This window comes from Miniopterus schreibersii (genome assembly GCF_964146895.1).
Source record: "Miniopterus schreibersii genome assembly, chromosome: Y".
Lineage (NCBI taxonomy): Eukaryota > Metazoa > Chordata > Mammalia > Chiroptera > Miniopteridae > Miniopterus > Miniopterus schreibersii.
This window is the reverse complement of record NC_138120.1, coordinates 5,822,282-5,942,459: the sequence shown is the minus strand read 5'-3', so window position 1 is coordinate 5,942,459 and position 120,178 is coordinate 5,822,282. Positions and strand designations below refer to the sequence as shown.

Genomic DNA, 120,178 nt, shown 5'->3' with positions numbered 1-120,178 from the left:
ACTAAAAAGCTCTTGCACAGCGGAGTAAATCATCAATGAAGCAAAAAGACAACTCACTGAATAGGAGAACTTATTTGCCAATGATACATCTGAAAGGGGGTTAATAGCCAAAACTTATCAAGAACCCAGACAACTCAACACCAAAAATTGAAACAATCCAATTAAAATATGGACAGAGGCCCTGAATAGGCACTTCTCCAAAGAGGACATACAGATGGCCAAGAGACATATGAAAAGATGCTCAACATCAGTCAGAGAGATGCAAATTAAAACCACAATGAGGTATTGCCTCACACCTGTCAGAATGGCTGTCACCAGTAAAATCAACAAACAACAAGTGCTGGTGAGTATGTGGAGAAAGGGGGACCCTGGTACATTACTGGTGGGAATGCAGACTGGTGCAGCCATGATGGGATACAGTATCGAGGTTCCTCAAAAAATTAAAAATGGAGCTGCCAAAACACCTATTTGATAAAATATATATGCCCCTATCCTATGTCCACTGAAGTGCTATTTACAATAGTCAAGATTCGGAGGCATCCCAAGTGTTCATCAGTAGATGAGTGGGTCAAAAAGTTGCGGGACACTTACACAATGGACTACTACTCAGCCATAAAAAAGAAGAACCTCTTACCTTTGAGGACTGCATGGATAGATCTACAGGGTATTATGCTAAGTGAAATAAGCCAGTCAGAGAAAGACAAATACCAAATGATTTCACTTATGTGTGGACTATAATGAAGAAAATAAACACTGAAAATAGGAGCAGATTTATAGATACAGAGAACAGAATGACAGCTGTCAGAGGGGAGGGATTTTGGGGCTAGATGAAAAAGGTGAAAAGGGGCTGAAACCTACCGACTTGTAGTTAAAAAATAGTCACTGGGATGTAAAGTACAGCATAGGAAATACATTGTGGCCCTGGTCGTTGTTGCTCAGTGGTTAGAGTGTCAGCAGAACACCAAAGGGTCCAGGGTTGGATTCCGTGCCAAGGGCACGTATCTAGGTTGCCGGGTCCATCCTCCGTCAGAGTGTGTTCCAGAGGTAACCAATTGATGTGTCTCTTTCACATCATGTTCCCCTCTCTCTCATTCTCCCATTCCTCCCTTCCACTCTCTCTAGAAAATCAATGGAAAATCAATCCTTGGCTGAGGATTAAGCAAAATAATAGTAATAATAATAATATTGTAATAACTATGTATGGGGCCAGGTAGGTACTGGAAATATCGGGGGAATCACTTTGGAAAGCATATGATTGCCTAACTGCTATGCTGTACACCTGAAAGTTACACAAAGTAATACTGAGTGTAACCTGTAATTGAAAAATAAAATTAAAGACATAATAAAAACATGTCAGATGTGACTGTCCCAGTTGTTCCCTGTAGTAGAACTCTCTGAGTGCTAATCCCACAGGGTGCTTTTCAACTCTTTCAAAGGTTTTGAGAGTTCTTTCTTGGGTAATCCTCCCACCAACAAGACTGTGTATATATTTCTTCATAGGAGCAGGTTTGTATCTGGTGAAGACAAGAGATTCAAGTACTTTTTGCAGATAGCGGTCATGCTGGTTAAGTGTTTCTCAGAGGCTAAGGAAGTGGAGGACTGAGAAATGACTACCATTTATGAAAACAAGTGTCTAGTGATCTTAGGCACTTTCTGCAGAATGGGAAGGGAAAGATGGAGGAGTGAATTGAAAATGATGTATCTGTATGTCCATGAAATTTTGTGAGCCTTGGCAAAGACATGCTGTAGCGTGTTCATATATTTCATAGAGGAGGTACAAAACAGCACTTGCAGTGGGTTATCATTTATGAAAACAGAGGGAGAAACATGAATTTATGCATGTATATACTCTGTTATTCAGGGAAGGGTACAGAGAAACAGATGAGAAAGGGAAACTACTACTCTTGCTGCAGGACCTCCTGGATTGTCTATCTTCCACATTCTAATGAGATATTTTAAACACTTTTTTTCTTAAATCATCACCCGAGTATATGTTCTTTGTTTTTATTTTTTGTTTGTTTGTTATTGAGAGAGGAGAGAGCAGAGAGGAGAGAGGAGAGAGGGGAGAGAGAGAGAAAGAGAGAAAGAGAGAGAGAGATGTGAGAGAGAAACATCCATCTGTTGCCTCCTGAATGCACCAGGAGTGGGTATGGAACCCCCAACCTTGGTATAAGCCTTGAGCCCTGAGCAGGGAATGGAACCTATCACGTTGCCCTGTTTGGGGACAGGTCGCAACACTCCAATCAACTGAGACACGGCTGCGGGGCCTAAACACTTGTTAAATACAAGTTGTCCTGGAGTCTTGTTTTTCCCCTCAGCAGTAGTCATTGGCATCATTTTAAGGATCCGTTTAAAGTGCAGATTATCTTTTAATTAAAAACTGGTAGAGAATATGCCATTGAAGTCATTCCTGCACATTTAGGTTGTTTGTAGTTATACTATAACAAAGCGGCACTGAACCACCATATGCTAGCATCTAAGAATAACTTTAAAGGTGTTTGAATCTTAGAAGTACAGCAGGTAAGAAAGTAGGTGTGCTGAGGAGAACAGACCACAAAGCCCCGGGCGGCTCGTTAATGTTCAAGCCTGCCATGGGGCACCTCAATAACCCGACTGGTCAAGCGATGCAAGGTGAGGACTTGAAAGGCCTATTTGTAGAGGAGGTTGCTGGGGAGAACCCGAATACTCCGGCTGGGCCGCGGTGTCTCTTTACGCTCACAGTTAGTTGACGCTTGGATGGCTCCCAACCCGAGGAGAAGGCCTGGAGCTCCCAGCGCGGAGGCGAGGCCGCTGTCGCCCCTGGCCCAGTCTCGCTGGGTAGTTAATGACTGATTTACTGGCTTCTCGCAACTGGAGCCCTCCCAATTATTTGCCCAAGCTGAGGAGTTATCGGCACGCTGCGCAACGGCCGGGAGACAGGGTCGCCCAGGAAGGGAAGTCGCGCTGCACAAGGGCAGAAGTGGATAGTTGACTTGTTCCCAACGGGAGGCTTTAGCTCTTCACCAAGCGAACCCGCGGGAGGCCTGAGCCCAGCGAAGGGCGCACTGGGACACGTCACAAGCTAAAGGGTTGGCCGCTCTGTTTTTGAGCTATGATGGGCCATCAGCCTGGCCTCGGATGTACTTGCCGCGGACTCTGCGCATGCCGGGGTCCAGGTGGCGGAGCGTTCCTCGCTAGGCAAAGAGGGAATGCTCTGCGCCGCCCCACCGCCAAAGGCGTTGCGCAATGTCTCGTCTCATTTCTCGCAGAAGGCAGCACAGAGACCCTGAAATGCTTCCAACAACGGACAGGTTCAAACAGTTGTATTATTAGGAGTTCACCACCACCGGAAGAGGCACTGAAACACTTGTTCAATTTTTATGCAGATGCCACCACCCCAAAGACTCAAAGGCGAGGAAAGAGGGGCAGGAGATGATGAATACCCAACACCCCAGCTTTGACGGTGTGAGGGTGTCACCAAACCCACGCTAAAGGATCCTGGAAATCAGTGGCGCTGACAGTGAGACTGCTGCAGAGGTGGATTAAAAGCAAACAGGCGAGTAATCTCGGGGGACCTCGTACTGGAACGCCAACACCAGGTGCCACTGCCAAGATCAACACCAGCAGACAAAACGGCACGCCTTTGTCAAGTACATGCTTAAAAAATTGCTGTGTTATCTGTTCTATTAATACAGAGACACCAGGTGAGCTCCACACTGGGCACCATGCCACAGGAGTGGTCCTACACCACTGGCTCTAGGCTAGGGTGTTTGGCCTCTCCTGGCTGGCCCTTGCTTCTCCCACTCTGGAGGGTCGTCCACCAACCTACTGGTTGTGGCTGACATAAGGCAGCCTCAAGACTCAGGTTTCTGCCATACTCAGGTAAGCCTATATTTTCTCCTCCTGGCACTGCAAAGGAGGAAAGTGCGGTAGGGTTGTGGATAAGGGATGCCAACAAACCCTTAAAGGCACACATGGAGAAGCCCTGGCCAGGTAGCTCAGTTGCTTGGAACATCCTCCTGATGCTCCAAGGTTGTGGGTTCCAGGTCAGCGCACAGAGTAGAGTCAAACAGCGAATGCACGGGTGGGAAGAGCAAATTGACATTTCTCTCTCTGTCTCCCCTCTCTCTCTAAAGGGAAAAAACAAAAACAAAACCTAACAAGAACAAACAAACAAAAACAATAACTTAAATCACATAGGGGGGTGGGCTGGATGTGGGGTGGAAGGGATCAATGGGGGGTAAAAAGGGGACGTCTGTAATATTTTCAACAATAAAGATAAAGAAACTTTAAAGAAAAAAAAAATCACATATGGGGAAACTCTTTCTTCTTCCAGACTGGTAAGACAGTAGGAATAGCCAAACTACCTCAGAAAATAACAGAGTTGAACGTCTCACACTTCCTGATTTCCAAATGCATTGCAAAGGTACAGTAACCAAATCAGTTTGATACTGGCATAAAGACAAACAGTGGGTCAAGAGAATAGACTAGAAAGTCCATGAATAAAACCTCACATATTCCGCCATGTTATCTTCCACAAGGGTAGTATTGAGGAAAAGACAGTCTGTTCAACACATGGTTTTGGTAAAACTGGATGTTTATGTCCAAACCTTACATGGACCCTAACCTTACATCACATGCAAAAGTTAACTCAAATTGAAGTCAAAGACCTAAACGCAAGAGCTCTGAAACTCTAAAACGCTTAGAAAATAAAGCATAAGGGAAACAGCTTCATGACATAGGATTTGGCAAGAATTTTCTACATATGACACATTGTGAACAAAAGCAAGGATAGATAATTGGTACTACATCACACTTAAAAACTTCTCTGCTTCCAGACCCACAATAAACACAGTAAAACAACAATCTACAGAATAGGAGAAAATATTCCCAAATCATATACCGGATAAGGGTTTAAAATCCAGAATGCATAAGGAACTACAACAGCTGAACAACAACAATGAAAAAAATAAGGCATGCCCTGAATAGACCTATCTCCAAAGATAATCTAAAAGAGTCAACATATGAAAAGATAGAACGACATGCCTAATTTATTGGGAACTACAAAGCAAAAGTACAGTGAAATGTCATCTTACATTAGGGTGGCCACTAGTAGAAGAAGAAAATAACACCAAGTGTTGGTGAGGATGTGGAAATGTTGCAACCCTTGTGTATTGTTGGTGGGAGTGTAAATTGGTGCTGCTGCCATGGAAGGCAGTACAGAGGTTCCTCAAAAAGCTAAAAACACAATTATATGCCACAGCAGTCCCACTTCTGGGTACATCTGCAAAAGAACTAAAAGCAGGCTTCAAGGAGATATTTGTACAGCCACAGTCACTGCAGCTTTATTAGCAGTACCCAAAATGTGGAAGCAACCCAAGTATTTGGTCATAGATGAATGGATAAAATGTGTTTTATTTATTTACAATGTAGCCTTGAAAAGGAACCAAGTCTGCCTTACAAAGGAAGAAAATTGTGCAATAAGCTACAACATGGATGAACCTTAGGACATTATGCTAGTGAAATAAGGTGTTGCAAAAAGAATGTTTGATTACTTTTTTATGGGATACTTAGACTGGTCAAAATCATAAAGGCAGAAAGTAGAATAGTTGTTATGGGTGGGAATGGGTGGGAAAGGGAGAACAGGTAGTTATTGGCAAATGGGCATAGAGTATTATTCTATGAGATGAAAATAGTTATGGAGAGGGATGGTGGTCATGGTAATATGTACAAATATAATATGTGTGAATTGCACATTTTAAAATTTTGAGTATAATTCCTCAAAATTTTCCAGTTTGCTTTGGTGTATAGAGGATATATTTTAAACAGTTCTGGAGAATGGTTGCACAACAATGTGAATACGGTTAAAACTGAAGAAGCACATACTTAGAAATGTTTTAAATGGTATATTTTATCATGCTTTAAAAAACACAACTAAAACAAAGAAAGAGGATTGGCCCAAAAGAGAAATAGGTAGGCAGTGGCTGTGAAAACTGCCGAACACTGGGTGCTGACTAAAACAAAACCATTTTTCCTGGTCACAGTTCCAAAGGCCCAGATTACTTTGCTGGGCTACTAGGACTTCTGGGGGTTGGAGGGAAGGAAGGGGAGGAAGGAAGGGCAGATCAGCTGGAAGGCCAATGTCTGTTTTTATCTGGAGCAGACAGAGGGGCAGTTTGTAGTTTCCACCAATTTCTGTTCCTGCTGCCTACTCTGCTTTTGGAGGAGGTTAGGAGAAATGCATACTTTTTCTTTTTCCTCCTCCTCCTCCTCTTCCTTCTCCTTTTTCTTTTCTGTTAATCCTTACTGGAGCATATTTTTCACATTAATTTTAGAGAGAGTGGGAGGGAGGGAAGGAGAGAGAAGGAGAGAGAGAAAGAGAGAAAGAGAACATACATACATGTAAGAGACACATGGATTGATTGCCCCAAGCATACACCCCTATGGGGAGGAAATCCAACCTGCAACCCAGCCACCTGCCCTTCACTGGGAGTGGAACCTGAGACCCTTCCATCTGCAGGACTACAGTCTAAACACTGACCAACACTGGTGAGGGACAAACATTTTCTATAGACCCAAAAACAATGGGGAAAGAGATGCACTGAATGCAGAAAATGGGCAATCACAGTGTTAACACTGGAAAGCCCAGCTGTGTGGAAGAAGTTGCTGCTGTTGTCCACGTCTCACCTGCCTAGGAATAATCCTCCACAGCGCCTTGTTCTGTGCACTAACATTAGTGCAAGGGTGACTTTCTCTGATGAGCACCAGTTCTTCCCACCAAGGAGAGCCACAGATGGGGTGGTTTGGGTGTGGCAAGTAGGGCAGGTGGGATGCACAGAGAATCAAGGGATAAGGGCAGGAAACCTGTCCAGTAACCCTTTTCATGTGTGGTCGATGTGATCCAGCCCCACAACTGAGGTTAATTTGAGAGCTGAGATGAGATGAACGCGCTGCTTTGTAAAAATACTTCTATTTTTACATACCAGATTTTTGCTCACTTTGTCTTGATGAATGCCTTCCTTTGTGATAGCCTGAACCCGAGGCACCATCTCTTCAAGCCTTGTAAGGAGACCTGGACGCCAAGCAGGCAAACTGGCTTCCAGCTGGGAGACCACCAGGAGGTCGGGGGGCTGACGTATGGCTGCGCTTTCTCTAGAAATGGTCATCTCTTGGATGACCATTTTCTCTTCCACAATCTGTGTACATAGGAGCGGTCGATTTCTCCTGGCTTCTCGACCTCAGCTGCAATGCTTGGGAGATCCTCTTCCGGTGAGCCAATGCGAACTGTGCCCCTTGGGTTCCAGCTGCAGTGTTTGAGTGTAGGACTAGCGGTAAGGTGGACAGGATGGCTATGCCTCTTGCACAGCGAAGTCTTCCAGGTCCTCCTGGAGGCTTTAATGTGAATAGGAATGTTGCCTTAGGCCAGATTTTGATGGGGCGACAGCTTAGGGTTCCCTGAAGCGGTGGCGAGGAGGCTCGAATTTCCCGGGGTTACAGCGGCGAGCACCCTCTCCTGACTGCAAATGCCGAGCAGCGGCTGAGAAGCAAAGCTCTCACTGACTGGCAGCACTGCACTTTCCTGGTTGGCAGGTGCAAGGAACAGCTGAGATGGAGGTGCTAGGGCTAAGTGCCACCCATGTCAGTAGCAGGGCGGGACAGCTGGGAGCAGGAACTCATGAGGGGCTGGTGCGCACCTCCTTGTTTTCTCTATTCACCACTGCTGCTGCTATCTTAAGGGTATCAGCTACAGGTACCCACACTGGCTTAACTCCTCACGCTCAACCCCGAGGCCTCTTGTGAGCCTGACCTGTGGCTAGGGTACCAGCCGCAGTGAACTCACTTGGCGCTTACCTTGACGCTAAAGGTTTCTGGGAGGGCCCAGAAGAAGGATTTCCTAGCTGAGAGGTTTGCGCTCCCAGGTGACAATACAGCCTGACTCACAGAGGGTTCCTTGTGCCCAGGGCACCAAGATGCAGAATTTGGGTTTGATGATGAAGCCCTAAGCACCTGAGTTCTGACCTGCAGGAAGACAGAAGCTCATCAGTTCCATCTGGGAAGCCCACCTTGATGTATTTGATCTTAGGCCAGCCTAAAATTCTGGACTGGGCAGAATTTTGAAGCCACCTGCAGACCTAGAATTCAATACCGAAATCTTCCTTAACAAATACAAACTCTTTGTGTTTGGGATACAAAATCCCTTCAGCACGTTCTTGTCTGTTAACACAGTCAATGTTATAAAACTTTGGAGACTGCAGTTTGCCTAGGCATTCCCCACTTCTAGGATGTGTGATGCCTCTTTCTATATTTATAGGAACCTGTAAAAGCCAGCAGTTTCTTATTATTTCCCATTATATAGCATCTCATGCTGACATCCCCCTCAGTTCCAACACACAAATCCATGGTGAAAGTCAAATCTGTAACAAAGAGCTTGGGATTGGATGGAGAACAAATCCCTGGACTCATTCTGCCTAAGTAAACAACAATATTATCCCCCAGATGAACTCCTAAAACCTTGTTATTAACTGCTGTGTGGATTTCCTTTTGACTTTTCTTTTTCTTTTTTTGCAAGGCTGGAAGGCCTGACCTGCTGTAAATCATGAAGATACACATAAGAATCTGTAAACACACTTAAATCAAGGTGTTTCCTCTCCACACTGGTACATTTAAACTCCAGAGAGAACTGGATCTCTTGCCACGCAGTCTTTTCTCTGTATCACCAACAGGCCACTAAAGGCCTGGCTTCCACCCAGGTGCTCTTCATTATACAATTAGGCCCCCTCCAACTCACACAGAAGGTGCTCTCAGGCCTCAATAAAAGCTACCCTGCCACCCACACCCCCACTACTGTGAGGGAGCCTCAAGCTTTGCTCCTGGCTTCAATCTTCCTGAACTAACCACCCTGCCACCACCTACCTCAACACTTATTCATGAGGGCTTCAGGGTTACTTAGAGACCTGTCACTTGTTCTACCTGCTGGTTCCTTCCTGCTTCCTGCCCCAGCAGAGGCCTAGGGCAAGGAAGGGCCTGGGGGAGTCCTCCAATCTCTGGTTGGCGCCAAGTAACGGTCTAGGTTCAGTGTGCCTCTGAAGGGACCCTGAGAGAGTAGAAGAGCAAAGACATATACTTGCGGTTAGCTGTCCTTTTTTCTGAGGTCCCTTACTCATTGCCCTCAGCCAGGTAAAGAAGTAATTTGAGCACAGTGAATTCCAGGACTTTTTAACCAGGGCTTAGCTGGATGCAAAACATAGCTTTCCTTGGAGCTGCTGTGCTCAGTAAATCCCTGTGCTGCCCATACCTATGGCCACTAGGTGGACACCCATATTAATAGCCAACCCTGCAGTGCACATACCAATTCACTCAGTGGTACCTCAGTTTGGGAGAAACAAAGGTTCAGCACTAAACCAAGCCCAGGCCAGAAATTCTGAAATAATATTGCTGATACCATGTCTGGACTGCCCCTTAGGCCCTCCTTCCTTAAATGCTCAATAACCCTCAGAAATGCTCAGAAAAGTCATACGGAAAGAACAGTCATCTTTCCCCCAGTGACCTCTGATTCCAAGAGTCTCCTTCTCTGGGTCCTAAATCCAAGCCCTAGATCAGGTAGGTTTCCCAAGAAGGCAGTGACTTAGATACTTTCTGATACAGAAATCACTGACAGAGAGATACATCTCCCAACATTACTTCACTTATTATGGAAAGGAGGGCAAACAAATACATGCTTTGTGCTAGACAGTGGCTGGCAAATGAAGAGAAAGACATTGGATCAGGGATTACTTTACAAAATGACTAAGACTTTCAGTGTGGGTGTTCGTGGTATTGTTTTGTATTACTACGTAAAGTAAAAACACAATGTCTGTAATCCCTCAAATCCTTGTGATGGAGTACTAGTGTCTTAGGGCTCAGGGCAAAGCTTCTGGGAAGGACCATTGGAGGCCTGAGAGCTCATCTATTACAAATCAACTCCCAGGAGAGTATTGGGAGCCCAGGGTTTCCCATTCAAACAGGTTAAGGGCCATGCCACAGGTGTAGGAGCCTGTCCCTTAGGCCCAAGAAGAACAAGAGGGCTCCTGCAGATCTGGCAATGTCAGCATGATCTGAAAGCAGAAACCAGGACACAGAGAGGCCTGCACACAGATGCATCAAGCAGACTATAAGAGAGAGGCTAAATAAGAATATGCAATAGTTTGGTGAAGGCCAGTGGGAAGGGGTGCAGGGTGGAGGGGATCAATGGGAGTGGGGGGGGTGGGGACATCTGTAATACTTTCAACAATAAAGATAAATTTTAAAAGAACCATTTTGAAATATTTCAAAAAAGAATAGGCAGCAGGAAAGGGCCTTAGATGGAGCCAAGCTTTACAATCACAGACCCTCTACCTGGGGTTCCTGTCATGTTTCTTTATCTACTGTCTGATGGCCTCTATGAAGTTCATTGAAATCTCCACCTTGCTGAGATATCCATCCTCTCAGCTTTTGAGAGCCTAGCAGGAGGATAAGGATGCTAAGGGATAAAAAGAGGGAAAAGGTCTGGACCCTGCTGCACAATCTGCAGGCTGTGAGGTCTTTAAGGAGAAGCTCAGCCTCCACCCCTTGATAGTAGCAGCAGTGACTGAGGATGGTGTATAATGTAGTAAAGTAGTATTGTTCTTCTCCAGCTTTGTGCCTTATTTGTCCCAAACAAGCTCATGTTGCCAGATTCAGGACTAATTTTTAAAAGTTTATTTATTTACTTATTTTTACTCCTCACCTGAGGATAGGCCTTTATTGACTTTTAGAGACAAGAAGATAGGAGAGAGGGAGACACACACATGAGGGGGATGGGGGTGCGGAGGGAGAGAGAGACAGAGGGGGAGAGGCAGAGAGAGACACAGACAGGGAGACACAGAGAGAGATGCGAAAGAGAAACATTGATCAGTTGCCTCCAGTGTGTGCCCTCACTGGGAATCAAACCCACAACCTTTTGGTGTATGGGACAATGCTTCAACCAACTGAGTCACCCAGACAGGGCTAGTTGAAAACCAAAACCCAAAATCTAAACATCGCCCAGCCGGCATGGCTCGGCGGTTGAGATCAACCTATGATCCAGGAGATCCAGGTTCGAGGCCTGGTCAGGGCACACACCTGGGTTGCAGGCTTGATCCTCAGCACAGTGCGTGCAGGAGGCAGCCAGTCAATGACTCTCTCTCAGCAGTGAAGCTTCTCTCTCTCTTTCTCCCTCTCCCTTCCTCTCTCTCTGAAATCAGTAAAAATACATTTTAAACCCCCCCCCCCCGCTCCCACCCCACCTCACCCCACAAAACTAAACATCTGAAGTGGATGAAGAAGGAGCTCAAATTTTAATTTCCATCAAATCTCTTTCAATCCTCTTTAGGGTGGGGTTTCCTTACAATATCATTTTTTACATTCCATGCAGTTAGAAAATATATCCCTCAGAGATGGAAGAGAAACCCTTTTAAATTCCACCAGCCTACACAGTGGGACCAGGCTCAGTTTTTAAAAGGAAAGATGGTGTAAAAAAGAGAATTACATCAAAGGGGGTTGACTGGCCTTCTTGTTTCTAGCAGCAAATCTCCCTCCCCCAGTTAGCAGCCTCTCCTCCCAGTCTTTTCCCCTTTATAACATCTGCCCATTCATTTTCACTCTAGGATTTTGAAAGTCAGACAAAGAGCCCCCTTTGTTAGGCTCCCAACCCCCACTCCAGACGCCCCAGGGTGCAGAGCAACAGCTGGCCCTAGGCCATTGCTCAGTTCCTGGATTTTCCTATGACTGGAAAGTGTGCAGAATGCCTGTGTCTGGAGGAGGAGTTGTGGAACCAAGGGATGGAGACAGAGGTTTCTGCACCTCCCTGGTGCAGCCTAATCCATTAGGAAGAGGCTGGCATGACCTGTGCTCACCTCACATCAGTGCTTCCCTGCAACTCCCAGGGGGACAGGGCCATCTTCCCTACAGCCACATTCAGAGAGTTTCCTCCCAAATGACCAACTCAGACATTGATTATTTTAGACTTGTCTTGAATTAAAGGGGATGCTTCAAAAAGAAATGTTGATAACAACCCCAGATAGCCACAGCAATCTTTAGAAAGAAGAACAAAGTTGGACGTATCTCACTACCACATATCAAAGTATACTACAAGGCCACAGTGATCAAAACAGCATGGTACTGGTACAAGAAAGAGCAGGCATACAGATCAATGGAACAGAAGAGAGAGCCGAGAAATAAACCCACGCCTATATGGTCAACTAATATTTGACAAAGGAGGCAAGGGCATACAACGAGCTAAAGAAGGTCTATTCAACAAATGGTGTTGGGAAAACTGGACAGATACATGCCAAAAAATGAAACTAGACCATCTTCTTACACCATACACAAGAGTAAACTCAAAATGGATTAAAGGCATAAATGTAAAACCTGAAACCATAAAACTCCTAGAATAAAACATAGACAGTAAATTCTCTGACAATGATACATCTGAAAAGGGGTTAATAGCCAAAATTTATCAAGAACTCAGACAACTCAACACCAAAAATCCAAACAATCCAATTAAAATATGGGCAGAGGCCCTGAATAGACACTTCTCCAAAGAGGACATACAGATGGCCAAGAGACATATGAAAAGATGCTCAACATCACTAATCATCAGAGAGATGCAAATTAGAACCACAATGAGATATCCCCTCATGCCTGTCAGAATGGCTACCATCCACAAATCCACAAAGAATAAGTGCTAGTGAGGATGTGGAGAAAAGGGAACCCCCCCCCCCCCCCCCCCCCCGTGCAGTGTTGGTGGGAGTGCAGACACTGTGAAAAATGTATGGCCGCTCCTCAAAAATTAAAAAATGGAACTGCCTCTTGACCCAGCAATTCCACTTTTGGATATCTGCCCAAAGACACCCAAAACACTAATTCAAGAGAATGTATGCACTCCTAATGTTCACTGCAGCATTATTTATAAAAGTCAAACTATGGAAGCCACCCAAGTGCCCATCAATAGATGACTGGGTAAAAAACCCAGTGGGGTGTGTGTGTGTGTGTGTGTGTGTGTGTGTGTATACACATACATATAATGGTTTATTACTCAGTTATAAAAAGAGAATGAAATCTTACCATTTGTGACAGCTTTGATGGATGTAGAGGGTATTATGTTCAGTGAAATGAGTCAGGTAAAGACAAGCAGCATACAGTTTCACTTATATGTAGAATCTAAAGAACAAAATGAACAAACAAACAAAATAGAAAGACATTTATAGATACAGAGAAGAGACTGATAGTTGCTAGAGAGGTGGGTGCTGAGGGGGATGGTTGAAAAAGGTGGAGGGGATTAAGAAGCACAAATTGGGGCCCTGGCTGGTGTGGCTCAGCTGGTTGACAGTCTTCTCATGCACCCAGAGGTCAGAGGTTTGATTCCAGGTCAGGTCACATGCCAGGGATTTACCCCTGGATACCAGTAGGGGGCTTGCAGGAGGAAGCCCATCCATGTTTGTCTCTCATGGATGTTTCTCCCTGTTTCTCGCACTCCTTCCCCACCCCTCTCTCTGTCTCTCTCCAGTCAATAAGAACATATTTAAAGAAAAACAAAAAAACATTTTTAAGAAAAAAATTACAGATATTAGCTCCAAAGTACTCATGAGAATGTAAAGTACAGCATAGGAAATACAGTCAATAATATTGTAACAACTATGGGGCCAGGTAGGTACTGGAAATATCAGGGGGAAAAACTATGTAAAGTGTGTGATTATCCAACCACTATGCTGTACACCCGAAGGTTATAGAAAGTAACATTGAATGTAAACTGTAATTAAAACAAAGTTTTAACCTAAAATGAAAAGGTTAAAAAAAAAAAAGTTAAAGAAATGTTGCTGTATCACACAACCAGAGGCCTTTTCTGTGTTTGTAACTAATGTGTGTTCAGTCTAACAACTTTTAATGTCCAGGCCCATATGTACTTATATGAAGTACCTGTACAGAATCATAATCTAGGTGTCTTCCTGCTTGATACCATAGATTTTGGAAAAATATGTGAGTTAACTTTCTGGTGCACTCACCCCCCTTTCAGAAAATGAAAGAAAAAGGTGTAAATTCTATTACCCTTTCCGCCTACTCCCACACACCACTACTATTCAGAGGTGCCTGCACTGGTTTGTGGCAGGCCGGTCCAGTTGGGTACAGCTCTGAAGGCACCTGCTTTATTGTCTTTAGCATCAGTTGCTAGAAGCAGATCTGGAGTACGAAAATTTAGTTGTACCTTAAGTTTAGGGTTTCAAAAAGGGTAGAGGCGTTTCACTTCTGCTCTGTAAAGAGTTGTTATAGCTCTGTGCTGAGAAGTAAACAGAACGAATGAATACTGTCTAATCTAATTCCTGCTGTCAGGAGTTTGTCTAATGTTCAAAGAGGTATCCGCTAACTAGGTCCGGTTGGGTCTCGCTCTTGTGTTAGTAATGAAAGGACACAGCAGAATATTTTCCAACTTTCTTTCGGTGTGGATTTACCTCCATTTTGAACTGAGGGTCTCATGGAACCTGCACGCACCGTCTTGTCCGTAGGCAGAAAGCGACTCCCCGACTACCGGCATGGAACGCTTTAATCAGGAGACTAGTAGGACGTTTCTGACAGCAATGTCGTAGTCTGCTCGCGTCTAAGGCGGAAAATCGTCCTCCAGTCATACTTTTCTCTCTACTTTCAGGAGCTCAGACTTCTTGGGTCAGTGCTTGGGTTCGGCGCTGGGAAGAGCTGGAAACCTTGCCTCTGGGCTGCGGGCTCCAGCCTGCTTGCCCTACCCCCAGTGAGCAAAGGACTTTCAATACCTGTCAATTGCACTGATCAGCTGGGCGCAGGCTCTTCGAAGTCTCCAGGAAAGGTTTGCAGGAACTTACAAGAGGAATGTTATGGGGAGAACGTTGTAAGCCAAAATTCGCAACCCGCTGAGAAAAATAAAACACGAAGAAAATCTCTTTTTTTAGGAGTCTGGGCAGATCCTCCAAACCTCTGTGGTGCACTTCGAGTAGTGCCTGTGAACTGTGAGAAATTAAGGCGGATCTCCTCCACCTTAGCATTCCCCGCAGCCCCGCTTGTGCCGCCGGCGCTATTATTCCTGCTTGCTCTCCCTTACTCTTCAAACTAATTCTCCTCTGATCTAAAGGTCCGAGGAATTCAGGAGTAGAGTTCCGGCAGACCGGCTGCTATTGGCCGCCCGGCATTTTCCTGCGCAGAGAAATGCAAGAGTTCCTCTGGGAGGAAGCGGTGAGTTGGCGGAGGGTGGGAGTGGGCGCACTCTGGCTAAAGCCCCAGAGGGACCTAAGAACCGGAGACGCAGCGCTGGCCACTAGAGGCGGCTGCCAATGGGATTGAGAGTTTTCATTGAATGGAGCGTGCGTTGTGATAATTGTGGTCCTCCACAGGCCTTCTCACTAGCTAGCGGAGTCTTGGCTCGCTGCTGAAGGAGCCGGCCAGTGGTGCCCCCATTTCTCCGACTCTGGCTCTGCAGGCAGCCCTCGTCGCCGCCGCGGCTAGAGACGGTCTCTAGCTAGCCTGACCCTGGCAATTCAGTCTGAGTGGGTACAGTAGTACAGGGAGTAATGGGAGGAACGCCTCCGAGTGGCTCCGCATTTGGATCCGAAGCAAAAAGGGTCCGACCTGGAATCCATGGCCCGCAAGGAAACTCAGGTAAACCTTCCCCGGGGAATCAACCCTTCCGAAACTCCACGGTAGAAGCGCCGGAGCTCGAGCGAATACTGGAGGACCTCAGCCCTGGAACTGACGGCTGGCTGGCGCGGAGAGCTGAACCAGAAGGGGGAGACAGAAGCTGCTGGAGAGTCAAGAGGAGGAGGTGCCAGAAACAAACTCTCGAGGAAGATGCATCGGGGTCGCGGCGTACAGCTGCTAAGTCACGGAATCTAGCTTCCTCTCAGCAAGGTAAGGCATAACTTGTTCTTTGTTGATCGCGGGTTGTGCTCCGCGGCTATGAAGAAGATGAGACAGGGCAGAGCCAGAGTAGGGTCCAGCAGGGCCACGGTCACTTGCCCGCCACTCCCCAACTCGCCCCGGAGCCCAACGCTCGAGAGGGACAACTCGGAAAGCACCTGGCTAGCAACAGATAGGCGAAACAGGCAAAAAAGGCGATGGGCAGCCAGAGACTGCGGACCTTGCAGCTCCCCAGGCTTCCTCAGCTGGGGTCCTCTGCTCCTTCTTGCCCTTTCCCTTCCCCAAACCTGTCCCCATTCATGCAATCGCCCCTTGTCCCCATTCTTCACCATATGTCAGTTCTCGGGAAGAATTAAAGCTGCTGAAAGTTAGGTTCTCTGCCTACTACGTGGCTCAGGATTTCTGGTGAGCGCCGAACACCTTTATCCTGCGAGGCATGTACTGTGCCCGCCAGCCACCGCCTTTAATTGGCCGCCCACCCCCTTCTCCCCACGCCGGCGGGACTCCCGCATAATTTGTCTTAGGCTCTCGTATCCATGGACGCTTTCGCCCTTCGTTTTGGCTGTATTGTTCGATTCCATATTCTATTTCGTAGCTATATGTAATTAAAAACACAGCTAACCTACGCAGCCAGGCGTTGACCACTAGGAGAGGAACGCTGTGAAAGGGGGCCTGCGTCTTTCCCTGGGACTGGGTCACGGGACAACTTAGCATGAGCAGAGAGTGGGCTGGAAACTGGGAAGGCAGGCTCAGTTTGCTCCTGAGCAGGAAAAGGAGTGAGACGGTTTCCGTCGCTTTCCTTTTGGATTGCGGCAGATCTGTAACAAGCTGCAGCCGCCATTTGGGGTCTTCACTGGCGGATAGTTCCTAATTGTAGTTACAGCGCATGCGCGGTAAAGCTGTGCGGCGACCTTTGCGAGCCTAGCGGAGCAATACCTGCAGACGCTCTCAGACTTAGAAAGGAACCGCGGAGGAAAGAGATCCCAGTGTTGGGAAGTGTGAATCTGGTGGACTGAAAAAACCGACTACCAGGAAACAAAACAGAGCAAGGGTTTCCGACTCGGTTGACGTGCCTTTGGGTTACAAGTCTGGAGAAGTAGGAGGTCTTTTATGATGCTTCTACCCTCTGGCGTTGTTGTTTGAGTTTTAAGTTATAGCCCCCACACGGCTGTTGATTTAATATGGGTGTGCTGGGCAGTAAGGGCGAGTACCTGCGCAGGTGGGAAGGACACTGGGCGCCTGCTGTGTACAGAGTAGGCGACTGGACGCAAGCGTTCAGGAGGCAGACGCTTCTGCTGCCTTGGAGGCCGGACTACAATAAAATGAGCATTTTCTAGAAAGTTCGTGATGTCCCGCTAGAGCGCCTTGTGCGCCTGGGCTCGCCGCCTTCGGCGTCTGACTGGTGACGTCTAGGGAGTAGACAAGAGTCAAGGAAAGAAAGACGCTTATCTGAAGGTGGTTGTATCTAAATATGAGGAATGTATTTTAAAACAAATCCTATAAAGAAACCAGCACTCTTCAAATAGATATTTGTTTAGAATAGTGGCATACCCTGGCTCTGCTTAAACTAGACAGCTCTGTTTTAGCTAATTTTTCTTCTCTTATTTGTAGAACATTAGGGAATGAATACTGGAATTTGATTCCCGGAGAAGTTTCTTGGCATAGGAGTAAAAATGAGGAGGAAATAGCACTATTCCAGAAGGTGTGAGTATGCAGCACAGACAGACTTGAGAAATTGAGTGTTCTGGTCATCTGACACTTCCTGTGGCTCTGAAAACTGACACTGCCGATGTTACATTAGTGTAGCTGACATAATTGTTTGTGGAGGGTATTTAAAAGGCTGGTCATTAAGTACAGACTTTCATATTTGCAGATTTAAACGGTGCCTCAGTTATTCATTCTTCTCACTTCACTCCGCACCATTATCTGGTCTGTACTTTGCAGGGTTCGTTTTATTTTGGAAAGTTATTTCACTCTGGATGGTGGGAGATGGCGATGATTACTACACGGTGCAAATTTATTATAAGGCTGGTCTACACTGTGCAGGTACAGGCCACCACACGCTGCATTACCTGGCATGGGAACGAGGTCGTTGTGAGCTTTTGGCACTCCCAGCTGAGGCTCCTCAAGTCCCTGTCAGCAGTAAGTGTCTGACAGTAAATTAGTTAAGTGTCGTCCTGATTAATGAGTTACACAACTCATTGGCAATTCTCTTTACTCTTTTGAAGGATGGGCCACTCCTCTCTGCCTTCTACAGGCACACCCAGGTCCGGCTGCAGGGAACCGCACCACCAAGAAGTGGAGAGGCTGTCGCTAGAGTAATTTCCTCTCTGGCGCCAAGAGTCCAGAACAGTCGAGTTTGTTTCTGCCCTGGGTCTCCTCAACTCACGTCTTTAAATTGCCCTGCTTTTCATCTCTGCCCCACTGCGCCTCCCACCTCTGTCCCTCCTCTCCCACTTGAGGATTAAACAAAGCATGTATACACACACACACACACACACACACACACACACACACACACATATACATGTATATATATACACACTCTCTATATATGCACAGATTCTTTGCCCAGAACACAGGGCTACAACTGTGGGCAGGCAGCCAGGCACCACTAATTCACTGATTCACTCCTGGCAGTCAGTGAATGTGTGTCCACCCCACCCCAAAACCATTCAGGCACCATCACACTCCCAGGTGCTGTTCTTGGTGAATGCTCCCAGCTGGAGGACCTAGGCAAGATCTGGCAGTCTTCCCCACGATATTGTTGGTGACTGTGATAGATCCCTCTAAGTAAAAATGGGCTGAAGAAGGTGTTAGAGGAAGAAGAAGAAATGGTGGTGTGGGGGGGAAATGGTGCACAGGTGGGGGCAGATCCCTACCAGCATGGGCTAAACAGCTAGCCTTGGAGGTTTCAGTGAGAAACGTAGAATGAAAGCTACTGGGGTGTCTTCTCTCTTAACCTTTTAGAGGTAATGGGAATGATATCAATGGATAAGGTGGGGAACAAAGAGTCTACAAAAAATTCCTGGAAGTGTAGTATTCCCAGTGAGGCACAGGAAAGGAATCTGGGCCTGCTATTTCCCTTTTCCTTTTCACATCCTTGTGAATCAGGTTTGATTCTTTGATGAACCAAGGCAGGTCCTAGAGGGTCTAGTTTGACTAGCTTGGTCTTAGTGGGGGAACGGTGAACATACACAGTAAGCATGCTCCCCTAAAGGTCTGAGTTTGGCAGAGGCATATATGTTAATGTCAGTATTCCAAGAGAGGGTTCATGCTGGTCTTTACGTATGGGCAAGCCTGCTTAGAGCTGTAGGTCACATGGAGTCCTTCACCAAGGTTGACAGAAAAAGGGGACCTAAACCTCAGATGCCAGGCCAGCTCTGTGCCAGTAAGCACTGGAGAGAGCAAAGGGATCCTTGAATTGTTGGTATAAACAAGCACACCTTTAACCATGGGCAGAGAGAATCAGAAATATTCCAGGAGACAGACGTTGGAAACTGATGTATGAATGCTTTGGAGCCAATATTGAATTGCTCCAAAAACGTGATATACTGGTGAAGATATTTCTCTAGTTCTTTACAAAGCTTGGCATTAGTGGGTGGATCACATATCAAACATTTTATACCCTAGAAATAAGTATTACCAACTCTCACATTTACTCTTCTCCCCTCCTCCCTTGCAAACCCATGCTGCTCTGGCTTGGGAATGTCTCATAGGCAGTAGGCAGAGCAAACAGGAAGTCAGGACCCAGGGAGCTATATATGTGTTAGGAGTGTTCAGATTAAGAAGTGCACCTGATTAACACGTGGGGAAACAAATCAAAACACATGGACAACTCATGTCCATACAGAACTAGAAATCAACTGGCCAACTGAAATACAGATATGCAAATGCAGAAACATAAGTTATAGGTATATTATGAGAGAAAACACAGGATTTTGTTAAATAGGAAACAAATTCTCCAAATGCTCCAAAGCATCCACACATCGGTTTCCAGCATGTGTCTCCCAGTACGTTTCTGATTCTCTCTGCCCACAATTTCATGGTTAAAGGTGTGCCTGTTTATACCAACAATTCAAGGATCCCTTTGCTCTCTCCAGTACCTACCGGCACACAGCTGGCCTGGCATCTTAGACTTAGGTCCTGTTTTTCTGTCAACGTTGGTGAAGGACTCTATGTGCCCAACAGCTCTGAGCAGACTCAGAATTTTTGTAAGATGTTTCTGGATACAAAAGCTCATTAAAACATGTGAAGAGGGTCCCTTGGAACCACATACACACAAATTCATATACAGATATCCATGCTTAGACACACAGGCTGAATTACCAAAAACTCCTTAATGCTTGAGAAAGACTATATTGCTGAGTGAGACCAACACAGGCACAGGATAGCGTGGGCTGCACAGCCAACCACATTTACACACTCATTCACAGTGAAATACTACTATATTTTTAGCCAGATGGAAAAGGTGTGGATGCCTTCAATTGCTAAGATTACTTCTGATTATAATGGAGAAGAGTTCTAAGAGATTTTGACTTCTTGGACACTGGATGGATGATGGTGTGAAACAGAAAAATCTTTCCACTTTCCACTTTGAGATGGTACAGGGCCTAGAGGAAGAGGAAGGACACAACTGAGAGAAGTGCATCGTCTGGGAGGAACAAAGGGGAGTTACGCTTTCATTAGGGATGCATTAATTTGATTGCTGGAAGAAACCATGGAATCATACCTGCTAAGTGTGGATTAGAAGACACCTATACACACTGTTAGGTTCGGGCTCTGGTTTGGTTTGGCCACAGCACCTGTTGGTGGCTTTTTGAGCCCATCAGAGAACCCCAATTTTATTTTTTGTTTGTTTTCCTTTTTCAGTTGGGTTTATCGGGGTGACATTGGTTTGCAAACCAATCACATGCAGACTCATCACTCCAAGCAAAGTCTCCTTGCATCCCCATTTTCACCCTCTTTGTCCACTCCACCTACCCTTCACCCCCATTCTCTCTGGTTACCACCACACTGTTGTCTGTGTCTACGTGATACACATACACACACACACACACACATATACACACACACACACACAGGGTGTCCCCCCAAAATGTATATACACTTTAACAGCTGATGGCTGAATTTTGGAACTGAAATCCATTTTAATAAACATAAACACTGCCTTTAGAGTTATTCAAAGTGTCTGTATACATTTTTTGGGACACCATATATATGTTGTTGTGTTGTTGTTTTTTAATTTTTGCTTAATCCCTTCACCTTTTTTTATCCAGTTCCCCAACCCCTGTCCCTTCTGACAACTGTCCATGTGTCCATGCCTCTGTTTCTATTTTGTTCATCAGTTTATTTTGTTCGTTAGATTCCACATATAAGTGAGATCATATGGTATTTGTCTTTCTCTTACTGGCTTATTTCACTTAGTACAATAATCTCCAGGTCCATCCATGGTATTGCAAAATGTAAGATTTCCTTTTAGTTTTTTTCAGCCTAGTAAGTAGTCCATGGTGTGAATGTACTGCAACTGTTTTTTGTTTTTTTTTTTAACATGGTTTTACTGATTTCAGAGAGAGGAATGGAGAGGGGGAGAGAGATAGAAACATCAGTGATGAGAGAGTCTTTGATCAGCTGCCCCCTGCACGCCCCTTACCTGGGATCAAGCCTGCAACTCAGGCATTCGTCCTGACCACGCTTTGAACCGTGATCTCCTGGATCATGGGTTGACCCTTTTTTACCCACTCCTCTACTGATGGGCACTTGGGCTGTTTCCAGACACTGTCTATTGTAAATAATGCTGTCATAAACATAGGAATGCATATATTTTTTCTGATTGGTGTTTCTGGATTCTTAGGATATATTCCCAGAAGTAGGACCCCGGGATCAAACGGCAGTTCAATTTTTAATTTTCTGAGGTAACTCCATACTGTTGTCTACAGTGGCTGCACCAGTCTGCATTCCCACCAACACTGCATGGGGTTTCCCTTTTCTCCCCATCCTTTCCAATACTTGTTGTTTGTTGATATATTGATGATAGCCATTCTGACAGGCATGAGGTGATATCTCATTGTGGTTCTAATTTGCATTTAGTTTGATTAGTGACATTAAGCATCTTTTCATATGTCTCTTGGCCATCTGTATGTCCTCTTTGGAGAAGTGTCTATTCAGATCCTTTACCCATTTTTAAATTGGGTTGTCTTCTTGGTATTGAGTTGTGTAAGTTCTTTGCATATTTTGGAAATTAACCCCTATGTTCTGTCATTCAGTGGGTTTCCTTATAGTTTTTTTTCTTTCTTTTTTATGGTTTCCATTGCTGTGCAAAAGCCTTTTTTGGTTTGATGTAGTCCCATTTGTTTAGTTTTTTCCTTTGTTTCCCTTGCCCCAGGAGATATATCGGGCACAATATTACTATATGAGATGTCTGAGATATTACTGTCTATGTTTTTTCTTCTAGGATTTTTATGGTTTTGCGACTTACATTTAAGTCTCTTTTCCATTTTGAGTTTATTCTTATGCATGGTGTAAATTAGTGGTCTGGTTTCATTTTTTGGCGTGTACCTGTCCAGTTTTCTCAACACCATTTATTAAAGAGACTGTTTTTCCTCCATTGTATGTTCTTGCCTCCTTTGCCAAATATTAATTGACCCACGAAGGTGTGGGTTTATTTCTGGGAGCCTCTGTTCTGTTCCACTGATCTATATGCCTGTTCTTATGCCAGTACCAGGCAGTTTTGATTGCAGTGGCCTTAACTCCAACTTTAATTGGGAAGCTTGCACTCCTCTGGAGCTGGTGCCAGGTGGCATGGTTGAAGGGCTAGGTGGGAGGCTTGAAGGCCACAGTGTCCAACCATCACCCTCAACACCAGCATAGCCTGGAGGGTACACACAAGGGCCCACAACCCTCACATATATAGTTTGGCAGTTTCCTGGAGCCTGGCACACTGGGTTGAGAACTCTAGAGTCTGCAGGTGCTCAGGGGGCCCAACCCATTCCCCCTGCCAGCCCTGGGCCAAAGGGAGCTAAAAGGTGCCTTTGCTAGGCCTCAAAGTCATAACCCTGCTCTGGGGGTTCCCAAGGGGAAGGAGAGCAGTGCTCGTCCTTCCATCCAGCCCCAGATGTTCCGTCACACAGTTTGCACCTGGTGGGGCCTGGTCCAGCTCGCGGAGGGGAGCCCCAGTCGGTCCAGGCCCTGCCCCATTTCCTTTGCAAATATGGTCTCTTCTATATGCAAAGCCGTCTACCTTGCTGAGGCTGGGTGGTGACTTTGGGAATGAGAACGAGCGGGGGCCAAAGTGAATGATGGCCTCTTCAGGCTGTCTTTTGGGGGGGCCGAATAGTGCATTGACCTCAAGTCAGGGCAGGTTGCTCCCACCTTCCCCTCCCCCCCTACCTTGTGTATCTGGGGAAAGGACATTTGATTATTTTTGTTGAGAAAGAGTGTGTTGAGTGTATCAGAAAGGAGAGTGTTCTCACTATATTTTAGAGCCGTGTCAGCCTAGGCAACACCACCACTTGACACCTGTCTTTTTTTAGTGTTTGAGATGAGACTAGTGGGGAAGTCCCCTGGGAGAAGAAAGTGCTGCTAATGGAATATAATATAATTTGTGACCTTAGAGATTGAAGGAGGCCATTGATCAATTTACGTTGACCTGAGGCTATGAGGCCTGGTAAAATCAAAGACTGTGAAATAAATTAAATTTATTGTTTAGGTGCAAAGCAGAGGAACTGCTGGGGAAATGGTTAAGTCAGGTCATGGATGCCAGGGGTTGAGCAGGCAAGAGCTGGAAGAGTCCCTGGAGGTTACAGCTTTGAAATCCATCTTTGCCCTTGTGATATGATACTAACTGTGGGTATAGGGGGTGTTTATAGGGCACTAGGGATTCGTACAGCACCATTTCTGGCACTCTCCCAACCAGTCTAATTTCTTTTGCTTTGTGGAGAGCTCACATTTTGACACAGACACCAAAAACTTGGAGCTTAAGAGTTAAAGTTTTTAAAAGTAGCCCCCTTTCTCGTGCCCCTCCCATCTCCAGAAGCAAAGACCTTTGGAAGAGAAGGAGCTTCTGTGTAGAGAGCACTGCAGGGGAGATCCCAAGAGACCTCTACCATTTTTTTTTTTAAAGGAATTATTATTATTATTATTATTATTATTATTATTATTTTTATATATCTTTATTGATTTCAGAGAGAGGAAAGAAGAGGGAGAGAGAGAGACAGAAACATCAATGATGAGAGAGTCATTGATCGAGCCCGCAACCCGGGCATGTGCCCTGACTGGGAATCAAACCCTGATCGCCTGGATCCTAGGTCGATGCTCAACTGCTGAGCCATGCCTGGCCGGGCAAGACCTCTACCATTGAGGGCTGCCAAGGTTCCTCCCCAGATGCAGCAAACCCAGGTTCCACCTGACAAAGATCACTTTAGGAAACTGCCTGCTTTAGGTGGCACAAGTAGGTTCCCAGGGCGGCTCACTGTCTTGTGGTGCCCAGGCTTAGGGTGGGGGATCTCCTGCCCGAGTCTAGAACCCGTGGCAAGGAACCAGAGATGGCACTGCGCATGGATTGGCTAGGCAGGAGAGTTTAAAAAGAGATTGGTAGCCTGGGCCCACCTGGCTGTCTCTGCTTGGCTAAGGAGCTGAGATGAGGACCCGATGCTACCATCACTTCTGTGCCTCTGGCCACCGAGGCCCTTGCTGACTGGGTCACCCTGCAGAGCCATTTTTGCACCTCTGGAGATGTGGCTGAGTGTCCCTGCCTGTACTCACTGAACCATCCTGGGGATTGCCCTTGGCTGTGGAGTCTGTAGCGTTGCCTGTGATAATAGGTAGGAAAGTGAAGGGTCTGAGTGTCTAGGACATTTAGGAAGGAGTGAGGAGTGGATGTTGAGGGCCTAGATTTGCCACTCCTGGGATGCAAGATTGGGGAAAACAAAAGGATACTTACTCATTTTCCTGAACTGGCTTTTTGTTGGCACCTGCAGAGGTACAGTGGGACCCAGGATCTTGAAAGCTACTTCTTCCCAATCATCTCCCTCTCCCTCAGTTTTGTTTAAAACCTAGAAATGGTGCAAGAGTTCTGTTCAAAGGGCTTTGCTGTTTGTAGATAATTTAATCCTCTATGTGGCAAAACTAGGCTGGCAAAGGTAGGCTCCTAGAAAAAGGACATCTGAGAGTAGCTAACCCACCTACCCCTCCCTATTCTGGCTTACTAGAGGAAGAAAAAGTGTTGTCTCGTTGGAGGCATTACCCTCACCAGAGTAGGTTACACCAGGGACAATGCACGTCGTAGGGGGAGATTGTGAAAGACTCTTAAGTATACCAAAAGAAACCGCACTTAAGGCTTCTTGTGGCCAAGTTACCAATTAAATGATCGTGTGTGTGTGTGTGTGTGTGTGTGTGTGTGTGTGTGTGTATAATTTTATCCTATATTTAGGTAGGAGGACTAAAGAAATCTTCCAGGCTTGTTCAAGGAGATGCTATGTGAAAGCAGAAATTTGAAATGGAAAAATTAGATCAGCAGTTGACTCCTGTCTTCACCTCCAGATCTGACTCTGACCATGCCTTATTTTTATTAGCTCTGTAACATTTGGGACAGGTTATTTGTGGCCCTCAAGCTTCAGTAACTTTCGTAATTTATAAGAGAAATATAATCTAGACTGAGAAAAGAAGACTACGTTACATAGTTGGTCCTAAGGACAAAAAATGGCTTTCACTTACGGATCATAGTCCTGTAGATTGCTCCTTCATTCCTAATTCCCTCTAACATTGGCTAGGCCAGTGTCCTGTCACTGGTTAGTTTAAGCTGTCCTCTGAGTGTATTCCTCTGGGTTTGCTCTTTTCCTTTATTATAGTTCTTCACATTTTTATAAAAGGATTCCAGGGGAAAGGATTGACTCCCCCTCTGCCTAATGTAAGATCATTACTGTAGAGTTAGGAACTGATCCTAGAACTGGTATCAAGGTGTTCTTTGGCAAGTCTTCCTGTCATTATTTCCAGGGAAAGGATCAGCCGCAGGTGGAGGGGAGAGACCTGGTTGGAAGAGATGGCCTACTGCAAAAGCCATAAGTACCATGGTTGGTTTCATAAGGATTAAATTTCAATAGACTCTGCCAGGGACTCCTGTCTTACTGATTTGTATTGTTAAAAAGTTACTATTGTGAAAAGAAAATGGGACCAGTATTCTTGGAAAATTAACAATATTTGATGGGCACAGTATCATGAAGCATACTCTGTTTTACCTCCTGGAATGGAAGCTGAGACCTGCACATACTTTACATCTGCACAACTTTCTTCCTTATAACCACCAGAGAAGTTAAGAGGGATTTCTTCCTCCAAATAATTAATTTTGTCTAGTCTACCTTTGGCCAGTACAAATAATACCAAATGCTACTTACTCTTACCCATCCATAGAGATTTCTGTAGCAACAGGGCTCTTCCACAGATTCTACCCATATCTGTTTTCCTCCTCTCAATGGGCTGAGATTCTCGGTGCAAAGGAGGCGGACTGCTTCTCAAATGTACTATAAAAACATTGTTAATAAAATAATAAATACAAAAGATGGACAGGCAGCCATCAGTGTTTGAGTGTAATTACCTTGGCCCTTGTCTGTGTTTATGACACATCTTAGACTACTCTCAGGTTTATGTTGTTGGCGCATTTCTTTACTTCATTTTATTTCCTAAATGAGGTAGACCTAGAGCTATTAAAATCTGCATTTATATACAACTGAGCTTTAAATCAGAGGCAAAGTTGGAACATACTCTGACATGCTCAACTTCACCCTCAGCTTCTGTGGCTGGGAAAACGAATAGACTCTTGGAGATATTGCCCTATCCTTGTACTATCCACCTTCACCCCGTCTCAGGGCACCTAAGGCAAACTTAAGATAGGAGGACAGGCTACACATGGTGAAATCACAAAGTTAAGCACATCCTGTCCATACAATTCCCACTGAAACGGTGAGGTAAAATGGGAGGAAAACTGGTAAAACTCAGTATTTAGAGAATGCCAGGGATTTGTGCCTAATGAAGCTGTACTTCTAATGGAAAGTTTATAATGAAAAGTAATGCTTTCTTTAAGTAATAGAGTGAGCCTTGTATAAATATTTAGTTAAAATCTACTTGAGAATCATTAGGTGTGTAATGTGTACTAATTATGGTGATTATGGTAAATGCTCAGTTTAGTCAAAAGTCATAAAGGAGACATTTTGACTAGTGGGGCCACCAGTAAGTATTCAGTTTACATGGCCAATATCAGATTTCTTAGAGCCATTGTTGTCAGGGGCTACAGAAGGACAGATGTGCCTACCTTCTGTGACATGGCATAGACAAATGAAGGCCTCCCTCCTCCCACCCCAGCATGGCCAAGGCAAGCCAACTCCAACTTCGCTGCATTTAAGAAATCAACCTTGGGAGTCTGAACAACCTTTATTTCCATCCAGGGAAATGGGTTGAGGAAGTAGAGGGCCTGGGGCGAGGGGTGGGGAGGGAGGAGGAGGACTGATAATCCCATAGAAATCTATGGGGCTGATTGCGCTCTTTTGTTTTGACAGCACCGATTGCTTTGTTGACTAGATTTGGCTGGAGACTTGGGGGTGGGGGATGGTCTTTTTTTCCTTTTCTGTTCTTCCCCCCCCCCCCCCCCCCCCCCGAAGAAACCTAGCTGCTGGACTGGGTTAGAGGGGATCTGCTGTTATGGTTTGATCTCTAACTGTACTGTTAGTCTGTACATTCTGTACTGTTTGTGGTAATAGGAGAATGTGAAGGCCGTTTACAGTGAGCACACATAATGTAATAGTTGGTGTGAGAGCAATGCTGTGTCTCCTCTCTTGCACTTAACAAAGCACTCCTATGCAGCTTGTACAGGACATGCAGATGTGGCTGCCAGTTTCTGGCCAGGGTCCTCTGATAAGAGAAAATTCTTCTGAGCCCACTACCCAAACACATATGTGTATCTATGGCTTCCCAGGATTAGGGTAGAGGTGTGGGATAGCTATGGTGTGTTGCTGTTTAGGGAACTGTTAGTCAGAGGTGGTGGGAGGAGGCCCACTGAGTCTTGAGTTTTACTGTCTCTAGGGGTTTAGCTCGTACCTGTAGACCTGGGTCCTCAGCTGCCAGTGACAGAGGTTTTAAGACTTTATAACTTTCAGCCTGAAGTTAGCTTGTTGGAAGGAATGTTTATTAACTGAAGGCTCTCTGGAAATTGCAAAGGCTATGAATGGCAGGATATAGAATTAAGTCATACCTCTGAAATGACCGTACTGTTCAGACAAGTTGGAGACAGGGAACCATGGTGTTCTGTGCACTCCGCGCTATTTCGCATATTGGAAATGCAAGTGTGAAGATTCAGGACCCCTAAAAAAGAGTATATTTGAATGGAAAAGATGCTAATTGGTTTCTGATTACCCACATCCCATCTTAGCCTTCTCATGTTTAAGGGCACATTTATCTTCAGTTGCAGGATATAAAAGTGCAGCCTGAGGTCAACCTACTATATCACCTATTCAACGACTTATTAAGCTAGATTCCTGTAGTCAGTGGCCTTCTGTGAGCTCCTGGTATGCCCACTAGTCAGTGCAGGGAGGCACCAGGGTGGGAGGGAAGTCAGTTGGTGGCATCAGTTAGCCACTCAATTCTTGAAATGCCCACCTGGGAGAAGCAGGCAACCTGAGAATGCCTAGGAACTTGGACCTGTCCCTGGCCTGTTCTGAGGCAAGCTGGGTATAAAAATTTATTGTCTAGTAAACCATGGGTTGTAATCATCACAGCCCTGGCCCCTGGATTTAGAGGAGCAGCAGTTAGGTATGACTTAATTCTGTATTCTGCTGTTCCGTATGCCTGGCTCCTAGCTTAACGACACATAGGATGCTTTCAAATCTTCATCACAAAACTCACTCCTCCAGTCTAGCCTCCCTGAGTTTTATGACTTCCACTCTGGTTTGGTTCTCTACTGGGGAGCTGGGGAATGCTTCTGGGGGTATATATGGACTTCAGCACTAGTTCTGTAACTTGGTCTCTTTATATTAAATGTGTTATTTTGTGTAGGAATGTTTCTTTCAAAAATGGCAGAAAGACAAACAGGCCTGCAGCTCTAAAACAGTGGCACTCTTTTTCTCCTCTTCCAACTGGGCTGTGTTTCTAGGATTAGACTCATGCTTGTGAGAAGGGAGTCGGGTTGCCTTTTTCCCCGCAAGCAAAAGCAAATTAGAGAAAAATAATTTTCTTTTAATGATATGCAGTATATTAGTCACTTGCTGTCATACTCTGAGGCAGGGACCATTTGCTGCTAGCTTACATCTGCTTGGTGCTGTTTGGGGTTTTTCAGCCTTGTTGTGTCTAGTCTCATGGAGCAAGGATAAAATTAAGCTCTGAGTATCTACAAAAATTCATGGGCCCTCCACATACTGCACTTTTTATGGCTTCATCTTAGGTGTTTAGAGTTCCAGGATTGAGCAGCAATTCCTATTGTTTCTTGTAAATAAAAATGGGTGTAGGCTTTACCCATTTTGTTGGACCTCATCACCAGTCTTCCCTGGACTCCCAGACCTCCGCAGACCAGCCTGCAACCTGTGGGCAGACTGTAGGACTTCTGTATAAGAAGCTCCTTTGTGCTTCCTCAGTGTACTAATAATAGTCGTTATTAGCCCTTATGGTGGATGGAACTTGTTCCTTTCTGTTGAGTAGAGGGGCGTGTTAACTGCACTTCATTCTTACAAAGCCACACTGGAGACTGAAATGCTTTGATAGGACCTCAGGGTGTAGTATCATGCTGTTATTCTAGATCTGACTATTCTGGGCCTGTCTTTCCCTCCTCCTTTCCCGGTAGACTTTTAGTAGGGACCTAGTTCTGAAAGGACCAGATCCAAGGTTATGCATGTGCTTGGGAGGGGGAAGAATGGCAGATTTATCATGTTTGATATAGGTTTCCTGTACTGGGACGTCTTTTGTTGAGGGACCCCAAATTCCAAGTGCCTCCAGTCTCAAGTATACAGATGATTCCCTAATTCTCTGGTATGTGGCGCAAACAAGAAGGAAGATGTCAATGAAGTGACCTGGAGCAATCAGCATGGAAAAAGGAAGTGTCCCTTAGTGGTGCTGAGCTTGGAGAGGTCCCAGTCCAGGGCTTTGCTTTTGGATCAGGCTGCCACTGGGCAGCGTGATTTTGGCAGGATCCACACCTGTACCTTTCACCCAGAACTTTGGAAGGTTTTGCACTGCCCTCCACCCACAGTTGATTACACTTGGTTCACATCTCTCTAGCAGGCCATCCCCAGAGAGCAACACTTCAGTGTGGTGGAAAAAGAGTCCAGGATGATGGCTCATTCTGTTTGGTGGGCTTGGTGGTATTTTCCAGGAGGTCTTGGGTTATACTGGTGTGTCAGTGCAGACACACGCCAGCTGCTGTTGGCATCCACCTAAAGTTTCTTTTCTTCAGAGATTCTGGCAGAGACCAAAGTTAGGCAGGGGACTTCGAAAAAAGAAACTTGGCCGTCTGGCTCCAGTTGGGTTGCAACAGGTGTCGGGGAAACATGGACTGACACAGGGGAAGGCCAACCCTTTCCCCCTCTGTACCTTGCTCCTGCAGAGTGCCAAGTTCACTGACTTTAGAACCTGTTTTCTCCTGATTTCCAGTGCTCTGTATTCCTTCCCTCCTTCTCTACTTCTCAGTCTGTTATGATTGCAAAACTTGGGGTCATGGTTGGGGCTGGCCCAGTGGTGATGGCGGCAACAGTATGTGGAGGGGCATCGGTGATTTCCCTTGGTGACATTTCTGCCCCTTCCCTACAGAGGACCTGGAGTGTTGGAGTCTCCTACCAGATACACTTTGAAATTATACAGAATGCTGTACATGGGAGTGATTTTCCTTGTCAGCTCCTCCCACACTAGGTATGGTCATATATGGAGAACTGGGTGACTGGTTTGTGAGATTTGGGATGATTTAATGGAGCTGCTTTCCACTTTGTTGGTAGTATTTGAACAGCACAGAATGCAGACTTTTGATGGTGTCAGTGTTGTCCTTGGTGCTTCGTGATTTGTGTTCACTCATTCGGCATCTCCCTTTCCACCTGAAGAGTTAAACTCTTCAGCTTTATTGCAGTGAAATTACAGTTGCCAGTGGCGCTGCTCTTTGCTCAACAGACCTGCACTTTTAAGACGTTCACAAAAAACTTGTGGAGTAGCTAAAAATGCTTATGTATATGTAGTGTACAGCAGGATCAAACAATGCACTATTTATTTATTTATTATTATTTATATTGCTATGTTCCTTTATCTTCTGCATTAAACCACTCAGAATGTCTTTGTTTTGTTAAAATGGACTTTGTTATATGCCTAGCACTAGCGTTGCTCTCCCACAACTTGATTTGTATATTTGGAAAATGGAAAATAAGCCTATTAGTCCCCTCCTCAGTCTTTTTGCGGGGGATGCTGTGGCTAAAGTGTTGGAAACTCTTTCTGAAAAAAGAAATTCTTCCTACAGAGATACCTTTTTCAGAAGCCTACTACAACCTACACATCTCTGCATATTTCTGCCTCATTATTGAGCTCTATGCATGGTACGTATATGCTCGTGGATCTTGGTAATGGATTTGTTCTGTGTGTTGATGGAGGATGCTGGTGGACAAAAGACCTAGTTAGAACAAAGAAATGCAGACTTCTGGGTTTAGCTAGACTTCTGGGTTTAGCTTTCCCAAATTGCCTACCAACCCCCCTCTTACTTGCTCTCCCGAGTGTCCTGATTCCCCCCAGGTGTGTTATGTGCTTCACTGTTTAATGCTTGAAACCGTAAAAACACACATTTCTGTATCTTTCCTACTAAAAAAGGAACTGTATTGACTTAGAAATAGTGTGTGTGAGGGAGGAGATGGGAGATTTCCACTGATAATCTCCACCCCAATTATTTCATACTTAGCCTTTGGACGTGTGTGAAAAGTAGGCAGAGAAGTTGTTTCAGAGTAGGCAGGCAATTGGTGAGGGCCATTTGCCCTACACAGTAAAGTCTCCCCTACGTATTAAACTAGTATTATAGGCAGGTTGTGGGCTTAAGCACAGTAGAAAGAGATGAGTAAAATTTAAAAGAGCAAGTAAAATCCTGTGTGAGGATAAGACATGTAACATCATAATCCTGTTAATAAGAAGCATTTTGTCTTCACAGTTCACTCAGGTAGCCAAGTACAATATGATGTGGTTGTGGCTGATGGTTATGGATGATAAGGAAGGGGGAGACTTTGTCTTGGTTCCTCTGCCTTGCCTGTCTCCCCCTTGAAATAGGTAAAATGAGTGTCTTTTTTCCACCCCTGTGGCCCACACCTGCCAGTCTGGGCTGCTTAAGACTTCTGCCCACACTCTGATTTTGTGTCCCCAGGCAAAAACCACTCAGTATTAGCACTTAACGTATTCTAGGATTTGGATAAGTCAGCTCACCAACCATGGACTCTTCTTAACCCACAATCTGTAAAGTATACATATGACAGTCCTCCTCTCTCTAACTCCAGACTGGACTATAATCATGCCTTAGTTTTATTAGGTGTGTAACATTTAGGACAAGTTATTTGTGGCCCCCAAGCCACAATTTCTTAATTTGTAAGACAGAGAAATATCTAGTCTGAGAAGAATGAAAAATTGCTTTGACTGATGCCTTGCTTTCCTATAGCTTGCTCCTTCATTCCCTGTTGCCCCCAATTCCCTCTGATGTTGGCTACACATTTGGAAATGTATTTGGACCCAGATCTCCTGACACACCTGTCTGTTGTACATTCTGGAAACCCAGAAAGTATCAGTGTGTGAATGCCTGTGACTCCTGACATCTGCACTATCCACGTTCAAATGTGCTCCTAAAAGACTGGGAAAAGGAACTATGTTTTGTTTTAACCATCTCCCCACCCCAGTGTCTCTAGCCAGAGAGGTTAATTTCCCCACATGTACATTGGGCCAGGTGTATTCCCTTGCTCCTGCACATCTGTAGACCATCATGCACAGTCTGCCTTCCTGAGTCTGCATTCTGTATGAATTTCCTACATAGAGATATTCTGTTTCCTTCTTTGGATCTTCTTTTGTTTTACCATCCTGGAATTAAAAAAAGAGCAACAGACTAGACCCTTGAAAAGCTGCCGTCAAAGAAGAGGACATCTCTTTAGCAACTTTCTGTATGGGAACTTCACAGATGGGTGAACAGTGAGAGGGATGAGTGAAGACTGTCTGCCATTGGTGTGAGGAGAGAGAGATGGTTTCTTTTCCTCGTGCTACTAAGTGGAGTGCGTGTTAAAGCGCACCTCACCTTCTCACCATCACAGTGCACCCAGAAAGGATGGGGGAGAAAAACCTCCACCAAGCTGCCAGCCCTTGATTTACAGTTTTAACATAAAACTGGATTCAGAGAAGTGTTGTGGCCCTTTAAAAGACTTAGCTCCTAAAGTGTCCTTTCAGGAGCACTTTGTTCTTAATTTGCTATTTTATACTTATGAATGAGAACTCTAATAATGTGTGTACATGTAATCACATAATATGTGTTGTTTTGTGACCCCCTTCTCTTTTCCCCCTCCCCCTCCCCCTCCCCTTCTCTTCCTCCCTCCTCCTTTTATCTTTCTTGTTTACGTGCATGCTTTTGCATCACTACTTTAGTTATTTTTATAGGTCGGTTGTATTCTGGTGTATGAATATACTATATATTTTGTTTATTCACCCCAGGATGGACATTTGAGTTATCTCGTGTTTTGGCTATTTTGAGTAAAGTTGCTAGTCAACATTGGACTGTAAGTATTTGTTTGTACACCTGATTTCAACGATTTTGCTCATCTATATAGGACTGGAATTGTTGGATTATATGATAATCCTGTTTAACATTTCGAGGAACTCTCAGTGTGTTTTCCACATTGCCTACACCATTTTACATTTTTACTATGAATAGGAGAGCTCCAATCCCTCTATATTCTCTTCTTCTTCTTCTTCTTTTTTAATATGTCTTTATTGATTTCAGAGAGAGGACAGGAGAGGGAGAGGGAGACAGAAACATCAATGATAAGAAAGCCATGGATCAGCTGCCTCCTGCATGCCCCCGACGGGGGATGGAGCCCGCAACCTGGGCATGTGCCCTGACCAGGAATCGAACCTCAATCTCCTGGGTTCTAGGTCAACATTCAACCGCTGAGCCATGCCCGGCTGGGCTGCATCCTCTTCTTGATGTGCTTTGTGACTTATTGTGGTAAAATATATATAACACAAAATTTACTGTTGTAAGCATTTTCAGTGTACGGTTTTGTGGCATTGGATACATTCACATTATCATGCAACCCACCACTATCCACCGTCAGAACTTCATCTTCCCCAACAGAAACTCTGTTTAAGTGCCAATTACACAAATAACTTCCATTCTCCCATGACAACCACAGTTCTACTTTCTGTGAATTTGACACCCCATTCTTTTAGTCACCCCATATATGTGGCACCATAGAGTAATCATTCTTTTGTGACTGGGTTATTTTATTTAGAACAATGCCTTCAAGATTCTTCACTGTTGTGTATGCGCAAATTTCCTTCTTTTGAAATTCTCATTGTATGTAAATACAGTATTTTGTTTATCTGTTAATCTGTTAATGGGCATTTGGACACTCTGAACCTTTATTTCTAAACTTAAATTTATTGGAGTGACAGTGGTTAATAAAATTATATAGCCTTCAAGTGCACAATTCTATGATACAGCACCTATGTTATGTGCCCACACTCAAAGCTAAACCTCCTTCCATCACCATTTGACCCTCTTTACCCTTTACAACCCCCCAGCCCCCTTCCCTCTGGTAAACACCATACTGTTGTCTGTGTCTGTGAGTTTTTGTTTGTTTTTCTCGTTTGTTCGTTTGTTGCATTCAGGTTTATATCCCACATATGAGTGAAATTATATGGTTCTTGACTTTTTCTCTCTCTGACTTATTTTGCTTAGCATGATATTCTCGAAATCCATTCATGTTGTGCCAAGTGGCAGTATTTCATCTATTATTATGGCCGAGTAGTAGTCCATTGTGTGTGTGTACCCACATCTTCTTTATCTGATCACCTAATGAGGGACACTTCAGTTGTCTCCATGTCTTGGCCACCGTGATTAATTCTGCAGTGAACATAGAGGAACATATATCTTTGTGAATAAATGTTTTCAAATTTTTGGGGTACATGCCCAGAAAGAAGGGTTGCTATTCTTAATTTCTGAGGACCCCTCATACTTTTTTCCACAGTTGCCTGTCCCAGTTTACATTCCCACCAGCAGTGGATGAGGGTCCCTTTCTCTCCACAACGTCTCCAACACTTGCTGTTACCTGTCCTACTTGATAGTAGCCACTCTAACAGCTGTGAGGTATACCTCATTGTAATTTTGATGTGCATTTCCCTAATGGCTACTGAAGTAGAGCATCTTTTTGTACATCTGTTGGCCATTTGTCTGTCTTCTATGGAGAAGTGTTTGTTCAAGTCCTCTGCCCATTTTTATTTTATTTTTTATTGTGGACACTATTACAGAGGCCTGCCCCAGCCCTGACCTTCACCACACTATTTTCTGTGTCCATGGGCTATGCATGCATATTCTTTGGATAATCTCTTCACCTTTTTTTATCCAGTACCCCCCACCAAACCTCCTCAACTCTGCTATTTGTCAGTCTGTTCCATGTACCCATGCCTCTGGTTCTATTCTGTTTGTCACATAAAAAACGTATTCTGTCTGGCTTATTTCGCTTAGCATAATAATCTCCAGGTTCACTCATGCCATAGCAAAGGGCAAGAGTTCCTACATTTTTTCCTTTTGTTTTTTACAGGCGTGTATTATCCCCATTGTGTAACTGTACCACAGCTTTTTTACCCACTCTTCTACTGATGGACTGTTTCTAGATCTTGGCTATTGTAAATAATGCTGTTATGAATTTAGGGAGGCATATATTCTTTGAGATTGGTGTTTTGGGATTTTTAGGATATATTCCCAGAAGTGGGATTGCTGGGCCAAAAGGCAGTTCCAGTTTAAATTATTTGAGGAAACCCCATACTGGTTTCACAGTGGCTGCACTGCATTCCCACTAGCAGTGTACTAGGGTTCTCTTTTCTCCACATCTTCTCCAGCACTTGTTTGTTGATTTATTCGTAGTAGCCATTCTGGCAGGTGTGAAGGGATACCTCATCATCATTTTAATTGGCATCTCTCTGATAACTAGTGACCTTGAGTATTTTTTCATGTCTGTTGGCCATATGTATGTCCTCATCGGAGACCTGTCTACTCAGGTCTTTTGTCCAGGTTTTATTTTTATATTTTTAATTTTTATTTTTTAATTTTATTTTTGTTTAAAATATTACAGATGTCCCTTTTTCTCCCCAATGACCTGTTCCACTCCGTCCCATCCCCCTCCCCAGGCCCTCTCCCCACCATTGTCCATGTCCTTGGGTTGTGCATATATGCTTATAAATTCTTTGGTTACTCTCTCCCCTCCAGCCACCCTCTCTCCTCCATCCCTCTGACATTCGTCAGTCTCATCCATGCTTCCATGTCATTGAATCTGTTCTGTTCATCAGTGTATTAAGTTCTTTAGATTCCACGTATAAGCGAGATCATGTGATGTTTGTCTTTCTCTGCCTGGCTTATTACACTTAGCATAATTTTCTCCAGGTCCATCCATACTGTCCCAAAGGGTACGAGATTCTTCTTCTTTACAGCTGCGTGGTATTCCATGGTGTAAATGTCCCACAGCTTTTTTATCCACTCGTCTGCTGATGGGCACTTGGGCTGTTTCCAGATCTTGGCTATTGTAAACTATGCTGCTATGAACATCGGGGTACATATATTCTTTCTGATTAGTGTTTCAGGATTCTTAGGATACATTCCTAGGACTCGAAGAACACGGTCAAAAGGCAGCTGCATTTGTAATTTTTTGAGGAACCTCCATACTGTTTTCCATAGTGGTTGCACCAGTCCGCATTCCCACCAGCACTGTACTAGGGTTCCCCTTTCTCCACACCCTCGCCAGCACATGTCGTTTCTTGATTTGTTGAGGGTAGCCATTCTGACAGGTGTGAAGTGATACCTCATTGTGGTTTTAATTTGCATCTCTCCGATGATTAGCGACGTTGAGCATTTTCTCATGTGTCTCTTGGCCATCCGTATGTCCTCTTTGGAGAAGTGTCTATTCAAGTCCTTTGCCCATTTCTTAATTGGGTTGTTTGTCTTCCTCTTGCTGAGTGCTATGAGTTCTTTGTACACTTTGGAAATTAGCCCCTTATCAGATACATCCTTGGCAAATATGTTTTCCCAGACCTTGGGGTTCTTTTGTGTTTTCTTTTGCTGTGCAGAAGCTTTTTAGTGTGATGTAGTCCCATATGTTTATTTTTTCTTTTCTTTCTCTTGCCCTAGAAGATGTATCAGTGAAAAGTCTACTACGTGGGATGTCTGTGACTTTGCTGCCTATGTTTTCTTCCAGGATTTTTATGGTTTCGTGACTGACATTTAAGTCCTTTATCCATTTTGAGTTTATTTTTGTGTATGGTGAAAGTTGCTGGTCGAGTTTCATTCTTTTGCGTGTATCTGTCCAATTTTCCCAGCGCCACTTATTGAAGAGACAGTCTTTACTCCATTGGATACTCTTCCCTCCTTTGTCAAATATTAACTCACCATAATGGCGTGGGTCTATTTCTGGGGTCTCTGTTCTGTTCCATTGATATATATGCCTGTTGTTGTACCAATACCAGGCCGTTTTGATTAGAGTGGCTTTGTAATACAGGTTGACGTCCGGTAATATGATCCCTCCCACTCTGTCTTTTTCCTCAAGATGGCTGCAGGTATTTGGGGTCTTTTTTGGTTGCATATAAATTTTTGAAATGTTTGTTCTAGGTCTGTGAAATATGCTGTTGGTATTTCAATAGGAATTGCTTTGAATTTATAAATTGCTTAGGGTAGTATGGACATTTTAATGATATTAATTCTTCCAATCCGTGAGCATGGTATATTCTTCCACTTGTTTAAATCTTCCTCTATTTCTTTTTTCAGTGTCACATAGTTTTCCAAGTACAGGCCTTTTACATCTTTGGTTAAGTTTATTCCTAGCTATCTTATTTTTTTTAGTTGCAATGGTAAATGGTATTGCTTTTTTAAGTTTCTCTCCCTGCAAGTTCATTGTTGGTGTATAATAATGCCATGGATTTCCAGATGTTGATTTTGTACCCACCTATCTTGCCAAATTCATTTGTCAAATCTAGTAGTACTTTGATGGAGTCTTTAGGGTTTTCTATGTAGAATATCATGTCATCTGCCAATAATGACAGTTTTACTTCCTCCTTTCCAATTTGGATACCTTTTATGTTTTCTTCCTGTCTGATGGCTAGGGGGAGGACTTCCAGTACTATGTTGAATATGAGTGGTGAAAGTGGACATCCTTGTCTTGTTCCTGTTTTTAATGGAAATGATTTTAGTTTTTGCCCATTGAGTATGATGTTTCCTGTATGTCTGTCATATATGGCCTTTATTATGTTGAAGTATGATTCCTCTATTACCACTTTGCTGAGAGTTTTTATCAGAAATGGGTGCTGGACTTTGTCGAATGTTTTTTCTGCGTCTATTGATATGATCATATGATTTTTGTCCCTCATTTTGTTTATATGATGTATCACATTTATTGATTTGTGGATGTTGTACCAGCTTTGCATCCCCGGAATAAATCCCACTTGGTCATGATGTATGTTGTTTTTAATGTATTCCTGGATCCAGTTTGCTAGTATTTTCATGAGGATTTTAGCATCTCTGTTCATCAGGGATATTGGCCTGTAATTTTCTTTCTTTGTGGCATCTTTATCTGGTTTGGGGATTAGGATGATGCTGGCCTCATAGAAAGAGTTTGGGAGTTTTCCCTCCTCTTGAATTTTCTGGAATAGTCTGAATAGAATAGGTGTTAATTCTCCTTTGAATGTTTGGTAAAATTCACCTCTAAGTCCATCTGGTCCAGCACTTTTGTTTTGTTTTGATTACTGCTTCAATTTCATTAGTTGTTATCGACCTATTCAGGTTTCCTACCTCTTCTTGATTCAGCTTTGGAAGGTTGTATGCTTCTAGGAATTTGTCTAGGAAATCCCCCATGTTGTCCAATTTGTTGGCATATAGTTGCTCATAATATTTTCTTACAATCCTTTGTATTTCTGTTGGGTCAGTTGTTACATCGCCTCTTTCATTTCTAATTTTATATTTGGGTCCTCTCTCTTTGTTTCTTAGTGAGTCCGGCTAAAGGTGCATCAATCTTATTTACCTTTTCAAAGAACCAGCTCATGGTTTCATTGATTTTTTTGTATGGTTTTTTTAGTCTCTATGTCATTAATTTCTGCTCTGATTTTTATTATTTCCTTCCTTCTACTTCCTCGGGGCTTTTCTTGCTGTTCTTGTTCTAGTTCTTGTAGTTGTTGCGTTAGATGGTTCATTAGATCTTTTTCTTGTTTCTTGAGATAGGCATGTAATGCTATGAATTTTCCTCTCAGGACTGCTTTTGCCGTGGCCCATAGATATTGGGTTGTTGACTGTTCATTTTCGTTACTTTCCATGAAGTGTTTGATTTCCTCTTTGATCTCATTGGTAACCCATTCATTATTTAATAACATGCTATTTAGCCTCCATGTATATGAATATTTTTGAGGTTTTTTTTTTTTTTATAGTGGTTGATTTCTAGCTTCATGGCATTGTGATCCGAGAAGATGCTTGATATGACTTTGGTCTTCTTACATTTGTAGAGACTTGCCTTGTCCCCTAACATGTGGTCTGTTTTTGAGAATGTTCTATATGCACTTGAGAAGAATGCATATTCTGCTCCTTAGGGGTGAAATGTTCTATAAATATAAATGAAATCCATTAGGTCTAGTGCTTCATTTAAGGTGTGCATTTCCCTGTTGATTTGTTGTCTTGATGATCTGTCCAATGCTGACAGTGGGGTGTTAAAGTCCCCCACTATGATTGTGTTGCTGTCAATCTCCCCTTTAAAGTCCCCCTAGAAATTTTTTATATATTTAGGTGCTCCAATATTGGGTGCATAAATGTTTATAAGGGTTATTTCCTCCTGTTGGACTGATCCCTTTAGTAATATGAAGTAATCATCTTTGTCTCTTGTTATGGTCTTTATTTTGAAGTCTGTTTTGTCATAAATAAGAATTGCTACTCCAGCTTTCTTTTCCTTTCCATTTGCATGGAATATTTTACTCCATTCCTTCACTTTTAGCCTGTGTGAGTCTTTTGTTCTCATGTGGGACTCTTGTAGACAGCATATATTTGGGTCCTGTTTTCTTATCCATTCAGCTACCCTATGTCTTTTGATTGGACCATTTTTTCCCCATTTACATTTAAGGTTACTATTGATATCAACTTATAGAATGCCATTTTCCCCCTTTATGCTGATGTACCTTTCTCTCTTTATTCCTTCTTTTTCTTAAAGCAGTCCTTTTAGCATTTCTTGCAATGCTGGTTTGGTGGTACTGAACTCCTTTAGCCTTTTTTTGTCTGGGAAGCTTTTTATTTCACCTTCAATATTTAATGATAGCTCTACTGGATAAAGCAATCTTGGTTGCATGTTCTTGCTTTTCATTACTTGGAGAAGGTCATGCCACTGCCTTCTGGCCTGCGCAGTTTCTGTTCAGAGTTGTGCTGATGGCCTTATGGGGGTTCCCTTGTAGGTCACTGCTTGTCTCTCTCCTGCAGTCCTTAATATTTTCTCTTTGTCCTTGAGACTTGCCATTTTAATTATGATGTGTCTTGGAGTGGGTCTCTTTGGGTCCCTCTTGTTTGGAACCCTTTGTGCTTCCTGAACTTGTGTGGCTTTCTCCTTTGCCAGCCTAGGGAAGTTTCCTTTTTCTTTTTTTTTCTTTTTAAATATATCTTTATTGATTTTAGAGTGAGGAAAGGAGAGAGAGAGAGAGAGACAGAAACATCAATGATGAGAGAGTCATTGATCAAGCCCACAACCGGGCATGTGCCCTGACCGGGAATGGAACCCTGATCGCCTGGATCCTAGGTCGATGCTCAACCGCTGAGCCACGGCCCGGCCAGGCAGGGAAGTTTTCTATCATTATTTCCTACACCAAGTTCTCTATCCCTTGCTCTATTTCCTCCCCCTCTGGCACTCCTATAATGCAAATGTTGTTTCTCTTTATGTCCCAAAGCTCCCTTAGACTGTCTTCATACTTTTTAAGTGTTTTTTCCTTTTGCTGCTCTGATTGTGTGATTTTTTTTCTACCTTGTCTTCTAAGTCACTTATTCTATCCTCTGCTTCATTGAGCCTGCTTTTAATTCCTTCCAGTGCATTCTTGATATCAGATACAGCATTCTTTATCTCTGTCTCAGAGTTTTATTTATGGTATATATCTCTTTTTTCATGTTTTCACTCAGGTTCTCGATCTTTTCATGTAGTGTCTTCTTAAGTTTCTTGAACATCTTCAACATCAATACTCTGAACTCCATGTCTGATAACTTGCTTAACTCCATCTCATCAAAATCCTTTTCTGGCAGTTTTTCCTTTTCTTTAATTTGGGGGTTGTTTCTTTGCCTCCCCATTTTGGTAGGTTAGTGTTTGTATCTGTACATTAGATATATTTGCTGTTCTCCCAGTCTTGTGGCATGGGATTTTGTCTTGTGGGCCCAGTGGAGCCTAGAGGTGTGTTTTCCTTATACTGCTGAGCTCTTTGCTCTAGGTGTGTCCCTCTTGTGGGTGTCCCTTTTGTGGTTTCTTTATGTTCTCATGTTGTGGTTGGGTCTAGATTGTCATTGATCAGTCCTTGGGAGGACCCTTCTTGCAGGTTGGCTAACTGTGTCTCAGCCCCAACCTTGTCATGTAAGCTGTTGTAGGGGTGCTGGCAAGGCAGGAGACAATACACAACTAAACTTCTAGGAAACAAGGGGTAACTTACAAAATATCTTGACAGTCACAATGAAAATAACCCACATGAAAATAGAACTGGGAGAGTGAAGGGAGAACACACACATACAAAAATGCTTTAAAAAAAGAGAGAAAGAAAAGTAACAGAGAGAGAGAGAGAGATGTATATTGTTGTTAATACTGGTGAAAACTTAGAGAATAATAATAAACTAAAATGTAAAAAATAGAGAAGCTACTGGGAGACCACAGAAGCAGAGAAAAGATTCTGAAAGAAGGGCCAGCAAAAAATTAAGGGAGATACTAGGAATAGGATAATAGTTGAAAATGAGAAAATAAAAATACAGTAAAGAGAGTAAGAGAAACTAACACTCGAACAAAAAGACAGGAAGACAGAAGGGAGGAAAACAAAAGAATGAAAGAAACATAGAAAAAGAAAAAAGGAAAAATGGATTGAGAGGAGAGAGAGAGATAAAGCCCAGGCAGGGAAGGAGTTCGGTAAGAGATTTTGGGGAAACTGTAGAGGAAAGCAGTAAACTTGGTTATAATGATAAAGTCCCAGTTGTTAAGCAGGGATATCAAGAAAGTCTTGATATTAGAAGCAAGGATAAAACAAAACAAAGCAAATAACCGAAAGAAAACTAAAAACAAGCTAAGCAAGAGAAAATTATTTTATAAATAAAGAGAAAAAAATTTAGTTAAAAAAATTTAAAAAAAATTATTATAAAATTTAAAAAAGAAGAAAAAACAAATGCCCTGCCCTTTCTCTTCTTCCTAAGGAAAAAAGAGAAAAAATAAACAAAACCACAAACAAAAAACAAACAAAAAAAAAACAAAACTAAAGCAAGCCAACAAACAAAAAAAAAAAAAGAAGAAAAAAAGGTAGTCAGGTGAGTTTCTTCTGGGGAGCTCATGTTGTCTGAGGGTCACAGTTTTGTGTGCTGATTTCAGTTCTGGGAGGTACTTGTGTATCACCCAATGTGAGGAGCTAGCTGTCTAGGTTTGGCTCTGGTGTCCTTAGGTAGATGGTTGATCTGAGGCTCTCCGTGGGCCACCTCCTATAGTCAGCTATTTTGCAACCTTGTAGTTGCCTGGTCTTACTCCAGAGCCTTCTGTAGAGCCTTTAGGGTGCAGGGTGGCTAGTGTAGCTCAGGGTATCACTCCCCTTAGAGGTGTCGCTGTCAGGCACTCACTCTGCAGGAGTTAGTCTCTGCTCCACCGCCAGCTCCTCAGTCCCTACCTTGTCCTCTGATTCTAGTTCCCCAGGCTCTGTCCTGCTGCAGCTTCAGATTGATTCCAGCCTGTTGCCTTTTCTGTATGGGCCGTTTCAGCAGCCTGGGCTCAGTGGGTTCGATTAAAAAACCATTCTGGTGAGCCCTGTGCCTGCCCAGCCCACCAGCAGGGGCTTTCAGTGTTTCCTCCTGTTCCCAAACAATAGTCACTGAGAGTCTTATTCTTGTATAGTCATCCTGTGAGCTGTTCTTCCTTCCCCCTCAGGTCTGTGCCCTGCAGGTGTGTCTGGGCCTCAGTGAGCTGGACCAGACCCTTTCTTGTTGGGGGCCTTGCTTCTGGCTGCAGGAGAGGCAGGCGGGCTCTGTCCCTCCCTGCCCAGCTCTGGTTGGCTGGCTGCACCAGGCCCGCCCCTCAGACAGTCTACTGAGCAGACCCCAACCCCAGCCTCTGCTTGTCTGTCCACAGCAGTGCACTCCAGGAAGGTGGGAGCCAGGTCTCCATTCAAACTCACAAACGCACAAAGCAACACATAGGCAGAAAGTCAGCCCTGCAAGGTCTTGCGGCCTGCGCACCAAGGCACCTAGCGGGAGGGGACCCAATGTCAGCTACACGCAGCTCTCCACACCGCTCCTCTCAGCAAGGCAGGGGCAGCTTCACACGCCACCTCGGGGCCCCTCAGGGCTGGTGACAGATCCCAGCCTTTCTGCATCAGGAGTTCAGGGCGGGGAGGGCTCCTCCCCTCTACTGCACCACCCAGATTCAGTGCTTTCTGGGGCTCAACACAATGCCTTACGGGAAGGCAGCGGGTCCCCGTGTGAGGCTGCTCAGCGCAGTCCCCTGGTCCCTTACCACTTGGGTGTCACAGACTTTGGGACAGCCTTCCCTATGGTCGGCACCCGGAGCATTAGAAGCCGGTCACAGCTGCCACTATAAGCTTTGTTTCGCTAGGAAGGCCCCGATCCCTCCGGGATTCACTGCTTCCCTGGGTCCCTCTGCCCTGTGTGCAGGGCGCTCCCTCCCCTCTCGTTGCTCGGGGTGTGAGATCCCCGCTGTTGGAGGCCGGTCCACACCCCCGAGGTGAGGGAGCTTTGCAGCCTCCAAGCCTCTGGGCTTGGAGCCCAGCACAGGCTTCAGGTGGGACTCCTCCTTTCTATGCCCCCCCTCTCTTACCGGACTCCGTGATGTTTCTTCAGTGCTCCCCACTCGCACTCTGTCCACTCAGGTATGTTTCTCTGGTTTTTCCAAGCTGGCTATGTAGGATTTTAGGAGTAAATCAAGTCTGTGGCTGGGATCAGGGGTGCTCTGCTTTTTTCACAGTGCCACCATCTTCCCCTCAATACTCGAGAGATTCTTAGTCAAACCCTAAGGTTTGAGGCAGGGAAGATATAGCAGGGTCCTAGTTTTGTTAAGCAACTGTCTTGTTGTAGATGAGGGAGGCATGTGCTGTTATTCAGCTAATTCTGTCTTCAAACCACCTGGTTTGAACAAAGTGTGAAAAGACACACGTGACAAAAAGAGGATGGAATCTTGTATGTGTAATGCCCTTAGATGCTTTCACGTGAAGAAAGTTGTGACAAAGAATGTCAGGTGGGATGAGGAGTGTTTCCTTGAGTGTCTTCGGTGTCACTTCCTCCTGGATAGGAAATGGGAGCAGCCTCTTGGTTTCAGTGGTATGCTACCCCACCCCAAGCCCCCATGTGTGTGAGAAAGGACAGATAATGGCTTGCAATAATCATATTGAGTTCTCTGAAGGTATGTATTAACCTTGTCCCAAAAACCTTTTCTTTTGGCTTTGCTACATTCCTCTTCCCAGCATGCTTGTTCTGTCCAGATGCCCTGCCTTCCTCTGCTTATCTTGCAGCTGGCAGCAACAGCAGAGCCATTTAGGAGAACCATTGCTTTGGTTCATGAAGGACTTGCTCTTTCTTTCAACGATTTTCCTGCCTTTCTTCATTATGTCACCTGTTGCCCCACGTGAATATTGGTGTTTTCCCTTTTATAGATAACACTTAGGGGATATTTGGATTCTCTGTTACATCCGCCTTCCATTTACTTCACAATAATGAACTCAGCAAATATTTCCATAGACATTTTTAGGCCAGCACTGACTTGGTTGGATCTTGCTGCCAAAAGAAAGTACTATGTGTGCTTTAAAGAAATAGTGTTGATGTCTTATCTCTCTTAACTCCTTTCTTGGTTCCATCATGCCCCAACTATAAAAAGATAAAGTCTGTACACTACAGGAGGTAGGGCATTTGGGTTTTGACCAGTTCTGCTACTAGAGTCTGCTTTCTCCTTCATTAGTTGATTCTCTTCAGCTGCCTTTCCTTTGGATTTTGTGCTTCTGAGGATTTTGTACTTCCAATGTGTGGGGCCCGGTCTCCCCTGCTCTCCAACTTCTGCTTTCTCAAAGTGATCTTTGGGCCTTCATTTATATTTTACTGTCCCCGCTCTCCCAGGTGAAGATAGTGCTGGAAACAAACAGAACCCCTTCAACGCCCCAGAGGACAAAGACCTGCGTATGGAGAAGTACTTCATGGACAGGCAACTCATAAACAAGTCACCAGTGGAGCAGGTGGACTTGGGCATGCCACACAGCCCCACCCTGCAGCTGGGCAGAAAGTGCAGTGTCTCAGGTGACAGCACCCACACGAAGACCACTGTGGAAGATCTGCAAGAGGGTCTTCTGCTAAAACACAAGTGGAGATGGGCTTCCAATGGTGAGTTCCGTTGGGTTCAGCTACATGTGTAGGCAGCCAAAGTTGGACAGACAGGAGTGGTGCACCCACAGTTGCCAGAGGGCACCCTGAAAAGTGGCAAATTGGAGCACTGGAGATTCCCATTCTCACCCTAGGGCCCTAGGTAAGCGAGTCACACCTCCTCCTCTTTCCCAAAGCCACAGACAGGAGCTCAAGCCCAAAGATGGTCAAACACAAACAGGTCCTCCCCCCCCCCCAAGGCTTGGTGACAAGCTTCCGTAGACTGTGGCCATATCCCTCTCCTCAACTCCTCTGCCCTTGTTAGTGATGTATAAGATACTTTGTTTCCTCACTCCTAGGGTGTGTTTTTTTTCTTTCCATAAATTTGTAGGTATTTCTCCATTAGGTGACTGGCCTGAGAGGGAAATGACACACATTTCCTCTGACCACTTAGAAGATCCACATTATAATGAGCTGACCAACCTGAAGCTGTGCATTGAGTCAACAGGCCTCTGTCCTAACACACAACGCCACATGCTGCACCTTAGAGAAAGCCGGGACCAGCAGGTGTCAGCAGAAGAGAGCAAACCTGGCCAGCAGGGAAGGAAGGAAGTGACCTAGGCAGTTCAGCCTGAGGTAACTGCACAGAGCAGTAACGTCGCCAAAGAGAAACGAGACAAAAAGGGCCGTGGCCAAAGGTAACAGAAGCTGGTCGGAAGAGTCCCTCAAGTCCAGTGACAATGAACAAGGGCTACAAAATGCCACCCTATGACTGCCCACCCTACTCTTGGAAGGGTGAGAAAGGGCGCTTGAGGGGACATAGCAGGCAAGGAGCTTTTCTCTTGATGTCCTTCTAGCCTCCATACTTCCTTCTGGTCTGTACAATGAGGAGTGCAGGTGAGAAGAGGGTGCTGAACTTCCTGAGCTGCTCCTCACCCAATCTGTGGCTGGCAGTAACGGCAGTGTGGGTGACTGTGAAGTCTGGCCAGTGTTCTCACTTCAGTTCAGGCTGTGTCTGGTCACTAGATCCTGAGCACCCACCTGGACTTCCTGGGAAAGGTCCTGAGCACCCAGGTGCAGTGGGTGAGGACAGGAGAGCAGGAAGGGCTGCCTTCTTGTCCCCGTCCCTTGAAAAAACTTTGTGGGTTAACTTTGTGTTTGCCATTTGAATGTGGGATAATTTAAATATTATTCTTTGAAGCCTAATTGTTATATACTAGAAAACTAAAGCTGCTCCAGTGATCAGTGGTAACAGTGGGCTTTTGTTTCTGCATCAGCTACAGCTGCGTAATGCCTGCTTTTTCTCCCCTTTTCTCACACCCCAAATCCTTTAAGGCTTCCCTATATTCTCCAGATCACTGCCCGTAAAGAACCCTTCATCCACCCCGGCAAGCAGCAAAGAGCAGGCTCAGACAAGCTGCACACCAGCCTTGAGCTTCCATACCAAACATCAGAAAATTAAACAAAGCCAGAAGACAGATGTGCTCTGCACAAACGAAGAACAGAATTGCCAAGTTGCCTCCATGCTGCAGAAATAAACTGACAAGAACGAGAAACCATGTGTGAAGAGACTGTGTAAAACCAAGCATTTGACCCCTCAGGAACCCAGACTGGGCTTGCTGCTGAGAGGGGAGGATGCTGATGGCAAGATACCTTTTAGACACTCCACTTCTGAGTCAGGCATGTGCAAGTACTTCATGCATCCCTGCTTGCCGACCTGTTGCCTACTTCTCAAGAGGAAACCTTCCCTTTTCCTGAACTGCTGTCACAAAGCCACTCTAGTGCCCTACGGTGGATCATGTGTCCTGGTGGTGGTGAAGCTTCAAAGCAGTAAGAATGAATGTCCTTCCCCTAACCCACCCCTGACATCCACCCACCTCTTCCCAAACTAAAGAGAAGGTAATAGTGCCTTCCTTCTGTCAGGTTCGTAACTCCGGGGAGGAGGGAAGTGGCAGAAGTATCAGAAGAGGGCCTTAAATGTGTGCACTGCCTGGTTTTGTGATAACTGACTGTCTGGAGATCCCAAAAGCAGCCCAATTCCAGTACCTACTGTAACCTGTCACTAGGGAAGCAGTACCCGAAGCCCTGTGGCCTTTTGCAACAACTGCTACCACCTTCCCAGTCCTCAAAGATGCCAAGCTCAAACTGCCCTACAGAGACCACCCAGTCATGCCCATGCCACATATCCCTGCAGGCACAGAAACTTATTGTCGATAAGAGTGCCGGTGAGACCCTTCTGCAGCGGGCTGCCCAACTTAGCTCTGAGCTGCTGCTCCTTGAGTTTGGGGGCAGGGCACAGTCATGGGCGTAGGGGGCATGTATGTGACTCAGCCCAGACCCTTCACATCAGGGCACCAGACTGCGTTGTATGTCACATAGCATGTTTGTGTTAGCCCCACTCAGCTGGCTGCCATCTCATTGGTAGCCTGAACAATTGTGGGGTGAAAACAAAGTTTCTTTAGTTTGCGTTCAGGCAGATTACCTGCTTGGCATGCTCCCGACTCGTTCACTTATCTCTGATGTAACATTGGACGTAACCCAGGGCTTGGATACTGGAGGAATTTTGATAAGCTCTTTTGGATTCTGATTAGCAAAGGGGAGAGATGTTAACTATTTTGGGTTGCTTGTGAAGAGTTACACGTTAGGGAAGCAGGCAGGAAGTGTCTGTGCGCAGTAGGTGCTGAGATAGTGGGGTTGTGGGGTAGGAGCAGACCTCTCTTTCTGAGAAGGCAGGAAAGCCCGAGAGCTGATGAAAAGAAGGGGATGAGACTTTGCCCTTAAGTCATTGCTCATCCCAGCTCCCCATCCCATTTTCTTACCCAGCATGGCTTGTATCAGTGATAACATATTGCCTGAGTACTTGTCTAAGCTCACATAGGTCCATAGTAACTCATCTCACCTATTCAACATCTTTGTGCGGTGGCAGGAAGAAACTGAGCCCAAAAGGGATTAAATGATACTTGTACAGGATCCTTACCAGCAGGCTGGCCCTAAAGCTCAACCCCTCACCTCCTTACCCACCCTACTTGATCTCCAAGATTGGCTCACCATGGAAGTGCCCATTTAACAATTCAAAAATTTTGGGGATACATTACTCCCTCTGCCCAGTGAGTGTGCTACAACCACACTCGTCACTTGAAATTGTGATATAATAACCCACACGGCAAAATCTTGTTTGTTTTAATTACAGTGGACATTCCACATTATGTCAATGACATTCAGGTGTACAGCATAGTGGTTTGACACTTACATAACTTACAGAGTGATCCCTGGATAAGTTTAGTACTCACCTGGCCCCATATACAATTATTACAATATTACTGCCTTATTCCCATGACTATTCTGTAGCTGCCACTTTGTACTTCCAAATCCCTTCACCCCTTTCACCCATTTCCTGAAGCCCCCTGCCCTCTGTCAACCATCAGCCTGTTCTGTGTATCCATCAGTCTGTTTCTATTTTGTTTGTCCATTTATTTTGTGTTTTAAGCTATTGTAATCAAAACAACATGGTATTGGCGTGAAAACAGGCATATAGATCAATGGAACAAAATAGAGATCCCAGAAATAAGTCCACATCTATGTGGTCAATCAATATTTGACAAAGGAGGCAGGAGCATATAATGGGCTAAAGACAGTCTATTCAATAAATGGTGTTGGGAAAATTGGACAGCTACATGCTAAAAAATGAAACTGGACCACTAACTTATACCATATAAACTGAAAACAGATTAAAGATGTAAATGTAAGACCTGAAACCATAAAAATCCTAGAAGAAAACGTATACAGTAAGCTATCTGACATTTCTCTTAGCAATATTTTTTCACCCTGGCCAGAAGAGTGCTTCTGTTCATGGTCCTATGACCCTTTCCTGGTGTTACTGCCTAGTTGTTGGTTTCCCTTCAACCCTTATCTGACCCATGAAGCATGAATGTGTGGACAGGAAATTGAAAGTCCACTAGTGCCACGTGAGACAGTCCTTTGAAGTGCTAGCACTTTCTTTCCTTCTTTCCTTCTTTCTTTTTCTTTTTCTTTCCTTTCTTCTTTTTTTTATTGTTCAACATATTATAGATGTCACTTTTTCTCAGCATTGAACCATTCCACCCCGCCCAATCCCCCTCCCCAGTCCCTCACCACACCATTGTCTCTGTCCTTGGATTAGGCATAAATACATATAAGTTCTTTGCATAACCTCTCCCCCTCCCCCCACCGGCCCTCCTTCTTCCCTCTGAGATTCAACAGTCTGATCTGTGCTTCCCTGTCATTGAATCTGTTCTGTCCATCAGTTTCTTTTCTTTTTTTTAAATTTTATTATTGTTTAAAATATTACAGATGTCCGTTTTTCTCCCCAATGACCCGTTCCACCCCGTTCCTTCCCCCTCCCCAGTCCCTCTCCCCACCATTGTCCATGTCCTTGGGTTGTGTATATATGCACATAAATTCTTTGGTTACTCTCTCCATCAGTTTCTTAAGTTCTTTAGATTCCACATATAAGTGAGATCACATGATGTTTGTCTTACGCTGCCAGGCTTATGTTGCTTAGCATAGTATTCTCCAGATCCATCCATACTGTCCCAAAGGGTACCAGATCCTTCTTCTTTACAGCTGCATAGTATTCGATGGTATAAATGTCCCACAGATTTTTTTTATTCACTCATCTATTTTATCCACTTGGGCTGTTTCCAGATCTATTGTAAATTGTGCTGCTATGAACATAGCGGTGCATATATTCTTTCTCATTAGTGTTTTAGGATTCTTAGGATATATTCCTAGAAGTGAAATCTCTGGGTCAAAAGGCAGCTCCATTTTTAAGTTTTTGAGGGAACTCTGTACTGTTTTCCATAGTGGCTGCACCAGTCTGCATTCCCACAAGCAGTGCACCAGGTTCCCCTTTCTCCACACCCTCGCCAGCACATGTCATTTGTTGATTTGTTGATGGAGCCAATCTGACAGATGTGAAGTGACACCTCATTGTGGTTTTAATCTGCATCTCTCTGATGATTAGGTACTTTGAGCATTTTTTCATATGTCTCTTGGCCATCTGTTATGTCCTCTTTAGAGAAGTACCTACTCAGGTCCTTTGCCTGTTTGTTACTTGGATTGTTTGTCTTCCTCTTGCCGAGTAGTATGAGTTCTTTGTACACTTTGGAAATTAGCCCCTTATCAGAGACATCCTTGGAAAATTCATTCTCCCAAACAGTGGGGTTCCTTTGTATTTTGAAGCTGATTTCTTTTGCTGTGCAGAAGCTTTTCAGTTTGATGTAGTCCCATTAGTTTACTTTTTCTTTTGTTTCTCTTGCCCTAGGAGGTGGATCAGTGAAAAGTCCACTGCATGAGTTATCTGTGACTTTGCTGCCTATGTTTTCTTCCAGGATTTTTTGGTTTCTCGACTTACATTGAAGTCTTTTATCCATTTTGAGTTTTTTTTGTGTATATGGTGAAAGTTGGTGTTCCAGGTTCATTTTCTTTTCACGCAGGTATCCAATTTTCTGAGCACCGTTTATTGAAGAGAGTGTCTTGACTCCATTGTATGCTCTTGTCTCCTTTGGCAAATATTAACTGACCGTAATGGCTTGGATCTATTTCTGGAGTCTCTGGTCTGTTCCACTGATCTGTAGGTCTGGTGGTGTACCAATACCAGGCTGTTTTGATTACAGTGGCTTTGTAGTACAGTGTGATACCTGGTAAAGTGATCCCTCCCACTCTGTTTTTCTTTCTCAAGATGATTGCGGTTATTTGGAGTCTTTTTTGGTTCCATATACATTTTTGGAATATTGGTTCTAGCTCTGAGAAATATGCTGTTGGTATTTTAATAGACATTGCATTGAATCTATAAATTGCTTTGGGTAGTATGGACATTTTAATGATATTAATTCTTCTAATCCATGAACATAGTATATTCTTCCACTTGTTTATATCTTCCTCTTTTTCTTTTTTCAGTGTCCCATAGTTTTCCAAGTACAGGTCTTTTACATCCTTGGTTAAGTTTATTTCTAGGTATCTTACTTTTTCAGTTGTAATGGTAAATGGTGTTGCTTTTTTAGTTTTTCTTTCTGGGAGTTCATTGTTGGTGTATAAAAATGCCATTGATTTCCTGATGTTAATTTTGTATCCAACTTCCTTGCTGAATTCATTTATCAAATCCAGTAGTACTTTGTTGGAGTCTTTAGCGTTTTCTATGTACAGTATCATGTCATCTACAAATAACGACAGTTTTACTTCCTCCTTTCCAATTTGGATGCCTTTTATGTTTTCTTCCTGTCTGATGGCTGTGGCTACAACTTCCCGTACTATGTTGGATAAGGGTGGTGGAAGTGGACATCCCTGTCCTGTTCCTTTTTTTAAGGGAAATGGTTTTAGTTTTTGACCATTGAGAATGATGTTGGCTGTAGGTTTGTCATATATGGCCTTTATTTGGTTGAGGTATGTTCCCTCTATTCTCACTTTGCTAAGAGTTTTTATCAAAAATGGGTGCTGGGTTTTTTCGAACGCTTTTTCTGCATCTATTGATATGATTGTATGATTTCTGTCTTTCGTTTTGTTTATGTGGTGTATCACATTTATTGATTTGTGGATATTATAGCAACCTTGCATTCCTGGAATAAATCCCACTTGGTCGTGGTGTACGATCTTTTAAATGTATTACTGGATCTGGTTTGCTAGTATTTTGTTGCGGATTTTCACATCTATGTTCATCAGGGATATTGGCCTCTAGTTTCCTTTCTTTGTAGCGTCTTTATCTGGTTTTGGGAGTAGCATGATGCTGGCCTCATAGAAAGAGTTTGGGAGTTTTCCCTCCTCTTGAATTTTCTGCAATAGTTTGAGGAGAATAGGTATTAATTTTCCTCTGAATGTTTGGTAAAACTCACCTGTAACTCCATCTGGTGCAGGACTTTTGTTTGGTGGGAGTTTTTTGATTACTGCTTCAATTTCATTAGTTGTTATTGACCTATTCAGGTTTTCTGATTCATCCTGTTCCATATTTGGAAGATTGTTTGCTTCTAGGAATTTGTTCCATTTCTCCCAGCTTGTCCAGTTTGTTGGCACATAGTTGATCAGAGTATTTTCTTAACAATCCCTTGTATTTCTGTTGGGCTGGTTGTTACATCACCTCTTTCATTTCTGATTTAATTTATTTGGGTCCACTCTCTTTGTTTCTTGGTGAGTCTGGCTAAAGTTGCATCAACCTTACTTACCTTTTCAAAGAACCAGAAGATCTTGGTTTCATCGATTGTTTGTTTGGTTGTCTGGTTGGTTGGTTGGTTGGTTTTTAGTCTCTATGTCATTCATTTCTGCTCTTTATTATTTCTTTCTTCTACTTTCTTGGGGCTTTAGTAGCTTTTCTCTTTCTCATCCTGTTAGTTGTTGTGTTAGGTGGTTTATTAGAGCTTTTCCTTGTTTTTTGAGATAGGCCTGTACTGCTATGAACTTTCCTCTCAGGACTGTTTTTGCTGTGTGCCATAGATTTTGGGGTGTTGTCTGTTCATTTTCGTTTTTTTCCAAGAAGTGTTTGATTTCTTCCTTGGTCTCATTGGTAACTCATTCCTTGTTTAATAACATGCTCTTTAGCCTCCATATGTTTGACTATTTTTGAGGGGTTTTTTTTATAGTGGTTGATTACTAGTTTCATGGCATTGCAATCCGAGAAGAGGCTTGATATGATTTCAAACTTCTTGAATTTGTAGAGACTTGCCTTGTGCCCTAACATGTGGTCTATTTTTGAGAATGTACCATGTGCACTGGAGAAGAATGTGTGTTCTGCTGCTTTGGGATGAAATGTTCTGTAAATGTCAAGTAAATCCGTTAGACCTACTGTGTCACTTAAGGTCTGTGTTTCCCTTTGGATTATTTGTCTTGGTGATCCATCAAGTGATGACTGTAGGGTGTTTAAGTCCCCCACTATGATTGTGTTGCTGTTGAATGTCCCCTGAAAGTCTTGCCCCAAATTATTATATATTTAGGTGCTCCTATATTGGGTGCATATATATTTCTAAAGGTTATTTCCTCCTGTTGGATTGATCCTTTTAGTGTTATGTAGTGACCATCTTTGTCTCTTGTTATGGTCTGTATTTTGAAGTCTATTTTGTCAGATATAAGTATTGCTGCTCCAGCTTTCTTTTCCTTTCCATTTTCATGGAATCTTTTTTTCTATCCCTTCACCTTTAGCCTTTGTGAATTTTTTGTTCTCAGGCGAGTCTCTTGTAGACAGCATATATTTGGGTCCTTTTTTCTTGTCATTCAGCTATCGTATGTCTTTTGATTGGACCATTTATTCCGTTTACATTTAAGGTTACTATTGATATCAACTTGTTGAATGCCATTTTTCCCCTTTATGCTGATGTACCTTTCTCTCACTAATCCTTCTTTTTCTTAGAGCAAGCCTTGTAGCATTTCTTGCAATGCTGGTTTGGTGGTACTGAACTCCTTTAGCCTTTTTTTTTGTCTGGGAAACTCTTTATTTCACCGTCAATTTTAAATGATAACCTTGCTGGGTAAAGCAATCTTGGTTGCATGTTCTTGCTTTTCATTACTTTGAGATCTTCATGCCACCCCCTCCTGGCTTGAAGAGTTTCTGTTGAGAGATGTGCTGTCAGTTTTATGGCTGCCAGCCTTGTAGGTCACTGCTTGTCTCTCTCTTGCAGCCCTTAATATTTTCTCTTTGTCCTTGAGATTTTCCATTTTAATTATGATGTGTCTTGGAGTGGGTCTCTTTGGGTACCCCTTGTTTGGAACCCTCTCTACTTACTTACCTTGTGTGCCATTCTCCCTCGCCAGCATAGGGAATTTTTTTGTGATTATTTCATCCACCAAGTTCTCCATCCCTTGCTCTCTTTCCTCCCCCTTGGTACCCCTATCATGTGAATGTTGTTTCACTTCATGTTGTCCCAAAGCTCCCTTAGAGTGTCCTCATGCTTTTTGAGTGTGCTTTTTTCTTTTTGCTACTCTGTTTTTTTCTACCTTGTCTTCTAAGCCACTTATTCTCTCCTCTGCTTCGTTGAGCCTGCTTTTAAGTCCTTCCAGCATATTCTTGATATCAGATACAGTATTCTTCATTTCTGCCTGGTTCTTATGCGTCACATCTAGTTTTTGTTTCATGCTGGTGAAGCTTTCACTAAATTTCTGGGCCTTCCCATTAAATGCCTTGTGGTTCTCATTAATTTCCTTGAGCATCTCTATAACCGTTACTCTGAACTCTGTTTCTGATAACTTGCTTAACTCCATCTCATCAATGTCTTTTTCTGGCAATTTTTCTTTTTCTTTAGTTTGTGGGTTGTTTCCTTGTCTCCCCATTTTAGTGGTTCTTAGTGTTTGTATCTGTATATTAGATATCTTTGCTGACTTCCAGTCTTGTGGGGTGGGATTTTGCAGCATGAGGCCACTACAAAATAGAATTGTGTGTTTTCCTTATACTTCTGAGCTATTTGTTCTAGGTGTGTTCTTTTTGTGGGCATCCCTTTTGTGGGTTCTTTGTGCTCAGCTGCTGTGATTGGGTGTAGATTGTTGTTGACCAATTGTTGGGAGGACTCTCCTCTCAGGTTGGCTAACTGTGTGCCTCAGCCCCAACCATGTTGTGTAAGCTGTTGTACAGGTGCTGGCAAGGCAGGACAATACACAACTAAATTGCTGGGAAACAAGGGGTATCTTACAAAATATCTTGACTAGTCCAATGAAAATAGCCCACGTGAAAATAGAACTAGGAGAGTGAAGTGAGAACACAAATGCTAAAACAAACAAACAAAAAGAAAAGAAAAAGATAAAAGAGAGGGGGAAAATTGAGAGAGAGAAAAGGATATTATTGCCAATAGTAACAAAAAATAAAAAATACTAGACTAAAATGAAAAGTAAAAGTAGGGAAGCTACTGGGAGATAAAAGGGACAGAGAAAGGATTCTGAAAGAAGGGTGAGCAAAAAATTAAGGGATGGAGTAGGAATAGGGTAATAGTTGAAAACAAAAAAATAAAAAATACAGTAGACAAACTGAAACTAACAATCAAACAGACAGGAAGATAGCAGGGAGAACAATAAAAGAAAAAGGGAAAAAGTTATGCCAATTGAACTAAGAGAGAGAGAGAGAGAGAGAGAGAGAGAGAGAGAGAGAGAGAGAGAGAGAGCAAGGGCAGGGAGGGACTCCAATAAGAGATATGGGGGAAACATGGAGAAAAGCAGTAAACTTATTGGTTATAATGACAATGTCTCAGCAGTTCAGCAGAGAATATCAAGAAAACCTTGTTAATAGAACAAAAGACAAAACAAAACAAAGAAACAAATAAAAAACACAAAGCAAAACAAATTTTAAAAATTAATTAAAAAGTTTAAAAGTTAAAAAACTTAAAGGGAAACATTTTTTTCCTTTTCTCTCTTTTTCCTAAGAACAAAGTAGTCAGTCAGGTGAGTTTCATCTGGGCAGCTTGTGTTGTCTGTGGGTCAGTTTTGTATGCTGATTTCAGTTCTCCTGGGAGGTGCTTGTGTGTCAGCCAATGTGAGGAGCTATCTAGGTTTGGCTCTGTTGTCCTTAGGTAGTTGGCTGATCTGAGGCTCTCTGTGGACCACCTCCACCTGTCAGCTCTTTTGCCTCCCCTTTGTGGTTGCCTGGTCTTACTCCAGAGTCTTCCAAAGAGTCTTTAGGGTGCAGTGTAGCTTGGGATATCGCTCCCTTTACTTAGAGGTTTCACTGTCAGGCACTCCCTGTGAGGGAGTTAGTCTCTGCTCCACAGCCAGCATCTCAGCCTCTAGCCTATCCTTCAATTCTAGTTCCCCAAGCACTGGCCTGCTGCAGCTTCAGATTGACTTCAGTCTGTCGCCGTTTCTGTATGGGCAGTTTCAGCAGCCTGGGCTCAGTGGGTCTGATTAAAAACTGTTCAGTTTAGCACTTTTTCTGCACAGCCCCCAGCAGGGGTTTTAAACTTTTCCTCCAGTTCCCAAACTATAGTCCCTGAGAGTATTATTCTTGTAATGTCCTCCTGTGAGCTCTTTTCCCTTCCCCCTCAGGACTGTGCCCTGCAGGAGATATCTGGAGCTTCAGTGAGCTGAACCGGGTTCTTTCTGTTGAGGGTGATGCTCTTAGCCTGCGGGAGAGGTAGACGTGCTCCACCCCTCCTCTCCCAGATCTGGTTGGCTGATTGCACAGGGCGTGCTAATTTCAAACTCTCCACAATGGAGATATAAATCCCAGTTTATGCTGTTCTGTCTTCCCAATGAATGCCAGGAAGTTGGACCCTTGTTTAGCAATCAAAAACTCAAAAACGCACAAAGCAACACACAAGCAGAGAATACGCCCTGCAAAGTCCCACCACCCCTGTGCCTAGGCACCAAGAAGGAGAAGTCACAAAGTCAGCCCCATGCAGCCCCATAAAGCTCGGTCCAGTTCTTTTGTGCTATCTAGGCACCCCTCAGGGCAGGTCAAAAACCCAAGATTTGCCCCTTCGGGAGCTCAGGGCTCAGGGGGCTGGAGAACTGACCCGTCCCTCCAGCAGCTCCAGTGTCTCTGGCGGTGGGAGGGGTCTCTTCCACTTCCCGGTGCCACGCAGATCAAATGCTTTCTGGGGTTCTATAGAATGCATTACAGGAAGGCAGAGGGCCCCTGTATGTGGCTGCTCAGTGCAGCCCTCTGGACCCTTTTTCACTGTGGGGCTGCCCTTCCTATGGTCAGCACCCTGTGTGTAAGATGCCTGTAGCAGCCCCCACTGGAAGCTTTGTTTTACTAGGAAGGCACAGTCCCCTCCTCACAGGCACGCTGCTCCCCTGGGTCCCTCTGCCCTTCTTGCGGGGCTCACCTTCCCTTCTCTGCTAGGGGATTGAGATCCCAGCTTTTGGATGCTAGTCCACACTCCCAAGGGGAGGCAGCTTTGCAGCCTCTAGCCCTAGGGCCTCACAGCCCAGCATAGCCTAGAGGGGGGACTCCCTACCTTCTATGCACCCCCCCTTTACCAGACTCTATGATGTTTCTTCAGTGCTCCCTACTGGAAATATGTCCACTCAGGTATATTTCTCTGTTTTTTCTAAGCGGTTTACACCGTATTTTCGGAGTAAATTGAGTCTGTGGCTGGGAGCAAGGGTGCTCTGCTTCTTCTCACAGTGCTGCCGTCTTCCCCCCTCAGCCCTTTCTAGTTTGAGGGCATTTTTGGTTTTGGATGAATATACTGTTGTTTGTATCATCGTGTCTCTTTTTTAGATCTCTGTATTATCTGTTGAGAATTCCCTGGAGAAGAATTCAGTTATTTGCAGATGAAATCCAAGTGGCATTTAGTTGGTTTCTTGTGAGCTGAGAGTACACTACCTAGGAGGACAGGATAGATGTTGCAGTGGGCAGTGAGCTAGAGCCCTTATGCTAAAAATTTGTTTATTATTAGGCACAGTTGAGAAAGTAGACTTCTGATTTTAGCAAACACTGAAAATGAGAGCAGGGTGGGAGGGCAGGAGGGTAGCTTGCTCTACTGGCATGGAGGACAGGGTTCCTTGCCATGCCTGTGACCTTGGCATTATTTCCCGCAGTCCCCATATGGGACCAGAGACTTTAAGAGACTGTTTGGTTCTCTAATGAAGTCTTGTTTGGTGGGTTTGATGACCCATATGATTTGAGATTGCTTATGTAAGGATAACTGGTTTTGTTTATTCAGATTACTGCCACTTGCACAATTGGATTTTCACTTTTAATCTTTTGAGATAGTAATTAAATATTAAATATGTAAATTGCACAGATCAACAGTTTTAATGCCTGCCTTTTTTTTTTTCACTTCTCATTTGAGGAAATGTTTATTGATTTGACAGAGACAGAGAGAAAGAGAGAGAATAGGCTAGTCTAGGGGAGGGGAGGGGAGGGGAGGGGAGGGGAGGGGAGGGGAGGGGAGGGGAGGGGAGGGGAGGGGAGGGGAGGGGAGGGGAGGGGAGGGGAGGGGAGGGGAAGAAGCATTGATGTCACCGAGAAATATCAGTGGATAGTTTCCCATATGCCCCCTACCAGCGATTCAACCTGCAACTTGGGTATGTGCCCTGATCAGGTATTGAACCCACAACCTTTTGGTGTATAGGGACAACACTCCAACCAACCAAGACACTTGACCAGGACAGTGTCTAACTTTCAAACTACAAGAGGAAAGCTTTCAACTTTGAATCCTCCTTTCTGGGATTTTTTTTTTTTTTTAAGGCAGAATTTAAAACGTTGGCATAGTGCCTTGGTCAGATGTAGCAACTTACTAGCCTTTTAAAGTTGAGTGACAGTTTCCTTAATGGGCCAAAAGTACAGTTTGAATTCACAGGTTTGCACTAACTTTCAAAGTTGGTCCTTACCATTGTTGTCCTCTGCTTAGCTAAAGACGTCATGTGCAATAAAGGACTGCCCAAGGTTTATGTCTTGTTAATCTGGTTTGTGAAGGTTGAGAAACAACCTCTGTCTTCAGATCTGTGTTTATCAGATCACCTGCATGGGCAGAGACATTCAGATATGCTGGTAAAAAGGGCTTCAGTTGGTTAGGCTATAATGTGAATTTATAACCACATGCTTGTGCATTTCATGGTGGTGGTTACATTTTCTGAGAATTGAATAAATCATGGTATTTAAAAAGATAAGGCATTACTGAATATCAGGTCTATGGCTTTTATTTACATTTGCAGTAAATGGCATTTGACTTATAACTACTTAATAGAGTTTTGAGCAACAAAAACAGTTTCATTTTGGGAAATGGGTGGGTTGTCGTTAAAACACTCCAATTTCTAGTGTAAAAAAAATAAAGCAAGGTATGTTTTGGGTACATAGACTTGCCCAGCTGCTTATCCATTTGCTCTGTTATTGACAGTAGTTATCATTTATTTAGAGGCCCCATCCTTCAAACTAGCAAGGTGTAATTAGCCCACTTGACCCCAACAGAAAAGGTTTTAGGGATGTTCCCAGCTGCATTGCATCTCTCTAGCAAGGGTTGTTGATTGTGCTTTTTGACTCTTACCAGTGAACCAGGTACTAAGAGACATGAGTTTTAAGTTTCATACTTCATATAAATTTGGAAGTTGGGGCTTAACCTCTCTTGCCCTCAATTTCTCCAAGTGTTAAATAGGAATAATTATATCTCCTTTTCCTAGTATATCATAGGTATTAGTGCCACATATAATAAGATATATAGTCACTTGGGGAAATGAAAACTACTGTGGGACACAGTGAGGACAGCTGATAGCAAAAAGCACGACCTGGATCTTTTTGGTTAAAATAATACCTTCCTAACATCCTCCAGGAAAAGGGAGTGGACATACCTGTTAGCCTTAATGTCCTTTAACTGCTAGGTACCCTCACATCAGCCCTAGTAGTAGTGAAGTTTTCACATAAAAGCCATGATTGTCAGAGCAAATAAACCCCAGGTTGATAAGACACCAAGCAGGCCACTGGGACTTGGTTAAATTGACCTATGCACAGCCCTGGGTGGTGTTTAGACCTTATACCAGAGCCACAGGGAGGGACTCTCCCTGGCTGGGCACACAGCTCATTAGCTTGCAGCTGTCTGCTGGAGTCTGGCTAAAAGAGCAGCATAACGTGGATATCAGGGCTCAGGGCAGGTGGCCTAAGAGCCCAGAGGATTGTGAGCTCTCTGGCAGGTCAGGTTCTAAACAAAGAAACACATTTGTGGGCGTGCCTTTTCTCCTCCACCTCCTGTTTCAGGAGGGAGCTGCTGTGGTAACCTGAAGCAACAGGGCACCAATGGCCAGGTTTACCGGCATGTTCATTAGGTTCACAGGGTGCACATATGGAACATTCTAGTTAGCTCCCAAGTGACTGATCACCTTTGATGGACGTGCCCTCGAAGGGGCATAAAATGTTTTTCAGAACTCACCTCACATTCTTGGGTAACTAGGATGACTACAGTTTTACATGCAATGGTTGAGTTATTCTAGAGTTTTGCAGGGTTAGGGTTAGGGTTAAGGTCTGACCTTATACAGAACTCTCCTCAACCAAGTGGTTGGGCCCTCCTCAAACTCTGCCTGCACTTTCCCTCTCCCCCTTCTCAGAACCTAACATGTCTCTGCTGGGCATGACTTGCAGTAAAATAGTATAGTGTAACTTGTTTTATGGTGGCAAATACGGTGTGCTGTATTTGAAACTCTTAACCAAGGTAATAAAACATGGACTAAATTACTACTCTGTGTCCTGGGAACAGCATTTTAAAAAGAACTAATAGACTGTATTTTCTGGAGTGGTTTTAGGCTCACAGAATTGAGCAAAAATACAGGTTCCTATCTACTCTCCTTCCTCCCCAAAATGAATTAGTATGTTGCATTTGTCATGATTTATGTACCAATAATGATGTATTATTAAAGTTTATAGTTTACAGTAAATTTCACTATTTTGGTCAGTGGTTTTGATAACTTGATATTTCAACATGCCAATAAAGTAAAATTAGTAACTTATTCTCATGCAAACTGTTTACACAGAACACATTCTGAAAAGTAGGAGTGGTAAACTTTTATTTGGTTCCTGAAAGGTATAGGTTGATTCTTTTCATTAACATAAATAAATATACAAAAATATTATACTGATTGAAACCCATGAGGCAAAATAGAGGATGCCGTTATTCTAAACATTTCATATGGCATGCAGGAAAAGACTCCTCCTTAATGCAAAAAGACAGAAGCAGTTGCTTCCCAGGCTCTGGAAGCAGGAGCATGGGGACCTTACTAACCTCTGGGGCATCTCTTCCTCTTTAAATTGAGGAATGCTGTCTAGCTGATCTAATCTCTCTTTGTAAGCTGTTCATACATGCATTGATTTAGACTTATGTGTTCATCCACTACCACATACTGAATGACAATATCAAGTGACAGTGTCACTGTACTTATCAGTGCACCACTTAATACATTAGCAGCCACAATCCTCTGTGCTCACCATGCTAGACCCTGGGCTGTGGACTTTTGTAGCTGTCTGTTTCTTCTGAACAACCCTGTGGAGGCTCTTAGTCTCCTCCTGTTCACAGGGGAGGAAATGTGAGGTTTAGAGAAGTTCAGGGGTGACTTGCCCAGGGCCAAGCAGAGCCGGATTTCAAATACAGTTACTAGTCTGGAGAGCTTTGACAACACTGTCCTTATCAAATATCAAATCTTTCACACATGCTCTTGCCCCCTCACCAAGACATGCTACACATAGTGTGTACTTAGGCCTGAGGATGGATGTCTTTCAAAGTGGGCACTGCTATGCTATGGAGAGGTCATCATTACGAGATTCACCGTGTGGTGATCTGATAGCATTTCCCAATCTCTGCACAGGAATTGGTCTTGTTCTGCCTGGAAAACAAGGTATGTGATATGAATCACCAAGACAGTGCAGGTTACTGTGCCCTGCACGAAGCTTGTGCAGGAGGATGTCTCCACATTGATGGACAGCATCTTAAATATGGTGCTGATGTCAACTGCAGTGCCCAGGATGGAACCAGGTTAGTAGCATGTCTTGTTGAGGCATAGGCATTGGCTCTCAAGTATGTGAGAAACACCTAGAGGAAAGATGACTGAACACACTAATGTCAAAACCTTCTGGAATTGAACCAAACATATTTTTGGCCGAGTAATTTTAAAGTAACCCATGGACACAGACAATAGTGTGGTGAAGGCCTGGGCAGTGGGTGCGGGGTCAATGGGGGAAAAAGGGGAATATCTATAATACTTTCAAAAATAAAAAATATTAAAAGATCAATAAAAAAATATTTAAAAGTTAAGCCCTGGCCAGTGTTGCTCAGTGATTAGAGCATCGGCCTGCATACCAAGGAGTTGCAGGTTCAATCCCTGGCCCGATTCAGGGGCTTGTGGGAGGCAACCAATTGATATGTCTCTCTCACATCCATGTTTCTCTCTCTCTTTCTCCCCATCCCTCCACTCGCTCTAAAATTAATGCAAAAAATATCTTCTAGCGAGGACCAACAAAAGTAAATAAATAAATAATAAATAATATAAAAATAAAGTTGCTGATAAAAAAATGTTTATGACATGAGAGGGAAATTGGCAGAGCTAGAAGCACCAGAAATCAGTTTCCTCACTTAGACAACTGGCAGAATCTGTCTGATGTAACATTCCTTTGCAACTCTCTGGAATCTCTTGCGATTTCCAGCAAAGCTTAGATAGTAAATTTCAGTTAATTTTAGTTAAATTGCAGCAGCTCTTAGCACATTAGTTATCTCCCTGTCCTCCATGAGTAGCCAAATCCTGAGGCAGGCAGCTGTGCCTGATTTCATGGAGTACCTTACAGGTACATTGTGGAAGCCAAGATGGACAAAATGGACCCTGTTCTCCAAATATCAGGGATCTGCACTCTGATTGCTGATTGTTGCCCCTGATCATGGATGTTCCTGACACAGGTGGGCAGCCATTGTTGCAACCCTCATTACCATTGTTACAAGCCCCTCCTCCACTGGCTGACCTGCTGTGTAATAGATTTAAAGACTAGTATCAAAAAGACAAAAAATAACAAGTGTTGACAAGGATGGGGAGAAATAGGAACTGCCATACACTACTGGAATGTAAATTGGTAGCACCATTGTAGAAAACAGTATGGACATTCTTCAGGGGGAAAAAAGGGAAAAAGAAGTAGAACTGCCATATGACCCACCAATTCCATTCCTCAGTATTTACCTAAAGAAAACAAAAACATAAATTCAAAAATATGTATGCATGCCTATGTGCACTGCAGCATTATTTACAATACCCTGGTTGTGTTAGCAATTCTAGTTCCCATCAAGAGATGAGGGGATTAAGAAGATGTGTTACATAAATACAGTGAAATGCTACACATCCATAAAAAAATGAAATGTTACCATTTGGGGCCACATAGATGAACTTTGAGGGTATTATGATAAGTGAAATCAGACAGAGAAAGACAAATACCATATGATCTCGCTTGCATGTGTAATATTAAAAAACAGAACAGAACAAACAAGACAAACAGACTCATAGAGACAGGGAACAAACTGGTGCTTACCAGAGTGGGGCAGCAATTATGGGGGTGGACAACATAGGTAAAGTGGATTAAGACATGCAAACTTCCATTCATAAGTCACAGAATAGAACGAGCAGTTCAGCGAATATAGTCAGTACTATTGTAGTCATTTTGTAGAGAGCTACTAGACTCATGACAGGGATCATTTCATACTGTATATAAAAATCAAATCACTATTGTGCACTGAAACTATTAGGATATTTTATGACACTTATATGTCAATAAAAATAAAAAGAGAGAGTGCCTTCTTTCAGTGCCCTTAATTTTCTCTGTCTTTTTTTGGGAGCCAGATCTTTAAAGAGTAGGACACTCAAAAGCAACCACACATGCAAGTAAGTTTAGAAAGTCACCATATACACCCAGGGAAAGACAGGTTAGAAAGCACCAGAGAAGATTTTAAGATTATTAACCAAAGAAGAGGTTTAGGTCATCATAATGAGCAGAAAGGACTTATTTGAGTGAAAAGGAGTTTACAACCCAGGAGTCACAGATTCAGGCAGAAACCCAGACAGAACAAGGGAAGGCAGGGTTTTATTTTGTTTTATTTCCCAGAATATTTTATTCTAAAATTATTCATAATAGGGTCTTGAAAAATATAATTTTAGACTTTAAAAAGAGTTGTAAAAGTAGCATAGAGTTCTCATATACCCTTTACCCAACTCCTCCTCCTGATACTATAACCATAAAATACTTCCCAAAAGCAAGAAATTGTGGTATATAATATGGCACATAATAGCATTGCTACAATACTGTTAATTAAATACAGAGTTTATTTGAATTTCACCAGTTTTCTCATTAGTGCTCTGCTTCAAGATCCAATCCATGACTGCACATGGGATTTAGTTTTTTCCTGTCTCCTTAGTTTCTTCTAACTTGTTCCGTAGTTTTTCCTTGTCTTTATAACTCTGACACTTTTGAAGCATGCTTGTGAGTTATTCTGTAGAATGTAAGGCAGGGTTTTATAGGAGTAAAATTTACAAGTGTTGGTCCCATTTGGGTCCTCCATGAAAATGAAAGATTCCAAGTAGGTTAACCAGGATTGGTTAATTCCAGTATGCAAAGGAGGGAGGAAAAAACTACAGGGAGGAGATAAAGTCCATGTGTCAATGCAGCATTTATTCCAGGATGTTTATAGCTCAGCCTTGAGCCTACTTTAACAACAGCTTTGCAGTTTAAAAGAGGCTCTAAGAACTGAGGCACAAGATGTGCGAAGACACCAACTCCCTATTAGCCTCCTGACTCCAAGTAACTCTTACCAATGCCTGTTCCATTTCATTTTCTCTATTATCAAGATTATATCTCATGTTCTTCTCTGCACAAAGCTACTCTTGAACATTTTTAAAAATTTGTCTCTATTGTTGAAACTATTACTGATGTCCCCTGTTTGTTCCCCGTTGATCCCCTCCACCCCACATTCATGCCTCCTTTCCCCCACCAGGCCTTCACCCCATTATTGTCTGTGTCCATGGGTTATGCATATATGCATATAAGTTCTTTGATTAATCTCTCTCCACCCACTCCCACCTTCCCTCTGAGATTCATCAGTCTGTTACACATGTCTGTTGTCTCTGGATCTATTTTGTTCATCAGTTTATTTTGTTCATTAGATTCCACATATGAGTGAGATCATGTGATACTTGCCTTTCTCTGACTTGCTTATTTCATTCAGCATAATACTCTCCAGATTCATCCATGCTGTCCCAAAGGAAGACAAACAATTCAATTAAAAAATGGGCAAAGGACCTAAATAGACACTCTCCAAAGTGGACATACAGATGGCCGAGGGACATATGAAAAAATGCTCAAAGTCACTAATCATCAGAGAGATGCAAATTAAAACCACAATGAGGTTTCACCTCACACCTGTCAGAATAGCTACCGTCAATAAATCAACAAATAACAAGTGCTGGCAAGGATGTGGAGAAAAGGGAACCCTTGTGCACTGCTCATGGGAATGCAGACTGGCACAGCCACTATGGAAAACAGTATGGAGGTTCCTCAAAAAATTAAAAATGAATCTGCCTTTTGACTCAGTGATCCCACTTCTAGGAATGTATCCTAAGAAACACCAATCTTCAACAATTAAACAAAAAAAGCCAGCAACCTCATTAATACATTACATGATTTATAGGTCTAGTTTTTCAACAACAGAAATATCACAAGACATATAAAGAACTAGGAAAGTATTAAACAAAGGAAAAAAAAAATTTAATTAATTAATTAATGGAAAACATCCCTGAGATAGACCAGATGGTGGTCCTATTAAGACAGAGACTCTAAAACAACTTAGCAATGTTCACAGAGCTAAAGGAAGTCAGAGACAGAGAGAATAATGTATGAACAAAATGGAAATGTCCATAAAAATATAGAAAACATAAAAAAGAACCATAAAGAAGTTCTAGAGTTGAAAAAGTGTGATAACAGAAATGAAAAATTGACTGGAGGGATTCAAAGGCATATGAGTAGACAAAAGAAAAAAAATCAGCAAACTTGAGAACAGGACAATTGAATTATCAAATTTGAGGAACAGAAAGGAAAAAGAGAGGTGAATTGACCTTTGGGATCTCATCAGTGGGATCAGCATAATCACAGCAGGAATCCTAGAAGGAAAGGAGAGAGAAAGGAAGAGAAATTACTTAAATAAATAATTGTCCAAAATTTTCCAAAGTTGAAGAACGGCATGAATATAAACATCCAGGAAATTTAATGAACTCCAAGCAGGATAATTTCAGAAACCCATATTTAGGCACATTATAATAAAACTGTTTAAAGACAAAAGACACAAAAGAAAATCTTTTAAAGTGGGCAAGAGAGAAGTGACTCAGCACACAGAGGAAGCACCAATAAGTTTATTAGCAGTTTTCTCATCAGAAAAGATGGACATCAGAGGCAGCACATAGATATAGTCAGAGTGTAAAGTTAAAAACAGTAAACCAAGAATCCTATATCCATCAAAACTCTCCTTCAAAAATTTAAACATTCTCAGAAAAAGCTGAGTAAGTATGTTAGCAGCAGATCTACCCTGCAACAAATGCGAATGAGAGTTCTTCAGGTTAAAATGAAAAACAGGCAATAACTTGAAATCTTGTGAAAAAGTACGGATTTCTGTTAAAGGTAGGTACATGGACAATATAAAAGCTAGTTTTATTGTAACTTTGGATTATAGCTTTACTTTTTTGTTTTCTAAATGATTTAAGAGACTAGTGCATAGAAAAGCTATTATTCTGTGATTTTTAAAAAACATTTGTATACAGACAGAATTCTGTGACATCAGTAACTGAAAGAGTTGGCGATTGAGCTGGAAAGGAGCAGCATTTTTTATGGTTTTGACATTAAGATGGTATAAATTCTGATGAGGCTGGCATAACATTAGGATATTAAATGTAATCTCCATAGCTATAGAATGTATACAAAAGGAAATGAGAAGGAAAATAAATAAATAAATAATTTTATTACAAAAAATTAAATGCACACAAAAGACAGAAATGCAGGAAAAAGAGGGACAAAAAAGGTATGAAGCATATAGAAAATAAATAGCAAATGATTTAAATCACTTCTTATGAGTAGTCAATCTAATATAAACTAATTAAACTCAGCAGTAATATGATAAGAGTTTGGCGTAATGTTTTAAAAAACAGCTGTCTATAAGAGACCCACTTTAAATTCAAAGACACAGATAGGTTGATATCAGAAGATGTAAAAGACACTTCATGCAAAGAGTAGCCAAAAGATGACAGAACTGGCTGTACCAATATCAAACAAAATAGACATTAAGTCATAAAACGATTATAAGAGACAAAGAGGCACATTTTACATTAGTAAAATAGTTAATACAGCAAGAAGATAAAACAGTTACAAATACTTATGCACATCATAATGCTATCAAAATATATGAAGCAAAAATATACAAAGCTGAGAGAAATAATTGTTCTGTTAATAATAGCTGGAGACTTCAATACTCTACTCCAAATAATGGATAGAACAGCCAGATAAATGAGGAATTAGAGGACTAAAACAATACACTAAACCAAGTAGATCTAACACATAGATAACACTGATAAGAACAGAATGCACATTGTTCTTAAGTACAGTCAGGACATTCTTCAGGTTAGATCACACATTAGGCCACCAATGAAGTCAATAAATTTTAAAAGATAGAACTCTTACACTTGATCTTAGCCAAAAGGCCGAGAAGCGATTTAGAACTCTTACAAAGTGATCTCTGACCACAACAGGTTGAAGGTAGAAATTAATAACAGAAGGAAAATGGGAAAGTTAAAAAATTCATAGAAATTAAGCAACACACTTTTAAACAACCAATCGATCAAAATAAAAAATTAGAAAGGGAAATGAGACAATACTTAGAGATGAATGAAAAAAACACACACCACACATATCAAGACTATGGGACACACAAGTAATGCTAAGAAAGAAATTTATACCTATAAATGATCACAGTAACAAAAGAGCTTGAACCCAGCCAGTGTGGCTTAGTGGTTGAGCACCTACCCAGGAACCCAGTTCAATTCCTGGTCAGGGCATGTGCCTGGGTTGCAGACTTGATCCCCAGTAGGGGGTGTGTAGGAGGCAAACGATTGATGTTTCTATCTCTATTCTTCTCCCTTCCTGTCTCTCTAAAATCAATAAAAACTTTTTTTTTTTTTTTTAGAAAAGGTCTTAAATCAACAACCTAACATTACAACAGAAACAACTAGAAAAGAACAAACTCAACCCATTGGTAGCAGATGGAGAGAAATGCTAAAGATTGGAGCATAAATAAAGTAAGGAATAGAAATTTGAGAAAATCAGTGAAATTAAATATTGGTTAACAAACTTATAATATTAACAAAATTCACAAACCTGTAACTAGTTTGACTAAGAAAAAGAGAAGACCCAAAAAACTTAAATCAGAAATGAAAATAGAAACTTGACTGTCCATTCTACAAAAATAAACAGGAATATGAACAATTTTAGTGAAAAAAATTTGGATAATATACATAAAATGGACAAATTCCCAAATCTAGCAAGACTAAACTATAGGAAATAGAAAATATGACAGACCCCCTCATTAGTAAGGAGATTAAATCAATAATCAAAACTTCCTAGATCCAAAATGGCTGCAGAGAAGGTAGAAGCAAGGTACCCATACCTCTTCATTGTGCCAAATCAGATTTACAGGTAAATTACAGCACGATCAGCTTGAATGACCAACTGACAGACAGCTGAACAGAAGTATTACATCTGAGGATTTATAGAAGCTACACAGAGACTGATAAGGAGGGTTGGCCCCTGCCCCGAGGTATGGCAGCTGGGAAGCTGGAGAGATACCTTGGCTGCAGAAGTTCCCCCTGAGGAGCATGGGGTCTCAACCCAGTGCTGAGGCCCCAAACCAGAACACCAGGGCCAGGAAGAGGAGACTGCATAGCATCTGTCAGCAAAAATCACTGGGTAGACTGTCTGCTGGGAAGAAGAGGGAGTCTGCTAGAATTACAGGTGCTCACTTCATGGGCCAACACGCACAGGAGCTTGTTCTTGGGCACTCGGGGCTCTGGTAGAAGGAAAATGTCTTTGGGCAATGGGAGTCATACAGAGAAGGTCTGGGCAGCATGGCTGCATGGGGAGATCTGGAGGTTTGGCTACTGAGGTCCTGGACCTGAATCAACATCCCACGCCGCCCTCAGGTGCCATCTCCCAGGGCTGGGCTCTCCTGTTCTTATAGCACCAACTGGGGGAGTACATAAAACTGGTTTTCCGAATACTGTTGACACTAGCCTGCCATGCTCGAATCCAGCAGAAAGGACTGTTGGTTGCACCCAACAGAGACCTGTGGTGCACTCTTTTCCTGGAGAAACCGTAGGCAGACACTCAGTCATTGAACTGTGTGGCTTTGAAACAGGGGCCAATCTTTCCTCTCCTGCCGAGTGTTTAGCAGGTCCCACCCCCAAAGGAAGACACCCTTGTCAGGATCTCTGGTGGTGTGGCTGTGGAGCTAAGGGGAGGTGTGCCATGGGGCCGAGCACCAGCCCCAGTGGAGCACTGCCTTGACCTGTATTCCCAAGTCCTGCTGGCCCCACCCTGGTTCAGTTCCACTGGGAGTGGGGTTGGGGGGAAGGGAGAACAGCTCAAACCTGGGACCTTCAGAATGCAGCTCCTTTGGGGACTCTGATGACATGGCTGTGGAGCTAAGGTGAGCCTTGCAGCTTGCTCCCCTCCCATGGACTGGCTCTATCCCCAGTGGAAGGCTGCCTTGCAGGCCCCAACCTTCTGGGCTCAGTTCTGCAGGAAGAAGTTGCTTCCCCTCAGAGCCGAGACATTTGGAGTGCACATTTCTCAGAAGCTCCAGTCCAGGGACTCAAGCAGGTGTGGCTACAGAGCTCAGGGAGGGGTTCAGTTCTATGTCCACCCCCACCCCCCAGCAGCCCAGCTGGTGCCACCCCTAACAGAGGGCTTTCTTGATCTGTTTGCCTAAGTCCTACTGACTTGCAGTGGGGCCAGCCCACAGCACCCAACCTGAACCTGTGTTGCACTCATGCTGGGAGTTGGAGACTGTAGCAGAGACTAAGTGGTATGGCTCCAGAGTAGGGGCCACATTTTTTCCATTGAGTGCCTGACTACACTGCCCCTAAGTAGGGCACGCCCTAGCCCCGACCTCCTGACCCAGTTGCTCCACCCTACCAAGCTTGGGCCATGTGCAGAGGTCAGTGGGGCATGGTCATCTGGGGCCCACTCTACAGCCTTTCTTCATAAGACTTGGGAGGAAGTCCAGGTAACCTCAGAAGTGGGGCAGAGTAGCTAATAGGTGGACGCTGACCTCACTGAGCCTTGGACTTTTACTGAATGCCCCCAGCTCAGAGCTGCAGGAAGCCAATCCTGGTACACAGCGCAGCCACTCCCCCACATACCCAGGCACAGTAGATGCAGGCACAAACAGTGAACAGAATGGTAGCTTCAGACAGGTAGCCCAAGGCTGGTTACACACAACGTCTGACATTGCCCTGCACCAGAGCCCTGGCCAAGTGGACCCAGAACCAACACAACCAGTGGTGAGCTTCTGACCACACTAGAGATTCAGCCAGCTAGCCACACAAATGGTGCAAAGGGGAACTCCGCTCAACACCAGAACCCGCCAGGAACAACTCTGCCTTGGGGAGCAGCCCCTGAACAGCAACTCATTCATGGTGAATGAGGTCTAGCCTTACAGTCAGCCAGCCTGAGAGGTAACTCTACCCATGAATGGGCCATCAGCTTTCAGTACTCAATTACAACAGAAGAGGGCACATAGCCCACACCAGAATTACTTCTGGAGCACCTAGCTCAGGTGATATGGAAGACTAAACCACTGAGACCAACAACGCACCTACATCAGAAAGCCCTCATAACAAGCTTGGGAATCATAGCAGATGCTCCTAATACACGACAAACACAAAAAAGCAAACAAAATGGGGAGACAAAGAAGCATGCCCCAAATGAAAGAACAAGAGAAATCCTGAGAAAAAGTATTAAATGAAATGAAAGCAAATAAAATACCAGATGCAGAGTTTAAAACAAGGGACATAAGGATGCTCAAGGACCTGAGGAGAAGAATGGATGATCTCAGAACTTAAACAAAGATAGTAAGCATTAAAAAGGACACAGAAACCATTAAAATGAACCAGTCAGAAATGAAGGATACCATATCTGAAAAGAAGAATTCACTAAAAGGAATCAACAGCAGGTTAGATGAAGCAGAGGATCCAAACAACCATTTTGGGTGTAAGACAACAATAAGCACTCAAGTGGAGCAACAAAAAGAAAACAGAATTTTTAAAAATTGAGGAAAGTCTAAGGGACCTCTGGGAAAGCATCAAGCATAACAAGATCTACATCATAGGGTACCAGAAGGAGAAAAATGTGAGTAAGGGCCCGAGGACCTTTTTGAAGAAGTAATGACTGAAATTTTCTCTAACCTGGTGAAGGAGAAAGTCACACAAATTCAGGAAGCTCAGAGAGTCCCAATCAAGATGAACCCAAAGAGGCCCACTCCAATGCACATCATAATTAAAATAGCAAAAGTTAAAGGCAAAGAGAGAATAATAAAAGCAGCAAGAGAGACAGAGTCAGATACCTACAAGGGAGCTCTCATGAAGAGGCTGTCAGATGATTTCTCAACAGAAATACATCAGGCTAGAAGAGACTGGCATGAAATGTTCAAAGTAATGAGAAGCAAGGACCTACAACCAAGACTGCTCTATCCAGCAAGGCCACCATTGAAAGTTGATGGTGAAATAAAGAGCTTCCTAGGAATGGTGGGGTGGAGGGTGGGAGTCATGGAAGCTAAAGGAGTTAATTACCATCAAACTAGTATTACAGGAAATATTAAAGAGCCTGTTTTAAGAAGAAGAAGGGAAAAAGAGAAATAGAGGAACATAGGTATAAAGAACAACAAGGCAATAAATAATTACCCATGCCTAATAACATTAAATGTAAATGGGTTAAATGCTCCAATAAAAAGACATGGGGCAGCTGAATGGATAAGAAAAATATGGTGTCTACAAGAGACCCACCTCAGAACCAAAGACTCACACAAGGATGAAAATGAAGGGGTGGAAAATATATATTGCATGGAAATGAAAAGAAAAAAAAAAAGTTGGGGTAGCAATACTTATACCAGACAAAATAGACTTTAAAACGAAGGCTATAACAAGAGACAGAGAAGAACACTGCATAATGATAAAGGGAACAATTCAACAACTGGATATAACCCATGTAAACATGCACGCACCATAGGAATACCTGAATACATAGAGCAAATTCTGATGGACATAAAGGGAGAGATGGATAGTAAAACAGTCATAGTAGGGCATTTAAACACCCCATTGACATCAGTGGGTAGATCTTTTAGACAGAAAATCAACAAAAAACAGCAGCCTCAAATGACACACTAGACCAGATAGGTTTAATGGATCTCTTCAGAGCATTTCACCACAAAGTAGCAGATTATACATTCTTCTCAAGGGCATATGAAGTGTTTTCTAGGATGGACAACATGTTAGGACCCAACACAAGTTTCAATAAATTTAAGAAGATTGAAATCATATCAAGCATCATCTCTGACCACAATGCTATGAGACTTGAAGTCAATCACAAGAAAAAAACTGAAACGTGTAAAGGCTAAATTATGTTGTTAAACGATGAATGAGTTAACAATGAGATCAAGGAAGAAGTCAAAAGCAACCTGGAAACCAAAAATGGGAATGAACATTAGAACAATATCTATGGGACACAGCATTCCTAGAGGAAAGTTCATGGCATTACAGGTGTATCTCAGGAACAAGAAAAATCTCACATACACAATCTAACATTATACTTAAAGGAACCAGAAGAGAATTGCAGACAAAGCCCAGAGTAAGTAGAAGGAAGGAAATAATAAAGGTCAGAGCAGAAACAAATGTCATAGAGACTAAACCAATACAATTCATCAATGAGACCAAGATCTGCTTCTTTGAAACGATAAACAAGATTGACAAACCTTTAACCAGACTCACCAAGAAAAAAAGAGAGAGGACCCAAATAAAATCAAAAATGAAAGAGGAGAAGTAACAACTGGCCCAACATAAAGTGTTGTAAGAAAATACTATGAACAACTATATGCCAACAAGTTGGACAACCTGGGTGAAATGGGTAAATTCCTAGAAACATGCAATCTTCCAAACTTGAATCAGGACGAATCATAAAATCTGAAAATATCAATTAGAACTAATGGAATTGAAGTAGTGATAAAAACAAAATAAAAAACCCACAAAACCTCCCAGCAAACCAAAGTTCTAGATCAGATGGCTTCACAGGTGAATTTTACCAAGCACTCAAAGAACTAAAACCTATCCTCAAACTATTTCAAAAAAAACTCAAGGGAAGAGAAAGCTTCCAAGGTCATTTTACAAGGTTAGCATTATCCTAATCCCCCAAACCAGATAAAGACACTACAGAGAAAGAGGATTACAGGCCAGTATCTCTGATGAACATGAATGCTAAAATCATCAACACATTATTAGCAAAACAGATCCAGTAATACATTAAAAAGATTACACACCATTGTCTAAGTGGGATTTATTCTGGAAATGCAGCATTGGTACAATTTTTCCAAATCAATAATTGTGATACATTACAGAAACAAAATGAAGATAAAAATCACATGATCTTATCAATCAATGCAGAAAAAGCATTCGATAAAATCCAGCACCCATTTATAATCCCTCTATTCTCAGCAAAGTGGGAATAGAGGGATCATACCTCAACATAATAAAGGCCATATATGAAAAACCCATAGCCAATATAATACTCAATGGGCAAAAACTAAAAGCCTTTTCTTTAAGAACAGGAACAAGACAGGGATGTCCACATTCAGCACTCTTTATTTAATGTAGTACTGGGAGTCCTAGCCACAGCAGTTAGATAAGAAGAAATAAAAGACATCCAAATTGGAAAAGAGGAAGTAAAATTGTCATTATTCACCGATGATGAGATACTGTACATAGGAAATCTCTAAAGACTCCAGCAAAAAGCAAACAAACAAAAAACAACTAGAACTGATAAATGAATTTGATAAAGTAGCAGGATACAAAATATCCAGAAATCAGCACCAATAAAGAGCTATCAAAAAGAGAAATTAAGTAAATATTTGCTATTGCAGCACCTACCCCCCCCCCAAAAAAAACACAATAAAACATATCTAGCAATAAATTTAACCAAGGATGTAAAAGACCTGTACTCAGAAAATTGTAGTGAATATTGAAGGAAGAAACCAAGGAAGATACAAATAAGTGGAAGCATGTACCATGTTCATGGATTGGAAGAATTAACAATTAAAATACCTATACTACCTAAAGCAACCTATAGATTCAATGCAAATTCCATCAAAATGCCAACAGCATATTTCACAGATATAGAACAAAAATTTCAAAAATTTATTTGGAACCACAAAAGACCCTGAGTAGTTTCAGCAATGTGGAGAAAGAAGAATGAAATTAGAGGTATCTACCTGGAAATAAATGAAAATGAACACAGAACAACCCATTATCTATGGGACACAGCAAAAGCAGTCTAGCTAAGAAAATATTAAAACTTTCAATTTGTTAATCTTTAACAAGATAACTGCTAGTTTATTTCTATATTCTGTAATGTGCTATTTCATTTAGTTCTGCTCTAATACTATTTTTCTGCTAACTTTGGACTTTTAAAAATTTATTGAGGTATAAAGTTAGATGGTTGACATGAGGTCTTTCTTTTTTAAATACAAGTATTTGCCACTAGGGATCTTTTCTCTTAGTACTGCTTTAACTGAATCCCTTAAGTTTTGGTGTGTTATGTTTTCATTTTTACTTGTATCATGATATTTTATACTTTCCCATGTGATTTCTTCTTTTTTCTAAATTAAAATGTATTGTGGTGACATTGCTTAACAATAGGATCATATAGGTTTCAAGTGCACAATTCTATGATACAGGATCTGTATATTGCACTGTGTGCCCACCTCAAAGTCAAATCACCTTCTGTCACCATATATTAGGCTCTTTTTACTCCCCACCCCTTCCCTCTGGCAACCGGCACTCTGCTCTCTGAGTCCATGAGTTTCATTGTTATATGCCACATGAGTGAAATCATATGGTTCTTAGCTTTTTCTGACTTATTTCACTCAGCATAAGATTCTCAAGGTCCATCCATGTTGTTACAAGTGGCAGTATTCCATTTTTCTTATGGCTGAGTTGTATCCCATTGTACCCATGCACCACATCTTCTTTATCCAGTCCTCTATCACAGGACACTTTGGTTGTCTCCATGTCTTGGCCACTGTGAATAATGCAGCAATGAATATAGGGTGCATATATATCTTTGTGAATACATGTTTTTGAGTTTTTTGGGTATATACTCAGGAGAAGGATGGCTGGGTCACATGGTAGCTCTATTCTTAACTTTTTGAGGAATCGCCAGACTACTTTCCACAGTGGTTGTACCGGTCTACATTCCCACCAGCAATGAATGAGGGTTCCCTTCTCTCCACAACCTCTCCAACACTTGTTATTGCTTGTCTTGTTAATAATAGCCACTCTAACAGGTGTGAAGTGGTATCTCACTGTAGTTTTGATGTGCATTTCCCTAATTGCTAGTGAGGTTGAACATCTTTTCATATATCTATTGCTGTTTGTATGTCTCCTTGGGAAAGGCGTCTGTTCAGGTCCTCTGCCCAGTTTTTGATTGAGTGATTTGTTTAGCATTGAGTTTTATGAGTTATTTATGTATTTTAGAAATTAAACCTTTGTCTGAGCTGCTGTTTGCAAATATCATCTCCCATCTGGTTGACTGCCTCTTTGTTTTGTTGTCAGTTGCTGGCTACTTTGTCAATAAATTATCTGCCCATATATCTGTGGCTTTGTATCTGGGTTCTCAGTTATGTTCCACTGATCTATATGTCTGTTTCTGTGCCAATATCATGCTGTTTTGATTATCATAGATATGTAGTATAATTTGATATCAGGTAGGTGATACCTCTGGCTTCATTCTTTTTCTTAGGATTGCTTTCACTATTTGGGTGTCTTCTGTGGTTCCATACAAATCTGATTATTTTTTTTGTTTTATTTCTTTTTTAAAAATGGCATTGGGATTTTGATGGGGATTACATTAAATCTGTATGTTGCTTTGGGTAATGTGGACATTTTAACTGTGTTGATGCTTCCAATCTATGAACATGGCATATTTTCCCATTTTGTTGTGTCTCGTTTAATAATGCTTTATAAGTTTTCAAAAAATAAGTCTTCCTCATTCTTTGTTAAGTTCATTCCTACGTATTTTATTCTTTCTGTTGCAGTTGCAAAAGGAATTGGTTTTTGTTTTCATTTCTTTTTCTGAAGTTTCGTTGTTAGTATACAGGAAGCATTGGATTTTTGTACATTGATTTTGTATACTGCAACTTTTCTGTATTTTTCATTGTTTCTAATACTTTTTGGTGGAATCTTTAGGGTTTGCTTCGTACAGAATGATATAGTCTTCAAAAGTGACAGTTTTACTTCTTCCTTCCCAATTTGGATGCCTTTAAAAAAATCTTTATATATTTATATTTATATATTTATATTTATATTTATATTTTTAATTTATCTTTATTGTTGAAAGTACTCCAGATATATTTTTCCCCCCATTGAACCCTTCTACCCTGCACCCACCTCCTGACCCAGGCCTTCACCACACTATTGTCTCTCTCTCTTGCCTGATTGCTCTGGCTAGGACTTCCAGAACTATGTTGAATGAGAGTGGTGGGAGTGGGCATCTGCTGAGGTCCAGCCGCAGCGGGAGTCAGGGGTGCCGAAGGTGGGCAAGGCGTCGGCACTGGGAGACAGCAGACTACATGACTCGGAGGTGGTGTGACACTGTTCCACTTTATTGAGAATCAACATAATCTTTTATACTTTCTTTTTTGGCTATGATTACATTTTTTCGGTTAGCAAGCAAGAAATATTCCCAGGTTAAACAATACAAGTTTTGATTTCATCAGAATGGAACAATTTTGACTTTTATTTTTTAGAATAGAGGAGAAAGGAAAAATCAGTGACCTATAGAGTGATAGATGTGGCTTTGTTTGCAGCGGTAATATATTAGTGTGTGAGACAGAAACTTTATATAATGTTTGCCTGTGGTTACCACTTCTTATGGTTATATTTTAACTATGGACCTATTCTTAAGCTATTATATTCTTCTTGCCATTTTCTTCTAAGAAAAGAGTGCCAATAGCTATTGATTAACTGCTTAAGAATGCTTTTCATTTGTTTCTTTGGGAGCAAGCACCAGTGTGGCCGCTGCCTTGCCAAGCGTTTCATGGAGGGCAGGTTTTCATACAGAACATGCCTTCCATTTACATTAACTATTTTGATACCGTTCTCATTGTAAGCACCTGTATAAGGCGGAGGAGGGTCTGGTAGCCTTTTCATACTGTTAGCCCTTTTTAGGGGGATGCCACAATCTGCCATTTATTCTATGTGCTACCCAGGGTGGTCCTTGTACAACAGGCGAGGGGCGATGGCCTTTTTCCTGTCCTGGACTAATCCTGCATTCATAGGCAGAGGCACTTGAGGATAGGCGGCCGTGTGAGCTCAGCTTTCTCTAGTTCCTCCATAAATGCCTTATTGGGGGCGCCAGGGGGAGTTTTCCTAGCTACTTCTAATAACTATTTGTTAAAGCATCCGGCACATGTGATAGTGACTGGACTTGGGGAAATCGGGATTTCTTCAGAAGTGAGAACATTGTTTACCATTCCCAGGTTAGTTATTGATTTATGGCCCAAAATCCCCCTCCAAGGAGGAGAAGGGATATTCCCATTAAGCCTATTACTCCCACCCACATGCCACGTCCTCTCCTCAGAAGACGCCTTCCTTGAAGCTTCCTCTCCATGTCCGGATCTTCTCAGACGACATGGTTGGGAGAGGAATTCATATGCATTTTGTATTGTGCAGAATGTAGCTACCTGTTCGGGGGTTGTGTCATAGAAGCACCTTTCCTACAGGAGCTTATAGCAACATTCATTGTTTGGCTAAGTTCTGTAGGGGTGGTTTTGGAAGGTCTTTCAACTTTGGCCAAATCCCACTTCGTAGGAAATTTTTTCACAGCGCTGTTTCCAAGTGTCCACAAAGAGCTGCTGCTTGAAATCCTACACATGCACTTCTCCCATACTGGTGTGCTCGTTTCACTACCTGGATTTTGGTTTCCTCTTCTTTCTTTGAAATGACAAGCCTTCTTTCCAAGGTCATCCCATCTTTGGGGAAATTGACAAAATGCATATGAATTCCAGGATGAAAACTCACTCCAGAAGGATGAAATGCATGTGTTTCTCTCTGAAAGAACACTCAGCCACTAGTTTTTTGCTTGCTCCTTCAAAGTCTTTGTAGAAACGTGTATTTTCACTGGTGGAATAAGTTTTGGGATGCATTGTTTCATCTCTTGCAAGCCTCATGTGCAGCCATCTATGTTGTTTCCTCAGACAATGTGCAAAAATGCGGATTATGTATCCCAAATGACTTGAAATCCAGGAAAACGCACACTGCATCACCCTTGCTGAAACACGCTCTTTCACCTAATGCATTGAGCAGATTCAAGAAGGCAGAAAAGAAGGGCATTTTGCAGTGAAATTCAGACGGGCACATACAAAAGGTCATTTCTATTGGTTGCAGAGTGCAAAAGCATGATTGGCTTCATGTTCTCCATGAAACCCTGATATTTCCAGGTGCCCTGAAGTAGGACTTTGAAGAAAAAGTGTTTGCGTGTCTATTCGCAAAAAGAACTCTAAGTTGTGTATTCAGTGCTGGAGAGTGACACAGTCTACATATGTTAAACAGCGTTTTTGAGCGCACCAACATGCTTAAAATGGAAACTGCTACAAAGTGTGTGTAGCATGGAGAAAGAGGCATCTTTCTAGGAGAAGTTTGCCTTATAACACATCCCAGAGAAGAGGACCTTTCAAAAGTGGACTTCTCTTGAGTTGTGGTTGTTTGTGTGTGTGTGTGTTTTAATCATAAGTAGTTCTGTGTCAATTGATAAGATCATATGATTTTCATTATCCTTCCTTTTGTTAATTGATTGATTTACATATGTTGAAACATCCTTGTGTCCCTGGAGCAAACCTCACTTGATTGTGATGTATCATTTTTTGATGTACTGTTGTTGCTCAGGATTTTTGTATCTGTATTAATCAGAGATATTGGTCTGCAGTTTTCTTTTCTGTGTTCTCCTTGCCAGGTTTTGGTATTAGGGTTATGTTGGCCTCATAAAATGTGTTAGGAAGGTTTGCCTCTTTTTTAATGTTTTGGAAGAATTTGAGAAGTATAGGCTTTAAATCTTCTTTTGAACATTTGGTAGAATTTTCGAGTGAAGCCATCTGGCCCCAGATTTTTATTTTTGGGGGAGGTTTTTGATAGTGGTTTCAATTTTCTCACTACTGATCATTCTATGTAGATTGTCCAGTTCTTTGTGATTTAACCTAAGATGATTATAGATTTCTAGGAACTTATCCATTTTTTCTAGATTACTGAACTTGGTAGCATAAAATCCTTCAAAGTATTCTAGTATGATTCTTTGTATTTTTGTGATGTATGTGGTAACATCTCTTTTTTCACTTCTGATTTTGTTTATATGGGTCTTTTCTCTTTTTTCCTTAGTGATCTAGTCAGGGATTTGCCAATTTTATTAATGTTTTCAAAGAACTAGCTCTTTGTTGTATTAATTTTTTTGTAGTTTTTTTGTTTTCTGCTCTGGTTTTTATTATTTCCTTTCTTCTGCTGACTTTCAATTGTTCCCTTCTACTTTTTCTAGTACTTTAAGATGCAATGTTAGGTTTTTTACTTGGGATTTCTCTTTTTTTGTTTTTGTTTTTTAAAATTGTCTTTATTTTTGGAAATATTACAGATGTCCCCCATTTCCCCCCATTGACTCTCTCCCCGACCCACTCCCGACCCCTCCCCAGGCTTTCATCACATTATTGTCTGTGTCCATGGGTTTTGCATATATGCATATAAGTTCTTTGGTTAACCTCTTCCTGTCCCCCAACCACCCCCCTTCCCTGTGAAATACATCAGTCTGTTGCATCCTTTAGTGTCTCTGGGTCTAATCTGTTCATCAGTTTATTTTGTTTATTAGCTGCTTCTTAAAGGAGACCCTTCAACATTTCCTGTAATACTGGTTTGGTGTTGATGAACTTCTTTAGCTTTGTCCTGTCTCTGAAGCTTTTTATCTGATCTCCAATTCTATTTTTTCTTAATTTACCTTTATTATTGAAAGTATTACAGATATCTCCTTTTTTCCCCACTGATCCCCTCTGCCCAGCATCCAGCTCCACCCCCCATGTCCTCGAGCCCCCCTTTGCCCCCTCGGCCCAGGCCTTCACCACACTACTGTCTGTGCCCATGGGTTATGCATATATGCATGTAAGCTCTTTGATTAATCTCTCCCCACCCAGTCCCCCAACCCCTCCTTCCCACTGAGATTCATCGGTCTGTGCCATGCTTCTTTGTCTGTGTCCCTCAGTCTATTTTGTTTGCCAGTCTATTTTGTTTATTTTGTTCCTCAGTCTATTTTGTTTATTAGAGTCCACATGCGAATGAGATCATGTAAATCTGAAACAGGAAGAATTGGAAAATTTTTATAGGCTAATAACAACCAATGAAATCGAAGCAGTAACTTAAAAAGCACAACCCAGCAAACAAAAACCCCGGTCCAGATGGCTTCACAGGGGAGCTTTCTAATTCTTAAGTTGTTCAGTTAGATAGTTTACTAAAAATTTTTCTTGCTTTTTGAGGTAGGCCTGTAGTGCTATGAATTTCCCTCTTAGGACTGCTTTTGCTCTGTCCCATAGATTTTGGGTGGTTGTGTGTTCATTTTCATTTGTTTCCAGGGAATTTTTTATTTCTTTCTTGATCTTATTGGTAACCCATCCGTTATTTAATAACATGCTATTTAGCCTCCATGTGTTTGAATGTTTTTGAGTGTTTTTACTGTGGTTGATTTCTAAATTCATGCCTTTTGACCTGAGATGCTTGATATGATTTGATTCTTGAACTTGTAGAGACTGGTTTTGTGTCCTATCACATAGTCTATCTTTGAAAATGTCCCATGTACACTTGAGAGGAATATATGTTCTGCAGCTTTGGAGTGAAATGTGCTGTGAATATCAATTAAATTCATCTGACAGGGTGCTATTTTGAGTCACTGTTTCTGTGTTGACTTTTTGTCTGGAAGATCTACCCAGTGAAGTCAGTGGGGTGATAAAGTCCATGACTATGGCTGCATTGCTGTTGATCTCTCCCTTACAGCCCTTAAGGTTATTATGGATAAGTCTTTATTTATGGGCTTTTAAATTCTTTGTGCCTATGTTTCTCTCTCTATTTCTTCTTATTATTATAGCAGTCCCTGTAACATTTTTTGCAATGCATCTATTTCTACTTCTCATTAAAGCAGTTCTTTTAACATTTCCTGCAATGCTGGGTTTGGGGTGATAAACTCCTTTAGCCTTTTCTTTTTGTCTGAGAAGCTCTTTATTTCTCCATCTACTCTGAATGATAGTCTTGCTGGATAGTGTTGTCTTGGTTTCAGATCCTTGTTTTGCATTACCTTGAATACTTCATGCCATCCCCTTCTGGCCTGTAGAGTTTCTGATGAGAAGTCATCTGACAGCCTTATGGGAACTCCTTTGTAGGTAACGTAATGCTTTTCTGTTGCTGCCATAAGATTCTCTCTTGGTCTTGAATTTTTGACATTTTAATTATGATGTGTCTGGGTGTGGGCCTCTTTGGATTCTTTTTGCTTGGGACTCTCCGTGCCTCCTGAACTTGTGTGACTTTTCCTTCAGCAGGTTACGGACGTTTTCTGCCATTGTTTCTTCAAACAGGGTCCCTAACCCTTGCTTGCTTTCGACCTCCTCTGGCACTCCTGTGATGTGAATATTGTTACATTTCATGTTGTCCCACAACTTCCTTAGACTGTCTTCCTGTTTTTAAATTGTTTTTCTCTCTTAGGATCTCTGATTGAGTGACTTTTTGTACCCTGTCTTCTAATTCACTGATCCAGTCCTCAGCTTCCTCTATCTGCTGTTTATTCCTGCCAATGTATTTATTTCTGCTATGTCATTCTTAATTTCCTTCATAGTTTCCATATCTTTTTTCATGCTGTTGAGCATCCTTACAATCAGTACTGTGAACACTATATCTGATAGATTGCTTATCTCTGTTTCATTTAGCTCTTTTTTGGTAGACTTTTCTTGTTCTTTCATTTGGGGCCTCTTTTTTTGTTTACCCATTTTGGCTGCCTATTTGGGTTTGTTTCTATGTATTAGGTAGGCTCGCTAGGACTCTCAGATTTTTTTGGACAGTGTCTGGTACAGGCCAATGTCAGATGCTGTTTGTGACTGTCCCTGAGTACCCTGTTTGGAGCTATCAACAAAACAGAGGTCCCTTCTGTTGGTGCTGGGGCATTTGAACAGGACCAAGATGCACACCAAAGTCTGCTTTTCCTAGGCCTACGTCCAGAAGCAAGTCAGGCAAACATTCAAAGCACCCTGAGTTCTGCCTCTGCCTTCAGGCTGATTAATCTGATTCTCTTAATGAGCCTCAGGCTGTAGAAACTCCACGGGGTAAAGCAAGAGATTTTCTAGCAGGGCAGAGCAATTTCTTCCCCCTCAGGCAAAAAAGCTGCTTGGGAGGTAAATGTCTGCCTCTGCAGTATGGGGGAATGGCTGGGCACAGCAATCCAGAGGGGTGCCCTCTGAGCTCTGTCTCCAGTGCCCACAATCCCAGATTCTCCTCACACAGCTCCAGTCCACTCTGCTCGCCCTCTGCTGGAACTCAAGGTGAGTGGCTGCACATGAAACTTTGTGTGTTGCCTGTTTAAGGGGGTGCCTTGCATTTTCAGCCATTTCTCCCTGGCTTACAGGAACCCAGCTGCTTTTCACCGCCAGTTGTTATGTGGGCACTCTTCTCAGTTCTGGTGCTCTTGGCTGGGAAGCCCAGCCTGGGGTTTAGGCCCCAGGGTCCTCAGTGGGAACCCCCACAGCTGAGATATCCTTCCAGACCTGCAGCTGCTGCCTGTGGGAGCCACGCCAGCCCCCTCATGCCTCTGCACTTCCTACCAATCTGTATGCAGTCCCCACTTTTGTTCTTGGTTATGAGGGCGCCCTCCAGCTCATCTTCAGTTGCATTTGATTATTCAGGATTGTTTTCCTATATTTTTATTGTACTCCAGTTTATTCCTGGGAGAGTGTCAGTGTAGCTTCCATTCAGTCCACCACTATCTTTAATCTCTGACCTTCAATTAAAAATGATTGCTTTGCTGGGTAGAGTAAACTTGGTTGTAGGTTTTTCGTTTTCCTTACTTTGAGTGCTCCCTTGTAACTAACTGCTTTTCTCTTGCCACTTTAAAGATTTTCTCTTTGTCTTTAACCTTTGGTTTTTTAATTCTGATGAGTTCTAGTATGGGCTTCTTTGGGTTCATCTTGTTTGGGACTGTCTGCACTTCCTGGACTTGTAAGTCTATTTCTTTCACCAGGCAGGGGAAGTTTTCCGTTATTTTTTCAAGTAGGTTTTCAATTTCTTGCTCCCTCTCTTCTCCTTCTGCCTCCCCCATTATTTGAATGTCGCTACGCTTGAAATTGTCCCAGAGGTTCCTTACACTAAAGTCATATTTTTGGATTCTTTTTTATTTTTGCTCTTCTGGTTGGGTGTTTTTTGCTTCTTCATAGTCCAAATTGCTGATTTGATTCTCACTGTCCTCTGCTCTACTGTTGGTCACCTGTAAATTATTCTTGATTTCAGTTAGTGTATTCTTCATTTCTGCCTGATTCTTTTTTATGTTGTTGATGCTCTCATTAATTTTATTGAAATTCTCATTAAGTTCCTTGAGCATTTTTATAATCATTGTTTTGAACTCTGTATCTAGTAGTTTGCTTGCTCCCATTTCATTTTGTTCTTTTTCTGGAGATTTCTTCTGTTCTTTAATTTGTGGTGTTTCTTTTTCTCTGCATTTGGCTTCTTCCCTGTGTTTATTTGTATGTATTAGGTAGAGCTATTATATCTCCTGGAATTGGTAGAGTGGCTTTGTCTAGTAGGTGTCCTCTAGAGCCCAGTGGATCAGCCTCCCCAGTCACCTGAGTTGTGTACTTTAGATGCTCCCCTGTGAGGTCTGTGTTCACTGTACTGTTTTAGTTGAACCTTGATTACTGTTGGCATCACTGGGAGGGATTGATCCCCAGGCCAACTGGCTGTGAGGATAGGCTATAACTGTAGCACAAGAGCTGCTGTGCAGGAGCCAACCCTATGGAGCAGGACTTGCTTCAGTGGGGCTTTAGTGTTCACTGAGTCTGCCCCTTGAGTGTATTGCTTGTGGAGGTGGTAGGGTTGTAAACCAGTGTGATCTGAAGCTGACCAACAGGTGCACTGCCTTAGGGGGCCTCCCAGTAGGTGCAAATTCAGCCTCTGTCTGTGCCCTTCCCAGAGCCACCCAGCATGAGCTACACAGCAATCTGTAGGTGGCTGCTACTTGTGTTGAGCTTGGAGCTGCCCAGGAGGGGCCAAGCTATGAAACAAGGCTGGCTGCTGCTAGTGCTGGGCCTGGGGCCACTTAGCAAGAGGTATGGGGCATGCTGAGGCCAGCTGTTGCTTGTTTGAGAGATTTTAGGAAAGGCTGAAGCATGAGGCAAGAGAGGCCAGTTGTGTGGAAAAGCCACTAGAAATGGCTTGGATGAGCCTGCAATTAGGGTAGCTCAGGGTCTCCAGGAGTCACTAGAGCAGGGTGAAAAGTGTCAGCCAGGGTTATGGAGACTCATATATGGTGCAGCCTTTCAGCTCTGTGCCAGGATGGCTCATCAAAGGAACACTGGCCTCTGCTAGCACTTCTGTCTGGGAGAAAGCTGCTCTTCCAGCCCTCACCCTGATTCCAGGCCAGTTAGTTCCTCCCCAAATGTCCCAGGCTCCTTTCAAGCTGCTGCCCCAGTGCTGGAGCTCAGAGGGAGTGAGTCCTAGTAAATCTGTGCACAGGCAGTTTAAGAGACTGGGACTCCAACACCCTCAGTCTCCCTCAGTGTCAATCCCCACTGGTTGTTACAGCCAGAAGTTATGGGGACTTCTCTTTCATGGGCTAGGGGGCCTGATGTAGGGCTGGGACCCTTAGCTCCTGCAGGAAACCTCCACAGCCAAGATATTCGTAATTCTGTCCCATGTCTCCCTCCCCATGGGTCTTGATCTGCTTCTTCTTTAATTCCCTAGTCCTATAACTAGGGAATTAGTCCTAGATTCAGCTAGATTTCAGGTGGTTCTGAATGATGGTTGTTTTGTATTTTAGTTGTAATTTTGATGTGGTTATGGGAGGAGGTGAGTACTGTGTTTACCTATGCTGCCATTTTTGACCAGATGCTCCCTCTTGTTTCTTGAGATAGGCCTGTAATGATATAAACTTCCCTCTTATTACTGCTTTTGCTGCAACTCAGAAGTTTTGATATGTTGTATTATGATTTGCCTCTATATATCTTTTGATCTCACCTTTTATTCCTTCTTTGACCCAGTCATATTTTTAGTATTATGTAGGTGAATCTGCACGTATTTATGGGTTTCTTTTCCCTTTTTGCTGTTGGTTTCTAATTTCAAGGCATCATGGGCAGAGAATATGCTTAGTATAATTTTGCTCTTCTTAAATTTGTTGAGGCTAGTTCTGTGACCCAACATATAGTCTGTCCTTGAGAATGTTCCATGTGCACTGGAGAAGAGTGTGTAACCTGATGCTCTGGAATGAAAGGCTCTGTGAATGCCAGATATGTCCCTTTGGCCTAGAGTTTCATTTAAGGCTGATACTTCTTTATTGATTTTCTGTTTGGTTGATCTGTCTAGAGCCATCAATGGAGCATTTACGCCTCTGACTATGACTGTGATTTTGTCAGTTTCTCCCTTTAGTTCTGTGAGCAGATGCTTTGTATATCTTGGTGCTCCATGGTTGGGTACATATATATTAAGAAGTGTTATGTTTTCTTAACACAGTTTCCCCTTTATCATTATAAAATGTCCAACTTTGTCTCTTGTTATCTTTGTTATCTTAAAATCTGTTTTGTCAGATAGAAGTATGGCTACACCCGCTTTTCTGTGGATGTTATTTGCTTGAAGAATCATTTTTGCACCCCCCTTTTTTTAAAAACATACCTTTACTGATTTCAGAGAGAGGAAAGGAGGGAGAGAGAGATAGAAACATCAATGATGAGAGAGTCATTGATTGGCTGCCTAGCCCGCAACCTGGGCATGTGCCCTGACCAGGAATCGAACCCTGATCTCCTGGATCCTAGGTCGATGCTCAACCGCTGAGCCATGCCTGGCTGGGCATGCACCCTTTCATTTTGAATAAACCTTTGTCTTTGCAACTCAGGTGTGTCTTTTGAAGGCAGAATATGATTGGGTTTTGTTTTTTGATCTCCTCTGCTACTCTGTACCTCTTTATTGGTGAATTCAGTCCATTTACATTTAGATTAATTATTGACATATGAGGATTTCCTATACCCATTTTAATTTGTATTTTCCAGTAGCACTGTGCCTCCATTGGTTCTTTTCCTTTGTGTTTCTGTCTGTTGTTTTTGTTTGGTGGTATTCCATACTTCTTTCCTCTATGTCCTCATTTTTAAGGCTATGTGTCTTAATTTTGGGGGTTTTCTGTGTGGTTACCTCTAGGTTTGTTAAAAATATAGTTGCATATATACAGTAGTTTTTTCCTTTTTGAGTGCATCTGATCCCCATTCTCTGTTGCCAGTTCAGACCTTTACTGCATCCTCTTTTATGTTTTTAATGTCACAAATTATCTGTGCTATGCTGTAAGTTTTTTGGTGATCTTTCTTGTGGTGTTGTGACCTTATGCTCTTTGTCTCAGATAAAATAACCCCTTTGAGTATTTCCTGCAATGGAGCTTTTCTGGTGATAAAATCCCTGTTTCTGTATGTCTGGGAAAGTCTTTATTTCTCCTTCATATTTTAAGGATAACTTTGCTGGATGTATTATTCTTGGCTGGTAATTTCTCTTTCAGTTGTCTAAATTTTTGGTTCCACTCTCACCTGGCTTGTAGAGTTTCTTCTGAGAAGTCGGATGAAATTCTGATGGGTTTTCCTTTGTAGATCACTTCCTTTCCCTGGCTGCATTGAGAATTTCTTGCAGGTAATTTTTGACAGTTTTAATAAAATATGCCTTGGAGAGGACCGCTTTGGATTGAGGTAACTAGGTGTTCCGTTTGCTTCTTGGGCTTGAAGATCTACTTCTTTCCAGAAGTCTGGGAAGTTCTCAATTACTATTTGTTTGAATAGGCTCTCTGTTCTCTTCTCCCTCTCTTCTTCTTCTGCTATGCCTATTGTTCTTATATTGCTTTTTTTCTTTTTTAATTCTATCTGAAGATACTTTTCAGAGAGAGTGGAAGGCAGGGAGGAAGGGGAGGGGAGAGAGAAACAACAATGTGAGAGAGACATATAGATTGGGTATGGGTTGCCTCCTGCTTGCAGCCCCAGGGTGGAGAGAACCTACAACCCAGGAATATGCCCTTGACCAGGAATTGGACCTGTCACCATTTGGTCCATGGGCCAACACTGTAAGCACTGAGCCAAACCAGATAGGATTATATTGCTATTTCTGATGGAGTCTGATAGTTATTGTAGAGCTCTTTCTTTCTTTCTTTCTTTCTTTCTTTCTTTCTTTCTTTCTTTCTTTCTTTCTTTCTTTCTTTCTTTCTTTCATGCTCAGGTCTCTTTCTTCTTCCCTCTGCATCATTTCTAGATTCCAATATTCAGTGTCACAGATTCTTCCCTCCATCTGGTCAGCTCTGTTTCCTAATCTTAGTAGTTCACTCTCAATCTTCTTAATTGCATGCTTCACTGACAGGATTTCTGATTGGTTCTTTTTAAAGTTTCAGTCTCTTTGGTAAAGTACTCATTTTGTTCATCACTCTGTTTTCTGAATGCATCGAATTGACTGTCTGTATATTCTCTCATCTCCTTGAATATTTCTGGAACTGCAATCCTGAATACTCTGTCATTTATATCACATATTTTCATGTTTTCTTTCTAAGCTTCCTTGTTACCATGGTTATTCATGGTATTTGCTGGTCTCCTTTGCCTAGGTATCTACCGTATTATTTACCTTTCTCTAGCAGTTTTCCCTGAAGAGGTCTTTCTACCATTGTCCAGTAGATTGTGCTGGATCACAAGATTTTTACCTCTGTGACCTCCCAGAGCTGTCCTCCTTTGGCTTCCATCAGACAGTACAGCAGCACTGCTTGGGGTGGGGTTTGTTTTGGCCTCACAGTAATGGTGACCCCAGACCTCCATGGGGTCCTCCCCATAGGCCCCACCTGGGGATCAATCACAGAGGGAAGCAGCAGTTCTACTGCAATAGCTCTTGGTTTGCAGATAATGTGCCCCTGCACCCAACACCAAGGGCCAGTTTGGGGAGGCAAGTTTGGGGAGTCTAAGGGGCGGCAGTGATCTGTGGCCTGGTTTCTTTGTTCTGAGACACCATCCCGGACAGCAGATAGACATAGCAGAACCCCTACCCTGTGTCCATGCCTGGGTGTCTGCTGGCTAAGCTGCTGTTCCCACCACTTTTCCTGATGGAGAGCCACCAAGACTCTATGTTCCTCCCTGCCCAGCATCTCCTGCTATCACAGGTTTCCTCCCCTCTCCAGGACTGAGCTTGTTGCCATCTCCCAGCTGCAGGGCTGCAGCTGTGGCCATCTGGGCCCTTCTCTTGTCTTGCCTCCTGGTTTGTTACCATTTGCCCACCTTTAGATGCTTCATTGTGCAGGTCTCTCAGGTGTGCTTCTATACTGAGCAGAGAATCCTTTGTTGAGTTATAGTTGATTAACTTGTGTTGAAACTGAGGGGATCTCTCACGCCGTCATTCTCTGATGTCACTGTGAGAATTAGTTTTGAAATAGTCCCTTCACCTGCCCTATGGGCTACTCACTGTGCCTCAGTTTCTGTATCTGTAGAATGACTTAACAGTGCACGCACACTTTCTTGGTGAAATATTGTGCATAAGAGGCTGGTGCACACACACACCTGTTTTGCTTGTTGTTAAGGAAACAACTGTAGATATAAGCATATTCAGTCAAGTTTAATCCTACTGCACATCTCTTCCCAGGCCTCTCCATAATGCAATGGATGATGATCATTTGGAAATTCTTCACTTGCTCCTCTCCTACAGTGCTGACCCCACTTTGCCTACCTACTCAGGTAGAACTGTTATGGAAATGGCTAACAGCAAATCTGTGGAAATGTTCCTGGCAGGTAGGTAATTTCAAGAAACAAGAATGACAGTAATTATTTTGGTGATTAGCCATTGATTCTATATTTACTTTCACCTATTTTTCCTAAAGTTTAAGATTTCTTAAAATTACTTGCCATTTCTATAAATGCATTTTAACTTAGGTATGCTTCATAGTTTTACATTTTGAGTCTATGTGAAATGGAAATCTCAAACCTCCCCTTCATGAAGTTAGTTGCACGGTTCTCTAGTCAGCAGATAAGCTGCTGTTTAAACCCAGGTCTTTAGAGGATCCCTAAAGTAGAAGAAGCACAAGGTTTCCATAAATCGCTAAATTCTTTATTATATAGTTATTGCCAAAGAATGCCACTGACTCACATGGTAATAAACAGTTGTTTATATTAACTTACACTTACTTACTGAAAAAAAATCTTAGTCAGAGGTAAATGTAACATTTCTTTATTTTTGTGTATGATAGCTAAAATATTCTTAGCTTTCCAGTCTTGCTTCTGTTGGTCAGCTGGGATGTTAGAAGTGATCTGTTCCTAGGCAAGGTGAGTGATTAGGTATTTTGGCTCATATCAGAGAACAGGTTGTTGGAGAATTGCATCCTTGTGCAGCAAGGGACTTTATGTAAGAAGTAACATGCCAGCCTATTCTGAATTTATTTTAAAAATGCCATTTAAGTCTGTTAACATTTGTTCTATGAGCAGGTTTTATATGGTTATTTTTTAAATTTATATAATTTTTCTTAAATCTTTTAAAATATTTTTTTGCATTTATTCTGGTGGCGTTGGTTAATAAAGTTATGTAGGTTTCAAGTGTATAATTCTATAATGCCTCATCTGTATATTGTATTGTGTGTTCACCACCCCAAGTGAAGTCTCCTTCTATCACCATGTATTCTCACTTTACCCTCTCCTACCTCCCCTTCTCCCTTTCCCTCTGGTAACCACCATACTGTTGTCTCTGTCTATGGGGTTTCTTTGTTTTGCTTTTTGCTTAATCCTTTCAACTTCTTTCATCAAGTCCCCCAACTGCCCTCCCCTCTGACAGCCGTCAGTCTATTCCATGTGTCCATGCCTCTGTTTCTATTTTGTTCTTCAGTTTATTTTGTTTGTTAGATTCCACATATAAGTTAAATCATATGGTGCTTGTCTTTCTCTGACTGGCTTATTTCCCTTAGCATAATGCTCTTCAGGTCCCTCCATGCTGTTACAAAAGGTAAGATTTCCTTCTTTTTAATGCTGCGTACTATTCCATGGTATAAATGTACCACAGCTTTTTTCATCTACTCATCTACTGATAGGCACTTGGGCTCCTTCCAGATCTTAGCTATTGTAAATTGTGCTGCTGTGAATGTAGGGGTGCATATATTCTTTCTGATTAGTGTTTCAGGATTCTTAGGGTATATCCCCAGAAGTGGGATAGCTGGGTCAATTGGCAGTCCCATTTTAATTTTTTAAGTAATGGCCATACTGTGGCTGCACCAGTCTGCATTCCCACCAGCAGTGTACTAGGGTTCCCCTTTCTCCACACCCTCTCCAGCAGTTGTAGTTCGTTGATTTGTTGATGGTAGCCATTCTGACAAGTGCAAGGTGATACATCATTTTGGTTTTGATTTGCATCTCTTGGATGGTTAGTGAAACCAAGCATCTTTTTATATGTCTATTTTATTTTTAATTATGGTTACCCTAACATTCAACATTAAAATTCCCCTTAAACTCTTTCAAGTGTACAGTTCAGTACTGTAAAATATATTCAGTGTTGTACAACCGATCTCTGGGGCTTCTTCATCTCGCAAAACTGAAAATTCATGCCCATTATACATAAATTTTACTTCCCTTCTCCCCCACATCCTCTGGCAAGCAGCATTCTCCTTTCTATTTTTATGATTTTCACTACTTTAAATGCCTCATATGAGTGGAATCTTACAGTATGTGGCATTTTGTGACTGTTTTATTTCACAGAGCATAATTTTTCAAAGTTTATCCATGTTGTAACATATGAAAGAGTTTCCTTTTTAAGGCTGAATATAATATCCATTGTGTGTATGTGCCACATTTTGTTTGTCCATTCATCCATGGTTGGACATTTGGGTTGTTTTCACCTCTTAACTATCATGAATAGTGTTGTCATGAACATGAATCTGAATATATCTGAAATCCAACTTTCATTTATTTTTTGTATGTATTTAGATGTGAAATTGCCCATTCACATAGTAGTTATATTTTAAATTTTCTCAGGAACATCCATAGTGTTTTCCAAAGTGGCTGTACACTCAGGTATGTGCCCCCCCAGGATTCAAAACTGCGACCTCCCAGTCCATAGGATGATGCTCCAATCAATTGAGCCTCATGGGCCAGGGTTGGCTGTACTGTTTTACATTTGCATCAGCAGAGCACAAATTTCCAAATTTCTGAAGATGATCACTAACACTGTCTTCTGTTTTTATTCACAGTGACCATCCTAATGGATATGAGGGAATATCTCATTGTAGTTTTTATTTGCATTTGCCTAATGATTAAATAATGTTGAGTATCTTTTCATGTGCTTATTGGCCATTCATAAATCTTCACTGGAGAATTGCTTATTCAAGTTCTCTGTCCATTTTTAATGGCTTATTTGCTTATTTGCTGACTTGTAGAAGTTTCTTATATCTTCTGGCTCTTAAACCCTTATCAGATATATGGTTTGCAAATATTTTTATTCAGTCGGTTGCCTTTTGCTCTGTTGTTTCATATAATGTGCAGAAGTTTTGAAGTTTGATGTAGTCACATTTTTGTGCTTTTGCTTTTTGTTGCTGTGCTTTTGGTGTCATGACTAAGAAACTACCACTAAGTGCAAATTCCAGAAGCCTTTCCCCTCTCTTTTATACTTTTAGGTCTTATGTTTTATCTCTTTAATCCATTTCGAGTTAATTTTTGCCTATAATGTAAAAAGAGTTCAGCTTTATTCTCTTCCCCTCACCATTTGTTGAATAGACTTTCCGTGCCACATTGTGTAGCCATAGCACCTTGTCAAAGATTATTTGACAGTATATGTGGCTCTGTATTCTGTCCCTTTGGTTTGTATGTCTGTGTTTATGCCAGTACTATACTGTCTCAACGACTGCTACTTTGCAGTACGTCTTGAAATCAGGAAGTGTGAGTTCACCAACTTTGTTCTTTTTCAAGATTATTTTGGCTATTTGGGACCCCTTGAGGTTCCATATTAATTTTAGGACATATTTTTCTATTTTTGCAAAACACCCCCAAAAACTGTCATTGGAATTTTGATGGGGTTGCATTGAATTTGTAGGTTTAGGGTGGGTGGGAGGGGTAGTATAGACATTTTAACAATATTTTCTTCTAATCCACGAATATGGACTCTTTTTTCATTTGTACATATCTTCTTATGTTTCTTTCACAAAGTTGTAGTTTGTAGTGTATGAGTCTTTTGTCTCCTTGATTAAGTTTACTCCCAAGTATTTATTCTTTTTGATACTATTGTGCAATTGCTATATTTCCTTTTTTCATTCTTTTAGTGTATAGAAATGCAACCAATTTTTGTATATTTGACCATGTATCCAGCAACTTTCATGAAACCCTTTTATTAATTTCAGTAAAATCAGGTTGCTGTTTTTTCTCTCCAGCTTATTTAAAGGACCTACAGGATCCCAGTCATGATGAGTGTAATGGCCCTTGGGAGTTCTATGGAAGTTCTGTGTGTGGCGAGTGACATTATTGCTTTCAGTTTGGGGGAAGTGAAAGAATAGAGCATTTCTTGCTGTTTTCGGCTGAGGTGAAGAAGGGTGGTGGGTGGGGTAAGCAAGGATCATTAGGAAATCATCTCTGGTTGTTTGGTATTGTTAAGTTGATGAGAGTTGAAGTCTTCATGGGCTCTCAGGACTCATTTCTCTCTCTTCCCCTCCACTAATTAGAACTAGTTAATGAAATAGGATATAATATTTTAGCAAACCCTCTGGGACCAGAGGACCAGAATGATGAAGATAAGGCTTACAGTGATGTGTTTGAATTTGAACTTTCTGATAGCTCCTTATTACTATCTTATAATATCCAAGTGTCTGCTTCTCAGGGATAAGCATGTATATCATGTAGTTGAAAAGTATCTGACTGGAACATAAAAACCTTTTTAAGTAGATGAGGGTGGGTGAGGGAGTTCTAAGTGTCCATGAACCTCACTTACTGTACTTTCCTGGAAAATATTAATTATATACAATGGGGATCGGATTCACAGCACAGTATAAAATATCATCATCAGAACACTATCAAGGCAAATAAGGGTCTAGAGCCCAAAGCATTGAAGTTGTCATTCGCTCGAATTCCACAAAAGAGTTGTTCCCTTGGATACTTAAGTAGGAAGTCTCTGGTGGGGAGTTTTAGAAGCTCCTCAACATGCCATTGAAGGGGTGCTTTGGGGCACATGAAATGTATATAGCACTATATTGATAATCTCCCTTCTTATATAGGGTTAGAAAAATTATTATTCCTGGTTCCTGGGATCTTTGCTGTCATCACATTTGGTCCCATTCAGTTTTGCCCCATGATTTTCCTTGGTGACCAATCACAAGGGGTTTACTTATCAAGAGAATTGTTCCCTGCTTTGTATTAGCAAAAGTGCTTAATAAGTAGCATCATCTTCAGGCTCCGTAGCTATAAGTATGTATGCCATTATAAACAGTGACATCATAAAGTTGTGTCGCAGGGTCTATGGAAGGAATGTAACAATTTGGTTCTCAAAAGTATAAATCCCAAAGGAGATAAGAGTGATGTGTTTGAATTTGAACTGTCCCAAAGAAGAGACAACCTTCTTTGTTTAAAATGGTCTATTAGGGGGGAGGGGAAGAGGAGAGATCAAAAGGTGTTTGTAATCAGTCTTCTTGGGTTGGGGTACAGACTTCCCTCAGTGGGACAGATTGAGAGTTATACCTTCAACTGTGGTCAGAACTGAGGGAATAGGACTTGTTTCTATCAGCAGTGAAAGCAATCTAGTGGTCACTGTGATGAGTTTCTCTAAGGTCTTCCTCCTACCTTCAAAAGGCAGTGGTTGTCTCTCGATGTTCTCTTAAAACAACATGAACCTAGGATTACTCTCCCTTACCTTGAAAAGAAAAGGTTGATCAAAGAGGAGGGGTGTAGCCAAAAATTGACAGGCAGATGGAAGTGGAAGTAACTGTTTTAATGGCTTTAGACTCGACTGGTTTAGATGGTAATTAATTTGGGGTGGGGGCACTTTAAATTTCCCCAGAAGCTTTAACCACCTTCTTTTTTTATTTCATAGGCCACAAGACTGGTTTTTGCTTTCAGATGTGCTTTAAAAATTGGAAATACCATTCCGCACATTTTGCTGCAATTTTCCAAACGTAGAAATTGTCACAATTGCAGAAGCAGAGTTTTACAGGCAAGTTTCAGCAAGTCTCTTATTCTCTTGTCCCAAAGACCTGGAAGCCTTCAGTACAGAAAGCAAGGAATTACTAGATTTGGTTGAATTCACTAATGAGCTTCAGACTATGCTTGGCTCCTCTGTGGAATGGTTAAATCCCAGTGATGTGGCCTTGTAGAAGGACTGCAGGTGAACAGTCTAGTCCTACTGTGTACAGTGTGTTTTGGTCTCAATCCTGTGCACACTTGTTAAAATACAACTATTTCTGTGAAGAAGGGACATTATATGTGGAAACATTTATGCTTTATCTAAGATGCTCAATTGGAAGACTAGAACAGTACCTCTGATATTAAACTTAAATTAGCTTTTGTGAAATTGCTGAACTGTTTTACTTTTAAGTATACAAAAACTGCTGAAGAATAAGTTTGCTTTTACTTGACACATTGCTTTTTCTTTTTTTTTAAGGGAAAAACAATTAAATAAGAAAGCCTAGTCCACTGGCTTTGTTTTCATACAAAGCCCTGGCGACAGAGACTGTTAACTTTCAAAACTGAGGTCATCAAAATTGAAAAGGTGTTTGGGAGTATAAATTCACTAAATGGCACTTCATGTTATAACTTTGTTTTGTTTACAGACTATAGGCTATTCACCAGATATGTGCTATTGGATATAATTCAAATTAAAACCACATCCACACACACAACAAATTTTGTGGACTTTATGTCTTTACTTAAAAGCTACAGAATTAATTTTTATGCCTCAACTAGGTTGTTTATGTATTTTCTTGCCTTATTTAAAGACTTTCAACTATTTCTGCACCCACTATAGAATATTGAAAATTATCCTAAGTTGAATTTGCTTAAAAATCTACTAAACTAAACTTCATTGAATTGTGTTTTAAATGTTTATTTTCACTTTATAAGTAAACTCTCTGCCTTTTTTAAATATTCTGAAAAGGCAATAAAACTGTTGAGAAAATGAAAAAAAGTATCGTGTGGCTCACGTGTTTCTAAATAGTATTGGCTTTATTGCTCTTAAAAATGACCAAATTTTTATTATCATATTTGTATCTTTATACTCTCTATAAACCAAAGCAAACTGGAAAACACAGAGGAAATCTATTCAGAATATGATCTAGAGTCCTGTCCTAAAATCTCAACTCTAGGAGTGTGTATATGTATACATACATACATACATATACACACACATACATATTAACATATGCAAAGATGTTTACATAAACCTTTGTTTTCCAGAAATGTTTAGTGTAGTAAAATACATACACTATAAAATTTACCAAATTATCCACTTTTAAATCTACAGCCATATAAAATATATTCCTAATGTTTTGCTACCTACCATCTCCATCATCTATTTCCATAGCTCTTTCCATCTGTGAAACTAAAACTCAAATCCCCTCTAACAATAGATACCCATTCCCCCCAACTCTGTTCCCTGATAACCACTATTCTGTTCTACTCTGTCTCTGTGATTTTTGACTATTCTTAGTACCTCATAAAAGAAGAGTCATTATGTATTTGCTTTATTGTTACTGGCTTATTTCACTAGCACAGTGTCCTCCAGGTTCACACATGTTGTGGCATATTTCAGAATGCCCTTCTTCCTTAAGGCTAAATAAAATTTCATTGCATGTATATGCCACATTTTGGTTATGCATTCATTTGTTGACAGAACTTGGGTTGCTTCTGTGTTCAGTTGTTGTGCATAATACTACTGTGAACATATGTGTAAAAATAATTGCTCAAGACCTTTTTGTGTTTTTTCTTTTTTTTTTTTTCTTCTTTAGTTTTACATCCAGAAGGGTAATCCCTGGTTTATAGGAAAAGCTATTTTAATTTTTTCAGAGACTGCCATTTTGTTTTCCATAGCAGCTGTACGATTTTACATTTCTACCAACAGTGAAGAGATTCCAATCTCCATCTTCACCACCACTTATTATTGAAATTTTTTTTTTTTAATATTTTGAGTCCAGTTTGTGTATTTTTTTCCTTTTGTTGTTTGTGCTTTTGGTGTGATGTCCAAGAAATCATTGCTAAGTTCAGTGTCACGAAGCTTTTGTCCTATGTGTTTCTTCTAAGAGTTTTAGCTCTTATATTTGGGATTTTAGCCATTCTGAGTTCATTTTTATATATAACATGAGATAAGAAAACAGCTTCATTCTTTTGCATATGGGTATTCAGTTTTTCTAGCACCATTTATTGAAAACACTGCCCTTTCTCCATTGAATAGTCTTGGCACCTTTGACTATATATTTGAGGGCTTATTTCTGAGCTTCTATTTTGTCACATTGACCTTTGTCTGTCTTTATGCCAGGACCACACTGTTTTGATTACTGTAGCTTTGTCGTAATATTTGAAATCAGGACATGTGAGTCCGTCAGTTTTGTTATTTTCTGAAGGTTGCTTTGGCTACTCAGAGTCCCGTGCAATATCACATGAATTTTAGGATAGCTTTTCCTATTACTGAAAAAGAAATGTCTTTGAGATTTTGATAGGGATGGTATCGAATCTGTAGATCACTGGGCAGAATGGACATCATTAGAGGATATCACTAGCAGATTTAAGTAGACAGAAGAAGAAATTAAAAAAATGGAAGGTAGATCAATAAAAAATATTCAGTCTAAGGAGCAGAAATTTTAAAAATTGAGAAAATTAATACAGCCTGGGAGACCTGTGGGACACCATCAAATATACAAACACAGGCATAACAGGAGTTTAAGAAATGATAGAGAAAAGGAGCAGGAAGAATATTATTTGAAGAAACAGTGGCTAAAAATGTCTCAAATTTGGTAAGACGTTAATTTACACATAAAAGAAACTCATCCAACTCCAAATAGGTAGACAAAGATACACATAATAACATTGTGATTGAAGTATATGTATTTGATTTTCAAACTAAACACATTCTTGAAATCAGCAAGACAGAATTGACTCTCAAGTTAAACTGAAACTTAGTATTTATAAATTAAGGGCTAACTTATATCATAAGCTATAGTGGTAAGGAGACAGTGAGATGACATGCTTAAACATTAAGAGAAAAAGCCAACCAAGAATTTTATATCTGACAAAATTATAGTTAAAAAATGAAGCAGTAATTAAGACACTTGCTGATAAAAAGCCAAGGGATTATTAGTGTACTGCTCTCCAAGAAATCTTAAAGGGAGGCCTTCAGATTGGAATAAAGGATACTGGACAGAAATGCAAAGCTATCCTATAAAATAACAGTGGAAAAGGTGAATATAAATATCTATATTGTATTTTTATTTATAAATCCTTTTTTAAAAAATATGATACAAAGGCCAATTGAATAAGCTTCAATTATCTTTGAAGGCTAATGTTTTATCTTTAAACTTCATGCAAATGTCATTCTGTTCCATGATTCTTGCATGTTTTCTTCTGCTGTTAAAGTAGAAACGTGGTTGTCCCTAAACATTTCCCAGTAAAAACGGTGCTACAGAAGTTGCCTCAGGTTTATCTTGGGACAGCCTGTTCCTCAGGGTCATCTCCATGGGTCTTCTTTTATGCCAGCTTGGTAGTCAGTAGTTATAACAATGGCAAACTGTCAACAACTACAGCACATAGCTTGGATGATAAGAGAGAGAGAGAGAGAGAGAGAGAGAGAGAGAGAGAGAGACAGCTGGCTGGCAGATGTGAAACCCTGAGTCTAGAATTCCCAGGTAGTCTGTCTCCCAAGCAAGTACAAATAAGGACCTACTGTGCTTTCCTTCTGAGATAGAAGCATTGACTGTGTTAGAGCCATAGATATAAAAAAGCCCCAGTAGGAGGCTCTGGAACTGATACTGCACAGCAGGGACTGGCACAGCTCCAGGCTGCAGCCAGCTCCTAAACATGCCAGTGACTCCTGCACACCACCATTAGGCTCTTGGAGTCAGGGGCCCATATGCACCCTCAGGTATGTCTTCTTTCAGTCCCGAGCTGTCCACCTAGCTATTGCACTGCCCTGTCTACCCAGCAGGCAGCATATGCCTAACAAACTGCTGTCCTGATAATTTCTGTCCCTCCAACTGCCTGGGATGTAGCGGTAGCAAGAAGGCAACCAGAGGACCACCCAGGTAGTGACCCTTGAGTCTCAAATGTCTCTTAATCAAGGACTCACCCATCTAGCTTCACTTGCCTTCCAGCTTTAACCCGATTCCTAAAGATATGGCAGAACCCAAGCACCCAAGCTCAGGACACTTGCAGCCTCTCCAGCCGTTTTGCACAGCTCAGCCTTACCCTTTCCCTGTGCTAACTCGCTCCAAGCCACCACCTGTCCAAAGGGCACCTGAAGCTCTTGTTGGGAACAACCCACACACCTAGTAGTACTGAAATCCTTTAGGTATAAAAAGAAGAGAGCTTCTGATAAATGGGTTATGGTGAAAAGGCCAGTTGCTCCATTCAAGATTGGCTACTTGTGCTTGGTCAGATCAAGAAACCACCTCCCTGGGCAGGCAGTCCCACAAGGAACCACAGGAATAGTAAAGATTATCTCTTCCAGTGTTCTGTTTACATCAACACTGTTCTCCATGCAGACGAACTGATTGTTCCCTAGGATATGTTTGTTTTGTTTTCCATGTCTCTGTGACTTAGTGAAATTTGAGAGCAGTAGTTAGCATGCCAGTGAGGCCCCACAGTTTGTTTTCCTTAGGACTTGAGTGTACATGCAGCGTATATATTGGCTTATTTCAGTGATGCAAAAGGAATGTCATCCTGTCAGGAAATGAAGTCATGTAGACATGATAAGTTGGGGTAGGCAGCCTTTGGTTTGGAGGGTTGGGGTTTATGTCAATTTTAAGGAGCTGTTATGCCTATTAAAATAATTTTGTTCACACCTAGTGGGAGCTGTGAGTAGCAAGGGATGGAGACATGCTGCCTGTCTATTCTGCAGTGGGCTGGAGGTGAAAACCTGTTTGAGGATCACAGTACTCTTGGGCAAAGGGTCAAGCAAGCAATGTTTGGCTGTATCCTGATGTTGGTGAGTGGAGGTGTAAGGTTGCCAACAGCACACAGCACTCAGCTTAACAGGGCAAGTTCCATTCAACTACCAAACATATACTCATGCTTGGCTTCCAAAAACTTTAAACACAGGAGCAGTGACAGTAGTTGGCTTGTCGGGTGTCATGGCCTTTGAGGCTGTGTTGCGCCATTGCTTTCCACATCCAGTTCCAGCTGCTTCAGCTCAATGGCCAGTGCAGGTCATTGCCTGCCCACCAAACTTGCAGCCTCTGTGGTGTCACCCCTATGCATTATTCCTACTGTCCTGGTCCTAGTGCCACCTTGTCAACTGGGACAAGAATGCAGATGGAGGTTCAGTGGAAACAGTGCTCTGATGCTCGTCCCAGAGTAAAGAGTACTACAGAAACCCAGTCACAGCTTCTCTCACATCCCAAGGCTTTCTGAGAGCTTTTCAATTTGGTGTTCAAGATTCCACATCTTGAACAAGCTGTCAAGCTTAGGCATGTCAAGAGCTGTTCTGGAAACCCCCTCCATTCATCCTTGCAAGCAATCTTACTGCTTTGCCTCTTTCTGCCCCACTCCAACCTGCCCCCACTCACTGGGAGCCACTACATATGAGCCCAGAACCTGCAGGTATTTCTTAGAAACTCTCTCTTCTTCCTCCCTGCACCATCAATGCCAACCAGGACTCCTGGGTGCCTCCTAGTGGAAAAAGAAGACCATTTCTTAGGGAGATACTGTGAGGAAGACTGCAGCTAGTTTCTGAGTTATGAGTTGTCATATTTTGGGCTTTGTGATATGAAGGCACTGCCTTGCAACTAGAAGTCTCTCCAGTGGACTCAGAAAGTGCAACAAAGAGCACCCAGTTTTTGTCAGCTGGAAAGAATGTCATCTTGGAAGAGTACTATTTTGTTGTTTTTCCTTTCTGTGCAAGGGAGCCGTGCACTTACTGAAAGCTCATTCTCCTTTCCCACACACAAGCTTGCCAGTGGGACTGGTACATCTAGTTTCCTGAGGACTTGTGAGCACCAGAGTTTGTATGATGGGGGTCCACAAGTAAAGGGACTGTTGTCCTGAGGACTCTTCTTCACAGTAGGGAGGAAAGCCAATCGTTGAGAAAGCAGTCCAAGTCATGTATAAACTACACTGGCAGAAGTTAGAGCTGGCAGCCCTGATTAAGAGCATGATCACGGATGTGAATTCTCAGGGTTTGGTATACAGGATGGTGCCAAAGGCTAAAAGAACCTTGTCTGCAGAATAGGAGTCTTAGACACCTTGGAAAGATGTTGAGGCAGAGAAACAGAGCAAGGTCTCAAAAAAAGCCACCTACCTTACCAAATCCTGATCTTGTACTCCTTCAGGCAGGAGGAAAGAAGTCAAATCCTGATGGAGGATCTGATGAAATCATTGGAGTATATATTTTTGACTGTAGTGCCAGTTGTTTTCAGCTACTTCAGTGAAGAAATAAACTATGTGTCAAAACACAAACAGCATCTTTGGCTCAATTGTATAGCAATGTGATCTTGGAAGTGATGGAGGAAATACTTGAATGGTTAGGGTTGTGATGGAAGACAGGGGCAGTGTGGTTCCTGTCTAAATAGGATACAGTGGTCAGGTTATAATGGAAGAAAAGTGGGCAAGGGTGGTAAGGGCTGGGGCACAGTATGCAGAGTTGGGTCTTACTAATTATATAATTGGAAAGAGAGAAAAGCAGAGTCTAAGGCACAAGCTAAAAAGACATGGGAATTTTTAGAAGGAGGCAGAAATTACATTTGGAAAACAAATGTGAAGGGCAAGGAAAATGTATTTCAACTGCAGGTAATAATCCTGTATCTGCAGGGAAGACTATGGACAGTTATTAAAGAAAAAGGGTGAAGAGATAGTTGTGATTAAAAAACAAAGCAGGGCCCTGGTTCTACTAAAAAAGGAGTTTATCAGCCAGAGTACAAAGTGGGAGTTCAAAGTCACTCTTTGAAGTGACTAAAGAGTGAGACTTTATTAATAAATTTGGAATCTTGATTAAAGTTTAACCAGATTTTTAATTGTATCTTTCCTTTAGCCAGCCTCTTAGCCAGCAGTCAACAAACTGTGATCTGCATCCAGTCAGCCTACCAGCTGTTTTTAAATTTTAAAGTGGTTGGGGGCATGGCAGATATTTCATGTCACATATTTTATGAAACTCATTTTGTAATCATAAAGAAAGTTGTACTGGAATATAACCATGGTCATTCACTTACATATGTAGAGTTCAGGAGTTAAAATAGTGTATGGAGCTCTTGTTCTTTTGCACTGCTGCTTGGCATATTTGAAAATCATAGTAAGAGGAGGGAAGATGGCGGTGCTGTGAGAAACAGCAGAGCACCCCCTGCTCCCAGTCATGGACTCGATTTACTCCTAAAATCCTACATAGCCAGCTTGGAAAAACTGAAGAAACATATCTGAGTGGACGAAGTGTGAGTGGGGAGCACTGAAGAAACATCACAGAGTCTGGTAAGAGGGGGGGTCATAGGAAGGGGGAGTCCCCTGAAGCCTGTGCCCGGGGGCTTGGAGGCTGCAAAGCTCTGTCCCTGCGGGAGTGCGGATGGCATCCAAAAGTGGGAACCTCATACCCGGAGCAATGAGAGGGGAAGGAGCGCCCCGCACACAGGGCAGAGGGGCACAGGGGAGAGCTGAGCCCGCGAGGAGGGGACAGGGCCTTCCTAGGAAAAAAAGCCTCTAGTGGAAGATGGTGCCTTCCTAGCAAAACGAAGCTTCTAGTGGCGGCTGCAACCGGCGTCTAGTGTTCAGGGTGCTGACCATAGGGAAGGCTGTCCCAAGGCCTGTGGCTCCCAAATGGTAAGGGACCAGAGGACTGCACTGAGCAGCCGCACATGGGGACCCTCTGCCTCCCTGTGGGACATTGTGTTGAGCCCCAGAAAGCACTGAATCTGCTTAGCCCTCCCTGCCCTGAGCTCCTGGTGCCAGAAGGCTTGGATCTGTGACCAGCCCTGAGGGTGTCCTCCAGCCCTGAGCTCCCAGTGCCAAGGCTGGGATTGGTGACCAGCCCTAAGGGGAACCCTGGTGGTGCGTGAAGCTTCCCCAGCTTTGCTGAGACCAGCAGTGTGGGGAGCTCCATGCAGCTGACTTTGGGTACCCTCCCCCTGGGTTTCTTGGTGGGCAGGTGGCAGGACCTTGCAGGGCGGACTATCTGCCTATGTGTTGCTTTGCGCCTTTGTGAGTCTGATCGCAGAACTGGTTCCCAACTTCCCAGCATGCACTGCATGGACAGACCAATGGAGTCTAGGATTGGGATCTGCACAGTAGACTGAGAGGCTGCCTTCGTGCAACCAGCCAATCAGAGCTGAGCAGGGAGGGGCGGAGCCCACCTGCCTCTCCTGCAGCCAGGAGCACCGCCCCCAACAGAAAAGGGGCTGGTCCAGCTCTCTAAAGCCCCAGACACACCCACAGGGCACAGTCCTGAAGGGGAAGGGTGAGCAGCTCACAGGAGGACATTACAAGAATAAGATTCTCAGGGACTGTTGATTGGGAACTGGAGGAAATGCTGAAAACCCCTGGTGGTACCAGGACAGGCAAAGGGCTCACCAGAATGTATTTTTAATTGAACCCACTGAGCCAGGCTGCTGAAACGGCCCATACAGAAAAGACAACAGGCTGAAATCAGTTTGAAACTGCAGCAGCCCAGTGCATGGGGAACTAGAATCAGAGGATAGGGTATGGAATGAGGAACTAGCAGTGGACCAGAGACTAATGCCCACAGAGTGAGCATCTGACCATGTCACTTCTAATGAGAGTGATACCCTGAGCTACACTAGCCACCCTGCACCCTAAAGACTCTCCAGAAGACTCTGGAGTAAGACCAGGTAACTATAAGGTTGCAAAATAGTTGACAAGAGGAGGTGGTCCACAGAGAGCTTCAGATCAACCAGCTACCTAAGGACACCAGAGCCAAACCTGCCGGGCTCCTCACATTGGCTGATATGCAAGTACCTCCCAGGAGAACTGAAATCAGCACACAAAATAGTGACCCTCAGACAACAGGAGCTGCCCAGAAGTAACTCACCTGATTGACTACCTTTTTTTCATCTTTTTTTGCTTTGTTTTGTTTTTTCTGTTTGTTTTCTGTTTTTTGTTTGTTTGTGGTTTTGTTTATTCTTTTTTTTTTTCCTTAGGCAGAAGAGAAAGAGCAGGAAATTTTTTTGTTCATTTTAAAATTTATAAAAAAATTTTTTTTAAAATATTTTTTAACTAAAGTTTTTTTTCTTTTCCATTTTTTATAAAAGAATGTTCTCTTGCTGTTTGTTTTTAGTTTTCTTTTGGTTATTTGCTTGTTTTGTTTTATTGTTGCTTCTACTCTCAAGACTTTCTTGATATTTCTGCTTAACGACTGGGACTTTATCATTATAACCAAGTTTAATGATTTCCTCTATAATTTCTCCCAAATCCCTCTCTGCCCTGGGCTATATCGCTCTCTATCCTCTCGATCCATTGGCATAACTTTCTTTTCTTTTCCTTTTTTCTTTTCCTACTTTTATTTCATTCTTTCGTTATCCTCCCTTCTGTCTTCCTGTCTTTGTGTTTGATTGTTAGTTTCTCTTATTCTCTTTACTGTATTTTTTTTCTCATGTTCATCTATTATCCTATTCCTATTCTCTCCCTCAATGCTTGGCCCTTCTTTCAGAATCATTTCTCTGCTTCTGTTATCTCCCAGTAGTTTCTCTATTTTTCACTTTTCAGTTTATTATTATTTTCTAAATTTTCATCAGTATTAACAACAATATACATCTCTCTCTCTAAGGGTTACTTTTCTTTCTTTTTTTATTCAGCATTTTGTGTGTGTTCTCCCTTCACTCTCTGAGTTCTATTTTCATATGGGTTGTTTTCATTGTGACTGTCAAGATATTTTGTAAGATACCTCTTCTTTCCTGGAAATTTAGTTGTGTGTTGTCCTACCTTGCCAGCACCCATACAACAGCTTACACGATGAGGTTGGGGCTGAGACATAGTTAGCCATCCTGCAAGGAGGGTCTTGCCAAGGACTGATCAATGACAATCTAGACCCAACCACAACAGGAGAATATAAAGAAACCACAAAAGGGACACCCACAAGAGGGACACGCCTAGAGCAAAGAGCTCAGCTGTGTAAGGAAAACACGCCTCTCAGCTCCACTGGACCCACAAGACAAAAGCCCATCCCACAAGACTGAAAGACAGCAAATATATCTAATATATAGGTACAAACACTAAGACCTACCAAAATGGGGAGACAAAGAAGCAACCCCCAAATTAAAGAAAAGGAAAAGTTGACAGAAAAACACTTTGATGAGGTGGAGTTAAGCAAATTATCAGACACAGAGTTCAGAGTATTGATGTTGAAGATGTTCAAGGAACTTAAGAAGACACTAGATGATAAGATCGAGGACCTGAGTGAAAACATGAAAAAAGAGATACACACCACAAACAAAATTCAGAGAGAGATAAAGAATGCTGTATCTGATATCAAGAATGCACTGGAAGTAATTAAAAGCAGGCTCAATGAAGCAGAAGATAGAATAAGTGACTTAGAAGACAAGGTAGAAAAAATCACATAATCAGAGCAGAAAAAAGAAAAAGCACTTAAAAAGCATGAGGACAGTCTAAAGGAGCTTTGGGACAACATGAAGTGAAACCACATTCACACTATAGGAGTGCCAGAGGGGGAGGAAAGAGAGCTAGGGATAGAGAACTTGGTGTAGGAAATAATGACAGAAAACTTCCCTAGGCTGGTGAAGGAGAAAGCCACACAAGTTTGGGAAGTACAGAGGGTTCCAAACAAGAGGGACTCAAAGAGACCCACTCCAAGACACATCATAATTAAAATGGAAAATCTCAAGGACAAAGAGAAAATATTAAGGGCTGCAAGAGAAAGACAAGCAGTGACCTACAAGGGAACCTCCATAAGGCTGACAGTGGATTTCTCAACAGAGACTCTTCAGACCAAAAGGGAGTGGCATGAAGTTCTCCAAGAAATGAAAAGCAAGAACATGCAACCAAGATTGCTTTATCCAGAAAGGTTATCATTTAAAATTGAAGGTGAAATAAAAAGTCTCCCAGACAATAAAAGGCTAAAGGAGTTCAGTACCACCAAACCAGCATTGCAAGAAATGCTAAAAGGACTGCTTTAAGAAAAAAGAAGGAATAAAGAGAGAAAGGTACATCAGCATAAAGGGGGAAAATGGCATTCTATAAGTTGATATCAATAGTAACCTTAAATGTAAATGGAATAAAAGTCCAATCAAAAGGCATAGGGTAGCTGAATGGATAAGATAACAGGACTCAAATATACGCTGTCTACAAGAGACCCACATGAGAACAAAAGACTCACACAGGCTAAAAGTGAAGGGATGGAGTAAAATATTCCATGCAAATGGAAAGGAAAAGAAAGCTGGAGTAGCAATTCTTATTTATGACAAAACAGACTTCAAAATAAAGACCATAACAAGAGACAAAGATGATTACTTCATATTACTAAAGGGATCAGTCCAACAGGAGGAAATAACCCTTATAAATATTTATGCACTCAATATAGGAGCAGCTAAAAATATAAAAAATTTATAGGGGCACTTTAAAGGAGAGATTGACAGCAACACCATCATAGTGGGGGACTTTAACACCCCACTGTCAGCATTGGACAGATCATCAAGACAACAAATCAACAGGGAAACACAGGCCTTAAGTGACTCAGTAGACCTAATGGATTTAATTGACATTTACAGAACATTTCACCCAAAGCAGCAAAACACACATTCTTCTCAAGTGCACATGGAACATTCTCAAAAACAAACCACACAAATATAAGAAGATTGAAATCATATCAAGCATCTTCTCGGATGACAATGCCATAAAACTAGAAATCAACCTCCACAAAAACACTCAAAAATGTTCAAACACATGGAGCCTAAATAGCATATTATTAAACAATGAATGGGTTACCAATGAGATCAAGGAAGAAATCAAACACTTCATGGAAAATAATGAAAATGAACAGACAACTACCCAAAACCTATGGGACACGTTGAAAGCAGTCCTGAGAGGAAAATTCATAGCATTACAGGCCTATCTCAAGAAACAAAAAAAAGATTTAATGAACCATCTAACACAACAACTTAAAGAACTAGAAGGAGAACAGCAAAAGACACTCAGAATAGCCACAGCCATATTGAGAAAGAGTTGTAGGGATCAGTTTATTGGATATTAAACTGTAACACAAAGCCATTGTAATCAAAATAGCCTAGTATTTGTACAACACCAGACATATAGATCAGATACTCCAGAACAGAGCAGATACTCCAGAAATAGGCCCAAGTCATTATGGTCAGTTAATATTTGACAAAGGAGGCAGGAGTATACAATGGAGTCAAAACAGTCCCTTCAATAAATGGTGTCAGAAAAATTGGACAGCTACATGCAAAAAAATGAAACTAGACCACCAACTTTCACCCTACAGAAAAATAAACTCAAAATGGATAAAAGACTTAAATGTAAGTCATGAAACCATAAAAATCCTGGAAGAAAACATAGGCAGTAAAGTCACAGACATCTCACATAGTGGAATTTTCATTGATACATCTCCTAGGGCAAGAGAAACAAAAGAAAAAATAAGCAAATGGGACTGCATCAAAGTAAAAAGCTTTTGCACAGCAAAAGAAATCAGCCTCAAAATACAAAGGAACCCCATGGTGTGGGAGAACATATTTTTCAAGGCTGTAACTGATAGGGGCTAATTTCCAAAGTGTGCAAAGAACACATACAACCAAACAAGGGGAAAACAAACAATCCAAGTAAAAAATGGGCAAAGGACCTAAATAGACACTTCTCCAAAGAGGAAATACAGGTGGCCAAGAGACATATGAAAAAATGCTCAAAGTCACCAATCATGAGAGAGTTGCAAATTAAAACCACTATGAGGTATCACTTCACACCTGTAAGAATGGCTACCAGAAATAAATCAACAAGTAATATGTGCTGCTGTGAACATTGTTCTATGTACCAAGAGGTCACCAATTTGATTCCTGTACTAAGAGGTCGCCAGTTGGATTCCTGATCAGGGCACATGCCCAGGTCATAGGCTCAATTCCCTGTAGGGGGCCACACAGGAGGCAAGTGATCCATGTTCCTTTCTCTCCTAGACATTTCTCTCTCTCTCTCCCTTCCTAAAGTTAATAAAAACATTTTAAAAACTACTGGCATTTTTATATATGTATAAAAATAATGAAGTATTAGTTATAGAATCTAAGAAAACAATCCCATTTACAATTTTCACAACAACAAAAAATAATAAGGTACATAGCAATAAATTTAACCATGGTGGTAAAAGATCTGTACTCAGATAATGGTAAAATACTGAAGAAAGAAATTGAGCAAGATACAAATAATTGGAAGCATATACTGTGGTCATGTATTGGAAGAATTAGCATCATTAAAATGTCTATACTAATCAAAGCAATTTATAGATTCAATGGAATTTCTACTAAAATAAAAATGGTATATTTCACAAAACTAGAAAATATTCCAAAAATTTGTGTGAAAACAAAAGACTCCAATAGATTCAGCAATTTTGAGAAAGAACAAAATTGAAGGTATCATGCCACCTGATATCAAACTATACTACAAAGTCACAGTAATCAAAACTCAAAAGACCACGATACTGGCATAGTCCTATTTGATTATTTAATTCTTTGTTTCCCTTGCCCTAGGAGATGTATGGGCAAACATATTGCTATGTGAGATGTCTGAGATTTTGCTGCCTACATTTTCTACTCAGATTTTTATGGTTTCATGACTTATGGTTGTCTTTTGTCCATTTTGAGTTAATTATTGTTAAGGTGTAAGTTGGAGGTCTAGTTTCAGTTTTTTTCAATGTATCTGTCCAATATTCCCAGCACCATTTATTAAAGAGACTTTTACTTCATTGTGTGTTCTTGCCTTCTTTGTCAAATATTAATTGAGTGTAATGGCTTAGGGAGATATTTGGGTTCTCTGTTCTGTTCCACTAATGTATATGCATGTTCTTGTGACAGTACCAGGTTGTTTATTTATTTTTTTAATGTATTTTTATTGACTTCAGAGAGAGGACAAGAGAGGGAGAGCTAGAAATATCAATGATGAGTCATTATTGGCTGCCTCCTGCATGTCCCCCACTGGTGATAAAGCCAGGAAATTGGGCATGTGCCCTTCTGGCAATTCAACTTCAAATCTCCTGGATCATAGGTAGATGTTCCACTGCTGAGTCAAGCTGGTGAGGCTATATCTCTTTTGATGGATTTTTAGTATAGCTTGATATCTGGTATTGTGATGCCTTCAACTTTGTTCTTTTTCTAGATTGCTGCAACTATTCAGGGTCTTTCTTGGTTCCATACAAATTTTTGGAATATTTATTCTAGATCTGTGAAATTTTCAATTGTCACTTTAATAGGGATTGCTTTGCATCTGTAGATTGCTTTGGGTAGTAAGTCCATTTTAATGTGAATTCTTCCAATCCATGAACCCAGTATATTATTCCACTTGTTTATATCTTCCTCTATCTCTTTTTAAAATATTCTCTAGTTTTCCAAGTACAGGGTTTTACCTCCTTGGTTAAGTTTATTTCCAGCTTTCTCATATTTTTAGTTGCAATGGTAAATGGTATTGCTTTTTTAGTTTCTCTTTCTGAGAGTTCATTGTTGGTGTATAAAAATGCTGTCAATTTTCAGATGTTAATTTTGTATCCAGCTACCTTGCCAAATTCATTTATTAAATCTAGTGTTACTTTGATGGAGTCTTTAGGGTTGTCTATGTACAATATCATGGCATCTGCAAATAATGACAGCATTACTACCTCCTTTCCAATTCAGATACCTTTTATGTTTTCCTCCTGTCTGATGGCTTTGGCAAGGACTTCCAGTACTATGTTAAATAAGTGGGGCAAAAGCAGACAATTCTATCTTGTTCCTGTTTTTAAGGGAAATGATTTTAGTTTTTGATCATTGAGTATGATGTTGGCTGTGGGTTTGTCATATATGGCCTTAATTATGTTGAGGTATAATTCCTATATTCACACTTTGTTAAGTATTTTTATCAGAAATGGGTGCTGGATTTTGTTAAATGCTTATTCTACATCTATTGATATGATCATATGATTTTTTGCCATTCATTTTGTTTATATGGTGTATCACATTTATTGTTTTGTGAATATTATAGCAGCTTTGCATCTCCAGAATAAATTCCACTTGCTTTTATGTATGATCTTTTTAATGTATTGCTGGAACTGGCTTGCTAGTATTTTGTTGAGGATTTTAGCAACTATGTTCATCAGGTTTATTGGCCTGTAATTTTTTTTCTTTTTAGTGTTTTTATCTGGTTCTGGGATTAGGATGATGCTAGCCTCATGAAAAAAAAAAAAAAAAGCTTGAGAGTTTTCCCTCTTCTTGAATTTTCTGGAATAGTTGGAGGAGAAGAGGTGTTAATTCTCCTTTGAATGTTTGGTAAAACTCACCTGTAAATCTATTTGGTCCAGATCTTTTGTTTGCTGGGGTTTTTTTTTATTATTATTGCTTCAATTTTATTAGTAGTTATCAGCCTATCAAGGTTTTCTGATTCCTTCTGATTCACCTTTGGAAGATTGTATGCTTCTAGGAATTTGTCCATTTCACCCGGGTTGTCATTTGTTGACATATAGTTGCTCACAGTATTTTCTTATAGTCCTTCATATTTTGGTTAGGTCAGTTGTCATGTCATCTCTTTTATTTCCAATTTTATTTGGGTCCTCTCTCTTTATTTCTTAGTGAATCTGGCTAAAGGTTCATCAGTTTATCTTTTCAAAGAACCAGCTTTTGGTTCCATTGATTTTTTGTTTTTGTTTTTGTTTTAGTCTCTATGTGTTTAATTTCTGTTCCTATCTCTATTGATTCCTTCCATCTACTTCCTCAGGGCTTTTCTTGCTGTTCTCTTTCTAATACTTTTAGGTGCTGTGTTAGATGGCTTATTAGAGCTTTTTCTTGTTTCTTGAGGTGTGCCTATAATGCTATAAACTTTCCTCTTAGAACTGCTTTCTCTGTGTCCTATAGATTTTGTATTGTTTTCTGTTTATTTTCTTTTTTCCCCAGGAAGTTTTTGGGTTTTTTTAAATATATCTTTATTGATTTTAGAGGGAGGAAAGGAGAGGGAGAGAGAGATAGAAACATCAATGATGAGAGAGTCATTGATTGAGCCCACAACCTGGGCATGTGCCCTGATCACCTGGATTCTAGGTCGACGCTCAACAGCTGAGCCACGCCTGGCCTGGCAGGAAGATTTTTATTTCTTCCTTGATCTCATTGGTAACCCATTCCTTGTTTAATAACATGCTATTTAGCCTCCACATGTTGGAGTATTTTTTAGTTTTTTTATAATGGTTGATTTCTATTTTTATACCATTGTGATCTGAGGGGATGCTTGATATGATTTCAATATCCGTGAACTTCTAAAGACTTGTTTTGGGCTCTAATATGTGGACTATTTTTTAAAATATTCCATGTGCACTTGAGAAGAATGTATACTCTGCTGCTTTGAGATGAAATTTTCTGTTAATATCAATTAAATCCATTAGATTTAATGTGTCATTTAAGGTCTCTTTCCCTATTGATTTTTTGTTTTGATGATCTAACCAGTGCTGACAGTTGGGTGTTAAAGGTCACCCACTATGACTGTTTTGCTGTTGATCCCCCCTTAATGTCAGCCAATAAATTTTTTATATATTTTGAGGCTCCTGTATTGGGTACATATATAAGGTTATTTTCTCCTGTTGGATCGTTCCTATTTGCATTATGTATTGACCTTCTTTGTCTCATTATGGTCTTTATTTTGAAGTCTATTTTGTCACAAATAAGTATTGCTACTCTAGCTTTTTTTTCATTTTGATTTGCATGAAATATTTTTTTTTCCCATCTCTTCACTTTCAGCCTGTGTGAATCTTTTGCTTTTGGGTGAATCTTTTGCTTTCAGTTGGATCTCTTATGGACAGCATATATATGGGCCATGTTTTCTTATCCATTCAACTTCCCTACTTCTTTTGATTCAAGCATTTAATCCACTTAAATTTACTATTATTATTGATATATACTTAGTTAATGCCATTATTTCCCTTTATTCTCACGTACCTTTCTCTCAATATATCTTCTTCTTAGAGCAGTCCTTTTAGCACTTCTTGCAATGCTGGTTTGGTGGTACTGAACTCCTTTACGTTTCTTTTGTCGAGAAAGCCCTTTATTTCACCTACAATTTTAAATGACAACCTTGCAGGATAACTTTCATTGCTTGCTTTTCATTACTTTGGAGAACTTCATGCCACCTCCTACTGGCCTGAAGAGTTTCTGTTGAGAGATGTGCTGCCAGCCTTATGAGGGCTCCTTTGTAGGTCACTGCTCTCTCTCTCTCTCACCCTTAATATTCTCTCTTTGTCTTTGACATTTGCCATTTTATTTATGATATGTCTTGGAGTGGCTCTCTTTCAGTTCCCTTTGTTTGGAGCCCTCTCTCTTTCCTGAACTTGTGTGGCTTTCTCCTTCACCAGGTTAGAAAAATTTTCTGTCATTACTTCTTCCACTAGGTTCTCTATCCTTTGCTGACTCTGCTCCCCCCCGCCCGCCCCTTGTATTCCTATGATGTGAAGGTATTTCCCTTCATGTTGTCCCAAAGTTCCCTTAAAGTACCCTCATGCTTTCTTTGTGTGTGTTTTTTGTTGTTGTTGTCTTTTTCTGTTTGCTGCTCTGATTGTTTTTTTACCTTATCTTCTAATTAACTTATTCTATCCTCTATCTCATTGAGTCTGTTTTTAATTTGCCAGCATATTCTTGATATAAGATATAGTATTCTTTATTTCTGCTTGGTTCTTATTTATCATATCTAGTTTTTTTTTCATGCTAATGAAGCTTTCATTAAGTACTTGGACTTTCCCATTAAGTGTCTTCTGGTTCTCATTAATTTCCTTGATCATCTCTATAACTATTACTCTGAACTCTGTTTCTGATAACTTGCTTAGCTGCATCTCATAAGGTCATTTTCTGGTGATTTTTCCTTCTTTTTTTTTTTTTAGTTTGGGAGGTTTCCTTGTCTCCATATTTTAGTGGCTCTTAGAGCTTGTGTCTATATATTAGGTATATTTGCTATCTCTCAGTCTTGTGTGGTGGGATTTTACAATGATATGTCCAGTGGGGCCCAGAGGTGTGTTTTCCTTATACTCCTGAGATATGCTCTAGGCATGTCCATTTTGTGTGTGTCCCTTTTGTGAGTCCTTTGGGAACTTCTGTTGTGATGGGTCTAGATTGTTGTTGAGCCATTCATGGAAGAACCCTCCTCTCATGTTGGCTAACTGTGAGGCTCATCCTCAACCATGTCATGTTAGTTGTTGTACAGGTGCTGACAGGGCAAAACATAACACAACCATACTTCCAGTAAACAAACTGTAACTTACAAAATATCCTGACAATTACAGTGAAAACACCCCAACAGATGGTAAAGTTGAGAGAAAGAAGTGAGAACACAAATGTTAAAACAAATAAAATGGGTGGTGGGAGAGAGAGGATATTTTTGCTCATAGTAAAAGGTAATAAAAATAAATAAAATAAAATAAAAAGTAAAAAATAGAGAACATATTGGGAGAAAAAATAGCAGAGAAAAGATTTTGAAAGGAAAGAAGGGTAGAAAAAATTAAGGGTAGAGAGTAGGAATAGGGCAGTGATTGAGAAATAAAAAATAAAAGTTAAATAGAGAGAGAAATACAAACAGAAAGGCAGACAGAACAAAATGTGAGAAAAACTAAAGAGAGAAAAAAAAAGACAGTTATGCCAATGGCACAAGGAGAGAGAGAGGTAAAGCAAGTTCAGGGAAGGAATCCAATAAGAGATATGGTGGAAACAGTAGAGAAAAGCAATAAATGTATTGGTTATAATGATAATACCCCAGCAATAAAGCAGAGAATATAAAGAAAATCTTTATAATAGAAGGGGAAAAAACATAGCAAAAAAACAAAGCAATACAAAATAAATTTTAAAAAAATTAATTGAAAAGTTCAAAACAAAAATTTAAAAATCCCTTTTTTTTCTCTTTTTTCTAAAAAAGTCAATCAGGTGAGTTTTATCTGTGCTGCTTATGTTGTCCTAGGCTCACTGTTTTGTATGCTGATTTTGAAGCTCCTGGGAGGTACTAGTGTGTCAGCCAATGTAAGAAGCTGTCTAGGTGTGGCCATGATGTCCTCAGGTAGTTGGTTGGTCTGAGAGTCTCTGTGGGTCACCTCCACTTCTCAGCTATTTTGCCTCCTCCTTGTGTTTGCCTGGTCTTACTCCAGAGTCTTCTGAAGAGTCTTTAGGTTGTAGGCCAGCTAGTGTAACTCAGGATATCGCTCCCATTACTTAGAGGTTTTGCTGTCAGGCACTCACTGTGGGGAAGTTAGTCTCTGCTTCCAAGTCAATTCCTTAGTCTCTACCTATCCTCCAATTCTAGTTCCTCATACAATGGACCACTGCATGTTCAGATTGAACTCAGTTTGTTGCCTTTTCTGTATGGGCAGTTTCAGTGGCCTGGGCTCAGTGAGTTTGATTCAAAAAACATTATGGTGAGCATGCTGCCTGCCCAGCCCCCAGCAGGGGTTTTAAGCTTTTCTCCAGTTCCCAAACAATAGTCCCTGAGAGTCTTATTCTTATATTTTTATCCTGTGAAGTATTCTCCTTTCCCCCTCAGGACTGTGCCCTGAGGGGTATATCTGGGGCTTCATTGAGCTGAACCAGTCACTTTCCTGTTGGGGATGGTGGTGTTAGCCTGCAGAAAAGGTAGACTTGCTTCACCCCCACCTTCCCCAGATCTGGTTTGCTGATCTCATATGGTGTTCAGTTCAAACTCTCCACAATGCATACTCAAATCTCAGCTTTCTATGGTCTGTCCCCCAATGCAAGCCACGAGGGTGGATGCCTGTTCAGTAATCAAAAACTCAAAAATGCTCAAAGCATCACACAGGCAGAAACCCTTACTGTGAGGTGCTGGTGCCCCAGCACTGGGGAACAAAGCAGGAGTGGTCTGAAAGCTCCATGCAGATCCCCTTCACAGGTGATCTCTGTAAAGCTGGGGCAGCTCCTTGCACAGTATCCTGGCTCCCCTAAGAGAAAGTAAAAAATCTCCAATTCAACCCCCTCCCCACCCCCATCCCCCACAGCTCCAGGGCCTGGAATCCTGACCCACCTTTCTGGGAGCTCCCATGGCTGGAGACACAATCTGCCCCACTGGCAGCTCCAGTCCGCTCTCTGTGGAGAGCTCTCTTCCCCCTCCCCATGCCACAGAGTTCAAATGCTTTCTGTGGTTCTATACAATGCCTTATAGGAAAGCAGAGGATCCTTGTAGGTGGTTGCTGAGTGCAGCCCTCTGGCCCCTTTCTATTCAGTAGCCATACCCTGCAGGACAGCCTTTCCTGTGGTGAGCACCTGGGGGTGAAAGCCTCCTGTTCAGGCAGCTACCATTATCTGTGTTGTTTCACTGGGAACCCGTGGTTCCCTCTTTGCTGGCACACTGTTCCCCTGGCTCCCTCTGCCCACCCTGCACAGGCTCTCCCCTTCTCCTCCACTCCAGGTTTGAGTTCTCAGCATTTGGATGCCAGCCCACACTCTCAAGTGGAGGAGCTTTGCAGCCTCTAACCTTCGGGCCTTGCAGCCCAGCACTGGCTTCAGGGGTTATGCCCCTTTCAACACTCCCCTCTCTTACCAGACTCTGATGTTTCTTCAGTGCTCCTTACTTGAAATATGTCCACTCAGGTATATTTCTCTTATTTTTCCAAGCTAGTTATGCAGTATTTTAGTGGTAAATCTAGTCTGTGGCTGGGAACAAGGGCACTCTGCTCCTTTTCAGAGTGCCACCATCTCCCTCCCAGATTGTCCACTTTGTTGGCATATAGTTGTTCATAGTAGTTTCTTACAATCCTTTGTATTTCTGTGGTGTCGGTTGTTACTTCATTTCTTTAATTTCTGATTTTATTTATTTGGGTCCTCTCTCTTTGTTTCTTGATGAGCCTGGCTAAATGTTCATTAATCGTGTCTCTTTTCAAGCAACCAGATTTTGGATTCATTGATCACCTGTTTTTGTTTTGCTTTATTCTATGTATCATTTTTCTTTTTTTCTTTCTTTTACTTACTCTGAGCTTTTTTTTTTTTAATATGTGTTTAATGAGTTGAGAGAGAGGAAGGGAGATGAAGAGAGACATACAAACATCAATGATGAGAGAGTTATTGATTGGTTGCCTCCTGCACACCACCCACCAGGAATCAAGCCTGCAACTTGCTCATGTGCCCTCACCAGGAATTGGACCATGACCTCCTGGTTAATAGGTCAATGCCCAACCACCTAGCCATGTTGGCTAAGCTTACTCTTTGCTTTTATTGTTTTTCTCTTTCTGAATTTTTTAGTTGTATTGTTACAGTTTATTTGAGCTTTTTCTTGCTTCTTGAGGGAGGCCTCTAATGCTATCAAATTCCCTTTTAAAGCTGGTTTTGTTCTGTTTCATAGACTTGGGTTGTTGTACGTTCATTTTTGTTTCCAGGAAGGTTATATGTCTTCCTTGATTTCATTGTTTAATAACACCCCATTTAGCTTCTATTTACTTTAATGTTTTTATTGTAGTTGATTTCTAATTTGATGCCACTGTGATCTAAGATACTTGATGTGATTTCAATCTTCTTAAACTTGTAGAGGCTTATTTTGTGTCTTAATAAGTGGCATATCTTGAGTATGTCTCATGTACACTTGAGAAGAATGTATATTATCCTGCTTTGGGGTGAAATATCCTCCTATAAATGTCAATTAAATTCGTCTGATCTAGTGTATCATTTTAGGTTGCTGTTTCCTTATTGATTTCTTGTCTGGGAGATATATCTAGTGATGTGAATGGGGTGTTAAAATTCCCTACTATGACTGTATTGCTGTAAATCTTCTTTAGTCTTCCAAAAACACTTTTATGTTTAGTTGCTCCTATACTGAGTGCATATATGTTTACCAGTGTTATATCCTCTTAATGGCTCGATCCCTTTATTTTTATGTAGTGGCCTTCCTTTTCTCTTGTTATGGCCTCAGTTTTGAGGTCTACTTTATCAGATACAAGTATTGCTAACCCTACTTTTTTGTTGTTTGCTGTTTGCATGGAACATTTTTTTCCATCCCTTCACTTTTATCCTATGTCTTTTGATCTGAGGTGTATCTCTTGTAGATTGCATATATATGGGTCATACTTTCTTATTCATTCAGACTTTTGATTTGAGCATTTAATGCACTTTACATTTAAGGTTATGATTGGTACTTAATTTACTGTCATTTTTACTCTTTATGTTCCTGTCTTCATTTTTTCTCCTTCTTACATCAGTCCACTTGACATTTATTGTATTGCAGGTTTGGTAGCAATAAATTTCTTTAATGTTTGCTTTTTTGTTGTTTTTTTGGTCTGGGAAGATCTTTATTTTGCCTTTAATTTTGAATGATAGCTTAGCTGGATATAGTCATCTTAACTTCATATCCTTGCTTTTCCTTATTTAAATACTTCATGCCTGTAGTGTTTCTGTTTAGAAATCAGCTGGCAGCCTTATGGGAGCCCCCTTGCAGGTAACTGTCTCACTGCCCGTAATATTTTCCCTTTGTCCTAAACTTTGCTGTTTTAATTATAGAGTGGGCCTGTTTAGCTTTATCTTGATTGGTACACTCCTTTCTTTCTGGACTTGCGTGACTTTTTCATTCACCAGCTTAGAGAAGTTTTCTGTCATTATTTCCTCAAACAGTTTCTTTATCCCTTTGTTTCCTATGATGCTGATGTTCCATTCCTAGTTGTCCCACTGTTTCCTTAAACTGTCTTCATGCTTTTTAAGTATCTTTTTTTGCTGCTGCTATGATGTAGTATTTTTTTCTACCTTGTCTTCTAATTCACTTATTTGATCTCCTGCTTCATCAAGCCTACTTTTAATTCCTTCCAGTGTATTCTTGATGTCATATATAGTATTCATTTCTGCCTGGTTCTTATTCATGGTCTCTACGTCATTTTTCATGCTGATGTAGTTCCAAGTTTCTTGTAGGTCCCAATAAGTTCCTTGTAGTCCTAAGTTCCTTGAAAATCTTTATAACCAAGAAACTCTGTGTCTGATAACTTGCTTACCTCCATCTCATTTATGTCTCTTTCTGGCAATTGCTCCTTTTCTCTAATTTGGAAGTTGTCTCCCCATTTTAGTTGTCTCTTTGTATTCCTATCTATAGGATATTCTTGCTGTTTCTCCCAGACTTTCTGGGGTCTGATTTTGCAGTACATGTCCTGTGGGACCCAGTGGTGCACTCTACATGATCTCCTGAACTGGATATTCTAGGAATGACCCTTTTGTGGGTTATTTGGACTCACCTGTGGTAATTTGGTGTTGATTGTTGTCGTCCCACATGTATGTGGGCTCTCCTCTCAGGGTAGATAACTGTAAGGCTCAGGCAAAACCAAGTCATTGTAGCTGTTGCACAGGTGCTAACAGGGCAAAACAAAATAAAACTAAACAAAATAAAAACAAACAAAAATATACTAAAGATCCCGAAAACAGCAGCAAAAACAGCCACAAAAGAATTAGAAAAAAGAGAACAAGAGTAATAAACAAGAGAGAAAAAAGATGATACTAATAGTGAAATAAAAATAAGGATACAGGAAAAGAGGCAGAAAAAAGATTCTGAAAAGGAGAACAAAAAAGGACAGTAAAAAAAGATCAGAAGGTGGGCAAAGAAAGGGAAAAAAAGTCGTGCAAATTAAGGAGAAAGGTAAAGAAAAAGAATGGGGTATATTATGTTGTCTGAGGCTAATATGTATAATGATTTCAGGCTTCCCAGGAGGAACTTTTGTGTCATCTAATGTCAGCTATCCATGTTTTGTTCTCTGCATCATTGTAGCTGTGTTTGGTCTGAGGCTTTCTGAGGTCCACCTCCACCTGCCAGCTAACCCCTCTTTCCCCAGGAGGTTTTCTGGTCTTTGCCCAGTGCCCTCTGAAGAGAGTCTTTAGGGTAGACTCAAGCCAGCCTAGCTTGGGCTAGTGGGCCCCATGCTTGGCAAATACACATTCAGGAACTCAATGAGGGGAAATTAGTGTCTGCTTCAAAACCAAACTCCTCAGTCTCAACCAGAGACTCCAAATTTAGTTCTCCCTAAGGTGGCCTGGTGCAGGTTCAGTCTGCAGTCTCCTCTGCAGGAGCAGTTTCAGCTGCCCTGAGCTCAGAGGGTTGATCAAAAGCGCCTCACTGAGCATGTTCCAGCCCAACTCACAGGAGGGGGGGCTAAGCACTTCCTCTTAGTCCCAGACAACATCCTCTGAGGGTCTCACACTTGCTCTAAGCTGTTCTCTCAACCGCCACTGAACTGCACCCAGCTTATCTGGCATTTCGTATAGTTGATCCAAACTAACTTCTCTTGCGGGTGGTGTTCCCTGATTGCAGAAGGGGGAGATGGGTTCTACCTCCCCTTGCCAGGGCTGCCTGGCTTAACTCACAGGGAGCTTGGATCAGCCTCCTCAAAATGCAGTTACAAACCCCAGCTCTCGCTTGTTAGTCTCTGCAATATAAGCCTTCCCCAGGAATACTGTCCAAAAATCCTGCTCTGTGAGGACCCAGTGACCTCAAGCCACAGCTCCAAGTAGAAGGGGTTACAGAGTCAGCCCTGTGCAGTCTCAGATCTCTCCACACAGTTGGTCTCAGCAAAGTGGGGGCTGAGAATCCCAGGTATGGTAACACTCCCAACTCTCTGCAGTGTGGGTCTAAAACTTCTGATCTGCTCTGCCACCCACTCCTCAGGATGTAGAATTCCATGAGCCTCCACAGGTTGGGGGAGGAGTTCCAACCTCACACACACTGGAAATGTAATAATCTCTTCCAGGAAAGTAGACAGTGCCCCAAATCACTGCTAGGTGTGAGTCTGAACCTACCTCCTCCTTTTGACCCACACACCACATCACAGCTACCACAGTAGGCAGAGCCTGAGAAAACTTCTCAGGCTTGGCTGACAATAGGTACCTTCTTCCCTGGGAAGGTCCCGTCCCAGTCTCCCAGGCAGAATTCACCTGGTTCCCTCTGCCCAATGCTACAGTTCTTCTAGTCTCTGCTACTCTGGGTTTGGGATCCCTGCATGGGTAAGACCTCACACTCCCCAGGGGGGAAGCTTTGCAGCCAGTATCACTGGCCACTGAGCCAAGCTCCATGGACTCTCCCCTTCTTACACAGCTCTATATTATTACTTCAGTGCTCACTAGATATAGTATGTCCAATCAGCTACATTTCTCATTTTTCCAATGTGACTATAAAGTCTTTTAATGATAAATCCAGTCCCTGGCTGGGAACAAGGGTGCACAGCCTCCTG

The 120,178-nt window shown here is 41.9% G+C and overlaps 1 protein-coding gene across 3 annotated transcripts; it reads left to right on the top strand.

Annotated features, from left to right (window-relative positions):
- Window positions 1-15,180: 15,180 nt before the first annotated feature.
- Window positions 15,181-58,075, top strand: LOC308551987 (BCL-6 corepressor-like). 3 transcript variants are annotated; one of them, XR_013998085.1, is made up of 4 exons: window positions 15,355-15,885; window positions 45,446-45,706; window positions 46,077-46,383; window positions 47,021-58,075. XR_013998085.1 is itself a non-coding variant. In XM_081126928.1 (3 exons), the coding sequence occupies exons 1-3, from the start codon at window positions 15,549-15,551 to the stop codon at window positions 46,304-46,306; spliced, it is 828 nt and encodes a 275-aa protein (XP_080983054.1). In that variant the 5' UTR covers window positions 15,181-15,548; the 3' UTR covers window positions 46,307-58,075. The 3 variants fall into 3 exon arrangements, 1 of the variants encoding a protein (XP_080983054.1); XR_013998086.1 differs by adding an exon at window positions 17,506-17,598 and having other exon boundaries at window positions 46,077-58,075; XM_081126928.1 differs by having other exon boundaries at window positions 15,181-15,885; window positions 46,077-58,075.
- Window positions 58,076-120,178: the final 62,103 nt, after the last annotated feature.

Bases quoted from the DNA above. Each gene is read 5' to 3' on its own strand.
- LOC308551987 (XM_081126928.1), top strand. From the start codon at position 15,549: ATGGGAGGAACGCCTCCGAGTGGCTCCGCATTTGGATCCGAAGCAAAA. The intron at 15,886-45,445 runs GTAAGGCATAAC...CCGCTCTCCCAG, and splicing joins TCTAGCTTCCTCTCAGCAAG to GTGAAGATAGTGCTGGAAAC. The intron at 45,707-46,076 runs GTGAGTTCCGTT...ATAAATTTGTAG, and splicing joins GTGGAGATGGGCTTCCAATG to GTATTTCTCCATTAGGTGAC.